This window comes from Oreochromis aureus, linkage group 15 (genome assembly GCF_013358895.1).
Source record: "Oreochromis aureus strain Israel breed Guangdong linkage group 15, ZZ_aureus, whole genome shotgun sequence".
Lineage (NCBI taxonomy): Eukaryota > Metazoa > Chordata > Actinopteri > Cichliformes > Cichlidae > Oreochromis > Oreochromis aureus.
The window spans coordinates 10074752-10217894 of record NC_052956.1 but is presented as its reverse complement, the minus strand read 5'-3'; the positions used below and the strand labels follow the sequence as shown (position 1 = coordinate 10217894).

At 39.8% G+C, this 143143-nt stretch overlaps 7 protein-coding genes across 15 annotated transcripts; 3 read left to right on the top strand and 4 right to left on the bottom strand.

Annotated features, from left to right (window-relative positions):
• Window positions 1–3218: 3218 nt before the first annotated feature.
• snx9b (sorting nexin 9b) lies at window positions 3219–19432 on the top strand. 4 transcript variants are annotated; one of them, XM_031727587.2, is made up of 19 exons: window positions 3219–3555; window positions 4927–5013; window positions 6719–6793; window positions 7712–7837; window positions 8354–8431; window positions 9424–9586; window positions 12616–12754; window positions 13016–13103; window positions 13340–13465; window positions 13616–13733; window positions 13815–13945; window positions 14868–14971; window positions 15074–15177; window positions 15350–15427; window positions 15657–15733; window positions 16694–16783; window positions 17571–17685; window positions 17773–17864; window positions 18051–19432. In XM_031727587.2, the coding sequence occupies exons 1-19, from the start codon at window positions 3544–3546 to the stop codon at window positions 18096–18098; spliced, it is 1851 nt and encodes a 616-aa protein (XP_031583447.1). In that variant the 5' UTR covers window positions 3219–3543; the 3' UTR covers window positions 18099–19432. The 4 variants fall into 4 exon arrangements, with proteins under 4 accessions (XP_031583447.1, XP_031583448.1, XP_031583450.1 ...); XM_031727588.2 differs by having other exon boundaries at window positions 3221–3555; window positions 13019–13103; XM_031727590.2 differs by lacking the exon at window positions 8354–8431 and having other exon boundaries at window positions 3221–3555.
• On the bottom strand, window positions 18466–38390 carry si:ch211-203k16.3 (techylectin-5B). Of its 2 annotated transcripts, XM_039598840.1 has the most exons (10): window positions 38328–38390; window positions 25722–25936; window positions 25163–25418; window positions 24536–24751; window positions 23376–23495; window positions 23154–23268; window positions 22927–23064; window positions 21874–22090; window positions 21584–21779; window positions 18466–21511 (listed from the first exon to the last, which is right to left on the bottom strand). In XM_039598840.1, exons 3-10 carry the CDS (start codon window positions 25316–25318, stop codon window positions 21365–21367), a joined length of 1305 nt encoding a protein of 434 aa, XP_039454774.1. In that variant the 5' UTR covers window positions 25319–25418; window positions 25722–25936; window positions 38328–38390; the 3' UTR covers window positions 18466–21364. The 2 variants fall into 2 exon arrangements, with proteins under 2 accessions (XP_039454774.1, XP_039454775.1); XM_039598841.1 differs by lacking the exon at window positions 25722–25936 and having other exon boundaries at window positions 38328–38380.
• LOC116310794 (probable ATP-dependent helicase PF08_0048) lies at window positions 34037–35111 on the top strand. 2 transcript variants are annotated; one of them, XM_039598842.1, is made up of 3 exons: window positions 34037–34135; window positions 34302–34349; window positions 34446–35111. In XM_039598842.1, the coding sequence occupies exons 2-3, from the start codon at window positions 34307–34309 to the stop codon at window positions 35051–35053; spliced, it is 651 nt and encodes a 216-aa protein (XP_039454776.1). In that variant the 5' UTR covers window positions 34037–34135; window positions 34302–34306; the 3' UTR covers window positions 35054–35111. The 2 variants fall into 2 exon arrangements, with proteins under 2 accessions (XP_039454776.1, XP_031583569.1); XM_031727709.2 differs by having other exon boundaries at window positions 34069–34135; window positions 34307–34349.
• A 27520-nt stretch (window positions 38391–65910) lies between the features above and the next one.
• kcnk2b (potassium channel, subfamily K, member 2b) lies at window positions 65911–97829 on the top strand. Its single transcript, XM_039598513.1, has 7 exons — window positions 65911–66265; window positions 70184–70497; window positions 81694–81811; window positions 87660–87820; window positions 89472–89667; window positions 91966–92108; window positions 96210–97829. Coding segments are annotated over exons 1-7 (1290 nt in total). The 5' UTR covers window positions 65911–66264; the 3' UTR covers window positions 96567–97829.
• Window positions 97830–114207: 16378 nt separating this feature from the next.
• Window positions 114208–128417, bottom strand: prkg3 (protein kinase cGMP-dependent 3). The gene is made up of 22 exons (XM_031727708.2): window positions 128016–128417; window positions 126031–126120; window positions 124238–124300; window positions 123996–124122; window positions 123746–123912; window positions 123485–123598; window positions 122351–122456; window positions 122125–122188; window positions 121922–121999; window positions 121694–121782; window positions 121027–121092; window positions 120789–120836; window positions 120600–120641; window positions 120351–120462; window positions 119055–119191; window positions 118877–118966; window positions 118590–118731; window positions 118299–118462; window positions 117980–118096; window positions 116220–116282; window positions 115716–115791; window positions 114208–115058 (listed from the first exon to the last, which is right to left on the bottom strand). Exons 1-22 carry the CDS (start codon window positions 128023–128025, stop codon window positions 114972–114974), a joined length of 2052 nt encoding a protein of 683 aa, XP_031583568.2. The 5' UTR covers window positions 128026–128417; the 3' UTR covers window positions 114208–114971.
• A 974-nt stretch (window positions 128418–129391) lies between these two features.
• On the bottom strand, window positions 129392–136573 carry LOC116310712 (phospholipase ABHD3-like). 3 transcript variants are annotated; one of them, XM_031727586.2, is made up of 9 exons: window positions 136425–136573; window positions 133192–133352; window positions 132895–133077; window positions 132712–132757; window positions 132177–132289; window positions 131911–132084; window positions 131773–131821; window positions 131515–131680; window positions 129392–130716 (listed from the first exon to the last, which is right to left on the bottom strand). In XM_031727586.2, exons 1-9 carry the CDS (start codon window positions 136437–136439, stop codon window positions 130508–130510), a joined length of 1116 nt encoding a protein of 371 aa, XP_031583446.2. In that variant the 5' UTR covers window positions 136440–136573; the 3' UTR covers window positions 129392–130507. The 3 variants fall into 3 exon arrangements, with proteins under 3 accessions (XP_031583446.2, XP_031583445.2, XP_039454999.1); XM_031727585.2 differs by having other exon boundaries at window positions 136193–136566; XM_039599065.1 differs by lacking the exon at window positions 136425–136573 and having other exon boundaries at window positions 133192–133589.
• On the bottom strand, window positions 129392–142627 carry LOC116310710 (phospholipase ABHD3-like). Of its 2 annotated transcripts, XR_005608398.1 has the most exons (10): window positions 142465–142627; window positions 141003–141163; window positions 140714–140896; window positions 140583–140628; window positions 139409–139521; window positions 139102–139275; window positions 138972–139020; window positions 138721–138886; window positions 138131–138418; window positions 129392–130428 (listed from the first exon to the last, which is right to left on the bottom strand). XR_005608398.1 is itself a non-coding variant. In XM_031727584.2 (9 exons), exons 1-9 carry the CDS (start codon window positions 142582–142584, stop codon window positions 138210–138212), a joined length of 1221 nt encoding a protein of 406 aa, XP_031583444.2. In that variant the 5' UTR covers window positions 142585–142627; the 3' UTR covers window positions 137562–138209. The 2 variants fall into 2 exon arrangements, 1 of the variants encoding a protein (XP_031583444.2); XM_031727584.2 differs by lacking the exon at window positions 129392–130428 and having other exon boundaries at window positions 137562–138418.
• Between the last annotated feature and the right edge of the window lie 516 nt (window positions 142628–143143).

Genomic DNA, 143143 nt, shown 5'->3' with positions numbered 1-143143 from the left:
CAATTTCATGGCGCAGGAATGTGAATTGTGTAGTTATTCTCTGAGTGCTGCACTCAGATCCTGAGATACAAAAGTTTTAGGTTTATTTCTTTGTTCATGTGTTATTTTTTACAGTGTGCAATCTTTAACCGTCTCATATTCTTTAGTGAACATTTCAGAGAGATTCTTCTTCTTCTTCTGGCTGAACAAATATCTAATATTTTAAGGAAAACACTTCAGCTATCACTTCAAGTACAACTTACATAACAACTGACTCAAGTGCTCTTACACACAACGCTTCTCTGGTCATTTTACTGTGCAACTCATCCTGTTCACAGGTTCAGTTGCACAGTCTAGTTTTTTTTTGTTTGTTTTTTTACCAACATATGCAATATTTTCTTAACTTGAGCACATAAGGAGAGAGGAAGATTTCTTTAGTCATCGTCATCATTGTCAGTGATAAACTAATTGACAGCACCGATCATTGCAAACAAACATTCACAGAAGTTGTTGCATGCTAGAATTTATTGTTTGTTGGACTTTCTGTTTAGGACAGTGGGTTGATTGATGGACAACACACACTGTCAAGGCAGTAAAAGTATATCTGGATAGAAAATCACAGAAACTGACTTCCCCAGAGAACATTTTTGAAGCAGTGTGAGATTATCTTGACAGAGAATGAAAGAAAGGGCGGCGAAAGAACAGCATTCAATGTCCTTCAAGAGGTCTGGAGAACTCATTCTGAAGACTACTTAAAAATCAAAAGAAAGCTTACCTAAGAGAGTTCAGGCTGTGTTAAAGAATAAAGGTTCAAGCGCATTAGAACTGTACAAGCTCTGTTTTTGCCTTTTGTCCTGTATTTCTATGTATGCTTGCACTTGTTTCACTGCAATTTCTGAGAAAAATATAAAAAAAGACTTTTACACAGTGCTGTAAGTCTTTACCAATAATGATAACCCAGGAAATCAGGAAACAAAATAAAAGATAATTGTAACTGACAGGCATCAAAAATTGAATTGAATTGAACTGAAAGCCTTTATTGTCATTATGCACAGTATAACGAGATTTAAAACAGCTCCATAAAAGTGTACAAGTGCTTAGCACATTATAAAAAACTATACAATAATATAACTATACACATAATATAAATACACGGCACTGGGTGACAGAGACAGACAACCAGAGAATAATGTCACGGACAATTTAAGCACTGACAATTTTAAGCACAGACATAAGTTCATGCTAGAGTCCAAGGAGCATCAGAATGAGCACTCTAATGGTGCAGTGGTCAGTGCAGATATTTCAGTGCAAATTACTTTTATAAGTTTGAGTTGAGTATGGTGATAGCTTTGGGGAAGAAGCTATCCCTAAGTCTGTTTGTTCTGGTCCATATGGATCTGAAGTGCCTGCCAGAGGGCAGTTGGTTAAAAAGATGGTAGCTGAGGTGGGTGATATCCTTCAAGATGTATCTGGCCCTGCTGAGACAATGGGAGTTATAGATGGCAGACAAGGAGGGCAGAGGGCAGCCAATGATTTTTTGTGCTGTGTTTACCAACCTCTGCAGTCTCTTCCTGTCTGCCTCCGTGGAGCTGGCGTGCCACACGGCATAGGTCAGCAGGCTCTCGATGGTGGATATGTAGAAGGTCATCAGCAGTGGGGTGTTTAGTTGCTCCTTCCTGAGCACCCTTAGGAAGTGTAGCCACTGCTGGGCCTTCTTGACTAGCGCTGTGGTATTGACTGACCAGGAGAGGTCTGCAGAGATGTAGATGCCAAGGAATTTGAAGGATAGCACTCGCTCACCGTTGATGTGCAGGGGGGCAGGGGCAGCTCTGTTCCGCCTGAAGACCAGGATGAGTTCCTTGGTCTTGGTGATGTTAAGTACCAGGTTCTTTAATGCTCACCATTCTCCCAGTTTCAGGATCTCATCTCTGTAGGCCGCCTCATTTCCCCCTGTGATCAGCAAATTTAACAATGATGTTCTCTAGATGGGCAGGACTGCACTCAGATGTGTAGAGGGAGTAGAGTAGTGGGTTAGTACACAGCCCTGGGGAGAGCCGGTGCTGAGAGTGTGGGGGGAAGAGAGGCGAGGATCCAGTTTCCCCCGCTGGGGTCTGTTGACCAAAAAGTCCTTTATCCAAGAGCAGGTGGGTGGCAGGAGCCCCAGGTTGGCTAACTTGGTGATCAAAATGCTATTATTGTGTTGAAGGCTGAGCTGAAGTCAGTGAAGAGCATTCTGACATAGCTCTCATGTTGCTCCAGGTGACTCAGTACTTGTGTGGAGAGCAATGGCTATGGTGTCTTCGGTGGATCTTTTAGTCTGATATACAAATTGGTGTGAGTCCAGAGCGGGTGGGAGACAGGTTCTGATGTGCCCCAGAACCAGTTTCAGGAAAGGAGTTGGTGATGGCAGGGGTTAGTGCAATTGGACGGCAGTCACTGAGACTGGTTATGGGTGACTTTTTAGGTATGGGGGTGATTATGGCAGATTTCAAGCAGAATGTGATGACGGCTTGTTCCAGAGACAGGTTGAAGATGCCAGTGAAGACCTGTGCTAGCTGCTTGGCACATGCCTTGAGCACCTTCTCAGGTACTCCATCAGGACCTGCAGCTTTCCTGGGGTTCACTGCACATGCCTCACATCCTGTGTCTCAAGAGTGAGTGGGGAGTTGCTAGAGGCTCGTTTGAGCTGTTATTGAAAACGTTAAGAAAAAACCCACCAACAATAAAAAGTTACAATAAATTGAAGCATTTGAGTAAAAAAAAAAAAAAAAGTCTAGGTGTAGGAATTTAAATAGTAGCTGGGTTTTTGTATCCGATCCAGGCCACTGGGATAGCAAATACAGACCTCGGTTTAAAACGCACTTGCACAATGAGGCCAGCAGAGGGAGACTTAAACAAAAGAGTAAACATAAGTTTAGGTTCAGGGTCACTCCCTTTGAGCTGTCAGCCCCATAGTGAGTAAACACACAATTAAAAAACGCACTGGAAAATTTAAAAAATCCCGCAAACAGTAGAAATTTTATTATTACTACTACTATTTTCATTATTATTGTTATTACTTGTTTTTTTTTCCGACAAGTTAAAAATTTTAAGTTACCACGTTTTATATATATTTTGTATTTTTTTTATCGTCGTTTAATTATGAAGTGTTTTATTTCTTCATATTTAAAAAAAATAAATTATTTGCGATTTTAAACAGTCGTGTAGTCTCTCTGGAGCAGCCACCATATCGGACCTGGACTACCTTTCCGGTTTCTGTGCGTGTTGCAGGTCACTCCCTCCTCCGTACTGTCAGCAGCTCTTTACGCGCTTCAAACTTGGTAGTCGCACTCAGCTGGTCTCCTTCCCACCTTTCGTTTTCTCGGATTTTTTGAGTTTTTAAACGACCTACTGTTTTTAAGTCATGTGTTAATGCCTTTGTCGCGGCGGCTTTCCACCGGGGGGAGTTATCGTGTTTTCTTCGCCTCCAGTTGAAGAGAAACGCGGAGGAAATGTCCTGCTGAGGGTTGGAAATCCTGAAAACCACAGGGCCTGTTTTTGTAATGATTGATCAATGCTTCGATAATGGCACAAAAGGTGGGTTTGACAACTTTCCTGGGCTTCTTTTAAACCCCCAGCCCGACTATGCTGGCTTCTTGGGTTCCCCCTGGAGCTTGTTTTTCACCAATACTGAGGGCTGTAGACTTGGACAGTTAGGACTGTAGTTTCTCGCATTAGTTTTACAGTGAAGACTTCACTCGGTGAGCTCCGCATTAAGACTGAAAGCATTTAGGGAGTCTGCTTTAAAAGCGTCATGGCCGCTTGTCGCACATCTGTATGCGCTCAGCGAGAAACGAATGCTTTTGCTATACATGGAAAATGTGTCTCATTAACGAAGTGTCTTGTGACATTTTACTACCTTTCCAGTGTGGGTCATAGCTGCCTCCGTGGAATTCTGGGAACTGCAGTCTTTTCTCAAAACCCTGTTCGTACCATATATGTGACTACTGTTTACCTTAGGTGAGGACTACAGGGCCATAAATGTAGCTGCAGCACTGTAAACACGATAATTTTGCTCATGGTATTGTTCGCATTTGGACCTAATGAGTGTTCTTTTAGGAGTACCGGAAATGGTACGTGAAGCACAGTGTGTATAAAGATAAACTGTACGTAAAATTAAGAAGTTAAATACCCCCTCTACTATAGATATAAGTTATGATATGCAAAAAATCCTACTGAGAATAATAACATAACATCTGCTTTTTATTTTAAGTAATCCTTAACAAAATAAAATAAATGATGTTAAACTAATAAAAAATGCAGCAGTCAGCACAGTAAAAAACATGTATGTGAAGAACCAACGACAGAACGACCTGATAATTCAGTTTGATTTTTTTTTTAAGATCATCAGCAGACATGAAAACATCTATTGTCCTTTTCTGGTATGATGCTTCTGTTCAAAAACCTCATCCAGCTTCCTGGACTGCAGGGTGGTGGTTGGTGGACACTGAAACAAATGTTATTTTGATGGCTTCCTAATAGCCTTGCATTCCATCTCAATGGTTAATGAACAATTTCCCCACACAGTTTGTGCTTATTTAACTTACAACATACTGGAAAGGTTTCCGTCTACTGTCTCAAATTGATTCATGAGTATAGATGGATGGATAGATAGATGTGTGTGTGTGTGTGTGTGTGTGTATGTGTGAGCTTCTCTGGGGCCATGGAGGAATGACAGATTAGTACATGTGGGTCACTGTGAGAGACCTTGTTGGCTCCTGTATTAAGCTGAACTGGGTAACGTTGTGGGTCTGCCCTTGTTTTGGTTAATGCAAGAATTTAGTTGAGAGTAAGCGTACCATACCAAGAACAAGTTTGGCCTGTCTCACTATGGCCTCATATAAGTCTGAAGTTTGTTAATCGGTTATCTAGTAAACCTTAAATTTTTTTTGTTTTTGTTGTCTGCAGGCACAGGTTTTATACGACTTCACTGCTGAGCCTGGAAACAATGAGTTGTCAGTGAGAGAAGGCGAGACAATTACTATCACCAATCAGGTAAATAATACAAACACTGCTCTATTTTCCATCTGTTTAGCATCAGGGGTAAAGTCCCACACTCTCAGCTGTAAAGAAGCTGTCTAGATGTGACGTGTATGATATGAGTTTTTAATTCAGTGTGTTGTTTTTTTTTTTCTGCATCTGCCTGTAATCATTAAATCATAAAACTTTTCATTTACTTTGCCTACAACAACATTGCATACATTAGTCCGGCATCAAATGTTTAGTGTGGCTCTTCCAATTCAAAACCTGAAAACTTAAAGCACATGACCGAATGTTGTCTCAAACACTGTGTGTCACAAATGTGGACAAAAGAAGGAAGGACAAGAGGTGAAAAAAAAACCCAACAACCAGAAAGCAAACATGATGTCATTGCTGCCAGCCACAAACAGTTCAAAGGTCACTGGTTAAGTGCTGTCCTACATAGTTTTCCAATCGATGTCTGTGTCATGGCTATCAGGACACAGCGTATCAGAACTTTTATTTTTTATCAACTTCACTGATGAGGAATTTGTCTCGGGTGTGTACATACATACCTGGGTTACCTGTTTATTTCTTTTTTGCTTGGTACTAAACATTTAAATGGTGTTTAAATGGTAAGCTCGAGATCTGACTGACAATGAGTCAAATCCAAGTGTGACAGATAAAACAGTAAAACAATCTGTTGGGTTCCCACAGGTGACATGTAGTTTTTGTGTATAGGCTATCGTTTATGTACAAGTTATTACTGAGCCTGTTTTAGTTACCATACAGCTTCCCTTAAAAATGTAGGACTGCTTTGTAAGCAGTGAAGATATTAATCAAAGCAATTAAAAAAAAAAAGAAAAAGTAAAGGGTACATATGTTGCCACAACAGACACAAACACAAAAAATAAGCAGGAGGCTACCAGACCTTAAAATACAAATAGGGAATTGAAGATACTGCGACAGTATTCACATTAAGAAAACATAACTCAAATATATAAATAAAGTTTCACACACTATTGAGCAGAGAAAAAATATAGAGACAATATGGTGTTTTAAAGGAAAGCCCCCATCACCTGTTAAATCTATCTGGAGTATTAGGTTTATGGGTAAGCGATTCTTCCATTTGTATATAAAATAACTTCTCCTTATTCCAGTGCGCAAAGGTAAGTGAAGAGTTAAACTTCCAAGTTAAAAGTACACGTTTTGTTGGCGGGTCGAGCAGGACTGAAAAAGATGTGCAAGCTTTCTATCAGCCAAGCTACATTTGTTGCATTGACAGGATATTTTTAAGGAAAGATGTGGTTCGACCTGTGGATGAAAAGTAAATCAGAAGCCGTTCAGAAACTATGTGCTACAGTATTACCTTCATCTTCAGTTTTTGGCCTTGAGGTTACTTAAAATTGTGCAGTTGAACATTATGTTGTGGTATTGTGGCCTCAATGTAACAACTGACCATAGGACTGGACATATTACACAAATATGTGGCATTTAAAGAAGTAGTAGTCGGAGAGAAACATTGTAGACAAAACATTTTGTACGTTGAAAAATTTCTTTGTAAATGTGATTTAAATAATTTACAGTAACTTAATGCAAATTTTAAAAAGTAAGTAACTAAAACATTAACTGACTTATTAAATGATAAATCAATGTGATTAAACTAACATCCTGAAGGGAGAAAGTACATGCCTTGTAATTTTTTTCCTGTAACTAATATGCAGCTGGGTCTCTCTTTCAGAGTATTGGAGGTGGCTGGGTGGAAGCACAGAACTCGAGAGGGGAGGTGGGACTGGTTCCTGAAGACTACATTGAAGTGAGTTATATTGTGTCTGTTGATGTGAAGAGTATGGAGGAGATGCCAGCAGAGCTCACACCTCATAGAATATTCAAAGTGACGGTACCACAGAAAATTAAGCAAGAAAAAAATGAAACGAAAACAAAACATTCTGTACCGAGGTCATCATGTACCGTGGGTGCAGTGGAACATTAATCAGCTAGACATTTCGTAGACACCTCGTCATGGACAAAGATATATCTGCATACTGTGGTGCCATCTCTTATGTGAAACTAAAGTCACAACAGGATGTGCCTCATTCAGGGTTTTGCTGATTTGGGTGTTTGTGTGTATGCAAGCGTGCGTGCATGCGTGCGTGCGGGTGTATGGCTTGATCCAGTAACTCTGACTTCATGTGGAGGATATGATTCACTCTGAAGAAATTTACAGACACAGAAAGAGTTGTTTAAAACTAAAGTCTGTGATGTTAACAACTTAACATCACTGTAAACACTTACCACACAAGAGCTAATGATTGTGTGTGAGGGTGAGAGGCATTGATATTAAACATCTGCTTAACTTTGCAAACTTTGGTGGATGCGTGCTTGTTTGTTTGACCTTGAGTTACCTCCCCAGCTGCTCCTGGACTGTTTTGATTCTGTGTCCAAATCATATAAAACCCACAGATGACAATTGCACTTGTAGCTTATGTAATGCCTCATGAAAAACACCAGAACTCAGTCTGTTTTTCAATCGCGCTGCTGTTTTTTTGGAAAGATTGAGAAAATTAAAACCCTGTTTCGCAAAGCCACCGAGTGAAAAATGAGACGATCACATTACCGCATGAGGATGCACCTTTAAAAATCATTAGATTATGCTGGAATGTCTGGATCTGTTCACTAATGGGAATTTTTTTTCTCTCTTCCATTGTCTTTTTTCTTTTTTCTTGATTTGCAGCTCAATAAGCAGTTTTCTGTGTTCCCATCAGCTGCAGCCCCTACTCCAAGTTTAGGAAATGTTGCAGCTTCAGACCTGTCCTTCTTTGATGCATATGCACCTGCATCAACACCTGCACAAAACCAGGTAATGCATTCAGCTAGTGAAGATTTCTCAATTTCACAACTCTAGTGCAATGCTGGGTAAGTAGGTGTACAAAATATAGAGCAGTACACCTGGCGTGCTTCCATTCTCCCATTCAAAAATGATATATGGTAGGGTTATGCTACAGAAAACAATCAAAAAGCAGAAGTGAGCGATGGCAAAAATGTAATGACGTTAATGCAGCCTGTCAACCCCAGAGATGCAGAAGTGAGACCAGCTGGTGCGGGAGATATTAATCTTTGTCATGTCCTTTTTAACAATATGCAGTCCACCAAAATCTTCAGTTAGCAGGCAGGAAGTTCCACAATAGTGAACATACTGCTGGATCAGTAAAAAAAATGCTGCGGCTCAGCAAGTGAGGTAAAGCAGGAAATGTGTTGGCTATTGTTCCTCTGACACATCTATATCACTTTAACACAAGCCCTGCACAGTGTATACTGTCACTTCTGGCGCTTTGTGATGATGTCACCTTTGTTTCCCCCTCCCCCTCCCCTCAAGGTGGATGCTGGGGGCTTGAGTCCCCAGCCGGAAACCCCCGACACCCCAGTTTCCCCCTACCTTTCGTCCCCTGATGAGGTAACCGTGAGTTTGGGGTGGTGGGAGTGGCCTAAAAGCATGAACCCAAGCCCTCCCGCCCACACTCATTCTTTGCCCAAGCGATCCTCTCTGATTGGTCTGCTTTGGCAAATTCCCCTGCAACCCTTACTGCCTGCAAAAAGCATGATCTCATCTTCTCCATTCACCTTGCACTTCAGCACAAGACAATACATTCCACCAATCAGCACCCACACACTCTGTTAAAGAAAAACAGTATGAATCTGTGGTAAAAGAGTTCATGATCCCCACATGTATTTTACTAATCACACTGACAAATCATCAGGCCAGAACACATGCTTGTACCCGAAATCATGATGAAAATTATGCAAATATGAGTAATAATCACTTTTTTAAGTGCTGTTCTGCAATGGCAAGTATAAGAGCTGCAAAATTTAAAAACACATGCTCTTAGAGTGTTGTTCCTCAATGCACTTGCTTGTTAATGTCATTTGAGCAGTTTGCCTGTTTATTTTATTCAGTGATTTGTTTTTTTTAACCTACAGAAGCGAAACACACAACAGCAGTGTTTTGCATGCCTTTGAGTTGTTAAAATTGTGTATATGCCTGCCTTGCAAGCATGGCATGCTGCATTTTAAGCATTTTTAAATGCTGTGTAAACAAAAATAGGTTGTGTAAAAACATAAATGGAAGTTTTTGTATGCAAGCATGTGCCCCTTCCTCCAGATTACCTGGTATTATTTTGATCTTTTCAGTTAACCCTTCTGTACAGCAGCATATGCAAACTACACACTCACTGCCGGGCTGATTTATCTCTCAGCAGATTCCCTCAGAGAGGCCCGGTCCGCATCAAATGTTTGGAAAAGGATGTTGTTTTGAAACTACTGTCAACTTCTCATTAAACAGACTCCAGACAGGATTGGACTTTACTCTGCACCTTCTCTTCTTCTCGCGTTTGATCTGTTATTAGCGCCCGTTTTCCATTCCTCACAGGTTCTGTTTCACTCTTGCAGGCTACTAATGGTAATGATCCCTGGTCGGCGTGGAACGCGGACCCATCGGGGGGTTCCACCAACAACTGGGCATCTAATCCAGAGGGCACACAGACTGGGAAGAGCGCTCCTGACCCCTGGGCCCCTGTATCACATGGTCACCCTCAGGCTTACCAAGGCCCAGGTAAAAAAAAAAAAAAAAAAACCCCAGATAGCTTCAGGAACCATGGTTGTCCTATTGTTAGAAGTATAATGTAAACCTTTTATTATTATAAAAATCACTTGACTATCTTGCGACAGTTTGAAATTTCAACTTGCTCTTTTGTGGCAATACTCGCACACTACTGTGTTTATGTCATTCTGAAGTATGTAAGCTTCATTTTCACAGCAACTTTTAACGTCCTGTGGTTACAGGAAAGGTAAAGTCATGCAATGGTTTTGGCTCATTACACTGCCTTGTGAAACAGTTTAGCTCACTCTTTGCTTGTTAAACTGTTCTTCTGCATCAGATGTACTGTATGTATGGCTGCAGGGGAGGGAGCAGTTCTGCAAACACGAGTGAATTCTGAGTCCCTCGCACTTAATCCATCAAACAGTCAGGCTCACGTTGATTAGTTAGGTTGTTTTGTTGCAGTCACAATTGGTTGATGAAGGTTGTTGCTTCAAACAGCCTTTGGTGCTTTTTAGTGATTCTGCATGAGTGTTTGAGCTCGGCTGACAAGGTATTTGAATTACAAACAGACAACAACTTGCGAGTTTGAGAATGCCTCTGTGGTAATACAAAAGATAAACTAAGCTTTGTGTTAAATTTTTGATTCATGCTTGATATCAAGTGTTTTGTTTTTGAGTCATGCTTTCTGAAAAGCTCATTTTTAGATATGCAAGTGAGGCATTATGTGTTTAATTTTGCATATCTTTTCAGACCATTGGATAACATGGTGTTTAAAGTTCTTTAACTATTGTTGCGACAAATTGATATACCAAGTGTTTTTATTACTCCACAAATCACAAACTGCTGTCAGTAGTTGGAAAAAGTCCATTGACTCTTTGTTTTCAGTGATAAGATGTTCAAGAGGTCAGGCTTTTTATATGTGGGAAAAAGTCTTACTGTGAAAAAAGTGCTACTGAAATTAGGATTTCTGGCTGAGTGTACAAGGAAAAATGAATAATATGTGATGTAGGAAGAACACCCAGATGTATATTTTGGATGTTTCTTTTCCCGAGTCGTGAGAAATAGATGTTATGGAAACAAATCTTAAAATTACAATTATGATTTTTCATTGAGCAGCCAGTGAAAGGTGTTTGCATCATAGATATCCTGTCCTTCAAGTTATCTGATATGAACAGAAATGCATGCTATGTACAGTAGCCCCTGTAATCTTGAACTCCACATACTGTATTTGAAAATACTACGTGACTCAGATTTTCACAGATTTGCAGTTACTGTAACTCATCGATGTGGTTTTTCTTGCTTGTGCAGTCCCGCCACAGAGAGAAGCTCCAGCACGAGGACAGAACAGTCAAATCATGATTCTGTTTTCTCTAGACTGTGGAAAATTGTGCCTCACTCATGACTCAGAAGGATAAATTACTTGAGCTGCTTTTTAAATTCTTCACTTTCTTTTGTAAAAAAAACAAAAAAACATAAAAAAAATAGTACATTGGAAAAATGGTCAGAGGGGAAATTAACAGACTTTTCCTCTGTTTCTCTCTTGCTAAAGACATCTACCCATATCCTTACCTTATTGATTACACAGGTATTCCGTTCATTGCTTTTTGGAAGCCCGTTACTCATTTTTGTGTGTGAACTGCCAATAATATGAAGAAAGAAACTTTTCTTTTAAAGCATGCGTGTACAGTTTGAGACTAACAATATTATCTTTGTATAAGAGGAGGTTGAAGGAGCTTTGTTAGACGCCCTGCACAGATAGAGATCAGTAACTAAACAGAGATATAGTTTTCAGTTATAGACTTTGATGAGTGGTGCAGGAATAAACTTTTAAACATTTTTAGATTTATACAAGAACACTTTTTGTAGGACTACCTTTGCTGCCTTTCTTAATTGTTTACCTTTATGGCTAATGCATGCATTTTAAATTTACAGTGGAGGAGACTGGCTGAGGCTGTGGCTTACTAGCAGGTTAAATTTACCCCAAGTGTTTACCCCTACTTGGCCAACTCGCTTTGGAGCAGGTGGCAGACCACGGCAGCACATTTGCTTTGCCTTTTGTAGTGTTTCGTTTTCAGTTTGATGGTGATCTGATTGCAGTAAAAAGGAGTTGAACTGGGTCTGAGCTTGTCCTCCTGTGCTTGTCTGTGGGGGTTGGAGCAGTAGCGTTATCAGAAGTGAACAGGCACACATACCCAACACACGTCTCAACTAACTGATCTGACACAAGGATACATTATTTAAAAAAACAAAAATGAATTAATGTGATTCGGCAGGCCAACATAGATATAGAAGGAAAGTTGCTGTAATTCATGGGGTATTTTTGTGTATTTTCTTTGCTGTTATCCAGTGTGATTTGTTAGTATAATATGATATTTTACATGCCAGTTTCAGTTTTAACTAAGTTATTATATAGTCTCCGAGTTTGGCTTTGAAAGGCAGTGTTGGAACATACCAACTATATGTATATGTGGAAATGTTGTCTCTTACCGCTTGCTGCCTGATTCAGACTTTAATGGTCTGGCGAGCACCAATCCTGACAAATTGTGCTCAGCCCTTTTTTGCTTTGAACTGTGTCAATGCGTTTTGAAGCCTGCTTTGAAATGAAGTGTGCAGCTTCTGACAAAAGCAATGATCTAGATATCATGTCTGGTTCAGTATGCATGCACTATTTTCACAAATGAGATGTACTCAAGGACAAATTTAAGCTTTGCAGTGTGGAATATTTTTAGCCATTTGATTTAAAACGAGAGTGGTGATGCTTAAAATCTTAAAGCATGAGAACCATTAATAGATTTGCATTTCTTCTGATATAGATGTGTGCTGCATGCCCTCATGCTCAAACAACTGACTATCTCAAAAAAAAATCTGTTATGTTATATTTAGACCCACACTGAGTAAAGCTCATTCGAGCATTAAAGTGTGAATTTTCACACAACTTTTGTAGTAGGAACATCTACATATGTAGTATAATAGTTGTACAAAGTGCTTTTTTGTGCATGTGATCTGAAAACAAACAAGTTGGTGTACAAATCTGACCTCAGGGGCAGAGGATGACGAGTGGGACGATGAATGGGATGACATGAAATCCACTGGCGGTTATGCTGAGTCAGAAGCCGGAGAAAGTGGAGCACTGCAGAGGGGCGGATCACATGCAACTTCAATGAAAATCTCCCTCAACAAGTAAGAGTTAATAAGTCAGTAATGTGCCTGGCTTCAAATCAGCTTTTAATATAAAATAAGCTGCACAGTACAGTTTGAGCTGCTGATCACAGTTTGGACGGCAGAATTTACTTAAGCCAAAGTGTGTTCAGGCTCTTACTGTAGATAATAATAAATTGAGTTGCAGCAACACAGAGTTATCTTGTTCTAATGATGGTAACATCTTATCAAATAACTGCTCTACACAAGACTAATCAGGAAATTTTGTCTTGTGTCTTTGAGCAGGTTCCCTGGGTTCTCCAAGTCGGGTCCGGAGCTCTACCTCCTTTGCAAGCAGCTTGTAAAGGGCAAAGACAGGCTTCCAATTTATGTAGGTCATCTCCAAAAATGTTTTTATTATGTGTTTCTTCAGTTCTGTTAGAACATTAACATGCATCTTATTAAGTTATTACACAGAAGTCACCAGTCATAATTAAAAACCTATGGCTAAATTATTTCTGTCAGAATATTCGCCTTTATATGAAGTAGTATTGAAGCATCTTTTGCCAGCTCGGCATATGTTTGTCTGGCGCAGTAGACTTCTGAACCTTCATGTTTTGTGCTCAGGTGGGAGAAGTTGGTCCAGTGTGGTCTTACCCAGAAACCCAGCTAGACTGTGTTGTAGCTGATCCCAAAAAAGGCTCAAAGATGTATGGCCTCAAGAGCTACATTGAGTACCAAGTCACACCCAGTGTAAGTATCCAAGAACTATTTTTTAGGTTATCAAATCAACTAAATGCACTAAGCTGGTCTTTAGACGCATAAATAAATATAAGAAGGACTGAAATGTATATCTTTACTTCCTTTTATGGAAGCTGTGCTTTTTTTTCCCCTGGCATGCAGACCACAAACCGGCCCGTCAATCACAGATATAAACACTTTGACTGGTTGTATGAAAGGCTTCTGGAAAAATTTGGGTCAGCCATTCCCATCCCTTCTTTACCAGATAAGCAGGTTACAGGTAGGTAACTAGCCAATAAATGCGTATTGCTGAATATATATATATTTTTTCCTTTCTTTATGCATTGATCTCTTTTAAAAGGCCGTTTCGAGGAAGAGTTTATTAAGATGCGTATGGAGCGGTTACAGGGTTGGATGACCAGGATGTGCAGGCACCCTGTCGTTTCCAGCAGTGAAGTATTTCAGCTTTTCGTCACCTACAAGGACGAGAAGGTAAACTGATTCATCCACTTCCCATCAATTAAGGTCTTTTAGTATGTGTGTTCTAAGACTGTGTTGCTGAAATCTGCCAGCTTTTGCTGCTGAAATCAGTCTAACATGAATGATTTGGGGTGTCAGTTATTTAAAGCTATTGTAACAAAATAATACGGAATATATGACTACAGAATAACTAGCTATTGCCAGTTGACTGAGGTGACGTGTGTCCATGTTGGTGTACAACTCAAAGGTACTCTTGGCTGCGCCCATATTTCCCAAGCGATGGATCCGCATGTTTGATTTGGCACAGATTTTGCACTGGATGCCCTTCCTGACACAATCCTCCCATTCATCCAGGATTGGGACCTCCGCACAGGAAGGCATCACCTTGTGGTGCTATTTAGCAGTTGCATTTAATCAGTTAATTGCTCACAGATGTAAATTCTCAACTAGACAGACTGCCTAACTAGCAAAAACTAATTAAAATCATGCAGAAACAGCTGGATATGGACTCCCATAGTTGTCCAGTTGCCCAGCCTTCTGTATGGAAGTCTTGTCTCTGGAAAGGCATGAAGGAATTTCTTAAAAATTGGCACAAATATTAATTGTGCCCAAAATAAACTGAATTTGTTGGTTATGATTTTGACCATAACTTGATAATTATTATGCTAATTATTACAACACTTCACTGAAATGTCTGTTCAAAAAGTGAAAACTCAGCTTCAGTTTGACTTTATAATGCATCGCAGAAACCCTTTCTGGCCATGACTCTAAACTGCAAAGCAGTAGCAAACAACCGCAGGAAGTTAATTCTACTTTCTTTCTGCCAAATGTTGCAGATCAAAACCAAGATTGTTATTACTGATAGTTTAGGGTTGGGGCTTATTTTGTGGCATTAATTATTTCTTTTTTAAATTAAAACAATGGATTGTTACAGGACTGGAAGATGGGCAAGAGAAAAGCAGAGAAGGATGAGACAGTAGGAGTGATGATCTTCTCCACAATGGAGCCCGAAGCTCCAGACCTGGACCTGATAGAAGTGTGAGTTTTACCAAGAGAAACTATAGCACCAAAAAGTGTTTATGTAACTTGTGTGTAGTACTGTATTGCGTAATTCATGCCAGTGGCGTTCCTCATTCACAGAGAACAGAAATGTGAGCAGTTCAGCAGGTTTACCAAATCCATGGATGACGGGGTGAAGGAAATCCTCACAGTGGGGCATGAACATTGGAAGAGATGCACAGGCCGTATGTTCACACTGCACTCGAGCTAAATAAGTGTTTAGCACACACAGGCCACACCTTAAGTCTGTGCTGTAATTACTATTTGCATTAAATGTTAATTATTCTGAATATTTTGTCAACTTAGAAAGATGAGGGGAAAAAATGTCTTTTACTTTGTTCATTTGTTTTACCATAGCTCTGCCCAAAGAGTATCAGAGAATCGGCAAAGCCTTCCAAAACCTTTCCTCTGTCTTCACCAGCAGCGGATACCAAGGTACGGAGTACAAATATCGATTGAGCGTCACGTGTAATTTGGAGCACTTGAGGCATTTTCCTGGGTGTAAGGAGTTTGTCACACCGCTGTCTTGGGTTACATCTAGGGCTGCTGTAACAATCAGAGCTATGTTGTAATTTGCTATGTGGACTTTGGTTTTGAAATCAAGTGTTCGTTATTTACTGTTGGGAAACATTAGGATGTATTTTAACAGTGTTTCTCGCTGCAGGTGAGTCAGCCCTAACCGATGCCATGACAGCAGCTGGGAAGACATACGAAGAGATAGCTCAGCTGGTTGCAGAGCAGGTACGTTCTTTGACCGCTGCTGTAAAATAATATAATGTGACTGCTATTAAAAGTAAGAGAAATGTGTCTACTCTTACTTTTCCTCCTGTGATTATGTCTGGAAACTCACACACGGACCATAAAGAGAGAGGGGTGGGGCAACATCTTTCTGTGGCCATTATCTGTGTTCGCTGCATGTCTCAATATCTGTGAGCGTTTCCCAGTTACCCTGTTGCTGACCTCTTTAACCCGGCGTCCTGCTCGTGAGTTTCTATCTGTGCAGGAAGAGGCTTACGGCAAACTTATTCCTAGTGCTTCCTTAGTTTTGCTTTGACTCATGTATCAATGTGGCTTTTTTTATGACTGAATGACCTGATGAGTGTGCAAAGTAATAAAGTCCGTTCTTGGCCTTTTTGATGTCCCAGCAGCTTCCAGAGGAAGGATTTGTCTGGTAAGCTTGTCCTGCTCCAGGCAGGCTTTGTTAGTGATTTAGTAGAATTCTAATTTTAGTTGAGTGAAAACTATGCTGCGTTTTAGTGTTGGAGAAAGACGATGACAAGACACGGATTCATCTCAAGGCACAAAAGAAATCAGTCCAATTTATCTGATGTTGTCCAAAATGGATGCAAACAGCACTCCTCTACAGAATAAGGTCAATAGTGAGCAAAGGAATTGGCACTAGAATTTAAAATGATAGTTTGGCTAAATATTTTGTGTTTTATTTTTATGCCATCTCATCCCAGTGTGTTTCCCTGCTGGATGTTCCTCTGAATACATGATGTTTTATATATAGTACTGCTATTTAAAAAACGCAAAAACAAAAAAAAACTACACTGAATTATGGCTTCATTGTATTTTCTCTTATCAGACTCTTGCATTCCTTCCTGCTCTGTTTTACTTTCTTCTATTTTTAAGTACTGGTGACTTTTACCTTTTTACATTTATAGCTTCATGTTTGTGTCTATTTTTGTTTTCTCTCAGCCCAAGAAAGACCTCCACCATCTCATGGAGACCAACAATGAATATAAAGGACTACTTGGATGTTTTCCAGATACCATTGGAGTCCATAAGGTACACTAACACCCATGCCACAGGAAATGGGCTGAAATGTTAAAGAGGCTGGGTTGTGATAATTTGCCGTTATGGGGCATCTGATAGGAACAGAGGTGCTGTCCGTGCCACAATATAGATAGTACAGACTTTCATCATACCAACATCTTCCTTTATTTACACATTTACATATACACACACCCCCACATGCTAACACATACACTTTCAACCTTCAACTACAGTTTAAGGATACCTGTTTAAAAAATGTCACTGCCTCTATATCACTACTACACCTTTACAATATATGTCAAGTGTTCAAGTTAATTATTATCCCTTTTTTTTTTTTTTGCCTAAGATTACAAAAAACTTGGGAATGTGTATGCACACACATTTTTCATGTACAGTCTTTTTGAGGGACCCAGTGCTTTTTTTAAGTACTTTCTAAGTAATGTAGAAGAAAATTGCCTGTGCACTCCATACTAAAATGTGAGCAATTTCTGTTTTTCGTAGTTATTATCATTGCAAAGTGAATACTTTGAAGCCCCCAACTGTTGATGTCAGGGACCTGTACTATTTGCAGAAATCACTACAGCGGAAGTTCTCAAAACTGGTCAACACACGCTCAAACAATCTATGATAGGGTAAAAATAGCACAGCACAGGAAAAACATGCATATCTGATTTTTTTGGTGAACTGTCCCCTTTATCAGATGGAAGCAAAAATTAACAAGTAGCAGTGTGTGCATATTATTATACAAGGTTTAAATAGTCTAACTAAAGTGTCTTATGTTTACTTTTGGTACCTGCAGGCAGCCATAGACAAAGTGAAGGAGGGTGACAAGCTGGTAGCCGCCAGTAAAATTACTCAGCAGGACAAAGTCACCATGGCTAAACGTGCCAGCACTATGTCTTATGCATTACAAGGTACAGCACGGTCACTGATACTGAAGTAATGTGCTTTATCGCTGCATGCAGTCTGATCACCGTGGTTTCTCTTGTCTTGTGCTGCAGCTGAAATGAACCACTTCCATAGCAACCGTATCTATGACTACAACAGGGTCATGCAGTTGTACCTGGAGGAGCAAGTCAAGTTTTACGAGACGGTAAAGGCATTTTAATAAAGCATTTCTCACAGTAAATTTGACTGTGAAACAGTTTGTCCTTTTCACTTCCTTATTACCTGGAAAGAAAGTAGTTTCATACCAAAGTGACGATATGAAGGCGTCACATGACCTTTTTGTATTAATGCTCGTTTGTCTTCCTCTGCACCCCCCACCCCCCACCCCCAGATCGCGGCAAAGCTGAGACAAGCGCACAGTCAGTTCACTACAATGTGAAAGCGGCCGCTGGCTGTCTTGCACTAAGAGACGAGAAGATTTAAACCAGCTCAAGATCCAAAATACTTTTGCTTATTTTGCATTTTTCAACCCCTGTCCTCTTTAATTTAAATTTCACTTCTGTTTTTCTCTTACCTCATCTCCTCTCTTTACAACTCATCCCAACAGTCCCTGCTTTGCGGTATCCGCTACTTCGACGTTAAAGAGTACGAACAACATCTGAAAAGGCTTCGAGAGTAACAGCAGCTGTAATTCTTATCCTCTGTTCAGAGCTGGTAACACAGACAGGAAAAAAAATCCATGTTGCAGTTATAGTGGCGATGAAATCAAACCCTGGCCTTTCTTTAACGTGATGCAGTTTGTTTTGTTTTTTTGTACAGCTTCAGGTGCAAACATAACCATCTATCTCAAGGTAACGCTCTGCAGCTTTTCACTTTTATTCCATGTTAATAGTCATATAGAAAAGGACGCCAAATACCAAAGCTATTCTCCGCTCTGCCAATAAGGACAGCCAGGAAGTTCACCTCTAAATGTATCTTCAATAATGTATTCAAGCTTTACTGTAGGTTCATTTGAATAATTTTGTTACCATATATAGTATTTATATGTAAAAAGAAGTTCACACTATTGTTAGCAGAAGCATTCCTTTAAGGATTCAAATCTTGAAAGAGTTAGCAAAGGCAGTGTGTGCGTCCTCCCTGTGTGTGACTACCACTCGCAGCTCCCAGCTCCCCTTCATCCCACACTTCCTCAAAAGCGAACAGGAAGCTCCACCTTCTTCCTGTTTTCCCCTTTGAGAAAAATTGAAATGGTCAACCTGGTTAGCACCCCAAAGCTCCTGCATACTCACACACTGCAGTTTGCATTTTAAGAAACAGAATCTGGAATAAGTCTTTTTTTTTTTCTTTTCTATTCTTTTCTTTTTTCTTTCTCTTTTTTTAAACATTTCAACTAAGTCATTGGATCAGTGCTTCCCTGCCACACTAGTTAATTTTCTCTCAGTACTTCGAAAGAATATTTGCCCTTGTTTGACGCAGTCATTGTGTTTGACATGATGGTACAAGAATAAAGTCATCTGTAAGAATTTGTACTATTAGAGGAGTTCGGAAGAGACATGAATTATATCATGTTCTTGTTTTTTTTTGCTTATCACCGCCCAGTTTTCAAATCAGTCTCTAATCTTGTTCACTCTTTGTTAGAAAATATAAATTCTACTGCACCTATCAGGGGTTTCTTGTAATTGATATGTTATGTATAGAACTATTTGCAATACATGTGTCATTTAAAAATAAGCAAAAATTCAGTTTGATTTATTAAACAATGATTTGTACTCATTAGGATGTCATTTATTGCGTGTGTGTGTCTTTGTGTGTTTTGAAAGAGCCCTCATCTTGTTCTCTGACTCGGAGTGGACGGCACACTACGCACCCGGATTTCCTCACACTAAAGCCTTTATTCGCTGCAGCAGATTCTTGCGTAGATATGGACAGGAATGGGAATGAGCTGGCAGCTTGTGTGAAGAGTGCATTTTGTGAATTCTTGTAGTGAAGGAAGTGAAAGAGCCCTTTTTTACCCTGCTCTCATTTCACGCTGCCATCAGGTGCAGTTGTTCATGTAGGCCACAGTGGCTATATGAACAGATCTTATCGAATGGAACAATCCGCAGTGTGTTTATTGCTTCACAAGACCATATAGAAAGCTTGCAGAATTATTTTCCAGTTCTTGCAAGAATTTGAACTGATATTTTGCAAACCCGAGGCTTTTTGGGAATATATCTGCTAAACGCATACCATATTATCATACTATAGTAACATGAAATGCTATTGGTCTGTGGAAACCCCAGGTTTAAATCAATATGATGTAAGTAACTAACACAGAGAATGTGTTATGTGTAGAATGATTATACAGCAATGAATGCCATGCCATTAAAAAAAGATGTCTATAGTCATGCATAACTTATGAGGCATAGAAAGTGCTGTGCATTTAGGACTCAGTGCTTTAAAGTGCCAACTGTAGGAGTCTGAGTCCTGCATTACACAGTCTAATTTCCAACTCGCATGAGCTACATCCTGCTCATGTGCTCTGCTGCACATTTGCTGCTCAGTACTACCTCTTTCTGGCACCATGACCATAGAGACTGATTCGATTGTGTCACTTTTTTATGGCATGTGGTGTGAAAACAAACACTTGGCAATGACATCATTTTTTTTAGCTGTAATCACTGCATCCCCCCGAAAAAAAGAAGTGTTATTGATAGCTGTCAATAAACGCATACAGTGCTGTCCTTTAAGCTGACAAAGTCATGTAATGTCTCTTCTAACTCCACATAACACTATTGCATGCTATGCAGAATGTTTGGCATGAAGGTATAAAACATTATAAAGTTCTAATAAATTATGACCCACAATGGTAATTTTTTCTAGACCTTGTTAAAAGCTGTCAATTTAAACGCTTGTGGAATGTGTTATAAATGTATTATAATGCCCTGCACATGATGTAAGATGCTTATAATGCATTGCAGATAAGACCTTGATGGAGAGTTGAGGAGAGGGGATGCTCTGCTTCTAGGTTCTGAATGTGAAACATGTCTTTAAGCCACATTTTATAAGTGTATATATAGTGTTTATTGCACAATTCATACATTAATGTGTATGTATATGGAGTCTTCAGATAGCACATGACCTAATACTTTGAGACAGTAGCACGTATCAGATATTAAGTGACTTTGTTTAGTAATATCAAACCCTTTTTATTTCAATTTATTTTTCCATTGATTAGAACAGTAGAAGAACTCCAAAATAATAAAACTGGCAATAGAGTGATTACAAATATGCAATAAGCACATACATGCAGAGTGTTCAGCAAACTGTGTCATGTGATTCTTTCCAGTTGCAGGTTGTCTCCACGTGGTGGCTAGAAGAAACCTTGTCATCACACAAATACATTTTGGCTGGTATTTTACATGTCAACGTTAACAAACTATAGTACAAAAAGAAGTATAAAACAAGGAAGAATTCACTTACCAGGAGTGAGTGGGGGAAAAGAAATAATCAGTGAACAGGATGATGTTTATATTCACACAGTTCAACATGGATATCAGCCGCAGTCACATAAGATTTAAAAGCAAAGAGGTTACCGGGTAGGTCTGCTCCAGACACAAAACGTTTCCTGAGCATACAATAAAGTGTGATCATCATCCTCATCATCAGATATCTTCATCCCTACAAATGCTGCCAAGGACGCCAGTTCCTGTGTCCTCACCATTGTTATGGTGACGAGCGGCTTTGGAAGCTGCGTGGCCGGATCATCATGCTGACTTTGCGTAGGGAATAATAATCAGAGTCTTTCCAGGAGTGCCAAACAATTCCATCTGGACCCAGCGGCCCTCGCCCTTTGGGAGTGTAATGGCCTCCCTGGATGATGAAGAAGAAGATAAGAATTTGTCTTTAAAAATGTACAATACAGGGCAATCTGTGTATCCTTACCCTGTAATAGACTCCATTAAGGTAGGCGTAGAAGCACTGGTTATACCACCAACCGCCATGTGAGATCTCAGCGCAGATGTTTCCACTGTCTGGTGTACTGAAGCCCTGCTTATCGTGGTACCAACTGAAAGAGTCCTGAACCGTACCACTGAAGCCTGACACATGGAGACGGTATTGATGCTCCTCATCTTCCACACTGCAAGAAATTATGTAAGGAACTCAGTTGGTTGTGTATGTTTTGGAATATCCAGCCCAATGAAAGTCTGCACAGTTTGTCATCTGACACTAACCTGAAGCTCTGGTAGAGGGCATGCTTGTGCTTGCTGCTCCAGTCTTCCAGGTCAATCCGCAGGCTGTAGTCTCCCTGGGTACTAAGATCATGTATGTGGTCATTGCCTAACCAGAACTCTGAGTGCAGCTCACCAAATCCATCCCTGTAGTCCCTCCAGTTGCGGTCAAAGCTCACTGAGCCATCAAATCGCCGCTGAATCACAGTCCAGCCACCACCTGGGAGAAAGTGTAAAATTCATTCCATGTTTGATAGGTTATCATCTGCTCAGCTGATGACTATAGGACACGTACAGAATATTTAACGATTTGACGAAAACGTTAAGAAGCTATTATAAATGGATGCATATTTTAACTCTGGCCATCTTTCTGATCTCGCTAATTGGTCTGATATTACATAAAGTGACTGAATCAGCTCAGAAAGCCTAAATCCACAGACGAACTTTGGAATTTTTATGCAAGTGTACCAAGTAGAACTGGTTTTAAAGGAGGTGTGGTCACAAAAATGGTATTGCATTTATGTGTTGGATGAAAATAACTAATGGACAATCTATGACACTACTTTTGAACTTATGCACATGAATAACAATATTTTTAAACCACAGTGATGATCTGGTATTGTATGGTCACATTAATCATGTCCAAAGTTTTCAAGTACTGAGTGTTTTTACACAGTTAAAGCTCAGGTTTTAGACTGCTCCAAATAAGGTTTTAGTCAGGTATTTTTACTCTTGGCTCTGTATGATATCACTAAGAGTAGACATGATCATATGGTCATTTCAGGCACACAGCTCTGGCTGTCAGCACAGACCTGCTGTTCGAATCTTTTGTTTTGAGTGGCAGCAAATCAGAAGAAAGTTGGCTTAAAGAGAGGAGGAAGTGGGGGTAAAAACAAACTGTTTTAGACAGGAAATGAACTCAGGGACTTTGCCAAGTATGAGTGTGAGACTGTAAATCATGCAGTGCTACTGTAGTAGAGTCCCAGAATAATAACATGGAGTTGAAAATTACCACCATAGCTTCCCTTTAATCAGGACTGCTTGCACATGACTCACCATCTGTGTCCATATCGCAATAGACTTCCACAGGCATCCCTGCCAGTGATGGCACCACAGTGTAAAGGCCAGATCTCCTGACACCATTGTGGTAGATAGAGGCACAGTCTATAGGACAGTTCCTCACATGCTGGATCTCTGAAAGAAGAGTAAAACAGGCAAGAGAGTGTCAGAGAAAATCAACAAGTGGTATTTGGCACCCTCTGCTGGAACATCATTGCATGTACCTGGGTGCAGCGCATCGTGAACATTCATGAGAGGATTGGGTCGGACGATGTTGATCAAACAGCCGGGGCTTCTTTTTACTTTATCCACCAGAAGTGTCAGATTATGGAGTTGGTTCTAAACATAAAGACAAACAGAGGCCAACACTCAAAAACACTTTTGCTAACATTTATGACAAAAAAGAGAGAAGAAATTCTAAGAAAATATTCCCAAATAGTAATAACCTGAAGGTCTAGGATCAGAGTCCCCTGTAAGTGCAGCAGGGTAGTGGCTTCAGCGTAGTGCAGCTCTAACTCATGAAAACGCTGCTCCAAGGAGATGTTCAAGTGGACCCTCTCTTCGCTCTGAAATCATTGAAGTAGAAAGACACAGACTCATGTGAATGAAAGCACGTGCAACAACTGAGAGAAGTGCATTTTTAAATTAGTTAAAAATAAAGGAAAGAAATCATTCACATTCCTGTGACGGATATATCAATCTGTTACAGGAACCCTTTATTCACATGTTAGGACATGCAATATCTGCCAAACCATCATGTCCATCCATCCATCCATCCATCCATCCATAAAGGGTCATGGGGCCTGCAGAAGCCCAGACCTCCCTCTCCCCGGCTACCCTCTGCAGTTCATCTGAGGGAACACTGAGATGTTCCCAAGCTAGCCAAAAGATATAATCTCTCCAGCATGTCCTGGGTTTGCCCCAGGGCCTCCTCCGGGTATGACATGCCCGGAACACCACACACAGGAAACGTGTGGAGCAATTCCACTTGTAATACTTAAAGCCAGATTAATCTATTCAGAGCTCGGACACACCACCACCACCACCAACAACAACAACAACTCCCATCACCACAAACTCCAGAGCCCTCTCCCCTGTCCTGTCCATCCTGTGCAACACACAAGACACGAGCCACTTCAACTGTGGCCACCGACCAAACTAGCTGAGTGTCTCTGTTTAAGCTCACACTGAGACGAATGAGGCAACACATGCAAGAGTAGGACGCTAATCCTGTTAGTGACTAAGGTCAAGGGCATGCTGGGAAAGAAGCCAGTTTGATGACCAAGCACCACATCAGAGTAAAGAACTGCAGCACGTTTCCTGTCGTAGGCGGACATGTTTATTTCAAATCAAACTGCAGTCAAGGCTTATTTGATCACATGTGGCTATATTTAATACTACACACAGAACAGATTAAGTTATAATAGCCCAAAAAAGTGAGTCTTTAAAAAACACAAGAAAACATGGTTTCACACCATCACAACATTCTCCACATAGACTAAAGAAAGCAATCAAAGCTAAAAGGCTGCTGATGGTTGACTCAGGTCTGCTAAGTATAGCATCCCCTCTCCTCCCACCTACTTAAGTGTAAATATGGAAATCACACCTGCAGCTCGAGGACCTTGATACGATGCCGATGGTTCCTCAGCTCCTCCTGCAGCTCAGAGATGGTCTCTTTCAGCGCCATGATCTGCTGCGTCCTCTCCTCATTCTCATGCAGCCAGTAAGAGACCTCGTCTGTGCAGCGAAACATATCGGGGCATCTACGCTCGTCCAGCTGAGGCAGTGTGGCCACCAGGCGACACATCCCATTCTCCATCACCTGTTGAGGACAGGTTCAGACAGCCGAAACAACAGGATGCGTGAAAGAACAATGCTGCTGTCTTTGTTCATTTGCTTTTGTCAATGCTCTTATACATAATCTCAGATTTATATCAAGTCATGACAGTGTTATCTTTTCCTCACTTGTGGAAGCTTTTAAATTCTCTGATATAAATATAAATATATATACTTAAAAAATAATAGGTGTCTTGCCACCTTAGTATATTATTTTTTATATTTTTTATGCATTTCAAATGTACTTAATGGGAACATTATTCTGATTTCTGCTTAGATGGAAAGCTCCTTAACTTAGCTGATGGATCTCTGGTGTAAAAGTAGCAAGCTGTTGCAGTGATAAGGCTGTGCTACTATTGTCTGGAGAACATCACTGCAAGATGGTTATCGTAATCACCTGGTTTGTGTACTCCCCACACTGGGAGCCCCCACCGTTGCGGATAACAGTAGCATTCAGGCCGTCTGTTTTGGCCTCTGGGAGCAACACAATGAGGATATAAAGAGCAGAGCACATGCTCCAGCCGGGAGGGGCAGTTAAGGACAGGAGAGACATTGCTGCCACGGGTTGTTAGTCTGTCCCTGCCTTGTCAGCAAGAGTGGGCGTGGGACACCCAGAGTATGTGCTTCACCATGTGAGGCTCTGAGGGCTCTGTCTGCAAGGAGCAAAAGAAAGACAACACGTGCATTATCGTTCCACGAGAAAACAGAAACAGAATATAGAAAGGAAAGAATATAGTTCACAAAGCCATGAAGACACTTTAAGCTCACAAAGATATGATTACTCTGACAGACAAGCAACAGAGTCAGACGACTTAGTGTACCACTCATTAAGGGTCTCACTTACAGTTGATAACTCATAAAGTTATCCACTATTTTATAGACATAACCTATAGCTAAAAAGAAGATATGAAAAAACAAATAAACAGTAGCACCTGTGGAAAAGTAGGTGTTCTCACCCTAGCAAAACACCACCTTCTACCCCATTCCTGGCTTGCATGGGGCCAAGGGGTCCTTTCCATTGTCTTTGTCTTTTTCTTCTTCTCTTTTTTGCGTCTTCCTCTCACTCTGGACGCTTCATGCTCCTTTTCTCTCTCGCCATCTCTCGCCCTCGCTTTCCTTCTCGATGTGGACATCCTAGTCCAGTAATCCACCTCTAAGAGGATTCACATGACTGAGGGGTGGGAAGGAGGCAGGCACACGGGGAAGTGATAGTGGAATTATGGGTAAAAGCCAAACATGTGCCAAGAGCTAAAAAATGTCTTTTAATTTACAAGAAATATCCATGTTTTCTGTTAAATTACTGTTTGTCCTGATTACATCAAACAAACGGTGGCAGAGCAGAATGTGCGCTGAACTGTTACATTTCATGGTTATAGATTTTTATTGTTATTAATATTTAAATAAATGAAATGATCATCTTATAGACCCACACGGACAAGGATTGCTGTAAGAGTCGCACATAAAGACTGTTTGCACTAGAAGAGAACATAATGTAACTAATATGCATCAGCACACACAGTAAACAAACATGATCCACAGGTAATCCCGCTCTGAGCTAGTAATAAATGATGATGTGTGTCGAGATATGATGGGTGCTGATCCTATTACAGTATCAAAGTCTTTATATTTTTATACCTTTGACTGTAGCTCAGCATGCATGGTCTCATTAAGAAAAAAATAAACTGCAAATCATGCCCTCTGTTGCATGTTCATTAAGCTGTTATTTAATTGAAAAAATCTTTTCCCAACAGTCTTCACAACTGTGTTATATCAGTTGAAGAACTCGTGCATTGCAAATTGTCTGATCAGTCATTCACCTGGTCTTTTCAAAGAATTCTGCAAATCACACAGAAGAGAAGGCAGTGCCTTAACCTCCAAGTATAGATGTAATAAATGCAAAGTGAATTCCACACAGAAACTCTCAGGAACTAGATGTGTCCCTGCAGTATATGTCAGCAAAATGATGTCTGTAAGGCCACATGGTGGTGCCACTTAACCACTTTATTATCTGCTGGCTTCTCTAGAGCTCACTGACCTTTTACATGTCAAACTAAAAAAAATTACTCAGAGTTACAAAAAAGGGCAAGATGGGAAACATTTTACAACATTTACAAGAGATTAGGACTGTGCACTGAAGAAAGAGATTAGCTACAAGCGTAATGTAAACAACAGAGGAGTAAGCATTGCAAAGTTTTTAAGTGTCCATTCATCACCCTGGAAAGGAGTTTTTTTCTTTTTACAACATACAAACAGTGCGGAGTCAGCAGATTTACAAAGTGTGGAACATGTGGGGAAAGAAATGCAAGCAATTTCACATCATGCTCTCTAATTTTCAGGGATTATTAAGATTAAAGAGGAATCATTCTATCAGGGCAGGCGGGAAGGACTCAGGCGCAGACTTGAGAATAACAGTTAAACAGTACTTTATTTTCAACACTGAGTGCTCTATATACAAGTTGGGGGAAAGCCAGGGTTCTAGGGATTCACGGGGGTTCGGAAACACGAGATCTTCACACTCGCACTTTGCTCCACACGCTCCACTGCCAACTCGCTTGCTCTTCACAGGAATTCCTCCTCATACACACCAAAGCAACACTCAGGCACAGGGTTCAGGGTTCGAGACGGGTCCAGGAGGTGTGTGTTACTCAATTGTCCAGCGACGTGTTAATCAGAGCCACAGCCTTATAAAATGGCCAACAAATAGAGTGATAAACCACATGTGAATGATTAGCTGCAGGTGCATGGGCCAAGAGCGGAAGCTCGTGATGAGCTCCGCCCAGGCAGAGTGATGCAAGCGAGAGAGAGAAAGGCAAAATCAAAACAATAACACTTGTAGCCACGCTGGGACAGCCGGGTAGGCACCGGGACAAAGAACACATTCACAAGCACCGGTACTAGTTGATACAAGTACCACAATTGTCACATATATTCTTTTATGATTTACTATATATAAATACAAAAAATATGAATACAATAAATAAAAAATACCTAAAGCTATATAAATAAATACTACCATCCTTTTCATCATCATCATATGATTGTTGGGGTTTTGTCTGTTTTCTTATATTATTGTAGGGTCTTTACCTTACAAAATAAAGTGCCTTGAGGCAACTGTTGTTGTTACAAATGAATTATTTTAAAAACTAAAGATGGATTTTTCAGTACAGAACTGCATTTTTTTAATCTAACTATGTATATATATATATATATATATATATATATATATATATATATATATATATATATATATATTAATCCACCCCACGTGAAACTGGTTACCCAGTTGTCACCTATGTCCCCAAAAGCATGTTGTTTATGGTGGCGTGGGTTGTTTACTTTTCAGAAGATGTATACTGTATGCTGAACTGATCTCGGACAAGATGCTGAACCCCCCAAGACCCCCTGATGTATCCATCTGGGATTGCATATGTGCATGAGCATTAGAATTGTTTCCATGCATGCAGTTTGCCGTGTAAAGAGTGCTCTGAGTGCTGAAAAGAGTGGAAAAAGCACTATATAAATTACAGTCCATTTATCAAGGACTACCACAGACAGAACATTGCAGAAAAAATCAGCTTTGGGTTCAGTGGTGACTAACTTAGTAGTGTGACATTGGCCTTATAGTAAGCTGGTTAGCTCATTGAAGGGTGTACCTAGCCGCTCACCAGATGTGTTGGATAGGGTCCCATGAATTGGATAAGCATGCCAGCATGAGAGGGATGGGCCAAGAATAAAGAATTAAAATCGTCAAATCTTTTGGCGCTATATAAATTACAATTGTATTGTAAGGTAGTACATTGCAATGTACAATGTAAAGAAGTCTAAATGCATCAAATACATAAAATTCAGGCCAAGTGGACGTGACTAAACTAGCATTAGTTAGAAATTTGGCATATTTGCAATCTAAAGCAGTTGTTTGTAAGATGGAAATAAAGTCTAGTCTAAAGACTGGCTAATGGGGACTTTTCTCAAATGAACGGATCCAGGGAGACAAAAAACAATTTCAGTTATCTGCTTCACTATATTTGTGACATACTAGAAATATTCAGATCAGCATATTTACTTGTTGGTGTCACTTATTTGTCTAAAGTTTAAACTTCTGTGCCAGCCTTTAAAATGACTGTATATCAGTAACAACACATGAAAACACCGTTTTCATCACCTGACAAAGACAGCTTCACATTTGGCATAATGCTAAGCAGCTTTTTCCAGCATGTTGGCATGAAGCTGAGAGCTGAGACTGAGCGATGTGACAGTTTGACAGGATGCAGGGTAGGTGTTGATGGTTGAACATGGGGGTGGAAGACAGGAGGTAGTGTTGGGAGGTATGTCACTTTGTGCTGTGAACATGATGTATTTGTAAAGCGACATGAAAAAAGGTTTAAAAGCAAAAATAGTTTGAAAATATTTATGCAGCTCTCTTCTTCTAACTAACAATAAAAGACCTTTCCTTTAAAAGCTCTGTGGAGATCAATCACAACAGCGTCTCAAAGATCCTTTGAAAGCAGATGAACATGCTTTTTCAGCTTTATATTCTTCCTCGAAAATTCCAGTGATCTCTCGCCCACAAAGAGTGAATCCTGAATAAATGAGTAAAGATGCACAATGTATGCAAATGCTGCTAGACTGGAGACATAAGGTCACAAGAAGGTTTGATTAGTATGGAGAAAAAAAGATATGAAATTAAATGCTATGGCCTTCACAGTCATTCAGAGGATTCCTCTGCTAATTAGAGTTTAAAAATAGAGGGCATTATGGCTGTCATGTCATGATGACACCTGAAACAGATTACATTTCTTTTAAAAATATACATGGAGCCTCAGAAATTACATGTTGTTTGACTCTGTAATTCTTTTTCTTAGCAGCTAATGGTAGGGTTGCAGTCTATCTGAACTGGCACTGAGACATACCCTGAATAGGTACAATTACAGATTATAAGTGATTAGTGTGATTAGACTTCAACATATGTGCCTGAGTGCCTATGATTGAACTTGCAATTCTACCATCTGATGCAACAGACAGACAGACAGACAGACAGACAGACAGACAGACAGAGCCATATTATTAGTCCTTTTATTTATCTAGGTAAAAATCTCATTGAAATTAAAAATCTGATTTCCAAGAGAGACCTGAATTTGATTGACATCCCATTCTTAATCTATTAGGTTTAATGTGATATTGGTTCAGCCTTTGCAGCAGTTACTACTTAAAGTCTTCTGGGAAAGCTTTCAATTCAATGATCTTGATGGGTGAGTGAATAATTTTGATAATAAAGTATGTTAAAACGTCTCGATGCACGCTCAATCATCCAGGTAAGTAAATCTCCAAAAGTTGATTCTGTTCATCTGGACATAGCGTTTTCAGTGGGAGAAATGTTTCGTCACTCATCCAAGTGACTTAAGAAGTCACTTGGCCAGCCTATTGTTCCTTCAGTGGCCTGGTTTCAGTCATTATGCAATGTACTGTTTATAAGATTGGGGAAACCTGCAGTCAGCTGAGACTGAAGAAGTCACTTGGATGAGTGGTGAAACGTTTCTCCCACTGAAACGCTACATCCAGATGAACAGAATCAACTTTTGGAGAGACAATAAAGTGTAGTTGCCATCATACTCACCTTCTGTAACAGGTGTAACACTCTCCAAAGTAACATACTGTAATGCATTATTGCACTAAATTCAGTCATTAAATTACAGTTACAACTGTGTCGTGAGTTGAGTTATATGAGGTTTTTAGTAAAAACCTTACAATAATACAATACAATGACAAAGCATTTGGCGACAGTGGGAAGGAAAATTTCTCTTTTAACAGGAAGGCGTAAAGATGAACACTGCAAGGTAATGCAAAAAACTACAGGCCAAAGTTTCCAAACAAAAGCTTGGTTTTGGCTATGAAACGTTAGCATGTGCTTGTATTTTTGAGTGACCAATGAAATCTGACTTTATAACTTCATAAGCGTGCAATCACACCGGAAGAATGAAGACTGTGAAGTTTTTATAAACATGAAAAATAAATAATCATTCTTTGTGGAAGTTTCATTCCAGAAATAAACTGCTGGTTCATGCTACACTGATGTAAGTGAATAAAATGCTGCGGTTGAAGGGGCTGACATTTTCTTCAGAAAAATACAGCATGACAGGATCCTCATTAGCAACAGGAAGGCTTTTAGTATCAGATCAATGCTGGACCTGCCTTCCATTTAAAAAGCTTTATATTTAACTACATAAAAATGACCGAACAGTGGATAGATGGATTGTTATTAAGCGCTGCCAGTAGTGTCCATTTCCTTTGATTTCTTTCTAATGTGACTGTCATGAAAATCTCATGAGAGGCTTTGAGTGCCCACATCAGTCCATCAGTATCAATCATTTTGCATCACTCGCTACAGGCTTATTTATTTAGTGATCCCGGGCAGCTTAATAATAAGGGATTTAATCTGTTCCATTCATCATGTCTCATGTAAAAAATATTACCAAAAAACACAAAGCTTCATAGAAGAGGTGGGTCAGTCTAACAGACAGTTGCCCTCTTTGATCATAACAGCGTCAGGTTTCAGCTTCTCAAGGGGGTCGCGCAGAGCAAATGGATAAGTCACTGTGTGGTGATGCAGTTTGTTTTTCCAACATGTCTAGGAGCTGGGAGGACCTTTGACCTTCAGCCATCTGCAGTGAGTTCTTCTGTTCTCCTCCATTGTCTTTCTGAATTATTTACACGACGACACTGACGCGACCAGCAGATTCATCAAGCACACCATTGGCTGTGTCTCATTGTTTAGCCTGAGGAAAGACTTACTCGACCCAAACGCCTCACTCTCTGTTAACCTAGGTCTCTTAATCGGGTATAGCACAGACAAATGACACATAATGCACTAAATGTCTCTCCGCTAGATCCAATCAAAAAACAACCTTGAATTTCATTATTTAAATTGTTTTTTTAAAAGAACTTCTTTTGTTGCTAAATACAAAGAGGTAGATGGTATCTTGCATATGATGTCAAGCTAAAATAAAAGCCATTCGTCTGTCCCCCGTCCTCTTGACCTTCACTTCACATCACAGAAAAAGCATTTCAGACATAGTGTGCATTTCATGCATTGGTGCACCAGTGCAAAGTGGGGTTATATGTGTCCTGATGTGCACAACTGTGTGAGTGTGTGTCTTGCACAGTGAGAAAAGACATGGCTGACAAAATGTGCATTAGCTGGAAAATTGAGTCCCTTGTACTTTGCAAGTGCTGGTACAGTCACCTAAACATTTTCATGCCTTATTACAGAAAACCTGCTCAGAGCACTGAGCGCAGAAACACATGGCTGACATTTTCACAGACGTAAACCGACAAAGAATAAACAACGAATGGCCAAAATCTCCTTATAATAGAGCGACGCATCAAAACCATCATAGCCAGCCATACATTACAGAGCATCACAAGTGTTATATACAACCCTGAAATTAGACACCGTTTCTAAAGGTTACCTGTTGAAATCTCGAAAAGGTTAAACAAATATCACAAAGTAAAAATTCGATGAAAAGAGACACTTTCCAGACTCCATTTAATACTGATAAAAATACCATTCTTGACTATTCAAAAGTGCCGTCTACCACAGTCGAATTTCATTCCTGATAACTGCTGTCACATTTAATGTCAGACGTCTGAGACGGGTCTCGCTCTCATGGCATTTGAAAGGTAAACGTTTGTTTCTTTTACAGCTGATTTGAAATTAAAGTGTTGGGATCAAAGCAGAAATGTGCTAAAGCCAGTAAGTGGTATGAATTTCAGAAACAGTTTAAACAGTTTGAAATTACTAGATGGTTTCATTAAGGAAGCAGCAGAATTTAGAATTATTTTTAATGCAGGATGTTCAAATGACTCAGGAGGTTTTACTCTCGGTGAGATGTGCTAGCACACAGCACGCACTCTGTTCAGTGTTTCAGTCTGGTTTAATAATGAAGCAAAACAACAAACATATAGTAATCCCCATAGCCATGTTGTGTTCTTTAATTTCTAGAAATTGGCTGTTTTTTGTTGTTATTTTTTATCTCAGATGTTCTGTTTTTAGCATTTCTTTCTCAGATTTGATGACACCTGCTGATTGAATAAATACTTGTTTTCTCAACACTTAATGTCCCTGTGTCCACATACCCTCTGGCTACCTGCAGCATGGGAACACTCAGAGACTGAACAAGACATAGGCACCAATACACTTACGAAAAGAAAAAAAAGCCCACGCTGTTTCTTCTGCAGGTAAGTGACAACCTGCTGTTTACACCGCTTTTACACAACAGCGTTTACACAGCCTGGATCACAGGGAAACATATTGATTTTAATAAATGTAAGAATTATGTAAGAACTCACACTCCTAACAATTTTGACAGAAATGGCTGAGCTGATGAGTCACAATTATTTAGTGACTTTGTTTTTTTTTCTAAAATGCTGAACTAAAATGAGCTGCATGAACATTTTTGAGGCCACTGTTGCTAACACTAAAGTGAACCAAACTCCCTGCAGAAGCACACTGTATTTGACAGCCTATTTCACTGTGTATGGCTGCTTTTGAGCAGAATGAAGTGCTGAATTAATATTTTATGAGCGTGTCTTCGTGTCCCTCCTCTCCCCCCTGCCTGTGACGTAAAAGGGGATGCAGCTTCCCATAAATTGCATTATCTATACAGAGTCTTCAGCTGTGGTCTCCTGCTTCTACTGATTGTTGAAAGAAAATAAGGCTGCTGCCATCATGAAAACACTCATGAGCAGGTCTAAAATAGGAGGTCAGTTTTTTCTCTTATTTATGATGTTTGTGTGAGCAGTTTTATATGAGAAGACTAAACATATAAAACTTTTACTACTGCTAAAACAGTAATAATATTATTTTTGTTTGTATACTTTAAGCACACAAGTACATGCAATATTAATTAAATGACTCACATCCCAGCCATTGCTGACTTTTTGGTCACAATGAAAGAACCAAGCTCAGTTTTTTATTTTTAGTGCCATCACTAGTTAGAAATGACTGTCTGTTAGCATGGTTATGTTTTTATATATCAGTATATTGTGATTTATACTGATTTATGTGTTAGAAAAGGGCTAACTCCTCCCCCCATCAGGGTCATGGGGTACCTGGAGTACAGTGGCTACATTGGCAGTCCTTAAGTAAGCTTACATAAGCCCTGATGAAGGCCATCAGAGTTGGCCCTCCTGTGATAGAATTTCATGGAACACTCATGGGATGGAATTCTGGTGGTTCTTATGACATCGCAGCTATTGCACAGTTACAATGCAGGTTCAAATGTTGCAACTGAAACATATTCTTGACAGCAACAAGCAGATACACACACAGCTGAAGTAGGACATTTTCATAGAGCAGTTTCTTTGAAAAAAGGTGAGTTTCGGAGGAACCTCTTTATAAGTTACACTTAATTTTGATGCTGTACCTTTGAAAGCTGATAGTAGATATTTACAGTGAGATTTTTGAGTGTGCCCTACAGTTGAGGTGGGAAATATACTGTTTAACTTGAATAACTTATTTCTTTGTGGTATCTTTAAAGCTCAGATGACGGAACAAGGAGATGGGGCCCATGCTCAGCCTAATGAGGGTAAGAACTTGATCTGTTATTGTACAAAAGAAAAGTAATGCAGTGTTGAAGTTTCTTTTGATCAGCTGTGACTTTGCTAACTGAACTTTCATGTAGGGCAACCACTTTTTGCTGAAGGTGGTAACTGGGAAGATATGGACGACTTCTTTGAAAATGGTGTGGAACACGTTATAATGTTTGCACCACAAATCTTTGAAGTTGCGAGACTTTGGGAGCTAGAGCAGCTTAACAACAATGGTGATCACATCAATCAGAACAATTTCTTCAACATTCATTTTGAAATTGATGACAGCAACTCTGATGATGGAAATGATGACAACAATGCTGATGATGAAAATGACCACAGTAACAGCGATATTGAACATGACCACAATTATGGCAATTATAATTTTGCCGATGATAATCAAAATGCTGACAGCAGCAACAATGAAGAAGAACGCAATGAAGGTCATCAAGATGAAAATGACCTTGCTGCTGCTGAGGTTGACTATGACGTCAACCCGGATGCAGGAGAATCAGAGGAGGATCTGCTTCCTGGAGGATTTAGGAGACAGTTTAGAGAGGAAGACAGTGACGATGAGAAAAGTCATGCCAGTGAAACTTTCCACTGGTGGGATGAATTTGCTGACAGCGCCTCTGAAGAACAAGACTCACTACTTGAAGGCAATAAAGAAAGTGATGAGAGTGATGAAGACGAGAGGTGAATCTAAATAGTGACATGCCAACCGTCACTCACAGTGACTGAATGGAACCTCTTTAATAAAAATGCATCTTCTACTCAGTTGTCTTTTGATTAAATGCGAGCACTGCAACACCCTTGTTTTTTAAATGATATAAAACTGCTTTTGTAGAACCAAATTACTCTTGCAGAATAGAGGTACCAAGGTACGGGAGTATTCTGATTCTGATATTTAAACACAATCAATGTGCCATCCTACAAAAAACAACTTTACACATAAACTTTAAAGGTGTGTCCTCAACCACAACATTTACTGTAATCCAGATGCTGATATTTGTTGATGCCTTTCATACATTTTTTTAGATGTGACATTGACTGGATAGGTTAGAGTGTGATGCAGAGTCCACAGACTACTAAATGTTTAACACGTACAAGGGAAACCAGCAACATGACGAGATACCATGAACATCTCGGGAGCAAAAGGTAAATGGGCTGGTACTTATGCAGTTTACTACTCTATTTGAGCACTTAAAGCCCTTTTTTTTTACTACGAGCAACATTCACACTAAAAGGGCCAACTCTGTATGTAGTAACTTGCCCAAGGATACTTCGATTACAGGACCCAGGGGATCAAACCAGCAACCTTCCAAATGGTGGACGACCTCCTCTACTTCCTGATCCACAGTAACCCAGCGGTTACTGGCTATTTTAGCGGATGTAGAGAGGATGGCATGACATGTAGATGGACAAAGGAAGACTGAGGCAATATATTAACAAAAGGTAACAAGGAAAGCAGAGACAGTATGGGAACTAAACACAGCTGAAAACAATCACGATAAACAGCTACTAAAACAAAACAGGAAGTTAGCCACAGCTAATCAGGAGAGTAAGAAAGAGCTTGACACAAAGGAAGACAGGTATTGGACAGAGGAACGATAAAAGATAGACAAGTATAGAGAGAAAACAGAAGGAACCGAAAGGGAACACAGAGAAATAATAATGGAACTAAATTACTATAAGAAATAAGGGGCTCACAACAACTTGGGAAGGAAATTAAAACAGGAATAATAGTAATAACAAAACACAATGAACAAAGCATAAATAACTAACACGACCATGAATTAAAACTAAAGGCACATAAACATCAAACTCAAGCAGAAAAGAATCCAAACTCCAGAAAAGTCAACACCCTCGGCCTAAGTACATCACCTGATGTAACCGCAATGACAAAAAGGTCACATCGGGTGAGATTAGCTGTGCACAAAGTGTCCTGTTAAATTCTAAAAAGTATCAGAAACACACAAGTTTACACTTATAGTGTTAATACTTTAGCGTTATTTGTCTCACAAGCTGTTATTTTAGATTTACCTCATTGTTTTGCTATAGCAGTTTTCTGTTTATGTATTATTGTAGGGTCTGCCTTACAATATAAAGCGCCTTGAGGCGACTGTTGTTGACAGACATCAGGTTGTTTTTGTTGTAATGATGTATGTTTCTGTGCAAAACCCTGTCATTGCCAAAATCTCGTTTTTTTTTCTTTGCAAGGTAAAACTTTGTTAATTTAGTAATATTAAAAATCTTAAAAATAAACACACTGGTTGTTTTAAACAGTGTAAGAATGTTGAATGTTCACAGTTTTGTTTAATCATTTTAGGATCTGGATAATTTCATTATAAAGTTGTTAAACTTATTGCATAATTTCTCTTCAAATGGAAGAAATATATGCAGAACTAGCTGTTGACTGATTTTCATGATGAGGGTGTGCAGGAGGTGCTATGATGAGGCAACATAATGACATTGGATGAGCCCATTAGAAACATGGGTTTTGCAAGTGATTATATTTTCAGATCAGCATTGCATGAGGCGCATGTGGTTGTTATTCAAGGCCATGGAAAATCTGTAATTAAGATGTATTTGGTACAATTTAATAATCTAACTATAAAATGTGTGTCTGTATGACTGTCCTCTGCTTTTCTTAGTGACTCATCATCTAATTTACTTTACTGTAGGAGGCCAAGAAAGTACAGTGTTAAGAACGAAGTCATTTGGCTGAGTGGGTGGCTTACTTTCAATGATGACATCATGAGCCTTCACCATTAGGACCCACTGACAGAGCATTCACAACAGCTGACTGACTGCAGCTTATTCTGTACTCAAACTGTAACTACCCTCCACCTTCTTTTCCCTCAATGTCAAGTTGTTTTGGATGCTATCTCGGGAATCGGTTGTGCCACTACTTCTTTTAAAAGCACAGTGGTAAATAGAAGCATGATAAAGGTAGGGGCCCTGATTTCAGTGCACAGTTTAGACTTGTAGTCAAGACCGCCTAATCCGAGACCAAGACAAGACCAAGACCAGAGGGTATCGAGACCAAGACAAAGACCAAGACCAGAGGGTATCGAGACCAAGACAAGACCAAGACCAAGTTGAGACGAGACCAAGACCGAGACCGAGTCGAGACGAGACCAAGACCAAAACCAAGACCGAGACAAAAAAGTCTTTAAACTGCAGCCAGATGCTGCTTCGTTTACAGGTGTCAGGCATATTTATGTGTTTTGCTTTTGCACAGCCCTCCTCACCGCTGTCTACTGTCTCACTCACTTACTGAGAGGACAGACGCACGCTCCACTTGACTGTCGCGTCTCTCACCCTCTCTGTTTTCACATAATGATATTATCCTATATCCTCGCATGTGATTGGCCACAATATGGAGGGATTGGAGCATAACTGAGCCACTGTGTGAGAGCTGAGCAGCGAAAGGAAATTAAGTGAGGGTAGAAATGACTGAAAGATTATTAGGCTCTGTTTTGAGTTTTGTTCAAAAAAGAATGACTTCATATAGGAAAAAAAATAAATATCACATATGCAGGACACCTTAAACTAGTTTTTTAATTAAGCAGCAAGGCAGAACAAGTCGGGCCTGTATCAAGACACAGGGACTAAATCCCAATTCAACCAGACCCAGAACTGATCTGGAATTAAAACAGGACTACAACAGTTCAAAATCAGGACTACTTAGGACTTAACCAAGACGGAACCAGAATCAGAACTAGATGATAGTAGCACTGAAAATCATCATAGACCTGCACTACACTTATTTTTTTAATTCTACCAAAGTACGCTATTTAGATTCTGAAAAGTTTATATAATTATTTAGCCTTGTTGTGCAAACAAGCCTGCATAACTTAATAAATATAGAATTTGAAAAGTAACAAATGGTATCTAAAAAGAAACAGGTACTAGATACATGTTCTGATGAGTTTTGGCAAACAACCATTTGACTAACATGTGTGTCTCACCTGCTCTTGTTCGATCTCTGTTCTGTCCTCATTCTCCATCTCCCTCTCTGCTCTCTCTCTCTCCTCTCTGTTCCTCTCTCTCCCTCTTTGTGCTGACAATCAAGCCAAACACCAACATCATCAAATATACAGTTGAAACCAGATATTTACATACTCTTCAGATAAAAACACAAACACTTTTTAATTGTAACATCAAATCAGACTAAATGTTTATTTTTTAGATTGATAAATATAAAAAACATATTTGTTAACTTTAAGAGTAAAGAGAAAAACTATATGTATTTCTTAATTGCAAATGGCACCAAATTGTATTCAAAATTGAGCCACACTTATGGAGCTCCACAATTCTGTTCCTGGTGTTTTGGTTGACATCTCTTGATTTTCACATGTCACAGAAACAGGCTCTGTGTTTTGCCTTATATGCATCCACAGCTGTGCCACCAATTTACTCACATGGACTCTACTAACCTATCAGAAGCTTCTTAAGCTCAGAATGGAATGTCTGGAGTTTTCTTATTAATTAACAATAAACTTAGTGTATATGTTCTCCTAAATTTGATGAAAGGGATAAAAATAGACAGCTCTGTCTCTCTTTATTCTGTCATTAAACTAATTCAAAGATATTTCAACATTTATTTATCTAAAACAAAAGTTTACTCTAAATTAATGTTTAACAGTAAAAATAGTTTTTATGTTTTCTACCTAAAGTGTATGTAAATATCTTGTTTCATCTGTGAATATACTGCTGTGTATTGAAATTTCTCGTTTTGCATAGATATACTGAACAACATACAAAGCATAATATATAAAATAACATCTACCTGAGAGTTTTTTCTTTGAAAGAAGCTTCTTATGTCCATTGTTGTGTTCATCAGTACACAATTGAAACCGATTTAGAGAGTTTGTTTAGCCGTGGAGGGTATCAACTGAAAATATGAAATGTAGGCTAAGACTCTCTAAAAAAATCAGCATTGTTGTTCGGCTTTTTATTTATCCATTTGTTGATTCACTCGAAGAGCAAGTAACGCAACCAACTGATCAGCTTGATATCAATCTTTTGTGATACACCGTCATATTTACATTATTAGTTCAGTACGAATGATTTGCTTTGGTACCTGGTCAAACTTAAGCTCTCCTCTGTCTGCAGCAAACTCGCAGGCAGCAGCTTCTCCCCCCTCGCTCACATGCGTTCTGTGCTCAGTCGCCTAGTACCTGAGCTCGGATCATACCAAAATTAGGGGGAATTTACGACGGTGCCCCATGCTTCTGAAAAAATGACCCGGGCTTAAGCCCAGTAAGCCACCCCCCCGCTCCGCTAATGGTTGACTCCAAATCTCCGGAACACTATGTCGATTTGAGAACGGAAGATCGAAACAGCGAGACCAAGACCGAGACAAGACAAAAGTCCGTCGAGACCAAGACAAGACCAAGACAAAAGTCCATCGAGACCAAGACCGAGACCAAGACAAAAGTCCGTCGAGACCAAGACGAGACCAAGACCACGTAAAAGTGGTCTCGAGACCGGTCTCGAGACATCCAACTCTAGCACAGTTACACAGTGCTTTACAGTTTAAATTAAACCACACATTAAAGATAAGTAAACATGTTCCAGCATAGAGACACACAGTCAAATGGGTGAAAGACTGAGAAAAAATTGATCTATAAAAATGAGTTTTTAGTAGTCTTTGAAAAACACCACAGATTTAGATGGCTTGATAGGCGGAGACAAGTTGTTACAAAGTTTAGGCACTTCATCCTCAAAAGCTTGATTCCCTCTGGATTTAATACTAAAGAGGGAAACAGTTAAGAGAGTTAAGAGAGGCTGACTGCTGGAATAAGGTCTCCGCTATATATGCAGGAGCCTGACCATCGAGCTTTATATGTTTTTAATAAAATTTTTTAAATAGATTCTGAATTTGATTGGGCAGTGAAGACAAGAACGAAGAGGAGTGATGTATGAGTGTCAGCTAGTTTTTTGATGGGCTGGAGAGGACTGAGAGATGCACATGAAAAGTGAGTTACAGTAATTGAGATGGAAGAAAGTTAAAGTGTACAGGGAGTGCAGAATTATTAGGCAAGTTGTATTTTTGAGGAATAATTTTATTATTGAACAACAACCATGTTCTCAATGAACCCAAAAAACTCATTAATATCAAAGCTGAATGTTTTGGAAGTAGTTTTTAGTTTGTTTTAGTTTTAGCTATTTTAGGGGGATATCTGTGTGTGCAGGTGACTATTACTGTGCATAATTATTAGGCAAATTAACAAAAACAAATATATACCCATTTCAATTATTTATTTTACCAGTGAAACCAATATAACATCTCCACATTCACAAATATACATTTCTGACGTTCAAAAACAAAACAAAAACAAATCAGCGACCAATATAGCCACCTTTCTTTGCAAGGACACTCAAAAGCCTGCCATCCATGGATTCTGTCAGTGTTTTGATCTGTTCACCATCAACATTGCGTGCAGCAGCAACCACAGCCTCCCAGACACTGTTCAGAGAGGTGTACTGTTTTCCCTCCTTGTAAATCTCACATTTGATGATGGACCACAGGTTCTCAATGGGGTTCAGATCAGGTGAACAAGGAGGCCATGTCATTAGTTTTTCTTCTTTTATACCCTTTCTTGCCAGCCACACTGTGGAGTACTTGGGACGCGTGTGATGGAGCATTGTCCTGCATGAAAATCATGTTTTTCTTGAAGGATGCAGACTTCTTCCTGTACCACTGCTTGAAGAAGGTGTCTTCCAGAAACTGGCAGTAGGACTGGGAGTTGAGCTTGACTCCATCCTCAACCCGAAAAAGGCCCCACAAGCTCATCTTTGATGATACCAGCCCAAACCAGTACTCCACCTCCACCTTGCTGGCGTCTGAGTCGGACTGGAGCTCTCTGCCCTTTACCAATCCAGCCACGGGCCCATCCATCTGGCCCATCAAGACTCACTCTCATTTCATCAGTCCATAAAACCTTAGAAAAATCAGTCTTGAGATATTTCTTGGCCCAGTCTTGACGTTTCAGCTTGTGTGTCTTGTTCAGTGGTGGTCGTCTTTCAGCCTTTCTTACCTTGGCCATGTCTCTGAGTATTGCACACCTTGTGCTTTTGGGCACTCCAGTGATGTTGCAGCTCTGAAATATGGCCAAACTGGTGGCAAGTGGCATCTTGGCAGCTGCACGCTTGACTTTTCTCAGTTCATGGGCAGTTATTTTGCGCCTTGTTTTTCCACACGCTTCTTGCGACCCTGTTGACTATTTTGAATGAAACGCTTGATTGTTCGATGATCACGCTTCAGAAGCTTTGCAATTTTAAGACTGCTGCATCCCTCTGCAAGATATCTCACTATTTTTGACTTTTCTGAGCCTGTCAAGTCCTTCTTTTGACCCATTTTGCCAAAGGAAAGGAAGTTGCCTAATAATTATGCACACCTGATATAGGGTGTTGATGTCATTAGACCACACCCTTCTCATTACATTGATGCACATCACCTAATATGCTTAATTGGTAGTAGGCTTTCGAGCCTATACAGCTTGGAGTAAGACAACATGCATGAAGAGGATGATGTGGACAAAATACTCATTTGCCTAATAATTCTGCACTCCCTGTATATACTCAAGATTTCAAATTAGAGGTTGGATTTTTGCAGTGTTTCCTAGATGAAAGAAACAAGATTGGATGAACTTTGAGATGCAAAATGCACATTTCAAATGCTGGTCAAAAATAATACCAACGTTCTTGGCAGATTTGATATTAATGGTGGATGAGCCGATGTAATGACCCCCCCACCCCCCACCCCAGAGAAACTGTCAGGACTGAAAAACAAGAAGCTCAGTTTTGCCAGGATTGATTCTGTATTCAGCCGTTGTATTATACTTAATTCATCTTATTATACTTAATTATACTCTGTTATTCTAACAGCTCTTTTTCTGCATTGCTGATTCAAACAAGAGTGTGGATGCTGATTTAGTAAATGGCAAAAATGAATAAAATAAAATGGAGATCATTTATCTAAATTTCAGGAGCAGGCTCACACTTCATGCATTCCCTTTCCATTCTCTGTTGATATATGACCCCCCTGCACTATAAGCTGTTTGTTCTCATTTTCATGCCCCAACCTCCCTGAGGGAAACATGAGGATCTCCGGAAACCATCGCCAGTCCACTCTGAAACCTTCTCTAAATCGTAGACTCAACTCATTTTCATGCCATTCTCTACTAGAAATGCTGTGAGAAATAAATGAGTATGTGGTCTCAGCCAGTGAAGCATCTTACTATAGACGGGAAGGGTTTGAAAAAGAAAATGTGAGATAATTGCTGTTAGATCCTTCTTCTTCTTCTTTCAGCAGTTCTTAGAGCTCACAACAGCAGATAATATGCCTTCATCTCACCCTGTAACTAGTATCCTCCTCTGTCACACCAACCCTCTGCATGTCCCCTTTCATTCATTCATTCATTCATTCATTCATTCATTTCTTTAAGTAGTTTTTAGAAATAGTTTTAGGACGCTTAAAGCTGTTGTTGAATGTCGGCTGACTTTTGTTTTGTTAGTCTTCCTGCCTTTTGATCCCGGTTCTTGCAATCGCGCTACAATCAGCTGATAACGACGCAGTGTGGAGCGTGGATATGGACATTTATTATTATTGCACAAAAGGGCGAGATAAATGGTAAAGTGGAAAACTGCATCCAGGACAGAAACAACCGCATTTTTCTGCTAACACAACTTCAGTTCTTTGCAAGCATTTGTCCAGACAGCATGCTAACGCTAAGCTAGCCAAGAACCCAGAGTGCTCAGCAAATGCCGACCCCAGCAGCCAGACCCTTAATTTCAGGTAACAAACAGATGAGCAGTCAGGCTGTAGCCTCTCTTTCTACCGGTTCACCTTTCTAAAGCAGAATCACTGTGGCAATTGCTTTTTTGTGCTCGTTTCTTCTTTGCCTTGTGCGGTTAGCTTTGTATTCTACTAAGCAAAAGAGAAAGATGTTTGTCCTCATAGGGATTTATGCTGGTGTGTTTGATTATAGCCTCGGGTGATTATGAGACAGTGTGTTTTAGCTATTTTAGAGAGTAGCGTGAAAGTAATGTAACAAGTAGTACAACAAAATACTTTTTCTTGGGAATAATTAAGTAACATGCTGCATTCCTTTTAAGAAGAGTTTTCTGTGTAATGTCTGTGAAGGTTCTCAGTCATCCAGGTCATCGTAGTGTAAGGAGCTTGGAAAGCAAAGCGTCTGGACTTCTTTAAGTTTCCTTGAAGACATTTCACCTCTCATCTGAGAAGCTTCTTCAGTTCCAAGAGCAATTGGTGCAGAGTCCCAGATTTTAAGCCCTGTGGGAGTGTCCCTAAGAGGGCCATGGACCCCTATTGATCCTCTACCTAATCACACAAGCCAAAGTGTAAAAACGGGCGTAGGTCACAATCAGCCAAGGTTTTGGGTGAACCCATTGTGAAACCTAGCCCCACCCTATCATGCGATTTACTGAGGTCAAATGGCCCATGTTCTGTGTAATATGTGTAATAATGACTTTTTTGAGTAATGACTCCAACACTGATCTCAAAAAAGAGGGGAAATACCTCAACAAACATGAAACATCTGACCAACAGCATGCAATTACTTTGCATTAATGTAATTTCTTTATTGCTGCTTAGAGATTGCGGTGACTCTCAAAACAGAGCCAATGAGAACCCAATGATAATCCATAAGAGAATCAATAAGGAACTGAATCGATAAGTGATATCAATAATGGAATCGGACTTGTTAAATTATTATCAAATCCCATCCATACTGGGGAGGCCAGCCTATGACTGATAATGCTCTATTGTGTGTTTTTCTATCCAGGTGTGTTTTTACTGCATTGAAAGTGTTTTTGGGATCTCTGTCATGCTAAAAAATGAAACTGTTGCCAGTCAGAAGTTTTATAGATGGTATTGCATGGTGGATCAAAATCTGACAGTACTCTTCTGAGTTCATAATTCCATCAATAGTGACAAGGTCTCCAACACTGCTGGCTGCCCCAAACCATGACAGAGCCTGCACCATGTTTTACAGATAACTGTTGTATGTCTCGCCTGACCTCCTTCATACATATTCACAATGATTTGAACTAAAAAATGTGGATAAATCACTCTCTGAGGCCCGTTGCCACTCATTTTTCAAACATTAAACCAAAGAAATGAAAACAAATTATGTGTTTTTTTGACAAGCTGCTATTAACAAAGTGGCTAAAGATACAATTTAAAGTTCTTTGCTAAGTTGTCTGATATATGTAGACTCAACACTGGTTCATCGCTTGAACTAGGTAAAATGCTTAAATTATTCATAGGTCAGTGTTAACTGTCTTAGTAAGCAAAAGAAACATTTCTCTGAAAATGGTCAGGTACAAGGACTGAACCGATGATGGGTAAAAAAAAAAAAAAAAAAAGCAGTTGGCTTTGTTTTATGATTGTTAGAGCACTGAAATGAAATCAGTTAGCTGTACTTGGTGTATCTTGTCCACTTTTTATTATGTTCTTGGGGCATAGCAGGACATTGTCATGACTCACATTTGGAGAGTTTTATGTAATCAAGTGTGAAATAATTATGTATTGTGAATAAAAATGCTTAATCACACATTCACAGTCTGAATGTGCTTAATCACATGGCAGTGTTTTTCACACTGAATTGCAGCAGCTGCATTAGCAGCAATGGCTTCTCTGCAGACAAAGAAATGAATATTGTGCTAATGTCATTGTAGGTGAAAAAAACTTGTATCACTTATACTAAGGACTTGGAGACCTAAAAGATATCAGACTAATCAAAGTGCATTAAGGGGTTGCTGCATGGGGTTATACAGCACACAGTACAGGAGATATTCTGACACTTTCCTAAATACAGAAAACAAAATATTGTAGTTAAAAAGAAATAAATAAGTTTGGGGTCAAAATACACTTCATCCCACACTACACATGCATTGAATACACATGAGTTCACGCTATCCAGCCCTCTTCACTCAGGTGCCCTGATAGTAAACAAGGTCATGGTCTCTCATGTATGTGCATCCCTCACATGAGCACAGCTTTTGTGGCCAACGTAAAATCAATAAAACGCTGAATCAGATTTTATTGTTCTCCACAACATCCAGTCAACCCCACCTAAAAACAAAAATAAAACATAATCGAATTGGAGGTATGAGGTTTTCACATCATTTAATAATAACAGCTTCACTTACTGATGCTCTACAGTAAATCTGCACCCGATATCGGTTTCCTCATTCCATAGTAAAATGTGTTTGTCACGACATTTGTTGTTTGGGGATCCATTACTGTTACTGTGATTTCATTATACAATATATTATATTACACAGAATTGTGTGTCTTGCTGACAGGCACGGGTAAAACGATAACAGAGACAATATCATTTCACAATATCACCACTTTATTACCCATTACCTCCGTGTCAAGTTTTATGCCTGACCCATATATCTCTCTCCAAGAGTGGCTCTGCAGTGTCTACACAATACAGTGACGACATTTATTTCTTTTGTTTTTACAAATCGCCTGGCTCTATGGATATAGATGTGCATAGAGACAAGTTTGACTAGATATGCCACTATTTTTGGACAGGTAGTTGTTGGAAGAAGTGTATTAAAAGATCAGAAATGTCCTTGAACATTTTGTGGCTACATAAAAAGGATTTTGTCCAGTAGTTGAAGGTGAAAAGCTGGTTGAGTTTGGTTGTGGATGAAACAAATGTAGTTAAGCTGTGTAATACAAAGCTGTCAGGACCTGATATGTGTATGCTGCTAATAACAAACAACAGATAAATGTATCTGGCTCATTGTTTATTCATTATTGTTCTAAGGAAAAGAAAAAGAAAAGGATCTAATCAAAACACTGCAACACAATAGTTCATGGAGAAAGGAGGTCTGGATTTTATTCATGAGGCACGCTGGAACCTGTGTGTGTCTGATGCTGCAGATTACCCTCTGACAGGTCTGCAGCCCTGGGAACAGAACAACAACAGGGACTGTCACGATATCAACAAAACATACTTCCAACAAACTGTTACCTACTTACATGGCAATGTCCTGATAGAAGGAAAACTATTACATATCTGTTATTTTACATTCAAATATATCATTTAAAAACAGTGGTTCAGAAGCCTCTTTTTATTTGGTGCCTGCTAATGATAATACTCTGCGGAAATTCTTAAGAAGTGGTTGACTCCCAAATGTCATTATTCTGAAAAAAATCATTTATCCGCCTGCATTATCTTCTCTGCTTTTGTTTATCCCCCTTATGTCTTTACAAAAACCGAATAATTAAATTAATTTCTGCAGCAAGGAGGTGCAGAGTCGTGTTTTAAGTTGTTTCTCATATTTTCCGTTGTTACATTTTTACAACAGTCATTTGCTAACTCACTCCACCAGCTAATGACCTACAATAATTACTTGAAGTGCCAATAAAGCCAAGGGAGCATCCAACTGGTAGAACTTCAGTATTCAGTTGTGACCTGCTTGTAAACAAACCCCTGAAGAAGCCCACCTCACCCCACCACGTTAGCGTGAATGAGGTGGAGTTTGGACGGTTGTTCCCCATAATGCTCATGTGCCACCATAACAGCCTTTCCCATACAGTGCAGCAAATGTTGGCATGACAGAGTTACAAATAATGCAGACATATATATATAAATACACTACAATTCTTGGTAATATTTGGTATGGCCACTTTTATTCTTCAACACAGCTTGAACTCTCTCATGCAAGCTCTCTTGTCATTTCTTTGCATAGTCTTCAGGAATAGTTCTCCAGGCTGCTTGAAGTACATTCAAAGCTCTTCTTTGAATGTTGGCTGCCTTTTTTCTAGCTCTCTGTTAAGATGATCCCACACTGCTGAGTATGAGTTCCAGGATCTGGGGAGGCCAATCCTCAATAACTGATAATTGTCTATTGAGTTTTTTCTATCCAGGTATGCCTTTGCTGTATTGCCAGTGTGTTTGGGATCATTGTAATGCTAAATAATGAAGCCATTGCCAATGTCCAGATGGTATTGCATGGTGGATCAAAATCTGACGGTGCTTTCCCTTTCTGTGCTTTGAAAGATCCCCAACACTACTGTCTGAAATCCAGCCCCAAACCATTACAAGTGATGGATCAAAAATATGTTTTCATGTCTGTCAAACTGTTTTATGTTTGGCATTTTTCACACATTCAGCCAAAGAAATGGGTAATATGCCTTTGCAACAGGCTTCTGATAACTTGCCTATAGATACAAATGCAATTTTCTTTTTGCTAAATTGACGTTATGTGTAGATATATCACTTTATCCTTGAATGATTCATAGGTCAGAGTTAAGTGGTTCATTAAGTAAACAAAAATAAATAAATAAAATTCCTCTAAAACCAAGCAGAGTCAAGACTCGTGCACAATGCTTTGCATAACCCCCCCCCCCCAAAAAAAAATCTCAAACTTTAGCTCCATAACTAAGTAGAAAATATGTAAAAGGCATAGTGAGAAACAAACATAAGCAATATTGCTCAACTACCTTGTATTCAATGCACCATTTTGAGAAGTCTGCCACTCAAACAAGAAATTATGAACTTATAGAGCTGCACATACGTTTTTTCTCTTGCAACCTGTAATTTCAGAGTCTGCAAAGGCAACATGACAGGCCACTCATTCGCACTGGTTCTGTTCTGTCTTTGGACTTTTAATCTAACATGAAGAAATTGATTTGCTATGAATAAGGAGCAGCGGCCAACAATGGCAAACAGCTAAGTAAATACACGGCAGGCAAACCTGATCAAGTCAGAGGCCGCCAAACATTACACCGAAGAACATGTGCCATGTGTTCATGAATGCAGCATGCAGCCACAGATTACATTTTGCCCTCTGTGACCTGGTAACCATGGCAACAACACATGCATGGTCATCCGTAGCAGAGTAAAAGTCACCCTCCTGCTCAGATGAAGGGAACAAGAAAAGTAAATGGATGAAATACAGTGAGGGGCCAATAATGGGTGCGTCAAACTATGGATGCATAAAAACAAGGTTCTGCTGCTGCTGCGCTCTGCTCTTGTGACTGACAGTGTGTAATGAATTGCCATAATCCCTCAGACTGTATGTCACTACATAACTCTATCCTCCCACTCTGGCTTTTTAACTTATAGCTCACTCAGCCTACTTTGTGTGCTAATCACACTGCCATGCTTTCTTTCACATTTGCATTTGCATAATGATAATGACAGGAGGAATGTGTGCTTGTGTGTGCGAATGTGTTTGGGTAATCTAAAGTGTTCCTCTGCTGCCTCTGTTAGGACTGTTATACAGTTTTTCTTGGGTATTCTCATTCAGGGTCATGAGACTAATTCTGCCATTAAGCTGGAGATCCTACAAATGACTCACTATTCATTAGAGCATCATCTACTAATTTAAAAGGCAATATTTTATAGTCATACACCAAAAACAATGAGATCATCCTAACAGCGATTCATCATCTTAAACATTATAAAAGTGTTACCCAGGCACTCAACTACAGGAGCCCTGTGCTCCCATTAAAGTGATAAGATCCACCTGCCAGGCAATATATCAGAACAAGATTTAAATTAAATAGCCAAAAAGGTGTCATGGTCCTGGCAAGCCCCACTCTTCTTTCTCTTTCACTCTTCCTCTAGATTCCCCTTTTCTCTCATTTAGTGTTTGGAGCAGGTTTTCTGGTTCTCAGCTCCATCTCTGGGCAGGGCGGTACCTGCCCCTCTGACCCAGCTGGCACATCAATCCTTACTTAACTCTTCTCATTACTCCTTAGTTGAATGGATTTAAGGCCATGCTAACTTATCATCTTTTGCCAGATTATTGTTGCCTCTATGGCGGTATATTGGCATCACAAGGTGTATGCCTGTTTCTGAAATCTTACCTGTTCCTGACAAAACTCTCTTGGGCCTCTCCTAGTTCATGTCCCTGCTTGTGCTTAGATGGATCCCTCAGAAGAATCGATTTACTTTCAGCTAAATCGCCTGTGATCTTCTCAAGCTGGTCTCAGTGAGCCATTCATCATTTTTACCTGTAGTTACCTGCCTACCCACTTTCCACCTTTTCGTCCTCTCGATTTATCCTGGCAGTTCCCCTCCACCTAGTGCCCAAGGAAAAGATTTAAGCGGCCTCCCTGGAGAATACCTGCCCAGTCCCAGAAAAAGCCTTGCCTGACTTCAATCTGTCAGGCTCTGAGTCCAGATTCCTGAGCTCCTTTCAAATGAAGTCTTTTTAAACTAGTCATGGTCTCTTGGGTCGTGCTTTAGAGTCCTTCTGTTTTGATATTAGACAAACGGGTAAAAAGAAAGACATTTCCAGCTGTTCAGTGTCTTCTTTTAAACCCTCTATTTTCATAGCTATAGACTTTACCTGATCTCACACAATCTGCTGACTGCTAGCACTTTAATGAAAACAATGACTTGCTTTACTGAAATACTTGAAGAAGCTATTAGCAATACAGAAAAGAGCATCAGTTAAAGCAATGTAAAAAGGGCTTATTAAAAATGTATGCAGTTTGGTTCAGATCCACTTTCATAAAGTCATTAGATAAAACCAGTACAAAGTTATTAGTATAGTTGTTTTCAAAATGGACATGATTTGTCATTTTCACATTTTCCCCATTTATCATCCATTTAAGAGCAGCCCTTCAAAAAATGTTAGTAGTTGTGTTTTAAAAGATTCTATTTTTTAAACATGAAACTAAGGTATCTTCTAGTTTACTCTTTCACACACACAAACACACACAGTGCTGCCAGCTTGGGCATTTCAGCAGGGAAGTGGACAATATAGAATAAAATGTGTGTTGGCTCTTGTCTTCAAAGATGGAAACTGTCAATCACTGATCATGACACCATATATAGTGGCATGTGCATTAACCATCAAACATGAGGAAGCTGTCAAGGTTTAGCTGTGTGGGAGGCAGAGTAGGGCCAAATTGGAGGACTTAGAGACAATGGATAACCTAAAAGAGGCAGTTTTATTGTTGTTACTACTCAATTTTACACAAATTCAAACAAAGAAGGAAACCAGGTGCTAAGAACAAAGGAACAAGTAACTAGGAAGACACTCGGAGGAACTAGGAGATGAGGAGATTGGAGACACCTGGTGAACACAGCTGAACAGATTCTAACTAATGAGACAGGGGAAGCAAAACACAGGACAAGAGGCTATCATAATAATGAGGAAATCACTAACAGTGAAACCAGGACTAAAATATACAAATTTGAGACAAACACAGAAGAAACACAGAGAAAAGAGTGGAAAGACACACTAGGAATACCAAAAGGCGAATAATCAACCTGTCAAGTAACAAAGAACAAACAGCACAGAAAACAGAATCATCATAAGCCCAGGAATGTAAATCAATCAGTCTTTATTTATAAAGCACTTTTCATACAGCAATGTAGCACAAAGTGCTTTACATGGTTAAAAGCAGCCCACCCCACCCCGCCCTCCAACTCACTCCCCACACTCTCATTAACATATAAGTTAATATAAGTTTATAACCAGATGACTAAATAATACAGAATATAGAACTAAAAAAAATACAAAACCAGAAAACCCAAATTTCCCAGAAACTCAAAACCCTCGTCTAAGACCCAGGAACCATGACAGAAGCAGTGCGTCCCCTTCTTTCCAAAAACATGGACATGGACAGATATACCTCATTGTTATTACAAAGACATCCGGGCAAAGTGTCCTGAAGAGTTAGCTGACTCAAGAACCTAGTGAGATATTTGTAAAGCAGGCTTCATTCATTCATCCAACAATGTCACTTGTCCAATTCAGGATATCTGGAGCCTATCAGAGCTGTGGACAAATTGCTCGTCTATCACAAAGCAAACACGGAGAGCTAAACAACCAATCATGCTCACATTCACACACATGCAAAATATAGCTTCACAAAACTGGCCAAACTGTGAGAGGAAGCCAGAGTACCTGGAGAAAACCTCCACAGGAACATACAAACTCCTTGCCCTGTGTGGAAGCATCTGCATTCACTGTGTTTCTCCACTTATTTTGCATTCTTCTTATTTGTAAGTACAGCAGGTCAAAGGTCACAAAGAGGACAGGAGGGATTCACATAATTCTTGCTTTTAGTGAGTTAAGTTCATGCTCATTTTCCATTTTCAGAATTTTATGAGACTGGGTGTCATCCTCCTTCCTTTCTGAAAGCCTCAAACCTGCACCACTGCTTACAGGCTTGAGACAGTGATAAAGAAAATTGTATTCTTGAATTAAATCAAGGATTATATTCCATCCAGACAAGACAGATAATTAAATCTCTCCAAATTCAAGGGTCATTCGTGGTAACAAAGAAAAAAATCTTCTCAGGTTGAGTGGCTGTTCCCATGCATTTTATGTGTTTTGGTTTTGATAGATCTAAATAAAATATTGATGTGTGTTTACAGAAATTTCTTAATATCACAGTTTTGTTCTTTTTTTTTTTTAAATTTTCTGCTAGTGCCAAAGGGTTTCTTTCACACTGCAGAGGCGGTTGTGAGAACAGGGCATGCATGGGGAGAGGTTATGTAACAGAGAAAGCAAAGTGCTGCATGTTTTAGTGCTGCCTCAGCATTTTGTTTTTAAGATGTTTTCGCCCAGTATGTGTTCCAGTCCCAGACAGTGACAGCCCTGAGTGATATAATCCAAAATATAAACATTTAATTTTCTCTTAAAAATCCACTTTTTCCATTAGGGTGCTGGAAAACTGTTTCTTATCTCATCTGTTTCACACAGTTTAGGTAATTACAGACTGCTGCATGCCACCAAATTACCCAAATCACTTCTCTTCTTAGCGCCTGACAAATTGCGGCATTGAGAAAGGTAGGAGGTTCTGATTTTCCTTCCGCTGCCTTAATTTGGGGTATTTTTGTGGTGCACAAATATTTCTGAGGTGGATGTTCAATACATGACTGAATCATTGATAAATTTGATGAATTTTACAGTGGAAAGTTCAAAATATTCCAGGTCAAAAAATTCAAAATGCATGCCCATCATAGGAGAATATATGATGTCCAGGACCTAGATTATGAAATCACATGTAAGATTGGAATGGAGTCTGAACTCTACATGAGATGAGTTGTGTGGTGAGTTGAGGCAAATCTTGAATGTAATTTAAAAAGCTACCTAATTTTAACAGCATAATATCCTATCTTATTGCATATCCAATACAGCATTAATGGGATATTATGCACAAAAATATTGCAAACGATTGCCATTTAAGTAGCTCTTATGATCAATTTTGCTGTTGCCTATCGGGGACTCTGGATAGCCGACAGCAAGTGAATGAAAATTAAAATAATAACATAATAAACCAGAGAGCCAGGAGCCTTGTTGCTCCTTTGCAGTATTGCACCTCATTGTTGTTCAGCCTCAACATTGTGCCCTGGTTCAGCTAATGCAACTTGTGAAGCCATCAGTGTCTCTGAAAAGAAGTGTTTAAAATTGTAGTTCAAACCTCTTCACTGGAAAATATCTTCTTGGCAACTGGAGAGACGGCGTCATTAGTTCCAGCATTCGGGTCTCACGGGTGGAAAAGTTCTTCTCCAACACCTCAGCAAACGGCATTTGAGGTACCGGGTTCATCTGGCTGTGAAAAACCTGCTGCTGGATCTGGTTAGTAGCTCCTTGACAGCTCCATGCACACTTGAAAAGAATGAATAGCCCTCAATAGCGTGAAGGGATTGTGTAAGCAAGCTGTCTACTGTGGCAAACGGTGCTTGTGCAGTTATTTTTATATTGTTCTCTGAACTGCAGAAGTTAGAGAAAGTTGCTGGAAGAGAAAGATACTTTAGTACAATTATGAAAGACATATTATGTCTGGAGCACGTTGATGCTCTGAACAGATGATCATTACTAACAAGTTAATTCATTTCCATTTACTGAATAAAAATGTTGCCTTTTCTAAGCAACCTTTTCAATATGAAACCTTTCGTGTTATGGCAGTTCAACTGAAAGCTTGATTTTTTTTAAAAAAACATCAGCGCCATGCCATTCTTCTTCGACTTCCATGTGTCAAAGTGAGGAAATACCTTCTGAAAAGTGTACAACAGATGCTTTGTGGAGAGTTCTTCCACCACAATTTGCTATTCTTGGTATGTATGTCTGCAATTTGGACGACGGTTAGTTGCCCAGCAACACAAGCTGCAGTTATTGTGATCCTTTTAACGTGATGCTGGTACACAGGCACTGAAGATGCAAATACAGGTCAGTGAGTCAAGGTCCACTTCCCGTCTCCTCTAAATTGCGCATCAACTAGGAACGCATATGAGGGAATCATATACTAGAAGTCAAGAATATTCTCTGTTCACTGTTACATAACTTAAAATGAGGGAGAAAGAACATGTTGTAAAACTTCAGCATCACTTTTTTAAGCAAGAGTTCAGATTTCTTGCCAAATTCAGAATCATAGTTTTTTTGTTTTGTTTTTTTTAACAGTTTTGCTGCCAAAGCAGAGCCTCATATGTGCACAGTATTTTACACCAAACATGCCCACAGGACTAAATGGGTGAAAAGCTGAATTATTTATGAAGGTTTAGCAGCAGATTTATTTTTTGATTGATCATTTTTACTGTAGAAACCAACAGACTCTCTGCACTATACCATTTGGAATTCAGTGACACAAGAAAAATTAATGTGAGATGATGTGTGCAGGGAGCCCCACAGGACCCACAGGAGAAGAACGGACTGCATTTAATTTCAAGAACATAAAAGAACAATGAGCTTTGTGGAGAAATACACAGACAGGGATATTTCTGTGCCAACATCAGGATTTGTCTTGAAAGGCTTTGGCCTTTAGCATCTTGCCTCGTTATTTCAGTGATGTTTAAGTAAATGTAGAGCTAGAAACAGAAAATATTGCAAGCAATACTTTAAAACATCAACCTGCTAATAACTGTCTATTTGTGAACTGCTTTTGGTCAGCGTTCGTGTCAATAACATGTTTTCCACTTTGCTTTCATAGCAAGCTGTGATGGAAAAATAAATCTAATTTCCTGAAACTGCTGCTGATGATCATAATAAAGAAAAAAAAGTATGCATCAGACTTTATTTCTATTATGAGCAGCAAGCTGATGTGATGCAGCAAGATAGGAGGCACCTCTGTGGCGAAGGCAGACAAGTTAATTCTTGATTAGCGTCACATACAGTGTTGCAGGTAAACAGGACACCTTGTATTAACATCTAGCTGGCCGATATCTATTTTCTGACAGTTTCATTTCCACTCAGGTGGTACCTGCTTTCTGGCGAGCATGACAAGAGAGCAGAAGCACCTGGACGCGAACTACAAATATATCAGAGTCACTTCCCCTTTTTTTTTAAATTTGCCATGTGTGCGTGCGTGAGTGACAAAGTAAGCAATATCTGTGTTGTCCTACATGGCAGGGAGCATGTGATCTAACACCCCCACTACTCATCGACTGGCGTGCAGCGCAGCGAGTGTTTGAAGAGAGCAGCAATAAAAATGTCTTTGCAGCAGCACAAGTTGAGAATGTAAAGCACTCTCCGCTCATTTTTAAAGGAGAGGCGCTGAAAGCACCAGATAAAAAGCCAAAGTGAATATTTCAGCATAAAGGTTTATCTTTTTTTTTTCTCACACAAACCGTTACGCAACTCTCGTTTTGTACTTATAGTTTTAAACAAAAGAATAAAGGCCTAATCGCAGGCTCGAAAGGCTTCAGATGGCGCAAATGAATTCACATGCACACAAAAAGCTGCCTTCCAAGTATAGTATGTGCCACTGAGATGAATGTTATCCAACTGATAATGAGCTGTTGGGCTGCAGTGAGTTGAAGTCTCCAAAAGGGAAAATGGGTAACCACAAAGTCAATGTGATAGGAAGCGAGGGAGGACTCCTGTGGGTTTGTTTTTTTTTTCTTATCAAAGCCACACCACATAATCATATCCTTGGGCAACAGCTTATTATACAAGGTGCAAACCCCAGTGCTTCAGCAGACGCACACACTCACACACATTCAAACATAACCGTGAAGATTGCTTTTTTTTCAGCAGAATTTCTCTATTAGTATCTACAAAAGCATCCCGTTTGTTAGAAGTAGGAATCAGGGGATTTTTTGTGGTTTGGTGATGCTGTTGCTCAGTAGTCGTGTTTGCAGGGAAGGACACAGTGGGAGTTAAATATGAGAGCTCAGTTCACTTGTATGGATTCCCCACTTCAGCTCTCAGACGTTTATTGATCGGTCCATCTTTGTCTGACTGCTGCGTGTCACTCTCCTGTGAAGACAGAGGGAAGTGCACAAGGAACAAGGAAGGGGCAGATTCCCCCATGCGCACACGTGTTCGTGCACATGTATTTAACCACATATAGATACAGAAAGAAAGTGGGCACAGAGGGGGAGGAGGAGCAATAGAATCTAGAGACAATTACTAAAACCGTCACTTCTCCAAAGACGCCCACTTAATTAATGAATCAATCAAATGCCAACAGTGAAATCCAAACCACCAGAGAAAGATATCACTCTGTCAGGTTTGTAATAGTGCTCCTAATTTCACCACACAGACTGTTATTTAAAAAGCTCTTCACCTCTGTGTTATTTGTCCTGCTGCTGCTGCGTGTGTGAGACACAGGTATTACTCAATGTTGTGGGGACCTAAAGTTTTATTGAGAATAAAAGGTATCAGCACAATGTGAGTCATTACATTGTAAAGTGAACGCATGTTTTAATATTTTGGGTAAGGGTTAGTGTTGGGCGAGTAGTCGATCTGATAAAGGTTAGAATACACCTTAGAAAACAAACGTAGGAAGATGTAATGGAGACTAAAGTCGTGCATCTAAGTGCTTGAAAACCTCCCCGTCAAATAGGTCTTCTCTCCCCGAGGAGAAGTTCCCCCTTTTTTCGTGACAGGATGCTCCACCAATCCCATAATAATCTCGGATCCCGCAGAAGGAAGAAAAGGCTGACAAGAGCAGAGTCACAGTTAAGTCGAGGACACACCTACGCTGTCTATTATCTATGAGTAATATTGTGAAGGTACCCTTTGTGATATTTCTCTGGGAAAAAGGAAATCAAATTCTGTGATGTGCAGTTGTTATGTATGTTTGGCACATCCCATTCTGAACAAGCAGCGTTCAATAGCTTATGCAACTTCAGCCCCACCACCTGCAGCTCTCTGTGAGCACCTGTCATTGTCCTTGTTGGTTTTCTTGTGCCCTTTTGTGTTTCTCGTTTGTTTCAATCATTTATTTATGAGTTCTTTATGATATCTATGAGTTTATTTTTGGTTATTTCCTATTTCACAATGGATGTTGGCTTTCCTGTCTATCTAATTGTGGTTTTCAATTCCTGCCTTTGCCCCCCAACATCACCAATGCTTCATTTTCTTTCATTTGCATATCTCGCCTCTCTGTCTTTGTTGTATTATATATGCATATTCCCAGTGTTCTTTGTAGCCCTTTCAGTGTTTTTTTGTATCAGTGCTTCTTGATCCTATCCTGCCAGTTTCTGGTACCAGTAAGTTCATTTAAATATCTGTTGTGTTAGTGTACCCAGCCTGACTCCAGTGTCTGCAACTGGGTCCACTTTTTGTCCAAAAAGGAGCAGCTGCTGACAGAGATACAGCCTAATAACTACCATCTGCACCTCATTAAATATAATATGGCTTTTCCAGCTTTTTATTATTATTACACACCATCTCAGTAAAGACACCAAACAGAGCATCAGAATGGAGAAGAGCAGGGATTTAAGTGACTTTGAACATAACATGGTAGTTGATGCACGACAGGCTGATTTGAGTATTTCAGTAACTGCTGATCTACTGAGATTTTCCCCACACATCCATCTACAGAGAATGGGCCAAAAAAGAGAAAATCTCCAGTGAGGGTAGTTCTCTGAGTGAAAATGCCTTGTTGGTGCCAGAGGTTGGGGGAGAATGGCAAGACTGCTTCAAGCTGATGTGAGGGTAACTGTAACTTGATGGGACGATGGGACATCTGCTATAACGGTAGGGTCAGAATTTGGTGCAAATATCATGAAAACATACATTCCATCCTTCCTTCTATCATCGGTTCAGACTGGTGGTGGTGTAATGGTGTGGATAATATTTTCTTGGCACACTTCAGTTCCCTTTGTCCCACCTGAGCATTGTTTAAACACCATAGACTACCTGAATATTGTTGCTGACCACAGTGTACCCATCTTCTGATGGCTGATTTTAGCAGGATAACTAAGTAAAACTAAGCTAAGCAAAGTCTCAACTTATTATGAACAATTTTCATATTTACTGAGTTTGATTAAACAGAGTTATTGCAGGTTGGGGCATAAATGCGTTCAAGCCAGTAGTAAATTAAGCATGAGCTTTATGAGTAATGTGATGGGCATTATAAGGCATGATGAATAAAGTGTCAAATCCAAGATTTTCAGAGTTAAAAGAATTAGATGTCCTATTATCAATGAAAAAAGGAGTAGTTGGCTTTGTATATGGAAGAAGTTATAACAAGGCAGGTATTGTCACACCTGCTGATTCTATATGCAGCGTTCATGATCACAGATGCAAGCTTAGTCAGCGATGCCCTTGTCTGCCACCACATTAATCTGAATTAACTCTCCCTTGCTGAGGTGTACAGGTGTGACAGAGCAGTGTGAGAAAGGTCACACTGACACTGATGAGGTGGGGGGGCTGAAGTATAAGATAACAGGAAGTGGAAAGGATATGTGAGGGTCAAAAATCTAACGCATGGAGGGATAATCTGACATCCATAACTTTTCCATCACAAAATATTTTTTTAAATGAAATATTTAAAGGTCTTAGTTTAAACATTTGTGAATAAAATATGAGTTCATGAGCGTTGTGGAAATTTTGACACAAGCAGGTTGTCTTTGTTGTTTTGCCCTTTCAAAGGGGGTCAAACAATTCAGAGTACAGCAGCAGTCTGCATGTTTCATGATCCTCCAGTCCTCTTCTCCTCCCCTTTGTCTTTCTGTGTTCGTGCTAATCACACCTTCTGTTACAGCTGTGCCTCCTTCTTTGCTTCCCGCTACAGCACACCTGTGATAATTAACTCACCTGTTGACAATCCTGTGATCAGCTGTTGCTACTACTTAAGGAGAAGGAAGCCCTTCAGCTAATGCTGGATCGTTAAGCTGGAAACAGTCAGTGTTGTTGGCTCTTCTTACTAGATGCTTTGTGGTATTTTGCTCCCGTTTCTGTCTTACCTGTTTTTTTTCCTCATCTGCACAGGATTCCTGCTTCTCCTTCTGACGCGACTTACTGAGAGACAGAGAGAATATTTTCCTGTAGGAAGCAACTCAGTGGGTTTGCCTGAGGTGGAGCCAAGAAATCCTCTGACTACTATTGCTTGCCACTGTAAATAACCGCTCTGAACTTATCATCCCGAGTCCGCATCGTGTCCTGCAGAACTCCCTAGTTGGATGGCATTGCATTTGACATAGAAGAATATCAAGAATAGAATCATTAGACAGAGCTGGGGTAATGAGACAGGTGTACACAATCATTACAATAAGGAGACAACAGACACAAAAATGGTAGAGGGCATAAAAAACAAAGATGAATGGTACTGGTCTGATTACTAATACTTCTCAAGATGTATGAGAAAAGAAAACCCAAAGGAACCAAGAAGTAAACAAAACAATAAAGAAGAAGACACAAACAGAAACACCAAGAGACTTTTACTGCTACAACTACTACTACTATTAATAATAGTGATACTAAGAATAAAAATAATAGACAAGAACCAAAACCAGAGATTCAACAATATTACAAAAAGTCAACCCCAGTATTAGACTTACAAGGAAAACAGGGATTAAAAACGTACTAGAACAATAGAAAAAAAAATCTAATATACAAATATGTTAACTAAAGATTTCTAATTCAAAAACCAATGTCAGAGACCATACTGAATATAAGTGAGGTCTGTAGCATTGATGGTTGGGTGGTTTGTCCTGTGTGGGAGAGCTGACTTAGATTTTTCAACAGCAGTAATGACCAGATTGTGTTACTCTTGCACCAAACTATCTTCAAAACATTCTCTTCAAACGCACAAAAAGATGATAGATTTGCTTTTTGCTTACCAGCAGCCTGAGACATTATTTTAGACTTAGTCATTCTAACAGTGACCTTTGAGAAGTACTGTGAACATCAGCATTGATCCAAATCCAACAGTTTCTTAAAACAATTAAGCCATTTCAGCAGTTCAGGCCTGGACATTATTTTTTTCTGCAGAAATGTTTGTCAGAAGGTTATCGGGAAGTAGAGCAACCCTCATTTATTTGAACTGCAGGGGAAACTATTGTTATTTAACTTACCTTATTCATTTAATTAACATTTTATTACATAGAAATGCTGCTCTTAACTGCAAACATTTATTAAAGGCAGTCAAGAAATTGTTTGGCAATACAAACTGATTACAACAACCAACTCAGCTCCTACAGTTATTATTATACTATTATTTGATCTCCTGCTGAATTTGTAAATTTGGCCACTTTCAAAGAAATGAACAGTCTCTAGTTTTTATGGTAGTTTAATTTTATAGATAGAGACAGAATGTTAACTAAAACTCCAGAAAAAGCACACTGCATAAGTCATAAATTGATTTGCATGTCACTGAGTGAAATAAGTGATTCCCAAACAAAGCATGACTTAGTACTTGGTGGAGAAACCCTTGCTGACCAGCACAGCAATGAGACATTTCTGGTTCTGGCTGGGGGAAGGAAGTTCTCACCCAAGATTTTGCAGTACATGACCCCTTCCATTTGCCACTCAATCAGGTGAAGTTGTCCTCCACCCTTAGCAGAAAAACATCCACAAAGCATAATGTTTCCACCTCTGTGCTTGACTGTGGTAATGCTGTACAGATTTTTTTCTTCCTCCAAACATGGTGGGTCGAGTTGATGCCAAAGAACTGCCAAATATGGTTTCATCCGACCACAGCACTTTCTCCCAAGCTTTCTTTAAATCACTTAGATGTTCACTAACAAACTTGCGATGGGCCTGTATGTGTGCCTCCTTGAGCAGGTCAAGGCACTGTAAGATTTCAATGCATTACAGCATTGTGTGTTATAAATGATGTTCTTTGTGACTATGGTCCCCTGTGTAACAAGCTTCTCCCATGTATTTTTGGGAATATCCACCATCTTTCTCATGATAATCATTACCCCATGATTTTCATGGAGCTCCAGACCAAGGGCGATTGATGGTTACCTTATTACAAAGGTTCATGCTGATGATCTTGTAGCCCATGCCAGCACTGTGCAGCTCTACAGTCTTGTCCTGAATGTCCTTTGACAATTCTTTTATCTTACTCACAGTGGTGGAGATGTTGGAATAGGACAAAGTGATACTGTGGACATGATAAATTTAACTTACTTCAATTAAGTTTAATTCAATGTGATTTATATAATGCCAAATCACAACAACAGTTGCCTCAAGGTGCTTTATATACTATGTATAAGATAAAGACCCTACAATAATACAGAGAAAACCAAACAATTAAACAACCCCCTCTGAGGAAGGACTTTGGTGACAGTGGAAAGGAAAAACTCCCTTTTAACAGGAGTCTCTGTAATTGATTAATCGATTGATGATTCTTGATTTTTGGTTGATATTCTGTCTCTCTGCATTAAAATTAAACCACAGTGAACATTAGAGACTTTATTTCTTTGTAAGTGAATAAACATACACATTCAGGAGGGGGTCAAATAAGTATTTCTCCTAATATGAACGTATTATGCATATGCATCTGTGTGCGCCTGCAGGTGTTTTGTGTGAGCAGGCGCTTTTGGACAAGTTCATTTCGCTCAGTTGTTCATGGTGATTGATTTTTGCAGGGCTCAGCTGACTGAGCAGGAGATGAAAGACTCCAGTCGACGGATAACACAGCCTTTCTCCTTTTGTGCTTAATTATCCATCAAGAACCAGTGACTAGAACAACTCGACCTGACAATGAACATGCAGCACAGGGTTAATTAGACAGACGCTTGAGAGCAACATCAGTTATAAAGATCGTTTCCACATGAATGCTAACCGTGTGTCAAACTATGCATTATTGGCTCTGCCCTGAACACAGTGAGAGTAACTGATACAAAAACACTGTGCAAAAAGGCTGCAATTAACTGGACTTCACTGAATCCCAGAGAGCAAGGCTGTTAAAGCATTGTCCCATGCAAGATGTATAATTCTCCTTTTTATAAGTTGTTTCAAACAGACTTTTTAAAATTTGTGTTGTGTCTCCATAGTAATTATTTTTTTATGATTTTTTTCCAGGAGATTCACTTTACTTTCAGAACTTGTTATCTGTGTTGGGCTTTCATTACACCTACCCAACAGAAACCTCAGTATTTTATTAATACAAAGTGACACTTTCTGTGGTCACTAACATTGTCGTATATATGTCGTAAATAATGAAGATCAGAACATTGAAGATCGATCTAAATCTGATCTTTCTTGTTTTTTAATTTAAAAGGCTTGTGCTCCTAAAACCTGCTGATAGCTCTCTGCAGGATGAGGAAAATGCAAGCTCATTAGAAAAGATTCAGGTGTGCATTCAGCAGGATTGGGGGCAGAGATGCAATTCATTTGTTCAGCACTAAACCCTCTGAGCTTTTACAATGCAAGTTTGCAGTGAAGACTATATTATAAAGATTTAATCACATGAAAGTTTAAGCATTTCTGTTTGCTGATGTTGCTTATTATCTGTTTCCAGAGCTTTTTTTTAACAGTACTGCAGTCACATTTTTGACCAAGGCAATATTTCTGCATGTCCTTGCATCTCTAAGCATGTGGGAATAACAGCGAGAGTTGAAGCATTTAGAAACAGATCCTCAACCATCTGTTCCTAAGATAGATACAGGATATATTTTACACTGTTTGCATCTCTACCAAATATGAAAAATATGCCCTCAATAATACACCCCATAATGATGATGCACAGTAGATTCAAATTACCAGATGCAAAACATGCTATCATGTTCATTATAATAAAGGTAATAGAAATACAATGTGCAAAAAATACATTTGAAATGTAAATCTTTAAACCTTTGTGATTAATTTTAATCAACAGAAATTTTATGTAAGCAACTATTACGTAAGAACCTTTTGTAACGGGTCATGGGTGAACTCTAAAGTGGCTTACTACAACAGCATCATTTCGCTGCACCATTAGGAGAAATTACTGTGGTAATATGGCCCATTAGTGCAACAATGTCACCCATAATAGGATTACTGTCCTGATTGCTGTCTGTAACAAAAGCCATATGTTCCAGTTACAGGTGCTGTCCAGCTTGAGCGAAACAGTCAGCAAATTAAGATGAATTAGGAACCGTGTGCTCATATTTCATGAGGAGACTCATAATGAGATGGAAAAAAACCCCTCTTCGTGTCCAGAAATATCTAAACAGCTCTACTTCAAATTCCCAAATGATCCTCCTGACTAAATAACATTACCGCAAAGTTTAAAACTTCAGCAACACTAGTTGTAAACATTCACAGACATTTTATTAAGTACACCTTTCTTGTACCAGGCTGGTCCCCCTTTTGGATTCTGTTATTCAACAAGGTGCTGAAAACATTCCTCAGAGATTTTGCTACTGTACATATTGATACGAAACTATCCCCCGCACCTCCATCCATCCTGAGCTGTTGCTGCAAGGCAGAGTGGATCTCTGCTTTCATGTTGTTTATGCCAAATTCTGAGCATCATCAGAATGTCACGACAGAAATCAACATTTATCGGACCAGGCGATATTTTTTCAATCTTCTGTTACTCATTTTTGATGAGCCTGTGTGAGTTGTAGAAACAGTTTCCTTTTCTTACCTAACAGGAGTGTCACTCATGGTCTTCTGCTTCTGGAGTCCATCTGCTTCAAGGTGGGACATATTTTGCTTTCAGAAATGTTCTTCTGCCGTGGCTATAATGAGAGATTTTTCTAGTAACTGTTGCTTTTCTATCAGTTTGAAGCAGTCTGCCCATTCTCCTCTAACCCCTGGCATCAACAAGGCACAGAAAACTGATGCTCACTGGATATTTTCTCATTTTTGGGTTGTCCTCTATAAACCCTAGAGATTGTTGTGTGGGAAAATCCCAGCAGATCCTGAAATACTCAAACAAACTCATCTGGCATCAATAACCATCCCACGTTCAAGTCACTTAAATCACCTTTCTTCTCCATTCTGATGCTGAGTTTGAACTTGACTAAGTCTAAAGGCCTAAATGAACTAAGCTGTTGCCATGTGATTGGCTCATTTGTATTAATGATAAGTTGAATGGTGTACCTAATAAAGTGTATAAACATCACATAAAGCTAAAGCACATCACTAGATACGGTCTCTTACCTCATTCATTTAACTTGGACGTAACCTTCAAATTTCTTCAGGTTTGCAAATAATCAGAATGGCAAAACCATGAAGAAACAAATGTTATGTTTCAGCTGCTTTATACACTAAGCAGTGGTGAGATGGTCAAAAAGCCTTGGCGCTTTTACACTAAGAGCAACAAAAAAGATGACTACAGCTGAGGGTAAAACAGCTTTAAAGCAAAGTCAGAAAGATTTACAGCCATTCATAGCCTACAGTGGTTTTGTAGTTTCTGTTGACAGAACATTACAGCATTAACTGCTCAAAGACTTTGCAGCGGGTGTTATAGCAGCAGAGCGAGCATTATATTATATGCATGTATTCCACTTGAGTGCAAATAAATTCTGCTCTGCTGCTTGTTGAACTGATGTCTGACTTGGCTGAGGACACGCGCCGAACCAAAAAACTTCAGCCTCTGACTGATACCAGCTCACAACAGCATGTTGACAACTAAGAAATAATTTGTACTGACTCATAGTCTCTCATTTATTATGGTTCAGACAATCAATGACAATTCTCTTTGGGTAAACTGGAGTTAATATTTGATGAGTAAATGCAATCCCTTGAGCCTTTCAGTGCGCATTGCTGATATGACTGCATGTGAGACACAAAAGCCACAATGTAAGTCTCTCATATTTTATCCAGGAATGGGTTTTTCTCCTGTTGAATGATTGAAGAAATTAATGAAAGTGTCACACATGTACAGTACCTCTGATTAATGCCCTGAAATGATTAATCGCAGACTGCTTGGATCCTGACAGTGTGACCAGCATCCATCATAAACAATGAAACCACGACTTCCCTAGAAGTCGTGTCCAAGAGGACCTAAAAAAAGCCCCTCCCCGATTCTCTGAGCATGTGAGTGCAGATTGGATGCTTGAGTGAATTAAAGTAATTTAGAGAAGGAGAAATGAACAGATGGCCAGAAAAAGAATATAATGGAAAAGGAAAGGATGGAGCAAATGGTTGAAAATCTATGACAGGACATGCGGTGAAAGCAATCTAAAGCATTTTTAAAGCGCGGTTACAGACTACATGTTTACAGTTCTTTTCATTTAGCATTTTCCCTTCTTTAAATGAGAAATTTGTCCTCTTTAACCTCAACTACTGTCCCAACAAAACATCAAAAAATGCACAAAATAGAAAAAAGTAGATATCAATCATATATTTATGATTTGTATAATTTGTACTATGATTATGCATTGGTTAGGAAATGAAATAAACATTAAAAACATTAAAAATATAAAATTTTGCCAATTTCTTTTTCTTGGTTCTTTTGGTTTTATTGTGTTTTTTGCATCACAAAACAAAAGCATTAGAGCTGTTTTGTAAAACAGGAGAAAATCAAACATCTGTTAAAGGGATCACGTTTTCCTTTCAAAGACGCTTTCCTGATTAATGAATCAATCTAATGCCAGCAGTACATCAGTGTCAAAGCACGAAAGAAAAACAGAAGTCCCCCAATTCAATTAGCAGCAGCTGATCATGCAGGTGATCAATACTGTGGTCTCATCTGCACATACACAAACACACACACAAGGACACGTAAAGGAGCTGATCAGCAACTGACCATCAAATTACTGAGAATCTTTGTCAGCCTTGGTTTTCATGTGGAGGTCACGTCTGCATGCCAAGGTAAAGATAACAAGCAACACAGGGGACATAAACCTTACAGACAGTCTCACAAATTCAAATTAATTTAATTAAAGCCACGCTTCAAAGCGTGGAGCTGCAACCTGGGGTCTGCTTCTGCTTACTGATAAGCTGGCTTTTTCCTGGAGGTGAGATATGGCTCGTTGACTGGGATGTTGCCAGTTTAGTCCAGTAAGAAGAAAGTGCTTTTTATTTATTTATTTTACCACCAAAACGGTATTAAAAACTGTCCTGTTTTGTTAAAATTCATGATTTTTAAGGTGGGTATTCTGTAGCATTCTATATTCTCTTCACCCTTGTCACACAGCAGCTCACCATCTACCAAGACGTGGTTGTCAGACAGGTCTGCTTTCTGGTTCTGAAGCTGAATTGTACATTTGGATGATGCTGGAAGGAAGAAAAGTGGTGATCCTTTATAATATATGAGCATATAGAGGTTTTTTTTATAGGGTGGGGGTTTTAAGGAATCCACATCTCCCTTTAGGAGGAAGTTTCTCTCTCTCTCTCCCTCTCTCTCTCTCTCTCTCAACAAGAGCGCACACGGTCACTGAGAGCGCAGCCAGAATGCGCCACAGAGCATCCGGTAGTGTCACACTGATGAAGCGCGTCTCCTGACCCTGACAGCCCAAACCTTCCCTCCGTAAAAGCACGAAATGCCTGCAAACACCTGGCTGGATTTCGCGGAGGCGGTCTGTTCTCCGTCTTCCTTTTACGCTCCGTCTCAGCGTTGCTTTTGCTAGGAACGCGATGTCCTGGATGCGTTTTCTCCAGTGACGCTGAAGTGAAGCGCAGTTTGCTGAAGCCATGTGAAGAGCGGACATGTCTCTTGTCGGGAGCATCGGAGGCAAAACCCGAGTCCAGTAGAGGGAACAGTGTTCGCGCTTTATTGGAGAGCAAAAAGATCCTTCCATGAGGAGACGAAGAGAGAAGAGATGGTAGAGAAGTAAGTACGCAGACAAGTTGGAAATCTAAGCCTAGCAGAAGGATGATGATTAGCTGCTTTTATTCTTCGTGACTTATAACCTGTTATCAAGTTTGCACTTTAGAGAAGATGTTAAGGGAGGAAGCTACCGTTCAATAGCTAATCGGTTCACTGATAATTGATTGGAGGTTAATAACAGGGATATTTGAACTATATATTTTATTGTTTTGAACTTGATAACACTTTTACTTAATTATAGACAAGAAAGCGACATTTTTAATAAGGTACACCCATTTAAAATGGACTAATATAATAAAAGTGCTTACCGCAGTTGGGTGTATGTGCAAATAACATAACCACAAAACCTAAAACAATCATTTTTGTTTTCACTGGATTGTTTTTAGCGAGTGATCCTCTCTATGAGTTGTTTACTATAAAATTATGTCCAGTAGGACCTCTCGGGGTGGTTATGTAATTGGATCTACTGTAGCAAGCTGTTTAGGAAACGGGCTTGTGACAAAGAGTTTTAAATTTTTAATGAGCGTCCATTCAGTCGCTTTGCACATTTATACCGTGGGACAGCAGCCAAAATAAATAAATACATGCATGCATGCATACATACATGCATTCAAAAAAATAAAAAAAAATTAAGATATAGTATTTAACTCGTGGAGGGTAAAGGGTTGCATTCTTCTTTCTTCAGTCTTCTTCTTCATTCTTCTTCACATGTTTTGCATGCACAGATTGATTGATTGACAGATCGATTGAAGTGATATTTGGGAGTTTTATGTCAGTCTTACATGAATATTTATTAGACATAATTCGGAAGAGGATCGACAGATAATGAAGCCGATTGTAAAATTCGAGCTGATGCATTGTGTTTTTTTTCCTTCAGTGTGAAGACAGTGTGAGTAAAAAGTGTCCAACCTCATGCAGATAGCTGGGGGTGAGGTGGCGCTGTTTCTTAAGAAAAACATAAAAAGCGTAATTAGACAAACCAATTAAAATATATATATATATTATTTATTATTATTATTATTATTATATATAACAGCATTTAACAAAAACTGCCATTCATACTGGGCTTCACTTTTTAAGATTTAATGATCAGCTTTTCTGCCAGGTTACTGACATTTTAAGAAGGTGGTGGCATTAAAATACTGCAACAGCAGGTCTCTCTATAATATCTCATATTAACGTTTCTGAAATATCTTTTTCTTTTTTTTAGTAGCCAAAAAACACAAATTCTTAGCTGTATGCCATAAATCCAGAAATTGTCTGCACAAAGGTCATCTTAGGTGATTCCAGTGATTCAATACATAATACAAAAAAAAATGCTGTATACACTGTTTTTGTTCTGTTGTACATATATATAGTCAGTCCTCATGTATTTACACTGTGCATATAGTGACTAATTATGCATCCCTTATTTATTCCACAATTTATTACATCTTTGCATCATTGCATCTTAAATATGCTTTAATTGTTGTTATTGTCTGTCTCATGGTGTCTGTGTCATGCTGATGTCATGTAGTCAGTATTATCTGTTACTTACAATGAGACCAAAGAAAAAAACTGAGCCCAATGCCTTGTATGTGTACAAAGCTGATTCTGATTCTTATTATTCACTAGATATAGATATTTGAGATGCTCTGCTTGGCCTTTACTAGAGTCACCGTTAGCTGCTTGATTGTGGATCTTTCTCCATTCAGTTTTGTATTTAATAACTGAAAAGCTGCCTTACTGGATTGAAATCAGATGACAGGCTTGGTCAATGCTGCGGGAAAAAAAATCACATTTCTTTCCCTGGAGAACAAGAAAGTATGATTTTAGGTCATTATCCATTTGCTCTGTGAAACGCTGTCCAATCAGCAGCTGGTTGAATGTAAGCTGATTTCATCCTCAAAATTCATCCTGCTATTTCTATCAGCAGTCACATCATCAATAAACACTAATGACCCAGTTCCACTGCCCATGCCACAACACTGCCTCCACCATGTTTAATAGCTGTGGTAAGCTTTCCATGCTTGTCTCTTCCCATCATTGTGGTAGATGTTAATCAATCAGTCAATTTAAGATTGTTTTTCAGAACTGTGCAGCTTCTCTGGTAAAGTCTAATCTTTCTCTTTCTTCAGTGTAACCAGTAATTTGAACCTTGTTGTAAACTTGTTCTATTTCCAATCATGATGTCTCTTCATTGTAAGCTTTAAAAGTGATCAGCTATCTCCTCGAGTGTTCTTGACTTGGTTACTTCTGCAGTTCACACCATTTTTGGCTCACCCAGCCAATGCATTCATTCTTTTTAAGAATTAACCAAATTGTTGATTCAACTGTTCCTTTGTTTTTTCAGTCTAATGATGTCCTCACTTGCACTGACATCTATTTGGGCCTGATATTCAGAGTTGAAGCTAAGGCTACCAGAGCTTTTATTGGCCTAATTTGTCATGAAACAACAAATTAACAGCCCTGATCTGCTCATGAAACCGCCTGTCAGTCAATTGTCAATTAATTTTGAGTCTCTAGAAATGGAAATCGTGTATAATAACGTCTGATTCCAAAACAAAAAATGTGTAAAAGCCCTGAAACAAAGCTGAGCCCGGACTTCAGTCACACACTGTTTTATTTTAAATCCTTTGTTTGTGTGTGCAGAGGAAAAAACATGTTTAACTGTCCAAAACTTAAGGACCAAACTGTATACACTGAGAGATAAAACATTACAATCCAACCCTGCTCTTTTCTTTAACACATTAGACCAGATTTTCTTAAATACACATGTGAAAGAACCTTTTTCCACATCTGCTCCATGCTTGCCGGTCTTCTGGACCAGAGAGGATTCCTGGTAGTTGGTCAGAAACTTTCCATTTCCTTAAGGAAATGAACTCCTCCCTGTCCTTGAGGAATTTTGAGTAATGTTGGGGGAAGGATAATACCATCCTGGGATGGGTTATAAACCACTTCGTGACTGGAAGAGAAGGTGTTGAAATGCCTCATCGACCCATTACACAATTACAAAGTGTTCTTGAGACTATCTAGCTTGCCCTGACACAAGTTTCTCAGAGAGGTCACAAAGAATGGTAACTGCCGCTCAGTGCTGTGTAGTATATATCAGTTTTGAGTTCAAGAAAAGTTAAAGATTTTATGCTTTTTAGGATATATATTTGATCCACTGTACATAAACAGGCAGTTTAAACATAGAGTTGTGGTTGAGTTTGAAGTTGAAAGCAGCTCTTTGAATTAAATTTATGAGTCAGAAATGCCTGTAAACCATTTAAAAAACTATGTTTTGAAGTGTCAAGTATTTAAAAATATGAAACTGAAAATCACTTGTATTCATTTACATTTTAAAGACAGAGAATAAAAGCAGTTATAAAGAATTGTCTGCAGTAGTGTTCAGGGACAGCCAGTCCTGGAACATTTTTATGAGTTTAAAGGTTGATAAGGTTTCTAATTATCTCACAAACTTTTTCCTTTATGTGATGAAGAAGCAAACAGTAATTTAAACAGTTAGTTAAATGACAGAATCAATAACTGGCAATTAATTTGTTAATTAAACCATCTTTTTAGGCAGAAATATCACAGCTCCTTTGGTCCAATCTTCTTCAGTGAGAGCTCCTTTTTTGTTTGACATATTTGTTAAAGTTTATTATTACATTTAGCCCTGTTTAGTTTGAATGAATAAAACATATTATGGTACTGAACTGTCTGGAAAGTAACCATGAGAAATAGTCGCAACCCTATTATATTATATTATGTAAATCTCATATGGCGCATATTGTTTCCTGTTGATGTCTGTGCTAAAAATAGCACAGGTACAGTGAGAGATTCATTGATTGATGAATCTACTGGCAACCAAGACTAATCATAGGAAAGGTGAATGATGGGACAAATGAGGAAACATGTAAAGACACTGATCCACGTAAATCGTTTGTGTCCTTGCAGTGGCTGCACCTGACCTTCTTGACCCAAAGGCTGCCGCCCACAACTCCAAGCCTCGCCTGTCGTTTTCAACCAAACCAGTGGTGCTGACCACCCCAGAGGACGAGTGCGACACTCGGACTACGGTCATGAGGTGGAAGACCGTATCAGCTATCTTTTTCCTGGTGGTGCTGTACCTTATCATCGGGGCAACAGTGTTCAGAGCACTTGAACAGCCTCACGAGAGCTCCCAGAAACTGGCCATTCTTACTCAAAAATTGGACTTCTTGGTTGCGCATGCATGTGTAAACTCCTCAGAGCTGGAAGAGCTGGTCCGGGTAGGTGGAAGCTTCAGTGCCATATTAATAATCCTAATTTGTTTTGTTGTGCAGGTCTTAATGTGTAGCAAAACACAAAATTTGTCTGCAGATTTTTAAAACTCAGGGAGAACCCTGAGCACTGTGCAGTTTGTACCTGGCAGCTTAATGTTGTTTAAGCAACCCTGAAACCTTACCCTGCCTCTAACACTATGCCTTGCAGAAAAGTATAATAACCGTAAATATTTTTACCCCACAGCTGTAAGTCTGATGGGGTATTGTCGTCACCCTGCCGGGGGAGCGAGCAGGGGGCGTCAACACCCAAGTTTGTAAATGTGATAACAAAAGAACAAGGCGACGTAGGATTTTGAAATTCATACCGTAGTTACAGCTAAAATTCTCAGAAGAGTTTGATTCTCAGTGACCTTGAATTCAAGGTCAGAGGTCTGTAGAAGAAACCCTTTTCTAAAGTTTGAACAAAAATATGGTTTTAAAACGCTATTTTCCCCCCACTGAAGATATAACTCTACCACCATCTTTGTTCCGATGCAGGACTCTCTGGCTGCCACGTGTCTCTGTCATAATGTCTCTGTTTTAAAGCTAAATAATACCATTCTTTAAAGATAAGCAATTTAGATTTTTTTCTACCTGTTCTTATCGATGAAATGCATTTTTCCACAGTGATTTGTGAGGGTTTTAGAAGCCTTAGACAATTGATACAGGGTAGCAAATCATGAAATGGATACGTTTTTCTGAATGGAACTTTAAAACAAAGTTTCATTCTGGGGAATTCCATATCACAGTATATCTACACTTACTTTTTATCTGCAGTTTCATTTGAAGAAACAGAATCGAACCATGCAGGGTACTTTTTATTTTCTTGAGCTCACCATATGCCAAGCACCAGAAAATTACTACTTGAGGCTGAGACCAGTGTGGGAGTACCTTAGAAGAGGCACGTTTAAATGTTTTTGAGCTGTAAACTAAATGACATGGAACCCATCATTGCTGGAGGCTGATGCTAATTTTGACATTTCTATTAAAGCTATTACAAATTAGCATGGGCAGAACAAAGGGCTCAATAGGCCATCTACTGTTTCATCATCCCAAATCTTGAAAGCTAGTGCTGATGTAAATTTAACCATTTTGAACTACTCTGCAAAATAAAATATACAGAAAACGAATGTAAGCTATGAATGGCAGCAAAATAAAGCACAATACCGCCAAATTACCCATCTGGGTGCTCAGGTTTGTGTTACGTTTGCCCTTTGGGTATTCAATGTTTGCTGAAAAGAAAGTCAAAGATGTAACTACAAATCAAGCCATGAAGTCTCAAGTTGAACTAGTAAATCTCACTAAATGAAACCAATCCCTCAACTTGTAGCTGCACATCAGTGACTAGAAATAAAAATGCACTATAAATAGATATATTGACGGTGCAGCCGTTTAACTCGTGAAGTCATGACTGTTTCTCTGTGGATTAGTTTATCTCGCCAGCAAACTTGTCAGGGTTGATTAAAAGCATTTCCTCTTGGGGAATCTTGTTGGAGCATTGCACTTGTGGATGATGATTACTTTTCTAATGTGCCAAAGCTGAAAGGTCTTAAATCTCAAGGGAAAAATGATTTTCTACCTTTTCTAAATTTGGCTGCTAGCTGCAATTTCTCATTAAGAGTCTGCCACTTGGAGCCAAGAAAAACACCTTCAACTATCAAAATGTGCAAGGCCAACGTTATGTAGTAACATAAAAAATTAAAAAGGTAATATATCAAAAAGCAATATATGTATTTTTTTCACATTGTATGGTAGGATGCCCTGAAATCATTGCAACAATGACCAAATGCAAACAAGTAATGAGGCAGCAAAGTAATGAAGGTCTAAAGAGAACATAAAGCAAGTTTATTATAGAATTTCCCATCTATGATTTTAAGTATTCCTTTTATTTATTTATTTTTGTTTGTTTGCTTTAACCAAATCATCGTGTCCCAAGTCAAATTAAGCTACTGGCATAAACATACAGTTTAATGGCAAGGATCACTTCATTGTGAGTGGAGCAAACATTTTTAAAATAATAAAAAATCTAAGCAAACACTTCAAGTGAAAAGCCCATCATATACTATAACCTGCAAACCAAAAGCTGTTTTAAAGTTTGTTTTTAGGTACTAAATTATAGAACAGCAGAGCTTGAATCATTGATGCACGCTCTGATATGGATTTCACCTCACACTGGAAAAAAAACTTCTTGATTTAACAAGCAGGTCTTCTCATTCATAACATGAGAACAGGAGAAAACTTTCACAATATAACAAGATTACTTTTTATTTCACTCTGGGTTTTATTGTTTAATACTTTAAAGGGCTTCAAAGTCTTCTTAATGTGGATTTACCTTTTGTGGCATTAAAGTAATAAAAGCATCGGCGTACGCTGTTTATAGTACATGTATGCTCTAATATAATTAAAACTGATTTCACGCTGACAGGATTTATTATTGGATGTATTGAATAATGTGTCGTGGCCACAGTTGTAACAGATGGCAGTTATTTATCTTTAAATTGCCGAGTTAATGTTTAATGGTGATGGTGGTGCTTTCAGACCCGAGATCATCCATCTTTCACATTGTTAGAGTGAAACCTGAGGCTCTCGATGATGGAAATCATCCTCCCAGCTCCCTCTTTCAGTCCCACTACCTGTTACCTGACGTCCAACAATAGGGCTACGACTATACAGTGAAGCTTATTTACGGTTAAGACATACTTAAAAGCATATCAGCAGGTAAACATAAGGAAAGTCAGCAGTAGCAGCAGTCGATTCTGCATCATCATCATCTAAAAGTAGGAACCCACGTAACAACTTACATGACAAAAAGCAACTTTTTTTGACAATATGGACTGAGATTGGATCAGTCTGTAACAAAGTAGGAGTTCTTTTGACAGACTGTCACCTGTAAAACTGATAAACAGGATGAGGATGTTTTTTGCTATACGAGTATGTCCTGCATGTCCCTTTTTCTGCAGACTGTCCTCTGTCTTTAGATGCATCTGAGTCCTGGGCTTCTGGAGCAAATTAGAACTAATTACTTGCTCAAGAACTCAACCTAAAAATCCAGGGCGAGTTGTCTCTGGGAAGCATTTAGAATCACTTTAATGTTTGGTATTTCGAGGCTAATTGTAAGGCAGATAGCAGTGTTGATATAAATCTTTTATTGTGTTTTCACGAGACTAGAGTCCAGCCAAACCCTGGATGGGCAGAGGTGGGCAGAGTAGCTGCAGTGAGTTCACCAGCCTTTCAAGCAACTATTACTCTTCTGATCACTTATTGATAGGCAGCTTCCCCCTCCCTCACACACACACACTTTTACTTAATGATGTATACAAACACACAGGCACAAACACACACACACGCACGCACACACCTTTGCAGGTTCCTGCTGATCAAACACTACTCAGCAGAGGATTGAGGAGAGATGTGCTCTCAAAGGGAGTAATTAAAAAAAGTGAGTGATGTCAAAAAGCTCCGACAACTCTTTCTCTCCGGGCTATTTGCCTCAGCTTTGAGACGTCCACTGCGGTCTTCCTGTCATCCTTTCTTATCTTTTATTAGTTTGCATATAGCTGAGTGCTAAAGTGGTGAGTTAGTAAGCTCACTTGGCTGGGACACAAAAGGGGGCTTTCTGATCTTATGATTTGCTAAATTATGTTTTTAAAGCCAGTGTGAATGTAGTGGAATTAACTTTGACCTCCTCCTCCTTTGGTTTATTTGGGAATTATGAGGTTTAGACAAAAACATAATAAAAGCTAATCTTGGTGCATGTATTAAGTCTCATAATACAGCTGTATTGTCCTCCAGTGGACTCTACCAACTCTATTATAGCAGCTAAATAGCTTGAGTGGAGAAAACTGTAAATCAATTAATTCTATGCTTTCCTGCTTTTCCTAATTGTCGTCATTTGAGCTCGTACTAGTGACTGATGAGCAACATACGGTGTCTTGTACACTTACTATATTATAGCAATGTAACTCTAAACCTGAGAGATCTATTCATATTAAATCCAATTGATGGACATAATTAAAAAATTCTAACTCTTTTCGGTCCAATTCTTACATTTATTAAAAGGAAAACCACACAAGAATTAGATCCTTTTTAGATCTTTTTTCTTGGCCTCAAACTGAACAGAATGCATAATCACAGGGGAGTAAAAGCTTTAGTCCAGCGAAGTATTCCTCTGCAAGTTAATAGCATCAGATCTGTAGTAGAGTATCTGCTCCCCTGTCGCTTCAAAGTGTTTCTCTTTCATTTTGCCTCAGTAATAATTATAGCGAGTCTCTTTAGTTGCCACTTGGGCCAAAAAACCTTTTTTCTTACTGCAGTAAATTAAACTGTTCCCCTGTTGGCCTGAGTCTCTCTTCTTTTTTCTTTTTTTTTAACCTGGTGGGATCAAGTTAATCCAGCATTCAGAGGAACTGACAGTTCACTAGTCTTGATCTTTTATCTTTCTCGTTTTATCTTGATGCTATAATCCTTGATACCAAACAGCCAATACGATCCTTCCTCTCCATCTCCTAGTAGCAGAGAGAGCCCGGGGGGTTTGTTTGATTAATTATATTAGTTGAGTCTGCCATACTCATCGATGTTTTATTTGGCTCAGGTTTACTCAAGCTGGAATCTCTGTCCATGGATCTGAAACATCAGTAATCCAAATGGGTGCGTCATGATGAATCTGTGACAGTTTCCATGGTGCTGTATGTGGCAGTCTGATTTTTTTAATTGTGCCCTTTTTCTCTCTTATTACACCTTAGATCTAAAATCAGAGTTCTCAGAGTGTGTCCTTGGGTAACTTTTTGTGCAGTCCATGAGGAGGAAAAAATTAGTAGACTAAATGTTCATAACAATGAAATCAAACGTTTTATTCACATATCCATTTTTCCCTAGCGACCAGTGGTTACCTGGGCAACTCACAGCTTTACAGCTTTACCTGCATACTGTAGTATGTGTGCAGGTAATACACTAGTGATTAGAGATCAATAGGGGTCAGGTAGGTCAGTTGAACTAGTCAACTCCCCCCAAAAAAGAAAAGAAAAACAGGTAGAAACAGGTAGCAGGAAGAGCAGGAAGATCACAGACAAGAAGACAATTTTTTTTTAAAGTGTAATTTTTTTACTTTTTATGTTCTGCTTCTGTCCCTTGAAGTGTACATCAGGTCTTGTTTGATCACAGAGTGATATGATGGCTGAGTCAAGCAGAAAGATTTATAGACATATAAAGACAGATAGAACTATAGAGGTGGAGTCAAGAGCTGTCAGCTGTCATTTTGCCTTGAGGAGCCTGGGAAGGGGCAAAATGATGACCCCCAAAGTTGATTATGGATAAGACGTATTGCATAAGCTGGAGCTCTGAAGTTGTGTGATTTGGTTTGGAATTATTAGGCTTGTTGCATTCTGTTTGGAATTCCAGTTCCAGTTTTAATGCTGCCTTTAGAAATGACCATTTCCACCTTGTTTGTGTGCTGATTTTTTTCTAAAGCCTCATTGCCTGTTTTCTGTTTGATGGAATCAGAGGACCACCCATTTGGTGGTTTTAGGCAGCAGTGTCCCGTTTTCATGTTTCATGCTAAAAACTATTTCAGTATGGTATTTATGCTACTTTCACGTTTGTGAGTGCTGACATTTTTTCTTCTCAGACCCGGTTGCCTGTTTTCTGTTTGATGTTATCAGAGGACCACCTGTTTGGTGGTTGTGTGCAGCGGTGTCCTGTTTTCATGTTTCATCGTGAAAAAATATTTCAGTCCAATTATAGCATGGTTGAAATTAAACTGATAAAGACAGGAGACGTACAGTTTAATGCACTTAGCATGTATATTATTAATTACATAAATCAGCAGGATAAAAGAAGAAATCAAACTCTTAGCTGGTGTGTGTCTGTGAATTGCACACGTTTATACAAATAGATTTATTAGTTAGGTTTAGGAAAAGATCATTTTATGGCTAAAAATAGACAAAGAAGATGAACAGATTTTAACAAGCTGTGTTCATAAACTGTTATAAAACTGGATGTGACATCACACACTGGTCCTAAACTGTGGAAATTTGGAGTCCGATATTTGGAGTCCGATATTCCCTTCAGTTTGCAAGCTGCATACATAGCTAACTGCTGAATCCTAATTAGTGCTTAGTAACAGACTTATAAAATACTGAAATTTCATTCAACAAAACTAAAGAAGAAACACATGCTATGCAGCAAACTATATCATTTGTCAGATTATTGCAATTAAATGCTCCCAAAGGCACAGACACTACAAATGGTTGGATCTAGCAGCATGGAGGTAAGGCCCTAGCAGACGTGACTACAGCTTCCTGTCTAGAGTTGTTGTGAAGTGGCGAAACTATCAAAAGAGGGCAAAACTATTTTTGTACCAGGCTGTAAACATTTTACTGCAGTAAAGTCATTTTATTATAAAAGTAATATATGCAGATTGATTTGCTTTTGAAGTTGCCACTGAAAGAAATAACATTTTTGGCACTTTAGATTTTTTTTTTAACATACCACTTAAAAGTATTATTGATGCCAAGCTATGAATAGCCATCAGGAGACCAGTCACTCATTAGGCCGTATTATGGTGTCTTAGGTGGACATCTATCACAGTAGCTGAATTGTGCAATCTCCCTGAATTTAATTTTTCCCTCCTTCTGGAACACATCAGACATTTTAATGCATTAGCTTTCCAAGGCATAATCTATCATAAAGAAAGGCGATAATGCCACAGCTGTCTGCATCTGGCTATATTTATCCAATATGCAGTTTGCCAGCAGGGTGAACTCACTGTAATCAAATGCCCAGTGTTAAGTATAGACTGAGCGGACTCTATACAAATAGGTGAGAAAAGAAACAAGTCTACATGTTACATGAGCATTTCAATAAGGAGAGATCATTTAGAAGAACTGAACATGATTTATTGAGAGAGTGAAATTCAATAATGTATTTGTCGATTAAACTCTGATGACCCTTCATGGCAGAGCAGAATCCCAGCATTGATTTAGGACAGGATCCCTAGATGGTGGTGAAGATGAAGATTGAAGCTTGGTGGATAGAGCTCTGTTGGGTGTGGTGGAGATGGGGAGGAGGTGGGCTGCACGAATGAGACTCTGAAAGGGAGAATGACAGAGTGCTCAGATTTAACAACACAGAATGGAGGCAGATTGGCTCAAAGGAGGCAGGCAAGAAGATGATAGGACTCTAATGATGTCAGTACTGACTCAGACAGCGTAGGAACTGGTAGTGATGTAAAGAACAGACTAGTGTTAGGAGGCCTGGGTCGTTGACCCAGGGTTTTTGAGTTTGTTATATTATTTATAATTTCTAGTCATGGGTTTCTTTGAGTTCTGTCTTATGGTTTATGTCTCTGTCATCTCTAGTTGCTCTGTCTCCCCTGTCAGCTGTATCCCCTTGTCTAGTTCGCGTCTCTGTGTATCCTTAGTTGCTATATTCCCGTGTCCAGTCAGTCTGTGTCTATAAGTTCAGTCTGTGTTGTGTTTCCTGTTTTACTTTGAAGGTCTGTCTTTTCTCAGTGTGTTCAGTTTATGCTTCTTTGTCTCGTTAGTCCTGATTTGCCCCAGCTGTGTTTCCCTCCTGTTGCCCGTTCCTGATTACTCCCTCTGCGTATTTAAGCCCTGTGTTTTCCTGTGCTCTCTGTCGCGTTCTACCGTTTACCTAGCTGTGTGTTCTGTCAGTTCTCTGGTTTAAGTTTATTTTGATTTTCCCAGGTATGTTTTGTTACCCTTTTGAGTTCAGCATTAAAGCTGTTTTGAGTTCACCTTTTTGTCTCCGGAGTCTGCACTTTGGGTCCTTTTCCTGTCTGCACACAGCCGTAACATAACAGAAGAACGCGACCAGAACATGGACCCAGCAGCACTCGCCTGCCTGATGAGCTCAGGGAGGATATAATTTATTCAGTGGAAAAATTATGTGACCTGTGGCTGAATCATCCAGGGAGGAATTTCAGCGTGCTGTAGCGAACCGGCTACAGCGACTGGTTTCTGGTCTCCCCTGGCTTTTGGACTCACTTCACCCACTCATACAGGAGTTTTTCCTTAATGAGCTTCATCTGCATGCCCCTGTTGCTACCGCTCACCTACCCAACTCGGAGAAAGATGTGCTGCCCAGCCTGCCGGACTTGGAGTTGCCCGCCCATTGGAGCCATCACCGAGGAGGAAGCGGCGGCGCGCCATCGGCGTGTCACCCCACAGCCGGACTTCGGGATGTCAAAACAGCCGGCTGTGGTGAGTGAAAAGGACACTTTTCTGTTTCTTCAGGCCATGGGACTATTTATTCTGGGGCTATATTTTTGCATCACCTGCCCAGCCTTTGTTCATCTCCGCTGGAGGGTCCGAGGGGCCCGTCCAGCCTTCTGTTCCGCTGGGGTTCTAGAGAACCGCGCCAGCCTTTGTTTGCCTCCGCTGGAGGGTCCGGCGCCCGTCCAGCCTTTCTGTTCCCGCTGGAGGGTCCGGCGGCCCGTCCAGCCTTCTGTTCCCGCTGGAGGGTCCGAGGCCCGTCCAGCCACAGCAACCTGCCTCGCCTGGAGGGTCCGAGGGGCCCATCCAGCCACAGCAACCTGCCTCGCCTGGAGGGTCCGAGGGGCCCGTCCAGCCTTCTGTTCCCGCTGGGGTTCTGGAGAACCGCACCAGCCTTCTGCCTCCGCTGGAGGGTCCGAGGGGCCCGCCCAGCCGCAGCCACCTGTCTCCGCTGGAGGGTCCGAGGCCCGCCCAGCCTTCTGTCTCCGCTGGAGGGTCCGAGGCCCGTCCAGCCTTCTGTCTCCGCTGGAGGGTCCGAGGCCCGCCCAGCCTTCTGTCTCCGCTGGAGGGTCCGAGGAGCCCATCCAGCCTCCTGCCTCGTCAGCTGGAGGGCCCGAGAGCCCATCCAGCCTCCTGCCTCGTCAGCTGGGGGTCTTGGAGGACCCAGCCAACACATCCTCATCTCTACTGACGGTTCCGGGAGACCGTTCAGCCACCACCCCACATCGCTGCCTGCAGCGCCCACATCGTCGCTTGCGGCGTCCCGCCTCGCGGCGGCCCCCCCACCCGCGGCAGCTTCATCCACATCGCCTGCAGCGCCACCACCTGCGGCTCCCACACCGTCGCCTGCGGTGCTACCGCCCGCGGCTCCCACGCCCGCCGCCTGCAGTGCCACCACCTGTTTCGCCGCCTGCAGCTTCGCCCTCGCCCGGTCCAGCATCGCCCTCGCCTGGTCCAGCTTCAGCTTCAGCCGTCTCCTGGTCCAGCTTCAGCCTCGTCGCCTGGTCCAGCCACAGCTTCAGCGCCTGCAGCGCCACGCCGTCGCCTGGTCCAGCCCCAGCTTCAGCGTCGCCTGCAGTGCCACCACCTGCGGCTCCCACGCCGTTGCCTGCAGTGCCACCACCTGCGGCTCCCACGCCGTCACCTGCAGCGCCACCATCTGTTTCGTCGCCTCTGGCTTCTGCTTCGCCGTCGCCTGGTCCAGCTCTGGCTTCTCCTTCGCCGTCGCCTGGTCCAGCTCTGGCTTCTGCCTCGCCGTTGCCTGATCCGGCCGCTTCAGCTCCGCTGTCCGTCCTGTCCGCCTGTCCGCCCTGTCCGCCTGTCCCGCCCTGTCTGTCCTGCACGTCCTGTCCGGCCGCTTTCCAGGCCGATGATTGGGCGTCCTCGCCGTCGTGGACGGCCTCCTGACCTGCTCCGTCGCCGCCGGTGCCACCCGCCCGGCCGGCGCCACCCGCCCGGCCGGCCTCCTGACCTGCTCCGTCGCCGCCGGTGCCTCCCGCCCGGCCGGCCTCCTGACCTGCTCCGTCGCCGCGCCGGTGCCTCCGGCCCGCCGGCCTCCTGACCTGCTCCGTCGCCGCCGGTGCCTCCGGCCCGCCGGCCTCCTGACCTGCTCCGCCGCCGCCGGTGCCTCCCGCCCGGCCGGCCTCCTGACCTGCTCCGCCGCCGCCGGTGCCTCCCGCCCGGCCGGCCCCCGGAACTGTTTTCTGGGCTCTTGGGCCGTCGGCCTCCTGACCTCCTTCGCCTGGGTCGCCGCTGCTGCCCTCTGCGTGGCCGGCCTCCGGACCTTCTTCGCTTGCCTTGCCGCCGTTGCTTTTCGCACGGCCGGCCTCCTGATCTACCCAGGTTTGGACTTTGGTGCCGTCAGCCTCCGGGCCGGCCCCCTGAACTTTTTTTTGGAACTGTCGTGTGCCTGGTTTTGTTTGGTTGTTTTCTGGGCTCCAGTGTTTTCCGTTTTGGTTTTGGGGTTGTGTTTGGTTTGTTTCGAGCCCTCCGTCCTGTTTCCCCCACCGCCCGCCCTGGTTGGGTTGTTTTTCGTTTTTGGTGGTTCTTGTTTGGGCTGTCTGGAAGCCAGCCCTTAAGGGGGGGGTACTGTTAGGAGGCCTGGGTCGTTGACCCAGGGTTTTTGAGTTTGTTATATTATTTATAATTTCTAGTCATGGGTTTCTTTGAGTTCTGTCTTATGGTTTATGTCTCTGTCATCTCTAGTTGCTCTGTCTCCCCTGTCAGCTGTATCCCTTGTCTAGTTCGCGTCTCTGTGTATCCTTAGTTGCTATATTCCGTGTCCAGTCAGTCTGTGTCTATAAGTTCAGTCTGTGTTGTGTTTCCTGTTTTACTTTGAAGGTCTGTCTTTTCTCAGTGTGTTCAGTTTATGCTTCTTTGTCTCGTTAGTCCTGATTTGCCCCAGCTGTGTTTCCCTCCTGTTGCCCGTTCCCTGATTACTCCCTCTGCGTATTTAAGCCCTGTGTTTTCCTGTGCTCTCTGTCGCGTTCTACCGTTTACCTAGCTGTGTGTTCTGTCAGTTCTCTGGTTTAAGTTTATTTTGATTTTCCCAGGTATGTTTTGTTACCCTTTTTGAGTTCAGCATTAAAGCTGTTTTGAGTTCACCTTTTTGTCTCCGGAGTCTGCACTTTGGGTCCTTTTCCTGTCTGCACACAGCCGTAACATAACAACTAGTAGCCGAACGTCCAGGAAAGAAGGCAGACGATTACATTCTTATTGAACTTACACATAAGCTTCATTTTGATGTATAGAAAAAAAATGGAAAAGCGATTTTTCAAAACATCATCTCGCCGTGTAAATACAATGAACTTGTGCGCAGGTCATTCGACATCTTTTTCTTGTGACATGTAAACTTTGGCATGGAAAATAGCGCCACATAATAACTGTATCATTTATTTCATGCTAAGGCTGTTTTTTTTTCTTTCTTCTGCAGCAAGTGGTTATAGCAATTCGAGAAGGTGTGAACCCTTCAGGAAATTCATCCAATCAGACGAGCCTCTGGGACATGAGTTCCTCCTTTTTCTTTGCTGGGACTGTTATCACCACCATCGGTAAGCAGAGAAATTTCTCATTCGGTTGTGAAATAAAATGGAAACGCAAATAAATTGTAAGAACAATGTAGAAGCATTTTGGATACAAGTGGATACACCTCAGTACCACTACCAAAAAGTGTGAGCCAATGCCTGAACAGGCCTTAAATAGTTGTGTTAGTTAAATACTTGTCCTGATCCAGTTTGGTCTATAGCAGCCTCCCACTTGAGATTATCCCAGTAAATAATTTTGTACCTCTTTTGCAAATTGTGCCCTCAGTGTTAGCTACCGTGCTCTTTGTACATAACAGAACTTCAATGTCCAACTTAAATATTTAGTAATGTAATTTGGCTTCATACGAGCAAAAAAACAGCCTGAAACTCAAACACACTTCCCTTTTTTCTATCATTTATACCATTTGCTCTCTCTCTGTCACCTCCAGCTGTAAGAGCTTGCTAATCAGAAAAAAGGAATGGCACACACACACAAACACCCACACAACCGGTTTGACAGCTCATCTGGCTCTTCCAATTGGACCATGACAGTTCGCCGTGTCTGTTCAGTGGGCTGTTGGGCTCCATTTCACATCTGTTGCACCGTGTCAGAGCACACCCTCCTTTAAAAACACCCTAAGTGTGATCTTGATAAATACTTTAGCGTCAGATTTTGCTTGCTAACACCAAGACTTCTCCTGCAACCTCTTTCCAGATTTCTAGATTTTGGTGCACTGCGCCAGGCTTGTGCTTGCAGTTCTGCTCATGAAAAATTCCCCTCCACACACACACACGATGGGTATAACATATCTGTGTGGTGGGCTGTTGAGCTTCATTTCATATTTCCTGGATTCTGTCACAGCTCATCCTTGTGATAAAATGTTGCTAATGCATTGCATTACCATAAATAGATTTTGCCTGCTGGCTTTAAAATATGCTTCCCCTCGAATTTATTGCAAAAAAGCAAAAACTGCACTGTGGGTTTTTCGTCTGCTCACCTGAGACTGAGTATGTTGACTCTCTCTTTTACACTCCTGTGCTCCAGTGATTTACAGATGTCGAGTTTTCTCAGTACAAGCAGGTTTACTTAGATTTCCTATTTAATGTAGTGCAGTAAATGATGCAGAGAAATGAAAGAGCTCTGCTTTAGTTTAAAAACTAATTAAAAAAGCATGAAGCATCCAAAACTGTCTGAAATTAAGAGTTGAAATCTTTTTTGGTAGTAAACTGTGCTTGAAATTGGATTTTGCCACAGAAGTCTCGATCCCGGGTGGTGATTTTGTTTGTAGTATCTCCGATGGTTGTTCGTGCAAACAACATATAATTGCTGCTCTGTCTGTTGGCAATCGTTTTAATTTTGCCTTACTGGGACAAAATGTTCTGTGGCCTTTGTGCTGCTATGCAAAGACATCTTGCTTTAGAGAAGCCATTATGTCATTTTTTGTCAGCGCACAGCCTGTAAAGAATCTATTAAGAGTCCAGACAGGAAAACATTTCTGAAGCCATATCAAACATTACATTTCATGCACACATACTCCTTTGTTTATGTGATCTTTAATTGGATGCCCATTATTGAAACATAGCATACCCCCCTTCATCGTTGCCCTTTATCGAGGAAATGAACTGGAATAACTTTGTGGGATCGGTTGCCTCTCCTGCCTCCTTCCTACCCTCTCCTGGGAGCAAAAGAGCAGTAATCATTGATCTCACAGCATTTCTCCCCCATGGGATTTCTTTGTTAAGACTCGTATACTCGGAAATTCACATTTCTACTGTATTTACACCAACAGATCTCAAACGATTCATTATTTATAGACTGTAGAAAATATTTTATTATTCTCTCATACAACTTTGCTCCTTTTGGACTCTGTTGGAAGGTTGTTTTTACAAGAACATGTTGCAACATGTTGTTCAATGGTTTTCCATAAAAAGGTATATTTTTATATATTTTTGATACCACCTCAAACTCACTGTACCAACATCTGATTCAAGGAAAGAGAAAGAGCAACCAAACCAAGAGCCTGTGTCTTTTTGTAGCTAATGAAGTCACTCTGTTAAATGTTGTGCAGCTGGTTTTCTCTCCCTGTGTCACTTAATGAGTTTAGAAGGAAGTCATTAAGCTTTTACTGTCCACTGCAATTGTCATCACTCCTACGAGAGACTGCACAAGCCCTGACGTGTTACTATATGTAATCATCACATAATCCACTCACTTGTGTCGGGAAAGAGGCGATCCAGTGCTCCTCCTTCTAAAATCTTAAGGTTAATGTACTGTTCATGAGGCAATGCTCTGAAACTAACTCAAGAATACTTTTCATGGTTTTTGCAGTCTGATATATTGCAAGTCCTGTAGGAAAACAGTATCTCGGCAGAGCAGAAGCCAGCTAATGTATTTTAAATGCATGACTTCTTATGTTTTTAGATATTTTTAAGAAAATGTTTTTAAGAAAAATGCTTTAAAATTGGCTGTTTTTGCCCAGGGCTGTCACACTATCAGACTACCACATCACAGTTACAGTCACACAGTAAATCAGTATATTAACAATAACATGCTGATATCTGCATAAAAGTGTGAAACCAGTCATTATTTAATTATATTTTGCTTTCAAGGACCCAGACTTTCTTAAAAAAAAATTCAAAGTGGTCTTGAGTGGTCAATTTCAGTCCAGTAAACTTGTATGCGACAACCACAGAATAGTGATTAGCAAAGAGCTATGAGCTGAACACTTGGCATGTCTCAGCATGGTGTAGCCTTAAATCTTTGAGGAAACCGGACAAGTGGAGGACAGAAGAACAAGTGATAGGACTAAAAAAAAATCTACAGATGGACAGTATCTGAAAATCATGTCCTTTAAGAATCAGTAAAAATAAAAATCCAACAAAGACCTAACATAGGACCTGTTCAGGGAAACCTCGTGAGAAATGGTCTCAGTGGAAACAGGTTTGCCAAATTACTAGAACTAGATTGAAAATAAGTGGCAACGAGTGAAACTTTTGTTTCAGATCATTGTCACTATGCACCAAGGTGGTCAGGAGAGAGGCACAACAATGAGTGTGTACAGCCATCTGAAACACATGGTGGAGGTGCTGTCATGGTTTGGAGCTCAGTCAGTGGTTTTTGAAGTCTTGGAGGTTAAAATTGATGGAATTAAAAACACTGTCAGATTTTGATCCACATGGAAGTCGCCTGATTAGATACATCTCAGTTTTTCAGCTTTACAGCCAGTGCAGTAAAAGCATATCTGGTTAGAAAAACATACAATGGACATGATCAGTCATGGATTGGCCTCCCCAGAGCCCCAAACTCTGCATTACTGAAGTAGTGTGGGATCATCTTGCTAGAGAATGAATCAAAAGGCATCCAAAAATAGCTTTGAATGTTTTTTATAATAAGAACTATTCCTGAAGATTACTTAAAGAAAAAATGCAAAAGCTTACCTGAGAGAGTTGTAGTTGTGTTGAAGGATGAAGGTAGTCATACCAAATATTGACTCTTAAGGTGTTAGAATTGTATAAGCTCTGTTTTCGCCTTGTACTCTACTATACTTATTTCCATGTATGTTTGCACATGTTTCAATGACAAAACTAAAAAGAAACATTTTTTATTTATATCTGTCATGATTTTAATCAATATGTAGTCATCATGACACTCCTATTAACTATTTATTATTTGATTTTTTATGCATAACGAGGTAACAACATCGCCTAATGAGTAGACAGATGAATGAATACCACAGATGTCTTCTACCACGTGTGACTAATACCCTTACCATGCTAAGCTTTTATGTCTCCTATTGAAATAAAACAAAAGATGAGCTTAGAATATAAACTAGAATTAATTCAGGAAGAAATGAATTAAGTACAGGTTCAACTTAGAGAGCTCCTGCTTCTCATTTGTTTTGCAGTGTCACCCGCAGGTTAAAAAACCTAATCCGACATCGTGTCTCCCATTGTACTGATCTTAAAATTACTGAGCCATGATTGACAATTTTTCTCACATTAGGTGTCACCCTGCTCCAATGTGAGCATGGAAAGTTGTTAGAAGACACCCTGCAGCTCATTTCCTGAGACAGATGACTACATTAATGAAGAAAAGTGGATGTAGTTCATTATGCAGATGCCTTATTAAATGTTAAATAATGAAATTGATATTGCATTTTGATGGGTGTGGGGGGTCAGGAGTATGAGAGGCGCAGGTCTTGTTTTTAAACAGGATGTTGACTTTTATAACCTCCATTTGATTTTCTAGCTGCAGCTAAATATGGGTTTGGAGATTAGAACAAAGGCGTTAAACCTGTCATAGACTCATATTTTTGTTTCTCTGGTTTCAGAGGTACAGCTCAGTGTTCATCATTTCATTTCCCCCCCCCCCATTTTTCATTCATGTTAGAGTTGGCTGAGAATAGACGGTGTGAATAATAAGTCAGAGACGTTCCGCAGCTTCTACTGAAATTTCTCAAAGCTATTCTTTTGTGCCTCTCAGCAATCATATCATAGCACAGTCAGACTTCGTGAAAATTTTCTTGTCTGCCAGGTTTTGTTTTGTGCAGCCTGTAATGAATGAAGTTCTGAAATTCTGTTTTTTTCCCATTCATTTCACCTTTTCTCTGCTTATTTATCCATTTCTATTTGTGTTATTTCAGTAATTGCATTATATGTGGTATACTATAACGATGTCTAAGGCAGGACAGACAGGAAGAAAAGCACAATGTATGGCCAACCACAGCTCTTGTATAAAAAAAGAACAGACATACAGCACGTGCAACAGAACAATTATAAAATACACAGATACATAAATCAGCAATCTTCTTGTAGTATGAGTGTGAGAGAGAGAGAGCATGTCCAAAGGCAGGCAGAGATGGAACCAGAGTCCCAGTCCCATTGCCCAGCCTCTGGGTAATGCACAGCCCCCAAAGGCCTATGTGTGTGGTTATATGTTGTGCAGCGTAATTACTAGAGTTACTAATCAAAGGGGGGGTGAACTACATGCTCCCCCCCAAAGACCCTAAGGGTGTGAGTGATGAGATGTATGGGGCCGGGACATGCAAGACCAAGTAAGGAAGGAGAGAACCAGCAAACGACTGGTTCAGTAGGCAGCCCCATTCCCCACACCCTGCCAGAGGGCAGTCCTGAACACCACCATGTCTGGGGCAGCACCCAGCGCCACCACCACAAAGAGTAGACTGGAGTGTGCAGATGAGTCTCAAGACTTGGAGCTCTTTTATTGCATCACAATAAAAGGATGACACAAACTGGGTCTGGGTCTGAGACAAGCTCCCTGAGACAAGATGCCCTAACCCACCCAATTGGCCTACGGGCACCCACGAGCCCGGGAGGCGCAGACCGGACATTCTAACATGGGTCAGCCCACCTCACACATCGAGGTGGCCGGTGGGGGGGCAGACCACCCCCGTATCAGGAGGGACCCAGCCAGAGACCAGGCAATGATTTGGTTGCATTGCTTGTTGTGTAGCACTGCCTCTCTGCTCATTTGCTTGCACGTTTCTCTGAGCCCCAGGGTTTTGGGTTTGGGTTTTGGACTTTGCTCATATTCTGTTTAGGACTTAAATCTGAATTTTTAATCTAAATGCACATTACCTTCTGTTTAATCAAACCAGTGTCTGTTTTCTATATATATAGCAAAAGCAGAGAGTAATAAGATTTAAAAAAAAATGTGCAATTTCATGACTGAAAGCTCAGAGAAAAGTAAAACAGGTGCAACTATGAATCAACAATCACCTTTAAGTTTTATGTTAGAAAGTATGCAAATTGTACATTAAAACTATGTTCTGCTTCAAAGGATAGAATAATTTGGAAACATAACATCACTGAAACTGTCACTCCGTTTTATCTGTGTGTGTGTCATTTCTCTCAGGATTTGGGAACATCTCTCCTCACACAGAAGGTGGGCGGATCTTCTGTATAATCTATGCCCTGCTGGGGATTCCCCTATTTGGATTCTTACTGGCTGGTGTCGGGGACCAGTTGGGAACTATTTTTGGGAAGGGCATCGCCAAAGTAGAGAAGATGATCGTGGTAAGATATGTTCTCTATCCATCAGTGACGTTATACATGAATAAAGTTTTAAAAAGTGAAATTTATTGCGAATTTAGATTAAAAATGAATACAAATCTGTTGATAAGGTAAATAAGCACTGACTTCTATTACGTTGAAGAGTGTAGCATCTGGTAGATTCCTAGAAGAAAGACAAAAAAAGATGAGGGCTTAATTATCGGATGTTTTTCATTTCCTGATGTACTGTCCTGCTGTTTTCTCGTCCTTTTCATACAAAAATAACATGATTATTTTAGTTTTTGCTGCTAAATATTATGCCAATTTAATCCAAAAAAAGCCAAAATACTTCAACTTGGCAGTAGTAAGAAATCTCGATATGTTACTGGTTGTTTTACAGAACTTATTTACTTTGAATATGTAGTTTGTTATTCTTCCGTAAAAGTCAGCTGAAATGATGTGTCCCCTCAAAAAGTAGTTTAAGAGTCTCCTGTTTCAGTATAAAAGCACTGACAAAAGCATTTTGTCAGGGTACTGATTTTGATGTATAGCTGGCTCTGTCCCTCCCCGGGGAGACAAAGACAGGTTGGAAGGTCATGGAGACAATGGAAAAAGATGGACTGCTGAACTCACTGCTGTGCAGTGAAGGTGCTGAAAACCATCAGCTTCACTGGTCTCCATGGAAATACAGTGATGCAGTTTTAATTTGTTTCTATAACATTAACTGTAGATTACCTTACAACTGTGCATTGTTGTACTATGCTTTTTTGAGTTCAATGAGGACATAAGACATCACAGACAGAGTGATCTGAGGGCTGTCTGCTCTTTATACTTTACCTCTGAGGTGCTGTGCTTTGGTCTTACATAACTGCAGAGGAAAAGGGCATGATACTAAGAGACCCAGCTGAAAGCAGTCACCATGAGTGCAAGGGCAGCACAAAAAAGGACAGCATGCAGAATATAATGCAGAGTAACTCAAGGAAAAGATGAACTCTGGGGATAATGAGGAAATGAAATGTGCATGCTGTTGTTGAAGCACTGAAAGCGCTGACTGTAATGAATCAATTAGCATACAGTAGCTGCTACTAAAAGTGTGGTAAATCTGTTATTAGAGCATTTCCAAGGGATGTCGAGTCATGGGTGGGCGTTCCATCTGAGAGTGGAAATGATGTCACATGAACTTCACAGCTTGATGTTTGAGATGTTAGAAAACATACAATTTATTCCTAGGAAGAGGTCAAAGAAAGTGACTCATTACAGTATTCAGATCCAAATAAATAAATAAATAAAAGCATGTTTTTGTTGTTGTTGTTGTTGTTTTTTCAGTTATTACGTTATATGTAGTATACATATTGATAATATCTAAGGCAGGACAGGCAGGAAAAAAAATGGGCTGGTCCGGAGTGGAATAAAAGGATAGCGTACAAATAAAAATTTACGATGTATCGCCAACTGCCGCACCTGTAAGGAAAAACAAACAGCTTGTTTTATTAGCACATTAAAAACCACAGCACATGGTAACTATTCATAAAATTCAGCCGTAGTGTTCGCATTTAAAGCTTCTGCGCTGTGTTTAAATTCTTTCAAGCACTTCCCTATCACTCACTTGAATTTAAAGTTTTAGTCTCCGAAAGTGCACATCAGGTATTCTTCCTGTGAACAAATCTCCCTACAGAAGTGGAAAGTCAGCCAGACAAAGATTCGCGTCATCTCCACCCTGCTCTTCATCCTGTTCGGTTGCCTCATCTTCGTGGCCCTGCCAGCCGTCATCTTCAAGCACATCGAAGAGTGGAGCACTCTCGAGTCCATCTACTTTGTCGTCATCACGCTCACCACCATCGGCTTTGGAGACTTTGTCGCTGGAGAAAAAGGTCACTTGAAATTTTCTTTTGTCCTTCATTTTTATGTAGAATCAGTGTATTTATAGCTGAACGATTTATCGGCCAGCCTGACTCTAAGGATCTGCACAGCAGTGATAAGCCTCCCAGTGCACTACAATTACATTCTGTGCCTCACATTCATTTACAAGCACTTTGACAGTAGTTCTTATGAACACCAATAACATATTTAACTGTAAAGACCACCAAGCTCATAGCCACTGATTGTGTGAGTCTCTGGAGCTCTACCAGAACATCAGATTATTCTCCCAAATGTTGTCTTCATTTGGTGTTTTGCAGATGTTGATGGAAATTCCTTTATATCTAAGCAAGCATAACAGACCTTCTAGTAATTTTTTTAAGTAGTTTTGCGCAATAGTTCTCCATCTTTTTGAAAGTTTCTCACATTTTTTCCTTCGGACATTGGCTCATTTCACAGTAATCATTCCCATTTTGTTTAATCTTTGTGAAACAGCAAGCTTGTTTTACAGTTGTTGGGGGGGTTTTGTGCAGAATAAACAATGCGTCACACTGTGTCTGATGGACCGGTTGGCATTTTGTTATCTTCAGATATACCCTGCTTCCTGCTTATTTTCAAATTTTATACAGCTGCTGGAAGTAGATTCATTCTCCTTCCATAAATAAACCCAAGAAGAGCACTGATCATGACTCACCACAAGAAATGTAATACGCGTACTGCATTTCTCGAAATGTCACACTATTTCGTGACGCAAGTCTGTAAACACCCAAAAAGAATAATTATAAACAATTAACTAAACACACTGTACATAATACAGTATGTCTGTGATAGAAAAAGTAAGAAGGTGTACTGTCCATTTTTCGTAGCTTGTGTGTATTTGTGTAGCAGGTGGTATTAGCTTGATTTGACCTTCTTGGCAGATAACAAGAGAGAGGCAGATGGGACAAATCACAAACACTTAGACTGCTGGATTAAACTTCCCTGAGCAGGCCTAATGATTATAGATTAGATTGTGGCACCTGTGCCAACCCCCAGTAGCTACACTAAGCTAATCAACGTGGACTCCCGTTAGTTAAAATGTTGTTGTTATCTAACTGCACACTGAGCTGGCTGGCTCTGACTCTTCATCCCTGCTGATATTTTACGGAGTATTTGAAAGGTAAGGACCATAATGGGGGCTGAGGTGGCATTTAAATGGGCTTAAGGTAATATGTGCACAATGACAGAAAACCAGAACCAGCCCATGAACTGATGCAACATGGATCTATTATAGAAAAATCATTATATAAAAGCTCCTATTCCTGGGTCATTCATAGATTTGGGTGAAGTCAAGCAGAGCGTTGTGCAAAAGTCTTTAGCTACTACTCATTTCTTCCAAGGAGCCAGACATCTTCATTTAAAAGTGTTCTTGAGACTTTCTTAAAAGTTTTTCTTTGGACATTGGCTGCTTTTTCACTCATTTTCTGACCATTCCCTGTACCTGACTGTTTTCAAAAGGCTGATCTACAAATCATTCAATCATTCAAAAAAAGGCACCTAACTCAAGAACCTATTTTAAATTTTATCTTTAGGCATTTTGTTATTAGCAGCCTGCTGCAAAAACAGATGTCAAATCTAACAGTTTTAAATGCATAAAATAGCATATTTGCACCAACAAGATGATTCCCAAGAATCTATGAGCTGAAAACTTTGCACAGTGTGCAAAGTTTCTTTAAAAAGTTTGAGGAAATTGGACAAGTGGGGGACCAAAGAAACGTCAGGCCTTAAAAAACTATTTACAGCAGATGAAAAGTATCTGAAAGTCATGTACTTAAGAAATAGGAAAATATCCAACAAAGACCTGACACAGGACCTGAAAGGTGCGTGTGAAACTTCAGTTCTCCCACCTGCTATTCACTGAACACTGATCAGAAATGATCTCAGGTAAAGGGTGGATATTAAGAAGCCATTCTTAAGGAAGGGGAACATTGAGAAAAGATTGTTGAATGGCAAATTACACAAGAGCTGGACTGAAAATTAAGAGCTGCAGGTCTTATAGAGTAATGAATTCAGGTTTAAAACTTTTTTCTACCACCAGTTGTGAAACATGGTGGCGACTCTGTCATGGCTTGGGGCTGATTTCAGCCAGTGCTGTTGGGGATCTTGTAGTAAATATTGGCACACATATATTTGAATAAATATTAGCAGCTATTACATTTTCCCAGCAAAATGTAAATGAGAAATGAGAGGTGACTCGAGACTTTTGCACAGCACTGTAAGTATCCCAGAACAATCTAACTGACTTTTATAACACAGTTTTGTTTGTTTTTCAGGTGGGTTTGAGAAACCAGAATACCTTGATTACTATAAACCCGTGGTGCTCTTCTGGATTTTGGTGGGCTTGGCATACTTTGCTGCAGTACTAAGTATGATCGGAGACTGGTTTCGGGTCATCTCCAAGAAAACTAAAGAAGAGGCAAGTAGTGCTGTTAAGCTGGCTCTTTTATTGATTTTACTGACAACATAAAGCATGCAGATATGCAGAATCTGAACTATTTCTCAAAAAAACAACTCTGTCAGCCCCTCGAATCACAAAATTTATCTTAGAGTCTTATGCAAATAGCGTCCCATGCTTGAGGAACCAAGCTCGTGGTTGGCACTAACTGAGTGGTCTACTAGCATATTTCTTTTTCACTTAAAAAAAAATTGCTGTTTGGCCTTTATTTCACACAAAGTATCCACCAAGTTTGGAAGATTTTCCAAAGCCATCCAGCAGGCAGGATTTGAGTCTTTGCTGGGCCAATTCTGGCCCCCAGGCCTTATGTTTGACACCCCTGCTCTACAAGGTATATTGAGATGATAAATTAGTATTCAGTGAATTTTCACTCTTTAAGTAGCAAAGCTAACAAATTTGTGGTTAATGTATTTTTTTCCAATGACAGAAAGGTTCAGGTTACTTTCTTTGTACCTGTGAGTACATTTGGTCTGCAATAAGTAATCCTGCACACTTTTAAAACAAACACAAGCCTAATACAACCTAATGAATTGAATACATAATGATAAAGAACTGCCACATCATGAAGCATAAATAAGCAATATAAGCAAAACTATGATCTGTTCATCTGAAAGATGGCAGCCGGAAAAAAACTGTTTTTAAGCCTTGTTGTTTTACACTTCACCCAGATGGAAGAAACTAAAAATTGCTGTGCAAAGGGTGGAAGGTGTCAAGTAAAACTGAAGCAACGAGTTGCTGTAACTGTCTAGTATAGAAGGACACTGGGTTCAGCTGTGGCTCACCAATCAGCCTTTTAGATCATTCAAGCTCTTTCTCTCAGAAAACCCTCAATCATTTCTTTCAAATTACAACCAAACAACTTTACATGTGTTAAAGTGTTTCACACTGATGCTACAGATTAACTATCCACAAATATAACTCTGTCGATAGAGGGGTTTCTTTGCAGTTACTGAATATGATCATATTTGTCTCTATTTTTTTAGTTTTTTCCTCACAAACAGTTGAAAGTGAAATGCTCAATCTCCATCCTGGCCCCACCCTGTTATGTAAAAATGCCATTTTGTGCAAGACTTGGTCAAAATCTTTGGTGTGTTTGCAGTGGCAGGTGCTGATAAATATGAAACTGTGCTGCTGTGGCAGGTTCATTATTTATATGTAGAAAGAATGGGAAAAGCCACACATTCATGCACACATTGAAGGGCATATAGCACTCTATAGTGGGAAATCCTCTCACAGCCATAATTAGGAGTACAGCTGTGTAGGCTGTGAGCTCTGCAGGGAATTGCATTACTGACAGACAAAGTGGGAGACTGGGGGAATGGATTAGGGGAAGGGAAGAGAAAGTGAGAAGACAGCGGGGAAAGCGTGCAGTGTTTGTGCTCCAATGTGCGCCATCATTTTCAATTCAAGTGTACCTTAGAGCCTAATAAATAAACAAAACAGCCCGGAGAAACGGGTCTAATTCATAATGAAGGTGGGATCAATGATGTGTTGGCCTAACTCCCTCTTCCCTGTCACTATTCAGAAACCATAAATAAGCATACTGTGCAAAGCACATACAGTATATATCCCCCAGAGGCCTGTTCAGTAGGTCACACACAGCTCAATGACAAAAACTAATTCTTTTTATTCATTGCTTTAGGCTCCTGCATTAATATTCTTTAGGAAAAAAAATCTCAGCAGGCCAGTGATGAATGGTTGGGAAAATGTCTGCACCCTCTGATGTGTGTACAACATCTTGTGCCAAATGCAGCAACAAACCTCGCAACACAGACCCATTTCTAAAAATCACATTGACTTCGGAAACATTTCCCTGCTTTTAAGTCCTTTTAAGTCCACTACCCTCGGGTTTCTAATGATAGCACAAGAGAATGAGACTAAATGTACTAATGCTTTAAAGAATTTTATTCTCATTCATTTCTCTCTTCTCATAAAGTTCCACATCTGCTGTTGGCCTTCACGGTAGCTAACTTTTATTCCAAATAATGAATGAATGTTAAAAAGGTCTGTCGTGCTCATTGTTAACTGGAGTGCTGGCACGTTTTGTGGAAGAATGCTCTGGATAAGAGCTATTAAACAGGGGTTTGCACCGATTAATGGAAATGACATTTTATAAACCATGTTCATGTAACGCATCCAAGTTTTTTTGTTTTTCCTGGATTTAGTGCTTCAACTCCATGTTTTACATTAGAGTTATAAAAAATTACTTTGTCTCTTCACATGAATTAAATTTTAATCTGACTGTGTGACAGAGGATGGCAGTAAAAGTGTCTCTAGTGTAGATGCTTAGAACTGTGCCAGAAATAGAGAAGCCTCGGGGTTGCCATGTCGGTGTCTCAAAACCACCCTAACAACCAGCAATAGCAAGACCAAAACCAGCCTAATATGCTGCAATGGGATCCCCATATTAGTACAGCAAGTTGTGTATGTACATGTTGATATATGTACATGATGAATAATGTTGGTGGATCACTGACGTTAACAAATTTAATATGACTTTTTTATTTATGGATATTATATTAATTTATGACTGAACCGATCAGAGTGATCAGTTCAGTCACCAAATTTGGCACATGGGTGCATTTAGGGACCCTAAAAAGTCTTATCCATACCCGATATTATGATCTCATCTGGTTGTCTAGCAGCCTCCTGTCAGCTAAATTTACCCATTTTAGCTTTTATGAATCTTTACCAACCTATAAAAGCAACATATCATTTTAACTTCAAGACAACAATAAATGTATATCAACAGAACTTGAATACTTGGATATTATACGATATGCTATTCTCATGGTCCTGTGTTTTGGAACCCTAAGTTTTGGAAAGTTTTTGTGTTTTGAAACTTTGAATTCTTGGTTATTAAGTGTCCTGTTTCAGTTGTGACAGGTTCTTTAGGGTCTTAGTTTTTTTTATTGTTTTATTATACTACTGCTGTGTTTGGTCTTGAGTTCAGACAACCTTGGTAGTCTGGTTTTTGTTAGTGTTTACAGTATATTTTTGAATGCTTTACATAGTCTAGCCTCCCCAGTGTCCTTTTGTATCTTAACTCCTTGTTTCTGTTCCCCTTTTGTTATTTTATGTTTTATGTTTTGGTAGCTGGTTGTTTCTTGTTTTTAGTTTTACTTCCTTGCCCTGTTTTTTAAATTAGGTTCAGCTGTGTCTCGTCACCCTCCTGTATCCACTTCCCTTGATTAACTCAGTGTACATATTTAAGCCCAGTCTTTCCCTTCAGTTGTTGTCAGAGCATCTTTTGTCATTCCTGTGTTTGCTACCTGTTTCTGAGTTAAGCAGATTCAACCTTCTTTCACCCCAACCAGTTGTGGCAGATGGCCGCCCCTCCCTGAGCCTGGTTCTGTCAGCGTTTTCTTCCTGTTAAAAGGGAGTTTTTCCTTCCCCATGTTGCGAAAGTGCTTGCTCACGGGGGTGACTGTTGCTGTGATTTGGCACTTTACAAATAAAATTGAATTGAAGTGAACTACCTTTCATTTTTTCATTGGCCTTCATATTGTCGATTCTACCGTCACCCTGAAAAAAGGTTCACCTTGTGTTTAATTTTGTCTGCCTCTAGAGTCTGAATTTGGGTCCTAACTAGCCACCAGCTAAGATGACAGATATATCATGATGTCATTGTGCTGTCTGGCTGTCAGCTAATAATGGACTAAAATGACATTTACTGTAGAGCAGAACATGAGCATGTACTGTTTCACATAATTTGTATTCAAATCTTCCCAGTCTGAAGTTCAGCATGGGATGCCATGTTAATAGTAGCCCAAATCTGTGGGAAACCCACAAATCTGGCAACCCTGGAGACAGCTCCAGGTCTTTGTCCAAAACCACCTGCACACAAATCACCAACAAGTGCAACTGCACAATCTATCATAATAATTTTATCACTCTAAAATACCAGCAATCATATAATTCTTTAGCAAGCATGTTACCCAAACACAAATAAACAGAGACATTAAGTGAAACTAGACTTTTCTAACACCAGGTGTAGATAGAGGAACTTAGAATCACATGTTTGATCGCCTTCAAACATCAATCTTCATTCTTTTTCTGCAGGTTGGGGAGTTTCGTGCACATGCAGCAGAATGGACTGCAAATGTGTCAGCAGAGTTCAAAGAGACCCGCAGGCGACTCAGTGTTGACATTTATGACAAGTTTCAGCGTGCTGCATCCATCAAGCGCAAGCTGTCATCTGAGCTGGGTATTAATGCGTCCATCAACCAGGAAATGACCCCTGGCAAGAGGACGCTGTCAGCTAACTTTTGTGAGGACAGAGAGGGTTATCCCACAGTGAATCTTTCCCTCAGTCCTGTCCCGGGGGCCCTGGCGAGGAACGGCAGCCTTTATCTAAACGGCCTCAGCCCAGAATACGCCGACCGACAGGAGATCGCCATCATCGAAAACCTCAAATGAGGAACAGCGTGAATAATAAGATTTGGGGAGCTGTGTAAAATACATCTAGCCACTGACAGAGATTACAGATACAAACATGCTTTTGTGTTAATTCACAGAGCATCGCTGATGAGATACCCAAACACATTTGTTAAGTAGACTGTGTTCCAACCATCCCATAAATCAGTCATGAAGCCATGTACCTTCATGTGTGTGAGCCTCACACATAAAAACACACAGTTTGGATTTAGTCTGTGAAAGAAGTCTGAAGACTTTGTTACCATCAACGTGACTGACTGACTGCTGTGCTAGTGACTGAGCCAAATCAAAAAAAAAAAAATTGTTCCAGACTGGAACAAATGATTGTATTGGAGGCATGAGCTTGAAGAAAAAAAAGAAAACTTCTCCTGAGCAGAGGAAGGAAATGAAAACCCTGTACTGAGGTAGCAACACACTGGGCATCCTGTCCTCCTACCCCCTGCAATCAAAGAGACCAATAAATTCATCAAACTTCGGAAGCAATAGACGTATCTGTGCAAAGCTCCTGCTGAATTTTTCAGAGGCCCTGAAATCTGCATCAGATCGAGAGGATCCTCACTGATAAAAACACTGCATCATCAACAATGAACACATGTTCTCTACAAGGCAGCAGCTCTGTGCTAACACAAAGGAATGTCCCTCTTTCTTTTGCATTACGCTTGTTACAGCATGAATTTATATGCCTCGCATCTGCCGGTCAGTCTGCCCTCGCTATAGAGATGAATGTTGACATATTAGTTCCTTTGTGACTGACATTCAGTTTCTCATTATGAGGAATATTCCACTCGTGCCTTACTAAAAAGTATACTGAACCTTTGAGGATGACGGCGTGTGAGAGACTGAGCAGCACTTGCGCGAGCTCTCATACTTCTTATTTTTAAGAACAGCAGTGATAAAGATGTATTTGGGATGTGTCTTGGAAAATATTTTTTTTCTTTGACTTGAGGAACTTACAGTTTGCATGACAAGGGAGGAGAAAGCATTTTGAGATATATTTGATTATTTCAGGTAACATTTGAGAAAAGGTCACCGCTCTATCACTGTCTTAGTTTTTTTTTTTCTTTAACCATCTTAATGTGCCGACAGTTACATTAACCACAGTGCCAGGCTTTCTGATCAAACCCTCTAACTCAGGGGTGTCAAACTCCAGGCCTCAAGGGCCGGTGTCCTGCAGGTTTTAGATATCACCCTGGGTCAACGCACCTGAATCAAATGATTAGTTTATTACCAGGCCTCTGGAAAACTTCAAGACATGTTGAGGAGGTAATTTAGCCATTTGAATCAGCTGTGTTGGATCAAGGACACATCTAAAACCTGCAGGACACCGGCCCTCGAGGCCTGGAGCTTGACACCCCTGCTCTAACTCCAGTATACCAAAGCTATGATCTTGCTTTCCTGACAGAAGAATAAGATATTTCTAAAATCTAGCATTTCAGGGTTTTGAAAACTGAATTTAAATGGACTTCTGGCATTTGAGGTACTGTAGTAGTAAAATATCCGAAGCTGTGAGGCACATCTCCACCTTACCGCTCTCTGTGATTGAGCTGGTTGGGGAATAGTTCCTCTATTCGTAAAGATAAGGTCTGTTATGTATTGCTGTTAGTGAATGTATACAATCAGAAATCCTTATTTACTGTGTGTCACATTAGTGACCCGATTGAGGCTTTACAGATATACTAGTGGCATCATATACAAGAAGAAATTGTTTAAATAAATGCCGCTCTCTTGCAGGTTTGGTGTTGATGAAAATTTATACTAATGGCAGGAATGTTATTCAGGCACAGCCTATATCTAACTTCCATTTATAATTACACAGAATATGAATCTATTTCTTCTTTTAAATTATTAAAATATAAAAGTTAATCAATTTTTAAGGGATATTTTCCATTTTAGTCTCTCCTAGTGTCTTTAGTGCATCTTGCTTGTCTGATTTTGTTCAGTGCATTTAAACAGCAACAGCTGGCACTGTTCCGTTCATTTAATAGTGCCATTTACAGTTTTACAGTTTGTCTTATAAGATGACTTGTTATGCCATATCAACCTTCCTCCATTCTGCTGCCATTAAATACTGCTAGTTTGTCAAAGAAGTTGGCATCTTAGAGGTACCCAAAGTGTCCTTTGTCTTGAGACTCCAGTTGTGGCAGTAGAGAGGCCAGTCAACCCTTTAGTTCAAGCACACCAGTTACCCTTGAATGCCATTTAACATGCAGGGGTAATGTAAATGAGGATGTTTTAGCAAAAACCACAATCTGGAAATTGAATGCTAAGCTAAACTGAGAGCACAAAGGCCCCTAATGGGACACAAATGAAGTTTCATGGTTGATAGGTTTGTGATTTATGGCACCTCCCCCTGTATCCTTATATGGTCTTTGTTGTTCTTTCACACTTTACAGTTTGGCTTCATCTAATATTCCCATAGCTGCTATGCCAAGACACAGACAATGATGAAATTCAGGGAAAAGTAAATTAAAACAGCTTGAACCAAACAAACAAGGTCTTATATAAGGATTAGTTGTCAAATATGTATGTCCATGAACTACCAATTGTAACGTTTAACAAACGTAACTCCAGCTTATATCAGCTTGATATTTCATTTAGACGACTTTGGGAGAAAAATTAGTTTGTGATATGGTCAGCAAAAGTGACCTTTTAATCTGACCTCAGGATTATGCCAGTACAGTTTTTCTATGTATCTAATATGTTCCAGTTCATTTAAATAAATAAAAATGCAGAAATATATTTCATTTTTGTATGTATATGTATGACATTTAGAAATCAAATCTGAAGTAATTCTACTCTTACAAAAGATTGGAAATCGTAACTATTGCTGCATCCCACCTCCTAAAGGTGTAAGAAATAGTTTTAATATGTTTTTATTTTTGTTTGTTTGTTTTTTGCCTTTCTAAGGTCTTCACAGTCTGAGACATTACTTCAGTTTTACTTCCCAAGTGACATTAATCCCCAAGTGTGACTCAGTTTAGCGGGCACAACATAATCCCTGACATGTTTTCTTGATTTGAGCAGAGTCTGGTCGTGTGTGTTCGTGTATAAAAGCCATTCGCTATTATGTGTAATAAAATCAAAGGGGCATCACTGAGGAAAATAGAAAGGAACTTTAACAAATAATACTGTTACTTCTCTTTGTTTCTAAAAAGCAATCAATACCATGTAAACACTTAACTGTACCATGTGCTGAACTGCAATACACTGGGAGAAAGACTATTAGTACATAATTGCTGAGTAGTCTGAGGAAAGCCATCCCAGCTTTAGTGTAGCTTCTCAAAGCAAAGGCCCCGAAAAGACTGTGCTGCTGCTTCCCTTGTCAGATACGTGATTAACAGCCTGTGAGTGCTGCAGAAAGTCAAGGAGGACCGTCAATGAAGTATTATATAATATGTCAGGACACATAAGGCCACATGCACATGGTGGTTTGTATGACCATTAACGACTGCACGACTGAGCGTGTGCGTTCGGGTTTGAGGAAGCTCATTAAGTTTCCGCCCACACACATTACGTTTCCTTCTCTTTTCCCGAGGTGACAGTTTTTAATTAGGTCTGTAGCTCACATCAGAATCCTGATTCAAGCATGGTGAATGTATCCACCCATCGTTGACAGCTGAGAGGAGCCTCATTATAGACGTAAGCACATGCATCATTTAACGCAGCGATAAATGCTTGCAAAGGTGTTCCAATAGCTCATGTGGGTATGCTGTGAAAGCCCTTTTAAAGCTCTGGCCCTCATTAATTCAAAATCAGAATGCCGTAAACGAGAATCATGTATCAATCATAGTCATAATAACATGAACTAATAAATATATATCAACTTTGGTTTGGAAGATGCATGAGAATTTTACAATTTGTGATGGAAGGACAACACAAACAATTTTCACTGTATTTTTTTTATATATTTCTATTTGTTGAATATATGTGAAGGCGTCATGGACACATGATCTTTTTTCTTTTTTTTTTAAACATGACATCATCAAGTGTTGCATGCTATTTTAAATGTTGTTTATTGATAATGAGTTTCCTATCCTGGGCTTTGTTTGGTTTTTAAAAACAATATAGCATTGTATGTTTCCAGTGTGTTAATGTATGGTATGTCACATTAAACCATGACCACTTTTTTGAATATTTAGAATAAAAGGTTTTATATGAAAAAGGTCATTTTGTTTTGTTCTAAAACATGATTTTGTTTTTAAAGCATACATTTTTTTTTTGCTTTATTGTAACATTTTACAAATCCAGTGATAAGACAAAAAAAGACTGTCTCTCTCTATATCAGCGTTTTCTACTAAAGATGTAGAACTTTAAAAAAAAATTAATTATATGGTTTTAGTTTAATATTATTAACCAAATAGCTGAGCACTGTAAATTTCAACTGATTAACACGGTAACAGTAAATATTGCATTTGTTAGTGATGCATGGGACACATTTAGTATCATTATTCCATTATTCCTGCAGCAAAACAAATATTGCTGTTAAATTACAGTAAAGTACCTGAAGCTAGATTTCTTTCGGGTAACAGTATTTTAAATAAATCCTGTAGCAGACTGATAAAACGGGACTAATGAGCTCTGAACTTTGCCGCAGAATTATGGATAAGCTGAAACTTTCTGTTAATGTTTTTGGGAAGTCCAGCAAAAAGAGCACTGCAGTAATCCAGTCTACTGGAAATGAATGCAAGAGTGATGGAGGCTCATAAAGGGTAATGTCTTGGTTATATTCCGAAAATGGAAGAAGGCTGTCTTTATGATAAAAATCAATGTGGAGTTTAAGCTCAAATCAGAGTCTAAAATAAGACTTTTACTGTGAGCTAATGTACCTAACGTATGAATTAACATATCATGTTTGATTTTAGGCCCAATTAAAAGAGCTCACATTTTGTTTTTGTTAAGTTTTAAGAGGTTTGCAGTGATCTATTTGTTAATGTCAGTTAAATACAGTGTTAGAGAGTTCAGTACATCATCTAACTCAGATAGGGATAGCTATGTATCATCTGCACAACTATGGTAACACATTATGCTGTGTGAACAGGTTGCCAAGTTGTAGCCCATATAAGGGCAAAAGTAATAAACCAAGACAACTGCCATGTGGAACACCACAGGAAAAGTCATGAGTGGCTGATACCCAATCTTTCCTGTCAGTGATATATGACCTAAACCAGGGATGTCAACTCATTTTACATGGTGGACCAGATACAGCCCGCTATGATCTTAAGTGGGCCAGAAGAGTGAAGAAAGGGACTTTCTTTAAGTGTAAAGAAGTTTAACTACACATTTACTTCCTGAGATACTGAGCAATTTCAACAGTAGGTTTCAGTTTTTCTACATGATAAAGAAATGCTGCTGTACCACAATTCTTTGGGCTGAAATTGTAAGAGGCAAATGTGTAGACTTATAAAAGAGGTTCTAGCAGCTCATTGCCCGGACTCTCCTGTAATTATAAAACAGGAGGTTTCTCTTAATTTACAGGAAATGCCCTTTTTTTCTTAGAGTGGCAATTCTATAGTAGATTATTTAACTGTCTATTCAGTTATCTATTGATTAGCTATTTTGGTGTAGTTTGAATGGCAGGGAGGTCTTTAATAGTAGGATGAGCTGTAAAATCAAAAATACAGTTAAAAGACCAAAATTTATGGCCTCATTCACATTTTCTGAAGATGTCCAGTATTGTTTGCACAAAAAGGGAAGGATTGATCTGTAATGAGTTTGAAGGTTTTAGTCTGTAATTAGTTAGTATCAAAGTTTGATTGTTTTAGTGGTTTAACTGTGGTTGTTTTAAAAGCAGAAGGAAAAACTCTAACCTTAAGTGATGTGTTAAAGATCATTGCAACAGACTCAGAGATGGATCTAGTTGTGAGGTGGAGGACTTGCATTGCCCCACAAAAGGTACAGAGCTCTGAGACAGATACAGGAGGAAAATGACTGTTTAGATTTGCAAGCACTTGGACCTAAAGGTTACAAATAGTGCTGGGTAAATTTCCTGGATGTAAAATATCCCAACAGGAATATCAGTCATAGTGGTGCTTGCTAGCTAGACTATAACACTGTTAACCACACAAACACTGAGGGGGTCTACTGAGAAGCAAGTTCAACACAACAAGAATGTATCTATTTCGGTTGGCTGGAGAAAAACTAAAATATCAATCAGAGATAAAAAGGTGGTTAGAATGGCGGTTATCAAATTGCTGTGGATGAGAACATGTGTTTGGTCTTGAGTACAAGTTACAATGGCTCTTCATCCATTTTCTTCCCCTTATCCAACTAAAAAAAATAAACTATTTAAGAAAAACAAATATTTCCAGGGTCAGTATAATTTTGACCCTGCTACGTTTTAGCTTTTTGTGCAATAATTTTGTGTCTGTGTGCAATGTTGGCATGCAAAATAAAACACAAAAGTTCAGTTAAATATAAGTTCATATAGGGGATGTTGTGTCTGTAAAGTCAGCATTAAACATAAAATTAATACAAACTAAAAAATAGTCTATTTTAAAACTAGTTTGTGTTGCAGTTTGCCGTATAGAGTATTCAACTGTATTCTCAAAGAAGGTAATTATTTTACTAAATTTTCTGTATTTTTCAGTAATGTGTTATTATCTGCGTGTATTTTTACCCATGTGTTAAAGAGATTTAATCTACATTTAGCCGCACCAAACCAAAACAAACTTCTCGTTAATAGTTTTAGTTTTTTACAGGGTTTGTTTGAGAATGGAAGATTATGACTAGATTTGTCCCATGTGATGACACCTTAAAAAAGAGAGTGATAAAGAGAATCATGACAATATATATTGCTTTACATCAGCAGAAACACCAGGATTCTTGAATAACTGCCAACTTGTCCAGAATGAACTCTGCTGCATTTCTTCTGGATAAACAACGTGTGTTTTCTGTGCACCTCAACAATAAAGGACACAGTAGTGCGGTAATCACGTAAGTAATGACACACACCGTCTGATAATGGACAAGTGCTGACAAAATGATCTGAGTCACAAGCTGCAAAATGCTCGTCATGGTTCACAAGCACAGCATGGACTGAGAAGCCTACTCATGAGTGACTGCACTGACACCTTCACTTACCTCGAACGTTTTGTATTGAGAACTGTTTGTGCAATAATGTACAATTCTTCTCTGGTTCGTCCTCGACTTTCTTCTGTGCTAAATACACAAACACATAAAGCAATCTGCAACAAAAGCACTAATGCCCCTCCGTAGCCTACTACAGTTTTCCTTAATGAAAACTGACAGGTTACTTAATGACTTTCAAGATGGAGAGTGACATTGCACGTCACCTTCCAGCCTCTGAGCTGTCAACAGACAGGACCATAAGCACATTCTCGAATGCTCCATTTCACCAAGAGGACACAGCTTCTGACTCTGCTCTTTTAAGAAAGGCTATGATTCACTGCTCCTAATGTAGCCTTGCTTTTTATTTTGTAGACTTATAACAAAGTAAGTTTTTAAACAATCATAATCTACAGGTTTTATAACTTATTTAACAACCAGGTTGTGTATACAGGAAAACTGCTTTAGCTAGAATTCTGTGAAACCTTTTTTTATTCAAAGCCCTCTGATCTTGCAGCTGGCGGTAGACTTTTACTGTATATAGCTGTTGTGAATCTTTGTAGTCACTCCACATTGAAAAGGCTGCTTGTGATGTACTTAATAGCAAAGAGGTAGACTGAAAAACGCAGCCACAGAGCCAACTTGGTTGGAAATTCGTTCATTAGTGATTCTGTCTGCAGTGACATCAGAGACAAGCTGTGACTCAGCCACCAACCACAATCGTCTGTAGTTGAAGAGGTACATGTTGAGGTTACCTCACACACTGAAAGCGAGCTGGAACTGTGTGTGGGTGCGTGGGTTGTGTGTGGAAAGACTTTGACAGGTCCTTTGTAGACTTTCAGTTCTACAGTTTTTTGGCTTATAATTGGCCTCATGATGACTTTTTCTTATTTAGATATTTCTGTTTCTTCGAATGCCGCTGAGTTGTGCAGCTGTGACAGCAAAATCAAATAGGTGGAAAATTGTTTTTAAGATACACACTGTAACACACATTTACTTTTGTTGTTCCACTGCTGCGTTGAACACTGGAATACTCACCTTTTCATTTTGTCTTTAGTCAGTCAATGCTCAATATTCCCAATGCACAATATCTGTAATAGCAATGCAATAAAGCGTTTAAAGAACATACAACATGTTGCACTCAAGATTTCGTTTTTCCCCCTATTTATCACTCTTTCCATTGTGCATTACACATTGTGAAATGATCAGGACCCACACAGTGCCTTTATTTTTTAAATACAGCATTCCCACTGCTTCAGCACTGGGAAACCAGCTTTCCAGCTCCTTCCCACACCACATACCGCTCCTTCCTGAGTCCAGGCACTAAAAAGGGACGGAGTACATTAGTTCTAATTCCTCTCACCTGTCCCCTCAGTCCTCTGGCACAGCCCTGTGAGCTTACCGTACCACCCCTCCATTGCAGCAGAGCCAGAGACCACACCCCTGCCACAGACGTCCTTTCACCACTAAATAAAAATGCAATTTACAGCTTTAAGAAGCTAAAGTGCAGACATCAGTAGTATTCTACTAGATAAAGTAAAGTTTGAACTGTATGCAGTGTGATTCCTGTGAAAATTTAGCCCAGAATTGGTAGACAATTTTTCAGAAATATTCTCAAAAATCATTCTCAAAAATCAGTGTTGGGAAGGTTACTTTTAAAATGTATTCCACTACAGAATACTGAATACATGCCCCAAAATGTATTCTGTAACGTATTCCGTTACGTTACTCAATGAGAGTAACGTATTCTGAATACTTTGGAATACTTAATATATTATCATGCTGTTTACAACTACGTGAATGTCCTATTGCTGTGATTTATTACTGTTACTGAAGGTCCGCGGCTCGAAACGTAGTAAAGGGACCTCTGGCTAATACGTCGGGTTCATGTCGGGCTGGTAGCGAAAACTAGCTTTACTTTGTTGTCTGGGTCAACTTTGCTTATGGATGGAGAGAGAGAGGCGTTGAAAGGCTTCTCCAACGGAACTTATTTTTCCGGAGGAAAACACGAACACAGTGTACAGTTGAGTCTTAATAGCTTACTTACAAATGGGCTCGTCAGGCACTCTTCTTGGCTGCAGTGGTTATTATTATATTTACATGCTTCCAGCTCCCGTTTTTGCTCCGTGACAGCTCGGACTTCCTTTCTCTCCCTCCCTCGCTCACAGACACATAACGGGTATGGTAGTCCATTCTCCCTGCAGCACGGACTACACTGCCCATCAGGCTACATTCTTTAGGGCCATGCCTGTAGCATTCTGCCTTTTAGCTTAGCACAACAACAACAACAAAAAAGCGCTCTCTCACCCAGGAAACACGCAGAGAGAGAGCGCGTCACCCTGTAACCATGGCAACCGTAATGCTGCCGCCTGGAACAACAGAACGTAGCTGTCAAACAAACCCAAACAGTCCTGACCCGCGACAATATGAAACAGGGAAGTACCGCCGTGTATTCCATTTATTTCAACAAAGTAACTGTATTCTGAATACCACCTTTTTAACGGTAACTGTAACGGAATACAGTTACTCATATTTTGTATTCTGAATACGTAACGGCGGTACATGTATTCCGTTACTCCCCAACACTGTCAAAAATATTTTAATGGTTTCGCTGGGTGAGCAACAATGCAGTACTCTAGATATTGAATCAGTTTGAATGTGTGTTTGTATTTTATCATATTAATGTAGTGCTGCTACTCAACACAACAAATGTAGTACGGTTTCAAAAGAGTGACCTAAAAAGCTCTTAACTAGTTAGCAGTAGGTGCTGCTAGCAACTGACAGAGCCATGCTAGCTATTTCCTCATCCACCTTCTCAATACACTATTGCAAGCAGCAGGAGGAAGACGGCGCCCCCGTGCATTTTTCAACAGGTGGCTCTGTGCTGATTATGAAATGTAATTAAAAAAATTTTGAAACAAAAATATCCAGTCATGAGGTATTTAAATGAGATTACAAAGCCAATTATAAAAGTCAAACAGGAAACAAAGACCAGCTCTTTAAAGCCAAATGAACAATATTTAAACTCTGACCTTTCTATCTGAATCTCATTTTCCTATCATGTTCTGGCTGTTGCAGAAAGGATATCCTCCCGTGCTGGGAAGATGAATGACATCCTGACCTTTACTTCAATACTTGCCGAGGAACACAAATAGATATCGTTTAAAGAAGGTGTCCCTGATAAATAGAAATGACCATTATAAAGCTGTTAAAATATCTTTAAAAATTATTCTTAAGTGAGCCGATACATTCTAGGATACGATAATTATTCAGTCCAAAAATAGTAAGCTTCATAATTTGGATCATGAATAGCCATCAAGGAAGCCAGGGCTTACTTTGCATTCTGTAACAGCCTTAAAGTTGCGCCTGTTTATGAGAATTTCATCATTTCTCTTCAAACTCCTGCAGATGTTACTGAGAGGTTAAAAGACTTCTGAGAGCTCTGCAGCAGGAAGTCTTTGCCCGAGGCATTAAAACAAGATTTCACAAGGTCTGCAAAGATTTTCACTCCATTAGACAGGTTTATGATTTGATACCACAGCATAGATGTCAAGGAGCCTCAGTGACCTTGAAGGTTTTTGTAAACCTGTGTGAAACAGGCTGAAATGATAGACACTTACAGATTGTCCAATCCCAATTTATAAAAGTGCTTTGGAAACCTGCAAGGATTGCCTTTAGTTCATCCACCCACTGCACGTAAATACACTGATTATGCTACCAGCCAAAAAAAGAGAAAACATTGTAGCGAACATTGTTGAACACAGAAAATGTTCTTGCACAAAACATCTGAACTATTGAATGGATAAAAAAAAGTAGTTATTCTTATTTTGTACCATATTTTTATGATAAAGCGGGGGGGGTGTTAGTTTTTCTAGACATTGGTTTTTCTGTACTTTTGTGTTTCAGAGAGCTGTCAAAGCTGATGTGGAAGTCAGGTGTGGAGTCATAACAGTTGTCACAGTTCATATTTTTTAATGCTTTGTACCACCTTCCACACCAGCTAAGCTCTGCACATTGAATGGATGGCCTTTGAAAGGTGAAAAGTGCAGTATCAATGGTTGCCTCCATCTGAGCTCCAACAGCTCTTCATGTCTATTTCTCCTCGGCAGAAAATTTCCAGCTAGTGAGAAATGTATTCAATCAACAGGGTGGGCCATTTATATGGATACACCGTAATAACATGGGAATGGTTGGTGATATTAAAGTCCTGTTTGTGGCACATTAGTATATGTGAGGGGGCAAACTCCTCAAGATGGGTGGTGACCATGGTGGCCATTTAGAAGTCGGCCATCTTGGATACAACTTTTGTTTTTTCAATAGGAAGAGGGCCATGTGACACATCAAACTTATTGGTAATGTCACAAAAAAAAAAACAATGGTGTGCTTGGTTTCAGCATAACTTTATTCTTTCATGAGTTATTTACAAGTTTGTGACCACTTATAAAATGTGTTCAATGTGCTGCCCATTGTGTTGGATTGTCAATGCAACCCTCTTCTCCCACTCTTCACACACTGATAGCAACACTGCAGGAGAAATGCCAGCACAGGCATCCAGTATCCGTAGTTTCAGGTGCTGCACATCTCATATCTTCACACCATAGACAATTGCCTTCAGATGACCCCAAAGATAAAAGTGGGTCAGATCGGGAGACCTTGGGGACCATTCAACTGGCCCACAACGACCAATCCACTTTACAGGAAACTGTTCATCTAGGAATGCTCGGACCTGGCACCCATAATGTGGTGGTGCACCATCTTGCTGGAAAAACTCAGGGAACGTGCCAGCTTCAGTGCATAAAGAGGGAAACACATCATCATGTAGCAATTTCAAATATCCAGTGGCCTTGAGGTTTCCATTGATGAAGAATGGACCCACTATCGTTGTACCCCATATACCACACCAAACCATCACTTTTGTTGTTCCAACAGTCTTGGAGGGATCCATCCAATGTGGGTTAGTGTCAGACCAATAGCGGTGGTTTTGTTTGTTAACTTCACCATTCACATAAAAGTTTGCCTCATCACTGAACAAAATCTTCTGCGTGAACTGAGGGTCCTGTTCCAGTTTTTGTTTTGCCCATTCTGCAAATTCTGTGTGCTGATCTGGGTCATCCTCGTTGAGATGCTGCAGTAGCTGGAGTTTGTAAGGGTGCCATTTGTGAGTAGCTAATATCCGCCGAAGGGATGTTCGACTAATGCCACTCTCCAGTGACATGCGGCGAGTGCTACGCTGTGGGCTCTTGGTGAATGAAGCTAGGACAGCCACTGATGTTTCTTCATTAGTGACAGTTTTCTTGCGTCCACATTTTGGCAAACCCAAAACTGAACCAGTTTCACAAAACTTAGCAAGCAGTTTGCTGACTGTAGCATGGGAGATGGGTGGTGTCGTAGGGTGTCTTGCATTGAAATCTGCTGCAATGACCCGGTTACTGCGTTCACCAGATATCAACACAATTTCAATCCGCTCCTCACGTGTTAACCTCTTTGACATGTCAATGGCTGTGAACAAAGAGAAACTTGTATCACATGGCCCTCTTCCTATTGAAAAAACAAAAGTTGTATCCAAGATGGCCGACTTCTAAATGACAACCATGGTCACCACCCATCTTGAGGAGTTTGCCCCCTCACATATACTAATGTGCCACAAACAGGACTTTAATATCACCAACCATTCCCATTTTATTACGATGTATCCATATAAATGGCCCACCCTGTAGATGGAAATGGTACATGATAGTTCATATTATTATTCACAGTTCCAGCTGTCTTTCAGAAAAAGAAAAAGAAACTACTCAAAAGAGAGCAAAAGACTGATAATATTCTCATTATATTCTGTACATTGTTATAGCAACTGTTATAGCATAAGAATGAATTTCCCCTTAAATGAACCTATTTCTCTACACATAGAGCAGTCTGGTTTCAGTTCTCTGTTAAAGCCAAAAATATGGATACTAAAAATTCTCCACAGTAGGCTCCACCTTCCGTTAACGTTTCTTAATTCCAAACTGGACAACCAAAGAGTGAATTGAAGCGAATTTCTGCCATGATGAGTTCTTATCAACCTCACAACAATGACAAATCTAGAGATCACTGTTCCTACGTGTTTGCCAACAAATTGTTATAATATGTAATTAAACAAAAGGCATTCAAATTGTTAATTATACTGTATCTGTAGAGATAATTACAGATGTAACTGCAGGTATATGTTTCAACAGTTATCACAGTCAGGTTAAAAGACTTTCCTGGGTTTCCATTGTCTATATTCAGCAAACCTAAGCACTCCATGCACACACAGATTCTTTTATTTCCTGCACAGTGAGGACTTGGTACAAAAAATACCTACAAAGTGAGGACACATTTAGGGTATAAGGCATTCCTGCTCTTATACCCAAGTTTTTCTAGAATTGTGGGAGTGGCATGTACACGCTCGTTAGTTTCTGTAATGCTGGAAGTGAGGATCATGAGTAAAGTAGGATCCCTTCAGATAAAACTCTGTCAGCCACAGTTTTCATCCTTAGCTCAGTAGATGCACGTGTCATAGCAAGTGGCTGGACATCATCTAGCTCTACCAAGGTCAGCTCATTATGTCCATAATGTTCTCATAAGATTGTCACCTTTTTGAAATACATTAGGGCTTTTCACAGAAGACGTCTTTCCTTGCCAGACCAGGTTACTCAAATCTTCCAGTAACCTGTTTTTAATAGTGTCCAGTAGCATGTGATGACTAAAACATCCTTTATATTATTCTCTTTGAACCTCTCTCTATCCCACCATACACTTATGCACATATGCATGTACCACATTTACACCTACTCAGCTCCTGTATTTATAACTATAATTGGAGTGTGCTGAAGAACTGAAATGAGACATTGTAGGTACCTATAAGTGCAGCTGTTCCCGAGAGACTGAAGGGTATTCACGCATAAGAGCAACTCATCGCTGAGGCCAAATTAGGAAGGAGCGTTAAATCCATCTGCATACAGAATTCATGCACGACCACACTCAAACTGTAACTTTGATTGCTGTTTTAAAGCACTTGTCCCCTGGGAAATTTAAAATAGCTCTTAAGGACAGGAAAACATGAAATGTTGGCTTTACACTGTACATATACAATAAAAATGGCAACGCTAAAGTTTTAAATGTGCAGATACTGAGTCAGTGCACACTGTTTAGCTACTGGCAGTATACTGTATTTTCAGGTAAATTTCCCGGTCATTTAGAAAACAGGAGATAAAGGGTAAAGGGATATGAAGAAAGTTGTGATATAACCTGTTACACAAATTATGGTCATTACTACTCTCATTGTGAATAATCAGCATTTTCATCAGAGATAAGGACCTACCTCATAATAGCAAAGAAGGTCAAGAAATACACAAGGAAAGGTGACTCAGTTATCGTGCTCAGTGTCTGAGGAGCAATAATTTCTTCAAAAGTCAAATAAAATCATTGACAAGACTGCAATTAATCATACATTGACTTCCTCAATTTAAATGTTATATAACCACAGTTATATAATGGTTGCTGGCAGGAAATCAGTGCATACTGTGGGTTTAAAATACATACAGTATGCTTCTGCATATACCATAATTCTCTGCATACACAAGCAGCTACATTTGGTAAATTATAGCCAGTCATCACAGACAGACATTATTAGGATATAATTACAACCATATACTCAGTCAGGAAGCAGCTGAACTGTTAAAGGTGAATAACAGCAGTTAATTTAGCAGGATTTTAAAAGTTATACAACAGCAGAGCTTCACTATTTCTGGCCTGCTGCAACAGGTGGGGAAGAGTCTGATAAACAATAGTTTTCAGCACATGTCATGTAAAAATAAAAAGAAAGGGGCAAAAGGGAAATCTCAAAGGTAATCTCACACATGACTTAACATGAGACGAGTCCTGCCTCTAAACAGGAAACACAGGAGAGAGGTGAACACTGAGGAAGAGCTTTCATAGTCCATCACATCAAATGTTAGCTTTCAAGTTCTATTTTTGTTTGATTTTTTTCCTGCACACACCTACTGTCTGTACCCAGACACATGCAATCTTGTCAGAGAAGTGGAATTTCTGAGTTATTTTTTCTCTGCTTAGTGCAGCTGCACATTTATTTTTATACTGGCAGCGGATCAAGAGTAGTTTTAAACTAGAGTTACAATAGGGGTTGGTTGCAATGGGAAAAATGAAGGAATAACCAACGGAGTTAAGTTCCTAATTTTAATTTTAGCTAACTATTTAAGGGTCATGTTTACGGTTGACAATTGTCCCAGCTATCACAGGGTACATCCTGAACAGGTCACCTATCTTTCACAGGGCTAACACTGAGAGAGACAACCATTCATCCATCCATCCGTTTTCCTCCCTTTATTCCATTCAGGGTTGGGGGGGGCTATCCCAACTGTCATAGAGCGAGAGGCAAGATTCACCCGGTCAGGTCGCCAGTTTATCACAGAGAGAGACAACCCTTCGCGTTCCCAAGTTCACCAGTTAGCCAAAAATGTGTGTGTTTTGGACTGTGAGAGGGAGCCAGATTATCCAGAACTCTGTACAGAAGTATCCCAAGCTGGCAGGTGAATTTGCCCCAGGACCTTTTTGCTATGAGGCAACATTGCTCTCCACCACACCAACATGTGGAGAAATGGATGGATGGATATAGCTTGAAGCTTAGTATGGAGGTTTCCATTAGAAAAGCTCCTACAAACCCATTTTACCTGCATTACATTGCATGCTCAACACTAAAATAAAATGAAAGATGCCCTTAGTTTTAGTAATTTCCTGAAGAAGCTGTGGGTGCATATGTATTCATTGAGACTTGTCTAAATATGAGAGTTGACCATGTTCACAAAGTGTTGCATGTGTACGGTTTTACCTGTTCAGAACTTCTTAAACCAGCCATATGAATATCAAAAACTAAGTGAAAATAAAATGAGGTTGAAAAAAAAATACATAATGGAAAAAATAATAAAAAAAGAATTAAAATAAAAAAAAGTTTTGCAGGACCTTTCATTCAAGTATGAATGTGATCATGCAATCATTGTCCAGAATATGACTAGCCAAAGCTGTGCAACAATCATTTCAAATATTTTCCAGTTCTCAACTGGCCAATCAGAGTACATAATGTTTTACATGTTCTGGGTTTTGATGGTTCATTGGGGTATAGGAAAAACACACACACAAACACACTCTAAAATCTCCAGACTGGAGTGCTTTTAATAGAGCCTCAAGTAGTGGCTCCTTTATGATCCCTTTATGGGAAATATAATACCTGCATGGAGAAGTCAGATTGAGAGCGCTGATTGAAGTGGTTACATGTTTCCTGCACTTTTGTATTCTTTTTCAGGGCAGCCAATCACTCATCAGGACTGCCTTGCGCAGAAACAGATGCCCACTCAGACCTCTCAAACATAAGTGACCAAACAAAGCAGCAAGCAAAGAGAGGGGCTTAAGTAGATTCAGCACAGGTGCAAACAATAATTAATCAGCACAGGTGTTAGCACTGAGCCTAATTAACTCAAGACTGCTCAGTGGAGAAAACACAACCGGGAAGGACATTTAGTGAAAGAACACAGCGAGGCGCAAATGTTTGCTTTTCCCTGGCGTTTTTTTTTCTTTAGTGTTTCAGGTTAAACTTCAGGCTGCATGAGTCAATCCTCTCACATGGAGCTCGGTCAATATTTCCCGCAAGAAAATGAGCTTGAAGACAGCGAGACTCACAGACAGGAGTCAGGATAAGACCACATCAATCTCTTGACTGTGCAAACGTTCGTTTGAGTTTATCAGCCTCGATCCCCTTTCTGCTCAATCTATCGTTTATATTGAGTCTGGAGATGCATTCAGTGCAGCTCAAATCTATGGCATCATTGGAAGAAATGGAGCTTTAATAGACATGAATGTTACTCGAGAGAGCGACAAGAAATCAGAAAAATGTTATGAGTTACTGGGACTGGATAAACAGAGTATATTGTGTTTGCTCTGTTAATCATGCCACATGCATCACAGGTAAAAAAAAAAAAAAAAAAAAAAAAAAAAAAAAAAGTGATCCGCAAACAAATATGTAAGAAAACAGGAAGTTACGGTTTACTGCTGTGAATAGGAAATACTTGTAACTATACTGTGCATCCTCTGGGCCGCTTCTGTCATTGCTGCTGGGGTATTAGAGTCTACGCTTCAATGTGTTTTGGGTCTTCTGTAGGAAGGAAACATCTGGCAGCGGGTGTTTTCCCTCTGGAAGATGTGGTTTTTATTCCTGTGAAGTTTGTGTCGTGATGTGGAAAACTGGTCTCAGCAGGCACATCGTGCGCATTAACAGGAGGGGACAGGAAGACTCCTTCCTCCAGTGCTAAAACCTGCTGCCACATCAGACAGCTGTGCCTTTCCAGACCCAAACAGTCAGCTGCAGCCATTGTCAAGAACATGAGATTAAACCCTTATTCTGTCACAGGCCACTTTCCACCCTGATAACATCCTTAAAAACGCATTTCCACCGTGCATTGTTATCTATCACACATCTAATCTCTGAATACTTTGGTGTCAGCAGGAGAAAAAAAAGTAAATCAAATCAGCTTGGTATTTTATTGCAGTACAGTAACAAATTCAGCTGAATCAAGTGTATAAGGGCAATTTTTCTTTATCTTCAATCAAAAAGGATTTCTTCATCATGATGTTCAGTTATCTTTTTTATCTAGAAATCAAGGCCTAACGCCACAAGAAAGTAACAGTGTAACGTAAACAACTTTATCAACAGGATAAGCACTTTTTTTTTCTTTAAAACTTTAAAGATTCAAAGGAACAATAGACACAGACATAAATTACAGCTATGGCATTAGAAATGATTGTATTTCCAGGTTTAATAAGGACAGGGTTTTTTTTCTTGTTGTTGTTTGGTACAAGTTGTACCATATGACAGAAACTCTCCGCTAAACACAGGGATGGGTGTTTTTATTGGAATCAGTAAAAAGTGTTATATAGATGTTGTTATTGGCACTTCTCCACCAGACACCAAATTGACTTGGACTGTATTTGGAAACAAAATGTTCTACCATGTTCTTGTAACACATTTACATATTTTTGGCCCTTATCCACCTTTATGGTTGTTTTAGAATAGCAAAAGAGGAACTTCGGCACACGTCTAAAGTGCATGATTCCTTACAGTTTCACTCTAATAATCAAATTTATATCAACTTGGTTATTTGTTTTGTTTTTTCCAAACAGGGAATTCTTCCCACCCTCATATGACTTTAGCCCTGTTTCGGCCCCAGCTCAGGCCACCTACAATTATCCTATATGGGATCTCTTCTTGATCCTTTAACATAGACATCAGAATCAGAAGTCACGGTCCCAGCCAGAGAACTCCTCTTCTGCCTTCGTCTGATCATCAGGGAAGCGATCAAAGTTGATGTAGCAGGGACCCTGAAAGAGGATAAAATGTTAATGAAGCTCATAAAACAGCCTATCCTGTAATCTATTTCTAATCAGTAATATTACACACTCTTAAATCCCCTCATTTTAACAAAGTCTGGCTAGTGTGAAATAGTACTCTCCAAATAACACGCACATAGTCCAAATGAAGCAAATTAAACATTTTGGGGGGAGTTTATAATTTATAATGAAGAAGTATTTACCTTTGAATGAGGCATTTAATAACATTTTTTAAATGTTCATTTAAAAGCATAATCCTACAGGGGTTTTTTTAAAGCTTAAAACATGACTAGGAAGAGGATGAGGACAAGAAGAGCAAGAAACTGGAGACACTACGATAGGCTAGTTTTCTTTCTGGGGGCGGGAATGATATGAGGGTGAAAAATGAGGATTTTTTTCCATTTGGACTTTTTATTTTTTCATGTTCATCCAGTGTGTAGATCCAAAAACACAGATTTTTGAGAGGTTTTGTTAATGTAGTCTGAATACACAGTGGGTTTCATGTATCAAAAGATTGCTTTAGCCACTGCGAAAAACTGTAATATTGGTTCCACATAATCCTGCCTGCGGTCCTTCTTTTGTTTTGCTTTCTCTAAACATAAAAAAAGGTTCTGCTTTCCATGTAAGAGTAACACTGGTTTGACTTGCCTTGCGGATAAGCCGTGCTGTGGGAGCCTCAAGCTGACCCACACGCAGCTTGTGCCAGTTCATACTGCTGAACCACCTGAAGGTAAAAAGGGAGATTATGCTATTACTATTATTATTATTATTAAACATGCTTTTATAATCATAAAAAGAATAATAAGATAAAAAGGCTCAATCAGCAATGTAGAAACAACCTATAATGACAAAATGACCATGCTGTTTTGCTCTATAAAGAACTTTAGACTTCTAATCACCTACCTATTTTTCACATAGTATCTATTTATTGTAGTAAATGTACTCACTCTATAGGAATAGTGCTGTGTAATAATTACGCAGCATTGTATGTGCTATGCACTTGAGGTGGAAAGGTGCAACCGCTCTAAAAGGTTATGCATAATATTTATCATTGCAGGTTAGTAAATGTATAAAATTACTCTTGCCTGTTCAGTATACACTACTGTATAGGCAGCAGCAGGTGACCAAAGAAGAGAGTGTTGCCATGGTTACCTGTGATGCCGGACATCTTTGATCCCATTTTTGGTGTTTCCTAATCTCTGACCAGGCCGAGGTCTGAAAAAATGCATCATTCAGAGAGAAGGCAGTTCAGGACCTGTTTTTGGTTTCATGAGTTCAAGATGTGTGTATTATTAAAAATATATTTCTATATAAATACAAATGCATTTAATAATGGAATGCTTTATTTTCCAGATATTTTTGGCATTTTTCATTATTCATGCTGTACTTTGAGACACTATGGCATTTCCAAACAAACAAACAAACTCACCAACCAGATTTTGGGGGGGATTTTTATGTACACCTGCTCAACTGCTTGTGAATTGCATTTCAAATCAGCCAATGATATGGAAACAAACCAATTCATTTAGACATGTAGTTCAAGCTGAGCATCAGAATGTGGAAGAAAGGTAATTTAAGTGACTTTGAATGTGGTTGTTGGTGCCAGACAGGCGGGTCTGAGTATGTGAGAAACTGACAGTCTACTTGGATTTCTTCCCACACCTCCATCTCTAGAGTTTACAGAGAAAGGTCCAAAAAAGAGAAACTATCCAGTGAGCGGTAGTTCTCTGGGCCAGAGGTCAGAGGAGAATAGCTGGACTGTTTCAAGTTGATAAGAAGGCAACAGTAAATCAGATAACCACTGGTTACAACCAAGGTAGGCAGAAGAGCTCAGGTAACTGGCATTACAATTCACACCAAAACTGGATGATGGAAGTTTGGGAAAAAAAGTTTTTCAGTTGACGATTTCGGATGCGACATTTGTATAGTAGGTTCAGAATTTGGCACAAATAACATGAAACCATTGATACATCCTGGTTGTATCAGTGGTTCAGACTGGTGGTGTAATGATGTGGGGCATTTTTTTGTTTTATTGGCCACTTAATCATTTTGTCTTTAAACCAGGTTGTCAAACATAAAGCCCAGGGGCCAGAATCAGCAAAGTCACCAATCTGGCCCAATAAAAAGCATAAATATAAAGACTTTTAACTTTTAACCTCATAAATTTTACCGCTTTTAATAAAGATCCTCCCAATGGCCATCCATCTACTATCTTCTATGGAAATATCAGTTTTTACAGTGAATCCACAGTCAACAAAAACAAACATTGACAAAATCTTTATATTGTATACTTACAGGACAGTGTGTGCAATGAACTACTAGACATTTTTTTTCTGTAATTTTATACATTTCATTGGTCCCGCCCACTTAAGACCAAACTGTGGCCCACGATGTAGAAATCACTTTGACATTTCTGTTTTAAATGCTAAAGCCTACCTGACTATTAATACTAACCTTGTCCATCCCTTTAACACCTCATTGTACCAACTTTCTCATGGCTCCTTCCAGCAAGCTAACACGCAATAATGTCACAAAGCTCAAATCATCTCAAACTGATTTCAATGCGTTCACTGTGCTCAAACGGCCTCCACAGGCATCAGATCTTAATCTAAAAAGCACCTCCGAGATGTGATGGAGCAGGAGATTCACATCATGGATGTGCAGCTGACAAATCTGCAGTAACTGTGTGATGCTGTCATGTCAATATGGACCAAAATCTCTGAGGAAGTTTTAAGCACCCTGTTAAATCTATGCCACAAATAAGACAAAAGTATTAGGACGGCATAGATAATGAAGTTGCCACTGCGTGCAATTTTCATATGGTCTAATTCCATTTTTCCTTTTTGCACAATTATCAGTGACCTATATGAAAATGTAATCTACGTGCTCTCAATAGACTTAGCTGTTCTTACCTGCACAGTTTACTGATAATGGACTTGGCTGCTTCGCTCATATAAGGTGCATAACGGATCTCCCCATCCAAAATTTTGGCATAAATCTTCTGGGGCTCTGAGCTTGAAAAGGGAGGGCTGACCATTTGCAACAGAAAAAAACATGTTGTTAATAAATGTTTATAATTTTTATTGAATGGTATCAAAAAAGACTGAAACCTGAAATTGTGAGACACTGAGCTCTGCAAAAGTCATACAGTTCTGCTGCCATCTGCTGGTCAACATTAAGGTTATTTTATGTCTCTGTTGTTTAAAAAAGTATCATTATTATTATTATTACCTTCCCGCCAATAGTTCAAAAATCAGGATGCCAAGAGACCAAAAGTCAACTGCAAAGTCATGTCCCTGGTTCTTGATGATCTCTGGAGCCATGTACTCAGGAGTACCAACAAATGAGTAGGTTTTCTCACCACGAACCAACTCCTTTGCAAAACCAAAGTCAACCTGGACGATGAAAAGCACCCACACAAAAATCAAATGTGATGATAAAGTCTTCATTAACTGAAATTCACATAAAAAAAAGTTTGTATTATGTATTTGTATATAAACTTGTTTACAGCTAAAGACGCACCAGTTTGATGTAGCCCTTCACATCCAACATCAGGTTCTCAGGCTTTAGGTCTCTATACATGATGTTCTTCTTGTGGAGGTAGGCATAGGCCTCCACCACGCAGGCAGTGCAGAACACAGCAACAGGCTCATCAAAACGACCTCTAACATCACAAAGATGCAATAAGTCGGACAACGGTTTTATAAAAACATTTCTGTAAACTTCCATCGGCTACAGCTTCTACAAAAAAGTATGTATTTTGACTTGGAAACTCCAAATATAGAGCATCATTTCACTTTTCTTCTTACACTTCTTTGAGTTTGGTCCAGATTTCCCCACCACTACAGAACTCCATCACCATGTAGATGTATCGTGTGTCTTTGAAAGCTCCATGAAGTCTAGAAACAGCGAGAGCAGAAAACATTTTCAGGTGCTCTGCGTTCAGCCGATGCCTTTATAAGACTGCAGTCCACATATCTTTGATACCTGACGATGAATTCACACTGCACAGCTTTAAGGATCTTCTTCTCAAACAGCATGTGCTCTTCCTGTCTCTTGGCAACAATGTGCTTCTTGCTGACTCGCTTCACGGCGTAATATTTTCCATGGGGCAGGGTGGTCATCTTAGAAGAGCAAAAACAATCATCAGTGCTAAATGTTTAACAACCTCAGTTCCAAAAAAGAGTAGGGATACTGTGTGAAATGTTTAAATTGTCATGTCAGGTAACAATGTAACAAAGTAATATGGTTGGGTATAAATAGAGCATCTAAGACGGTGAGAATTTCTCAGGATGAAAGAAGGGCAGAGGGTCATCGATCTCAAAAAAGAAAACAGTGTCAACAAGTTGTGGAACATTTGTGCCATCAACATGCGATCCACACGGAGGAGAGGGTTAAAGTGCTGTCATGAAAAGAGTAAGCCATACATGAACAAGATCCAAAAACACCACTGCCTTCTGCAGGACAGAGCTCATTTAAAATGGATAGAGGAAAGGTGAAAAACTGTTCTGTGGTCAGACGAATCAAAATTTAAACTTCTTTTTGGAAAACATCCTGTCCTCTGGACTTAAAAGGAGACAAATCATCCCAACTTTTTCAAGATGCATTGATGCCATCAAATTCAAAACAAGCGAATATGTTTTTCTGAAAGTGGTACATTTCCCCATTTTCAACTTTTGATATGTTTTGCATCTTTTATATCGTGATTAAAATACACGTTTGTGAGATTTTCAAATCATTGTGTTCTAACATTTCACACAGCGTCCCCACATTTTTGGAACTGGGGTTATAGATTTACTGCAAATGAGAGAAATTTCCAATGTATTACAGTACATAAAAGTTTGGTGGCTAATGCAACAGTAACTAAAATGAAGGGTTAGAGCTGAGCACAAGTTAGCTGAACAACAAATTATACATTTTTTCTTACTGTGGGAGTAATTACCTTTAACAGTTCACAGACTACCTTATACATCACATCAGTGTTTACAGTAGGCTGACATAGCCTCTCTTTACAACAGCAACTTTGACATGCCAGTGCAGGGTAAACATGGCTATAATCATTATGTCCTTTTTCCATTTTGATAGCTCAAATGGTTGTAACACATGGAACCATAATACATCATTCATTACGACTGTGTTAACCCTGCTGTGGTGTGGTGGTGGAAACTACCTCTGTAGTTTCTACCTTTCTAATAAATGGTATATATATATATATATATATATATATATATATATATATATATGTATGTGTGTTTTTAAACCCAGACAAGATGCACAACTGACCAGCGCCACACGGCCAAATCCTCCAACTCCAAGTGTGACAGGATCTCCTTGATAGCGACCCTCCTGATAGAAGACTGGAATCAGATCCTTCAACCTCAGAGTGGAGCTGGGGCTAAGAAAGAGTGGTGATTTTATTTATCTTTTAGAATTGTTTTCACTAATAACGGCTCGTTGAGCTTATTCTGGTGACTGATTGTTGATTGTGTAACATATTTTAACCTTCTTTCTTCACCTTCAACAGCCACTCACCTCGACTTTTCTGGAGCTTGCGCCTCCTGCATCACTTTGGAGCTGAAAGTGAAAATAAATTTGACAGGATATGAGCAGGAAACTAACTGGGGCAGTCTATTTCATTTCCACATCACACTCTCGGTAAAGTGGAGAAAAAAACAAATCATGGTTATGCAATCAAGAGTGCTTTTTTTTTTCAATACATACTCATCAAAGAGTTCCAGGTGCTCTACGGGAATTGTTTCTTCAAATACCCTAAACAAAAGGCATCATTAGTCAACCTGTGCATCTGTAAGCAAGTGGGAAAACACAACAGACAGCAATCACACTGTAAAGCAACCGAAGAATTGTCCTCTCCAGGAGCAACAGCTGTCACTGCAGAGCCTGAGCGAACACGACTATCACATTCGGTTACTGTCGAATTTGAGTGCTGGGTCAGACTCACTCCTTGTCAATGGAGAAGCAGGTAACAGGGCCGTCGGCAGTGCAGGTGGCTGTCCTCAAGACCTCGCTGCAAGACAAAAAGCATTGCAAAATTTCAAGTCTGTGGAAATGCAGTGAATACAGCTGCAGAAAGAGAACCTCATAGAGGTACTTTAATTGAATAACATATATTAGCAAATACTAATATGTAGATTAAAAAATATGCAATGTGAAAAAGTACTGCATTATTTTGAGAAAAATGACTCCCAGTAAAATTGCAAAGGTGCTACATATCCTGCAAATTAGAGGCAGACAACACAAGCTAGATGATATTTGATATTTATTAAAAATCCAATATCCTCCTTGTATAATCAAAACAACCTCTGTTATTCCACCAGAGGATCACACACACAAACACACACACACACAGCGTTTCTGTATTCATGCACCTCTACTGACAGCCACAGCAATAAATTTGCTTCATTGACTCGTTTGCATGCAGCAGAACTGCGCAATTTAGGGAAAAACATGGTGTTTCTGTCACCAGAGAGCATTTGGAGGATAATCTGAAGTATCTGCAAAATAAAAATGTCACAGCTGACAGCAGCTGAGGAAGGCGCGAGGAGCGCATCGTGCTGCACGAGGCTCTCGCAAATGTCCTCAGGCATGTGTTGTGTTTCCATGGTTACCGTATGAGGGCCTGTTCCCCGAAATGCTCCCCTTTTCCCATCCTGCGAATCTGCTTCTCATGACCGTTCACGTTCTTAGTCACCAACACCTGAAGGGGAAACACGCACACAGGCAAACAAACGGAAAGAATAAACGGTATGCACACAAGAGAAATATGAGTTTGTGAAACAGGCTGAATAAAAACTCTGGGTGTGACTGGCCAAAGATGCACATTAAGATATTGTTACCTCTCCTTTGAGGATGATGTAGAATGCGTTTCCTTCTGTTCCCTCTCGAACTATAACATCTTTGTCCTGGTACTTCACCTAGAAGAGACAGAATTAAAAGTAATATAAAAAATATATACTTTCAGATTCACTCCAAGAGCTAAAAAAAAAAACATAGTATTTGAGTCTGTTGTATCGTAGCAAAAAAAGACATCGAGGTGCACCTCCTCCATGGAGTCAATAATTTTGGACAACTGGACATCATTCAGGTCCTTCAGGGTGTGGGCCCTGTAATGGCAAGTGGGAATTTAAGAGAAAAATTAGAAGTAGGGAAAGCATTTGCTCCATTAGTGCAGGAAAAAATACCAACACTGTTACGATATAGTTACAAAGCGAATCTGAGGAGTCAGGATGAAAGTTTTATCATGGCTGCAGAGTCTAGAAACTCACGTCTTCAGGAAGCCTACGAGCTGTTCTCGTTTCTTCTTGGACTTGTTGGTCATGATGCTTCTGTAGGTCTGTCGCTCCATGCACCACAGATGCACTGGTGTCTTTGCTGCAATATGAGTTTACGATAATAGAGATAAAAATAAACAAAAATTAAAAAGAGTAGTGGATTCAGTGAACTTTGAAGCATATTTTACAATTAAGACATTTGAACTCTTGAATTAATTTAACTGCAACTGTAACAAAAACTGAGTGAACCTTTCAGAATTATTGGGGTTTGATTTAATTGAAAATTGACAAATACTGTTCAGATATAATAGATGAAATCTGAAATAAATGATATAAAACCATAGCCAGATGCACGCTATCACCATCACAGAACTCATATGACAAAGAGAGATAAATGAAAGACAAGCTTGCTGCAGATGGGAGAAAATTGCCTTCCCACAGGTGGATTACATTGTAAAGGGACGTACTTGAACACACCGTTTTCTACACTCAACCAGGCACCTTTGTTACAAACCTACTGTGACTGAAAAGCTATTATTTTTTTCTGTTGCTGTAAAGTTATGTTATTGTTTTGGTTTTTGTCACATTTTACATTTCATTGTCCAAAAAAGCTGCTACCTTTCACAGCACAAGGCATGTCCATTATACCAAAATGCGACTCCAAGTGTTTGTGATAAGCAGCAACATCCTCTGTCACATGTTTTCTGCATCTGTTTTGGGGATTTTGGACAACCAGTCCAAAAACCACACTAAGCCAGTTTCAATCAGGATACTCTTTGGGTCCTTTCAAAATAAGAGTTTCTTCTTTTTCAGCAGTGTTATTATTAGTCAGTTTGTTCTCCCCTCAGTGACTATAGGGTGTCCAAAAACCAAAGCAAACTATGATATTCTCTCCATCATGCTCTAGAGTTAGGTTGAGGTTTTGTTGTTAACATGCTGGGCAGTTTTCCTCCAATGTACTACTATGTATTTCTGTCAAAAAGTTCATCCATTATCTCATCTATAGAAGATATATGGTCATATATTATGCATACATACATGTCTCCACATAAATTGCATTATACCATATAATACAATCACCATAACCCTCTGCAAAACCCTTCAGGAGGCATCATTATACAGGCCGACCTTTGACTGTTGCTGTCCTTTTGCAGTTGTACAGAATCGCCAGCTCTCCAAAAACATCACCACTAGTTAGAGTTCGGAGGTCACGGCCAGACTGGGTGACAGAAAGCTCACCAGCTATAAAGAAAGGGAAAAAAATTTGCTTGTTTGTGAAATGATGCTGTTCTAAAGAGAAGTTAATAACCCAGTTTTAAAAATCTTCCATGTATACATGGAGCAATGGCAGATAAAAAGACAGACATTCATACTAAGGTGTGTGCCCACCTGCCACAATGTACATGCTGTCTCCTTCAGAGCCTTCCTGAATGACTTCATCCCCAGGATTGAAGTGAGATACCTTTAACAGGTCCACCATCATAGCTATTTGCTCATCATCTAATCGGCTCAGGAAGTCATTCTTCTGGATAGCTTTGACAATTAGGCTCGTCTCACTGCCGATAGAAAGTTCAAAGAAGTCATCTACAACATACAAACTGGGTATTATATAAGTTGTTGGAAAGGTGCTGATGCTGACCTGACATTTTTCTTCACCCTCGCCCGCTTAATCTCCAGGTTCTCCGGGATTGGTTCTGAAGCTATGACAGCTGCACGGCTCTTCCTGACCTCAGGTTCAATCTCATTACCGGTCTGAGAGGGAAACTCTGTAACAGAAACAAATGGATGGTTACAGATCGCCATTAGAAATCGCATCAATCATGTGTGTAAGTAGATAAGTAGATGTGTCCCTGTTCTGTGTTCCCATGAAGAGCTGCCTACCGAGATCATGATACTGACTCTGCAGTTGTTGCAGGAGTTTCTCTTTCTCGGTGAGTCGTTTTTCTGTGAATGTGAAGAAGAAAAAACACATATTAAATGTGCAAAACACATTAAAAGTGACAATTTATGTGCTTTACTGTATGTGTGATTTTGGTATATTCTCATTTTATTCTTGCAAAGCTCAACCACTGCTCGTGCTAATCTCACTAAGTTATTAAACAAATGTGTCCCTGATTGTAGATTTAAGTCATTTACAGCTTACAGTTTAAAGATAAATTTGTGAGTAGCTTTCTAGTTGAGCTGTAGACACTATGTACTAATTACATTAAATTTGGGGCTAATTTATGCTTTTATTGGCATTGCTATTAAATTCCAGTGGATTTTTTTCATATACATATATATATATATTTGATGACATGTACAGATTGTATATAAAAGATGGATATGGGTCTGAAACATGAAGCCAACATGTTAGTAAATTCTCTCTAATGGCCAGCAGGGTCCACTCCTCTGAGTGCAAACATAATGAATCACCCTAGAATGACCCTAGTTGTCTCTTGATTTATGACTTCGCTAAATACCTTCATGATGAGTTTATTTTATGAATCACTGGTTTTGAGTCTTTGAGTCACATACTGATGTCACTTTTGTAAATTAAGATCACAATCAAAGACAAATAACATAAAGCTTGCATTGGGCATGGATACATTTATGACTGACAAGTCATAAAGGTATGTAATGTCATCCATTCATGAGTATATAATGTCATCCACTTATCAGCCTGATCCATCTCTCATTGTGGTTTAAGCCCATAAACCGATGAGTGACTGCATGGTTTTCTACACGTGTACTCTGTGTTTTATGTACAGTGGGGCGATGCTAATAACCATGCTAATAACTGATCTCTGGCCATGATCAGAGAAAAAAAAAGTCTAACATTTTAGTTGCATCCCTCCAACTTTTTACACTCATTAATCACGTAATTAGGTACATGTTGCTAGTGCTGGGTTGGATCAGAGCTGTCTTAATTCTTCATTACATAGATTCATCATGGTGCTGGAAACAATCCTCAGAGACTTTTTCCATATTGACCTGAGAGCATCACATGATTTTGTCACATGTCATCCATGGTATGATTTTCCCATTCCACCACATCCCAAAGGTGCTCCATTGGACTGAGATCTGGTGACCATGCGAGACATTTCATTACAGTGAAACTCTCATGTTCAAGTAACCAGTTTGAGATGACATGAGCTTTATGACATGCCACATTAGCCACCAGAGGATGGACACTGTGGTCATAATAGGACATAGTCAGCAAGCAATGCACATCTAGTACTAAAGGACCCAAAGTGTGCCAAGAAAATATCTCCCATGCCATTACACCATCATCACCAGACCATGGATCCATGGTTTGATGTTGATGTGAAATTTTGACCATCTACCATCCAAAACAAGCAGCAAAAGTGGAGACTTTTTTTAATCAGGCAACATTTTTTAATCTTCTCTAATCCAGTTTCTGTGAGCACATGAAGTTTCCTATTCAAACTGCTTCAGCCGTTTGTCTTGACCATGTCTACCTGTCTAAGTTCCATTGATTCCACATCATCAGTAAAAGTCCTGTGAAGGCCTCATTCTGGTTCTCTAAATTTGAACTCAACCTTCAGAACTTTAAGAGCTCCACCTTTAATTCATGTATTCATATATATCCCAATATTCACCTCAATGAACCTCCTATTGCACAATGACGTCCCTACAATATTTAAAGCTTATATAGTTATCGTTGTACTCACCTAGGTCCTTATTTTGCCTCTGCAGCTCCTTGTTGATCAGACATTGCTTTTCTAGCTGCTGGTTCAGCTCCTCTATTTGCTTCTCCATAGCTACAGAGGGAATAAGATTTTTTAAAAAGGAAGATTTATGGGAGAATTTCATATAACAGGAAAAAGAGAAGTTGTATAAATTATGCACCTGAACACAGACATAAAATGTAGCCCCAGTTGTTGTGATATTTGTGGAAACCCCTACACACAAAGCCATAAAGGGTGATATTTAAACTGTAACTGTGTTGATACCTTTTTCTCAAAGCACTGAACCCTACTTCACTGGCAGCACACAGCTAGAGCCCTGCTGAATAATGCAGACTAATGATGGACAGTCAACGGGGTGCTTTCTGAGTGCTGTCACACCCTGCCAGCATTTGCTGAAGATCTGTTACAGTTTCTGTGACTGATAATGACACAAAACCTGTCAAAGCTGTATAAAACCCCTATAAATGATAGATCGCTTTTTCCGGGCTTTGCGTTTATATGCAGATTATTTATATTTGCTGGTTGTGGGTTGTTACACTAATGTGAGACATAAAAAACCCTCTGTGACTATGCATAAGCAGGTCATAATAAGTGACAGACTCATTAGCACTGCTGCATGAGATTAACAATGAAGTTAACCACAAGCCAGATCCAATACCTCTCTTATTCGATGTGACCTGTTTAAAGAACCTCTGCAAACAAGATTCCTTTTCTTTTTTCTTTTTTTAAACACTCCAATCAATACAAACACACTTGGATATCTGACCATTTTACTGAACACACAGTAAAAACCGAACTGGAGGGGCTGTTTGCCTGTGTTCACGGCACACATCACTTGACCCCAGGTTACTGCTGCCTCACCCTGAACATTGGACAGGCCTAAGATTAAACTAAACTCATAAAGTCATTTAGTAATACACCAGCAGAATGTGACAGGGAAATATAAACAGCTCCTGTTCTGCAAGGGAGCATGGGCACTTTAAAAAAACATGTACAGCGACCTAAATTAGATATTTTTCCAGGGATTTCAGTACAGAAAGCGACGTGACTGCAGTGCACAGAGCTCATAAATGTGTTACAGAAAAGAAAAAGACCGTAACGGTCATTTAAAGTTTACACAGATCATAAAAATATGTCCCTACATGCTTACTTTGTAAACTTTCTAGGCACTTGTAGCTGTTGAGAAAGACAATCTGAACTGATTGAGATGATAACCTTTAGTACCTGCAGGTCAACACTTAATGGGGGAAATTGCTCAGTTATTCTTCAGCTCCGGGGCAACTGATAGGTAGGTGGCTGTACTTCTGTTTGAACTTTTGCTGTTTCATTGGTCCATTTTTGTTATTTTTGTTACAATGGTAAAAAAAAATAAAAAAATAAAAAAAATAAAAAACAAAACAGGTTATTATTTAAATACTGAATGAACTTTAAAAGTGAGCAACATTCATTTAACATGCGTATATTCATATATCCGGTAAATGATCCTGGAGGATCCCAGGAAACATGATATTAAAGCAGACAACGCCGAAAAAAGGAGAGAAAAAAAGAAAGAAAAACAGATATTTGTGTCTGCTTTTCAGCTGCACAGTAGGAACATGATGCCAGCTACCATTATACTGACACAGCCAGCATACAGTCCACTTCATACTGCTTCATTATTAATTCATGGCCATGTGTAACTACAGCTGAATTCTCATAAGATACTCTGTAATAGAAACCTGGAAGGAAGTCATGCGCTTTGTCTTTATTAGGCAGCCTTTTCTCAGATATGACGTTTTGTTAATCGCTGTAGTAAATCAAAAATAATAAAACTTAAGCTGAACCGATGCTGATCTGTACTTCAAACACGGCGGTAATATATTTAAAGAACCGATAAACGCCTGAAGGCGGCCTGTCTGACCTAATCTACAACTCTGAGACACTATTTGCACGTAATCTGTGGACGAATAGACTGAAGCCACACTCACCTGCAGGCATGGTGTGATCAGCAGACAAGGTGATCTAATATCCTGCCTATGAAGGCCGCATGAATCACAGGAGCCAAATAATCACCCTGAGCTGCTCAACGATATCCACTTTTCCACTGCAGAGAAGTTTTTGGCTTTCTGTGCAGTTTTTCTGACCTGCTTGAACCCCAGATGAGCTACAGACTGGACACACCTGAGCAGACACACCGCATGCAGCCTGCAAACTCTCTATCATTACTCCTTCTTCTACTTTTCCTGCCACTGCATACTTTCTCAGCTTACATTTCCCCGTCTACAGCTTTACTATTTTTACTTCTCTCCAGCTCTCTCTCTCTCTCTCACTAAATCTTTCCTTCTCTTTCTGTATCTATCAATCTCCACGGCTCTGGTGTTGAATCATTAACCATAACCTGAGGCTCCTCCTATCACACCAGGTAGAGGAATACAGGCAGCAGGAGTACGAGAAGGAGAAGAAGAGGAGGAGGAGGAGGGAGGAGGATGGGCTGGAGAGAAAGCTGGGCTGTAAAAATTATGCTCAGTTGAGAAAACACACAGCTAAAGTGTGATGTTGCAGCACGTTATTCATCCCGAAAGAACACATCGGGCAAGTAGAAGAAAAGCGTACCAGGGTGCTTCTTTTATACCTCATTCACATTATTTTGTTACCTCGAAAAAAGAAAAAACAGGAACTGATTTTTGATTACTGTGACGTTTATTAGAAATAATTATTTCTCGCTGACGCAGATGACAGAGAAGAGAGGAAATTAAGTGGGAGCACAAGCAAACAAGTCACTGCAAAAGCTGCCACAAAGTGGAACTAGAAGCATAAAAGCTGCACAAGTCCTCACTCTTCTACCTTCATAATTTTGTCTTTAGAAAGAAAAAATGTGTTCACAACAAGCACCTTTCTTCCAAATGGCTGCATTCACATAAGAGCTGGGGTTGTGTGGAACTATTTTAGGGTAGATTTTATCTGCCAGATTCAGAAAGTGCCTACTCCTTCAGGTTCCTGTTTTTCCACAGAATAAATGCCACTGGATGTTTTCTAGGCCACAAATGACTCTAAATGAGGTTAGAGGGTTAGCATTGTGACAAAGGGCGTGGGCCTGTATTGTTCACAGTTAATTATTGATATCTTCCTGGTTAATCTGCGACATTAATGACTAGAGCGCTCAGAGATTAAAGGCCTTGGCTTTCAGCGGTGCAAGTGAAGGGTAACTCAGTGACAGGCAGCATATGGGTTATAACATTTTTCCACTACAGGTCAAACCTGGTGATATGTGCTATAACAAAATAAACCTGCTGCGGTTTGCTATCGATCGCAGTGAACGGCCACTTGAAGCTTCCAGACAAACTCAAGATGTAAAAATCACCAGTCGATCTTTATCACCCTTTAATTGTAGAGTAATTACAAGATACACCATCGAACATACAATGCCCAAATATTGCACCATTACATGATATTGCAATAATACCGTGATTGTCTTTACAGCCCATACACAAAATTTAAAAATAAGGCATGAGTTTTAAAAAAGATATTAAAAGGCAGGTGAATATGGTAAACATGCAAATAGCTGATGGATTCGTGACATTCATGAAAAGCCTATTTTGCTTCTGAAAAAGCAAAATTAAATTCTCATCCACCCTCACGCTGACAATTAAAAGCCACCAATTAGCACCATTATCACCGATTTTTTCTTCATGCCGATGATTGAAAACACTTCATTTTATAGCCAGCAGTGGCTTCAGTTAAAAGTGGCATGAATCCTACTAATACCACCTAGCACAGTAAAGTGAGCTACATATTAATCAGTGCACTGTTGGTAATACAAACACAAAGCTGATGTAGTGTCTACTGATAATAAAAATACATTCAGTACATGTACATGCTGATCTGGTCCTTGTGCGATGCTTACGATACTTAATTACAATTTATAGCAGCAGATACTGAAGCACCACACAGGGCGTTACTGGTCTTTACCCAGTGTCGGCTCATTTACCACTGGTGTCGTTTACTGTACAGCATGCAGGGTATAAACACAGGAAAGTTTCATCCTTTAAGGCATACCACAAATCTCGAGGAAAACACTTCTTGAAGGCTCAAAACTAAATAAGATTGATGCAAAAGGAAAAAAACATAATTAGCAAGAGGAAAACAACAATAATGCTGTTTCTAATTTTAATAACCAACTCTTCACTTTTTTAAATAGCAACAAGCAGAGCACTTGAACTCTACAGTGCAGTCTACATACTACAGGTGTGCGGTGCACGGACGGCCTTTGTGACTGAAAGTAAGTAGCAATCAATTGACAAACAATATTTTCAGATTGACTAAAATGTATTAAATACTTAAAAATAGCTTTAGTGATTTCACTTCAGTCATTTTTTATTTCTACATGACTTGAACATGAACCTGAGGTCATGAGGTAGATGAGCAGAGTTGCAGCTGCAAATGTTGTATTACTTCAGTGTAAGTGCCTTCATATTGCTCATTAGTCCTTCATCTGCTCTTCTTTGATACCACAGGCTCGCTTCATTTCCTCCTGGTGTTCAAAGACTGCGTGCACAAACTGGCCAAACAGGCGCTCCATGTAGCTCTCGCCTAGAGGAAAAAAACCCTGCAAGAAGGCAATGTGTCCCCCGTGGGACGTCAATACCAGGGCGACGTTAGGAAGATCCTGAACTACGGACACTGGGAAGGCTGTGAGAGCAGGAAAGAAAAAGTCCAAATGAATATAAACAGACAGCGGAGCAGACACAAAGCAGACAGATCATCCGGAAACCTTACGTCACCTGGAGACTTCAACGTCAATGATTACATATAAAAAAGGAATTGTGCTAAAAAGAATGAGACATTTCTTAATATAATACAGATAAATTCAATCATCTGTTTTGACATCGCTTCAGTCCATCTTAAATGAGCTCACACACAAAGATGTTTGAGAGAGTGTTATCTTGCATGTGTGGATGCAGCAATGAACTGTATTTGCTTACATATGTTTTCAGTAGTGTTCCTGAGTCTGTGGCAATGAACCCACTGGCACCTAAGAGCCTTAAGATATCAGCCTTGGTTTTCAGCTTTGTCACTTGTATACAGAGAGTTTGCTTGATTCTCTAAAATTCCAAAATTCTTTGCAGCTTTACTTTGAGAAACTTTACTGTCAACTATTTATTCGTGTAGTCTTTAACAGAGTAGTAAACGCTGCCCCACCTTTACTTCTGAGAAACCTAGACACTCTTGGATGCTCTATTTATACCCAACCATGTTACTAATGTTCCAACAGGTGTTTTCTTTAGCAGTACACTTTTAATATGTCTTGTACAACTTTCAGTAAAGTCGCTGCATTCCATTTTACACGATGTTCCCAACTTGTTTTTTGTTTTTTTTAAATGGGACTATAAAATCAGAAAAAACGTCACATTTATGAGTAAACCATTACAGCTGTTATTTTCCCTTTGCAGTGCCTATACTGACATACCTTGCCTCTTGTGTACTCACCAGTTTGTGGAGAGAAAGGGTCATCAGCGGCATTGAGACACAGGATGGGTACGGCTGTACTGGGGAGCTTTTTGCCTGGGCTGGCATCGCGGTAATAATCCATACATGAATTGTAACCAAATATCAGAGACGTATAGCGTTCGTCAAACTCACGGATGGTCCGAGCCTACAGGAGGGTGTGAAAACAAGATGACGATAAATGGAGAGTCAATTATACATCTAAGAAACTCATAAACTGTGAGTCATAATGTGTCATACCTTCAGGACATAGTCAACATCCACCACTTTCTCTAAAATCTTCCTGTGCCTGTGACAAACACATTTTGGGGTTATATTTAACTGGATGTACAAACGCAAAACTGTTAGAAAACATTTATGTACCAAAAATTATCCGACCTGGTGACAGCGCGGTGCAAGCATCTCGTTATGTGCCTGTTGAAGAGCAGCCAGTTGAGCGGTTCCTCCATCGAGTCAGAGGACTTATGCGCATCCCACGGTACGGAAATGGTGATACCAGCAACCAATCCTGACTCGGTGTGCTTACGGGCCAGGTAGTTTAACAACACCATGCTGCAGCAGGGTGAAAAGAAAGGAATCATGCAACTGTTAAAAAAAATAATAAAAGAAATGGAGGCCAGCGGAAACACTATGCACCAACTCACCCTCCCAAAGACACACCAGCCCCAAGCACAGGAGCAGTGGGGTAGAGCCCTTTGACATGCTGCACCACACACTCAAGATCTGAAGTATTGGCAGCACAGTAGGTGACTGGTGTCTGAAGCAAGCAGAGAGATACAGGAGGAGAGTTACATGCAGCGCTTAAGCCTAAGATCTTCTGTTAGTGCTATTATTTCTGTGAAATGGTGTATCAGTGGAAAAACTTAAATTACTACTTAAACACATAGAAAATACTTTCAATTCACTTTTTTTGTTTGTTTGTTTTTTAAAATCTGAAACTGTTTTAAATTGGGATTAAATACATTGGCAACCCATCTACCAAAGGCTAGAATCCTTGCAGTGGGGATGTGAGTTCAAGACCACCACAGTTTTCTACTTCTCATTTCTCTCCTCCCGCTCTAAAAACCTCACTTACCTCACTCAACTGGGGTCCTTCAAAGTGTGTTGACATGTTACTTACAGATTTAAAAAAAACTAATTGGACATTATTCTAATTTATTAGGTATTCATTGTACTTACCAGCAGCTCCTCCCCTCCAAGACCTCTGTTGTTGAAGACCACACATCTAGGAAGGAAAGTATTTATGAAAACTGCTTCAGGCAAATACCGGGCACAAGCTACATTAAGCTTTCTGCTTAATGTAAACGTTCCTGTTAGCGCTGCTTCAACATCACTTCATTTTGTGTGAGGAGTGCAGCTGACCTGTAACCGTGGCGTGTGGCCTGGCTAACGGCGTGAAGCACATAGGACTGCTGGCTGTTTCCTGTAATCCCTGGGAGGATGAGCACTGTGGGACGCGTGGAGGATTCTGGGTAGGTCACACTGGCCTGATTGTCCACCCAGTCAAGAGAGATCTGACCACCATCCACTGTACGGATCAGCTCACTGGGAGATGAAGGGACGAGACAAGATATTCATTATTTAATTAAATGTTTAGATTAAGATTTTTATCCCTCTTGTAAATTGTGGTGAACTGAAAAAAAGGGGGTTTCTTCCTACTTGCGATAACTGACAGGGGGTCTGGACTTGAGGGCGGCACAGACCAGCGTTTGAAGCCGGCCTCCCCAGCACCACGGAGTGGGACTGAAGCGCTCAGCTACCACAGGACAGTGCTTGAAGAGGAATGCACTGAAAGCTTCACTGCAAACCAGAGCTGGTCTCTGAAAGGACACAAGACCAGATGAAGGTGTTAAAAAAGCACAGCTGCTTATAGATTCACACCTGTGAGAGACAAGAAAACATCCAAGACACACCAGGCGAGTAGAACAAGGTACAAAGAAAATTAAAGCTGCAAGCAGCGATATGAGGGCCCTCGCACCCCATCGTGTCGAGCCACGCCCAACACCTAAAACCAGCATGTCCGATCTGATGTCACATTGATGGAATTCATGCATTTAACCACCAGCTACCATTTCATCTCATTCAATCATGATTATATTCGTCCCACTAGGTGGCGCTCTAACCATTACTGACAAATGGCATAACAAACATTTGCCAGCTTGAGTCTCATCATGCCTGCGACCTTTGGGAGAGATTGAACATTGTGTTTTTGAGTGACAGCAGATTACTGCTTTTTGGCGAGTGATTGAAACTCCACGTGCCGCCATGACCACCCCGTTTCCCTGAACGTAAAAACCTTCACAATTTAACATCACAAAGGTCTTTAGATTCCACACACAGGAGATCGCGTCAATCTGATGAAATCCCTTGGAGGAGTTCGTCAAAGAACGGTGCCTGAAAAGAGCGGAAAATGTCGCCAAAATTACACCTTAATTTTAACATGGCTGACTTCCTGTTGGATTTGGGATATTGCTCCAAGAGACTTTTTTGTACATCTTGATATCCTCCATAAGCTTACCAGGTTTCAGACTTATAAATAAAACACAGAGCAGGGGCTGATGTTTTGAAATTTTGTAGGGGGCGCTGTGGAGCCACTTTGCACTATTCAAGGAAAATGATCACATAACAACAAAGCCCTCATCACATTGGAGGTTTGGGCCAAATTCCAAGACTTTTTAAAATTTCCAAGCCCCTCAAAAGCCACTTCGTCTTTCATGGTGAACCGCGTTGCCACCAGGGCGCGCCGTTCAGTTTAAAGTCACAATTTTCGCACAGAAGCATCATGAAGTACTGATGGTGATACTCACCGCTTTTGAGGTGGCCACGATGAACCTGTGAAAATCAGTACAACAAAATGAAAGACATGACATTTCCTGGTGCCACTAGGTGGCGCTCTACGTATTCCTGACAATGGGCATATCAATCTGTTCAGGGCGGGTCTGACATCATCCCTGTAAAATCTGGTACTGATCAGATTGGATTTCATTGAGTTATACTAATTTGTTTCTTCATGGCGAGACCTCAATGTTCGCCATGCTGCTGGGGTCACACCCTTCAGCGAAAACTCACAGTTTTCTCTGTAACCCAAGACCAACTCCTTAAGGCTTTCCTGGAGAAATTTGAGGCTGCAGATGTCACCCATTACAATACTGTACCCCAAAGTGTAAAACATGACATTTCCTGTTCCCACTAGGTGGCGCTGTACCTGATGTCAAATATGGCAGTTGAAATATGTTCAGGGTGGAGCCTTATCATATGTGTCCACTTTGGTCAAGGTCGGACAATGTATGACAGAACGAGAGGCAATAAGATTTTCATGGCGAGTCATCGAAATTCGCCGTGGCGCCACGGCCTCACCGTATCCCGAAAACTCAAAAGCTCCGCAATTTAACATGGCCCAGGTGTGTAGTTGACACTGACCAAATATGAAGCTTGTACGATGAAATTCCAATGAGGAGTTCGCAAAAGTTCGAGGCATGGAAATGGCAAAATTAGAGCCAAAATGTCACCTTCACTTGCAAATGGCGGACTTCCTGTTGGGTTTGTGTCAATGGGCCCACAGACTTTTTTGTTTGTCTCGGCATGATACACATGTGTGCCAGATTTCAGACATGTAGCTCAAACGATGTGGTCGTAGGGCTGCATTTAACAACGCATAGGTGGCGCTCTAGAGCCATTTCCCAGTGCTCATATGTAAAACCATTAAAATAATAAATTTTTCACCAGACCTGGCATGTGTGCAAAATTTCATGAGTTTTTGAGCATGTTAAAGCCCCCAAAAAGGCAATTCATTTCAATGAAAAATAATAATAATAACAATAATAATAATAATAATAATAATGATAATAATAATAATAAACAGAGCAGATACAATAGGGCCTTCGCACTCTCGGTGCTCGGGCCCTAATAATGGCAGTATCAGAGGTATGTAGATGTAGTGTGACCAGCTCTGCAAGAAATACATCACTTGGAAACTTTGATGTGATGTTACACAATAGCATTTGATTAGCGAGTAGCTAACAATGAGAAAATAACTCACCAAAATTCATATTTTCTTGTTTACAGTCTGTGAAGATATTTTAGATATTTATTTTTTCTGCGTTTTCTACTTAAACAAATTCTACTATTGGCGATACTTTGAAATTATCCTCACTTTAGCTGCTTAAACTTTAGTACAACACTTATTATGAATATAGCTGATATACTGCTTATTACCAAATTATCAGTCATAACCATGATCTTCTTCCAGTCGTATTTATGGAATCAATAAAAGAGAGGCTTTAATTTTGTAGAATAAAAGATCATATCTCATACACAGATGATACACATATTACAATATTATAACCTACAGATTTTATTTTATACAAAATAAAGTTAATTAAAAAAAGATTCAGAGCTTTGTACTCACCAAACACTAAAAACTGTAAAATTATGGAACAAGAAATGTTAGATAAGCTTTAAAAAGTAAATAAATAAAATGGAAAAACTGGTTTTTAATTCATTAGAAAAACAAAATACCAAAGATAAAGTCGAATAGGAGTTAATAGGATATACTGATCTTCATTTCAAAGGAAATAAAATGCTTAAAAATCCAACTAAACTGTAAGTCAAAGAGGGTATGGCGCAGTCTTTGCCGCTAACTTCGACCGCAGAGACTGACCTGACACTCGCGGCCCCACAGATAGTACACTGCGGCTGTGAGGGAGCAGATGATCACCGTGTACGGCCTGGAAACACACTCCCAGTATGTTCTCCATACCTCCGCATGAGTCAGAAACATGACAATGGTCTAAGTACGGTTGACAGCTGAGCTGCTAGCCGACGGCGTCGTTAACCGACACAACGGAATAACAGGACAGAAAGAATATGATATTTAATGCGCGACAACCTGCCTTCATCAGAAACATCTAACGTTCAATATGTTGTACTTCGACTCTTCCCAGCAGCCTTGGTGATATTACGTTAGACGCCGGTAGCCATCAGATAATAGTCTGGTGTTTTCTCCGGGAGCAGCTGCTTCCTAGTTCTCACAGGCGAAGCTCCTGATTGGACAAAAGCTCCAACTTCAAGGTCAACGTCATGGCTACGATACGTGTAAACTACAAATATGGAGATATAGTTTTTCTTTTGTTTCTATGGAGTTATTGAAAATGAGTATATGTGTGTATGTCTATATATATGTATATAGGGATAGATAGAAAGATAGATATACATATAATTAATAATGTTGTTTTTTTCAAATACACGTAACATATAATGTAATTTTAAGGAGGATTTCTGTAGTCTGTCGATTACTAGATAGTGGAAAAGGGGGTGGGATTAAATAAGCGTGTGCTACTTCCTGCTCCTTTTTGAACATGAAAGTTATTTGTAGTTGTGGTTGCTCGTTTTCCTTTTGTTTTGCTTTGCTTGTTTGTCTCGTTTTAATTCTATGTTGTTATACTTTTTCAACATATTCAAAATAAAGATTCAATCAAAAAAAAAAATTAATAAATGATTGCATTACCGCCACCAGCTGGTGTGGAGCTTGGATCGAAACTTCTGTTTATTTACAGCTTTAAAAACAAAAATAATTATTTTTATCAGATAAGTTGGCATTTTTAAAATGTCTTTTAGATCTATTTTTTCTCCTGAAGACTTGAAGGAAATTGAATTGCCTTCTTTCTGCCTCATATTTCTAACAATGTATCCTGTGCTGATCAGTCCAGTATGTATAAATGTATCTCCTTTTCCCTCCTCACCTCATTTCTCCATTAGTACACTTCAACTTACTCTTGTTTATCCCACCTTTCCCTCAGTTTGATTTATTATCACCATAAAAGCTTGTTGTGGCCTTTGTTCCATTCTCCTCCTCCTTCATGTCTTTTGACACCAAATGTGCAAGTACCCATAAAAATACTGCCGCTAGCCCTATTACATGAATTCACATTCACTAAAAATACTGGTGGTTGGCAGTGCTAATCCTCAGCCTCATATTAGACATCTACGATGTCAATTCAAAAGCCTATGTTGCCTTGTTCTCAACTAGTGAAACATTTAGCAAATTATTAGATTAATTAGCAACAGGTCAGGAACATTTCTGCATCTTAGGGAGGCAGAGCTTCTCTGAAGTAAAGATGGGCTGAAGTTCACCAATCTGCAAAAACTTGTGAAACAATTTCAGAATAACATAAAATCGCTGAATATCTCATCATAGTATATCATCAAAATATTCAGAGAATCTAGAGGGATCTCTGTGCACAGGGAACAAGTGCAAAAAGTCAGTATTAAATGGCCATGATCTCCAGGCCATCACGTGGCACTGCATTGAAAACAGGAATGGTTCTGTCATGGAAATCACTGCCAACAAACACAAAACTGATGTTCAGTTTACTGCTAATAAAAATACATTAAGCACACATACACAGTGATCTGGTCCTCATGATACGCTTACAATTCATTATTACACTTTATGGCAGCAGATACAATTATCTGAAACACCACACAGGGTGTTACTGGTCTTTACAGTGTCAGCTCATTAACCACTGGTGTCCCATCCACACTGTACAGCATGCAAGGTGTAATCATAGGAAAATTTGACTGTCTACAGAACATGAACCTGAGGTCATGAGGTAGATGAGCAGAGTTGCAGCTGCAAATGTTGTATTACTTCAGTGTAAGTGCCTTCATATTGCTCATTAGTCCTTCATCTGCTCCTCTTTGATACCACAGGCTCGCTTTATTTCCTTCGGATGTTCAAAGACTGCGTGCACAAACTGGCCAAACAGGCGCTCCATGTAGTTCTCGCCTAGAGGAAAAAAACCCTGCAAGAAGGCAATGTGTCCCCCGTGGGCCGTCAATACCAGGGCGACGTTAGGAAGATCCTGGACTATGGACACTGGGAAGGCTGTGAGAGCAGGAAAGAAAAAGTCCAAATGAATATAAACAGACAGCAGAGTAGACACAAAGCAGACAGATCATCCGGAAACCTTTTGTCACCTGGAGACTTCAACGTCAATGATTACATATAAAAAAGGAATTGTGTTAAGAATAATAATAAAAATACTCAGCAATTACAAAACTTGATTTATCTTTTGTGGGCCAAATCTGACAAGGCCTACTGAATCAGCATTTATGAGTAAACCATTACAGCTGTTATTTTCCCCTTGCAGTGCCTATACTGACACACCTCTCCTGTTCTGTACTCACCAGATTGTGGAGAGAAAGGGTCATCAGCGGCATTGAGACACAGGATGGGTACGCGGGTATTGGGGAGCTTTTTGCCTGGGCTGGCATCGCGGTAATAATCCATACATGAATTATAACCAAACATCAGAGACGTGAAGCGTTCGTCAAACTCACGGATGGACCGAGCCTACAAGTGGGTGTGAAAACATGATGACGATGAATGGAAAGTCAATTATACATCTAAGAAACTGACAAATTGTGATGTATCATACCTTCAGGACATAGTCAACATCCACCACTTTCTCTAAAATCTTCCTGTGCCTGTGAGAAACAGATTTTTGTTTTTTATTTAACTGGATTTACAAACGCAAATTTAGGTTTAGCAACCATAACTTATCCGACCTGTTGAGAATTTGGTGCAAGGATTTCGTGATGTGCCTGTTGAAGAGCAGCCAGTTGAGCGGTTCCTCCATCGAGCTGGAGAACTTCAGCGCATCCCAGGGTACGGAAATGGTGATACCGGCAACCAATCCTGACTCGGTGCGCTTATGGGCCAGGTAGTTTAACAACACCATGCTGCAGCAGGGTGAAATGAGAGGAATCATAAAATTGTTAAAAAATAAATAAATAAAAGAAATGGAGGAAAGACACAGATGACAAATCTAGGTCCAGAAATGGAGGCCAGCGGAAACACTATGCACCAACTCACCCTCCCAAAGACACACCAGCCCCAAGCACAGGAGCAGTGGGGTAGAGCCCTTTGACATGCTGCACCACACACTCAAGATCTGAAGTATTGGCAGCACAGTAGGTGACTGGTGTCTGAAGCAAGCAGAGGGATACAGGAGGAGAGTTACATGCAGCGCTTAAACCTCAGATCTTCTGTTAGTGCTATTATTGCTGTGAAATGGTGCACTGAGGATGACGTTCTCCATATTTATATTGGGAAAAACACTGAAACCAACTATGCCTGAAGAAATTAATCTTTGAAAACTGGTCACAAATGTATTGTTTTGTTGGGTCAAAAGCTTGAACTCTTTGGCCTCAATGTCAAGCTTTATGTCTGGAGGAAACCAGGCAGCCAATACAATGACATCAAATTTAGCGCGGTGGTGGCAGCATCATATTGTGCGGATGTTTTTTGTGAGATTAGTCAGGGTCAAGGGAAAGATAAATTCAGTAATATGTAAAAACATCCTGCCCCAGAGTGCTCTGGAACTCATACTGGGGTAAAGGTTCATCTTCCAACAAGACAGACAAAGCAGACAACCAAACAAACAAAGGAGTGATTTCCACACTGCAAATGTCATTGACCAGACCAGCCAGCGCCCAGACTTGAACCCAGTTGAACGTCTCTGGAAAGATCAGAAAATTGGTGTATGCCAACTTTCCCCATTCAACCAGATAGAAGAAAGAAGAATGGGAGAAACTGGCTAAAGGTTAGCGTGCCAAGTTTGTAACATCATACTCAAAAAGACCTGAGCTGTAATTGCTGCCAAAGCTGCTTCTATGAAGTATTGAGCAAAGGCTGCAAATTCCTATGTACATATTATGTTTTTATTATTAAACTCGCAAGAAATTTTGTTCTACTTTGCAGAATTTTGTGGTGAAAAATAAAAATTTTGGAGTAAGTAAGTAATGAAAAAAGTGGAACAATTGAAGCACTGTGAGTACTTTCTGGATACACTAGAATCATTCCATTCACATTGTTCAATGTACCAGCACCACTGGCAGGAAAACAACCCCATTTAGCATCTCCATAAGTTCAAATTTCAGTCAAGCTTGAAGGTGTTCATTCTGGAACATGAGCTTCTTTCTTAAACAGTCTTTTGAGAATTAGATTTTACTTAACTATAAATTTATTAGGTATTCATTGTGCTTACCAGCAGCTCCTCCCCTCCAAGACCTCTGTTGTTGAAGACCACACATCTAAGAAGGAAAGTATTTATGAAAACTGCTTTCCTGTTAGCGCTGCTTCAACATCACTTCATTTTGTGTGAGGAGTGCAGCTGACCTGTAACCGTGGCGTGTGGCCTGGCTAACAGCGTGAAGCACATAGGACTGCTGGCTGTTTCCTGTAATCCCTGGGAGGATGAGCACTGTGGGACGCGTGGAGGATTCTGGGTAGGTCACACTGGCCTGATTGTCCACCCAGTCAAGAGAGATCTGACCACCATCCACTGTACGGATCAGCTCACTGGGAGATGATGGGACGAGACAAGATATTCATTATTTAATTAAATGTTTAGATTAAGATTTTTATCCCTCTTGTAAATAAAAAAAAAAAGAGGGTTTCTTCCTACTTGCGATAACTGACAGGGGGTCTGGACTTGAGGACAGCAAAGACCAGCGTTTGAAGCCGGCCTCCCCAGCACCACGGAGTGGGACTGAAGCGCTCAGCTACCACAGGACAGTGCTTGTAGAGGAATGCACTGAAAGCCTCACTGCAAACCAGAGCTGGTCTCTGAAAGGACACAAGACCAGATGAAGGCGTTAAAAAAAGCACAGCTGCTTATAGATTCACACCTGTGAGAGACAAGAAAACACCCAAAACACACCAGGCGAGCAGAACAAGGTACAAAGAAAATAATGGCAGTATCAGAGTTATGTAGATGCAGTCTGAGTGAGCTGAACAATACCAGCTCTGCACTTGGAAACTTTGATGTGATGTCACACAAAAGCATGTAATCAGTGAGTCTCTGACATACAGAAAATAAGTCTTAGTTCAAAACTCCCTTTTCCCCTTTGATGCAGTCTGTGCAGAAATTTGTTATATTTGCTTATTTTTTGGCATTTTTTACATAAATAAATTCTTCAGCTGCCAATACTTAAAGTGCTTAAACTTTAGCACAATGCTTAATATGTATATAGTTGATATACTCTCTATTACCAAATTATTACTCATACCCATAATCTTCTTCAAATCTTATGAAATCAATAAAAGAGAGACTTTAATTTTGTGGAATAAAGGATCAAAGCTATTGTTGATTAAGATGGGACACATTTTGCTGGCTCACAATGGTATCACACAAACAAATGCGGGTCCTGTTTACAGCTTACACAACAAAGTCAATGATAAATAAGCTCACAGAAAAAGCACAGTCAGTCTTCAGTTTTCGACTTTTACGCCTCTAGCGACCCCGATCTCTAATTTAACTGGTCCGTAACTTCTTGGCTGCGTTGTTGTGGTTCCTAAACACTCCCACTTTGTGTGAAAACCACCGATTGTTGATTGTATAGGAGGAAGGAAACGGCGAGATCCCATTTCATCACTACGCTTGAGTCCACGAAATCTTCAGAACGACCCATACAGGTGCTTTATTTTACACCTGTGCCTGAAGGCACCAGAATTCAAAGATTAACATGTAACTGGCTACCATTGTCCATAATACAGTGTTGCTGCACAAGCTGATGAATGACCTCTTTTTAGTGCCAGAGAAACAGGAGTACTTCCAAAAGTTCGATCTGCATGAGCTCATCCACTGCAAAGTCAGGGTCCTCCCCAGTGCTGCTGGTTACATGATTGCTGGAGACTACTGTTGTCTGATGACTAACTTGAGCTTTAGTTGTGGTCGGTGGTGTGATCGGTTTAATTTTTTTTTCCTTTACCAAACAGACTTAATTTTACATATTTCAAAAGCGTACAAGATTCCGAGTAGACCTTTACAAGTAGACCTTTTTTGAAGTAAACATATAAATTTTTTTAACTAATTGGAAAGTAACATAGTGAAAAGGAAACAGCGTAAAGTAACCACGGAATCTGACCTGACACTTGCGGCCCCACAGATAGTACACTGCGGCTGTGAGGGAGCAGATGATCACCGTGAACGGCGTGAAAACACACTCCCAGTATGCTCTCCATACCTCCGCATGAGTCAGAAACATGACAGGACAGAATGAAGTGGACTAATGTTTAATGCCTTCGGGCGCAGGCTTTCTTCTTTTATTTTTGGTGAACAATAAATTATTGCATTACCGCCACCAGCTGGTGTGGAGCTTGGACCGAGACATGTTACTGTTTCATGAAAAAATTTGGCTCATTTTTTATTTAATAGACGTTTCAAAAAAATGAGAAGGGGAAACTAAAAAGAAACAGCTGGAAAAACATTTTGCAGCTAATTAGGTTAATTAGCAACCGGTCAGTAACATGATTGGGTATAAAATGAACATCTTCAACATCATCTTCAACAAATGAACATCGTCAGAGGTTCACCAATCTGCAAAAAACTGTTTCAGAATTATCATCAATATAAAACTGTAAATATTTAGAACATCTCACGGTCTACGGTACATGATATCATTAAGAGAATCTGGAGAAATCTTTGTATGCAAAGGATAATTCTGATGTCTATTGGATGTGATCTTCAGGCCCTCAGACAGCACCACATTAAAAAGCAGGCATCATTCTGTCATGGAGATCACTGCATGCAGTCAGGACACTTCC

Coding starts and splice junctions, on each gene's coding strand:
- snx9b (XM_031727587.2), top strand. Junction 13,734..13,814: donor ACCAGATAAGCAGGTTACAG/GTAGGTAACTAG, acceptor CTCTTTTAAAAG/GCCGTTTCGAGGAAGAGTTT. Junction 16,784..17,570: donor ATACCATTGGAGTCCATAAG/GTACACTAACAC, acceptor TGGTACCTGCAG/GCAGCCATAGACAAAGTGAA.
- si:ch211-203k16.3 (XM_039598840.1), bottom strand. CDS start 25,318: ATGTCTCTCCTGTCCTTAACTGCCCCTCCCGGCTGGAGCATGTGCTCT. Junction 23,065..23,153: donor TCACGATGCGCTGCACCCAG/GTACATGCAATG, acceptor CTCTTCTTTCAG/AGATCCAGCATGTGAGGAAC. Junction 22,091..22,926: donor TTGCGATATGGACACAGATG/GTGAGTCATGTG, acceptor ACTTTCTCCCAG/GTGGTGGCTGGACTGTGATT.
- LOC116310794 (XM_039598842.1), top strand. CDS start 34,307: ATGACGGAACAAGGAGATGGGGCCCATGCTCAGCCTAATGAGG. Junction 34,350..34,445: donor CCATGCTCAGCCTAATGAGG/GTAAGAACTTGA, acceptor ACTTTCATGTAG/GGCAACCACTTTTTGCTGAA.
- kcnk2b (XM_039598513.1), top strand. Junction 70,498..81,693: donor AGCTGGAAGAGCTGGTCCGG/GTAGGTGGAAGC, acceptor TTTCTTCTGCAG/CAAGTGGTTATAGCAATTCG. Junction 92,109..96,209: donor CCAAGAAAACTAAAGAAGAG/GCAAGTAGTGCT, acceptor CTTTTTCTGCAG/GTTGGGGAGTTTCGTGCACA.
- prkg3 (XM_031727708.2), bottom strand. Junction 121,093..121,693: donor GGGGAACAGGCCCTCATACG/GTAACCATGGAA, acceptor TTTGTCTTGCAG/CGAGGTCTTGAGGACAGCCA. Junction 119,192..120,350: donor GATTTGGCCGTGTGGCGCTG/GTCAGTTGTGCA, acceptor TGCTCTTCTAAG/ATGACCACCCTGCCCCATGG.
- LOC116310712 (XM_039599065.1), bottom strand. CDS start 133,586: ATGCATGAATTCCATCAATGTGACATCAGATCGGACATGCTGGTTTTA. Junction 131,681..131,772: donor ATGTTGACTATGTCCTGAAG/GTATGACACATT, acceptor ACCCTCCTGTAG/GCTCGGACCATCCGTGAGTT. Junction 130,717..131,514: donor CCCTTTCTCTCCACAAACTG/GTGAGTACACAA, acceptor CTGCTCTCACAG/CCTTCCCAGTGTCCGTAGTT.
- LOC116310710 (XM_031727584.2), bottom strand. CDS start 142,584: ATGTTTCTGACTCATGCGGAGGTATGGAGAGCATACTGGGAGTGTGTT. Junction 138,887..138,971: donor ATGTTGACTATGTCCTGAAG/GTATGATACATC, acceptor ACCCACTTGTAG/GCTCGGTCCATCCGTGAGTT. Junction 138,419..138,720: donor CCCTTTCTCTCCACAATCTG/GTGAGTACAGAA, acceptor CTGCTCTCACAG/CCTTCCCAGTGTCCATAGTC.